This window comes from Pholcus phalangioides, unplaced genomic scaffold (assembly GCF_987345545.1).
Source record: "Pholcus phalangioides strain wild (caught in Gottingen) unplaced genomic scaffold, Ppha-v1.0 ptg000042l_1, whole genome shotgun sequence".
Taxonomy (NCBI): Eukaryota; Metazoa; Arthropoda; class Arachnida; order Araneae; family Pholcidae; genus Pholcus; species Pholcus phalangioides.
The window spans coordinates 36458129-36602307 of record NW_028301628.1 but is presented as its reverse complement, the minus strand read 5'-3'; the positions used below and the strand labels follow the sequence as shown (position 1 = coordinate 36602307).

At 37.6% G+C, this 144179-nt stretch overlaps 7 protein-coding genes across 12 annotated transcripts; 5 read left to right on the top strand and 2 right to left on the bottom strand.

The window, feature by feature from the left end:
• Window positions 1-28958: 28958 nt before the first annotated feature.
• mtTFB1 (mitochondrial transcription factor B1) lies at window positions 28959-36718 on the top strand. The gene is made up of 5 exons (XM_089255151.1): window positions 28959-29413; window positions 31004-31086; window positions 32371-32642; window positions 34377-34530; window positions 36499-36718. The coding sequence occupies exons 1-5, from the start codon at window positions 29072-29074 to the stop codon at window positions 36704-36706; spliced, it is 1059 nt and encodes a 352-aa protein (XP_089111277.1). The 5' UTR covers window positions 28959-29071; the 3' UTR covers window positions 36707-36718.
• Window positions 36719-38421: 1703 nt separating this feature from the next.
• On the bottom strand, window positions 38422-55322 carry LOC149064960 (uncharacterized). Of its 3 annotated transcripts, none has more exons than XR_016195751.1 (8): window positions 54601-55316; window positions 51590-51832; window positions 49304-49388; window positions 48087-48456; window positions 45757-45829; window positions 45198-45330; window positions 41858-41932; window positions 38422-38623 (listed from the first exon to the last, which is right to left on the bottom strand). XR_016195751.1 is itself a non-coding variant. In XM_089255441.1 (8 exons), the coding sequence occupies exons 1-8, from the start codon at window positions 54703-54705 to the stop codon at window positions 38570-38572; spliced, it is 1065 nt and encodes a 354-aa protein (XP_089111567.1). In that variant the 5' UTR covers window positions 54706-55322; the 3' UTR covers window positions 38422-38569. The 3 variants fall into 3 exon arrangements, 2 of the variants coding, with proteins under 2 accessions (XP_089111567.1, XP_089111568.1); XM_089255441.1 differs by having other exon boundaries at window positions 45198-45257; window positions 54601-55322; XM_089255442.1 differs by lacking the exon at window positions 54601-55316 and adding an exon at window positions 53831-53878 and having other exon boundaries at window positions 45198-45257.
• A 748-nt stretch (window positions 55323-56070) lies between these two features.
• Window positions 56071-57149, top strand: LOC149064959 (meiotic nuclear division protein 1 homolog). Its single transcript, XM_089255436.1, has 2 exons — window positions 56071-56260; window positions 56372-57149. The coding sequence occupies exon 2, from the start codon at window positions 56402-56404 to the stop codon at window positions 57017-57019; it is 618 nt and encodes a 205-aa protein (XP_089111562.1). The 5' UTR covers window positions 56071-56260; window positions 56372-56401; the 3' UTR covers window positions 57020-57149.
• A 2310-nt stretch (window positions 57150-59459) lies between these two features.
• On the top strand, window positions 59460-64664 carry LOC149064958 (uncharacterized). Its single transcript, XM_089254641.1, has one exon. The coding sequence runs from the start codon at window positions 59460-59462 to the stop codon at window positions 64662-64664; it is 5205 nt and encodes a 1734-aa protein (XP_089110767.1).
• Window positions 64665-68792: 4128 nt separating this feature from the next.
• On the top strand, window positions 68793-76006 carry LOC149064957 (uncharacterized). 3 transcript variants are annotated; one of them, XM_089255437.1, is made up of 5 exons: window positions 68793-68893; window positions 72102-72183; window positions 73416-73493; window positions 75483-75602; window positions 75793-76006. In XM_089255437.1, the coding sequence occupies exons 1-5, from the start codon at window positions 68845-68847 to the stop codon at window positions 75872-75874; spliced, it is 411 nt and encodes a 136-aa protein (XP_089111563.1). In that variant the 5' UTR covers window positions 68793-68844; the 3' UTR covers window positions 75875-76006. The 3 variants fall into 3 exon arrangements, with proteins under 3 accessions (XP_089111563.1, XP_089111565.1, XP_089111564.1); XM_089255439.1 differs by having other exon boundaries at window positions 75483-75654; XM_089255438.1 differs by lacking the exon at window positions 68793-68893 and adding an exon at window positions 71865-71972.
• A 3452-nt stretch (window positions 76007-79458) lies between these two features.
• On the bottom strand, window positions 79459-108204 carry Eb1 (microtubule-associated protein RP/EB family member 1). 2 transcript variants are annotated; one of them, XM_089254647.1, is made up of 9 exons: window positions 108144-108201; window positions 98587-98746; window positions 98442-98480; window positions 94926-95032; window positions 89969-90218; window positions 89152-89261; window positions 85101-85259; window positions 84742-84777; window positions 79459-81475 (listed from the first exon to the last, which is right to left on the bottom strand). In XM_089254647.1, exons 2-8 carry the CDS (start codon window positions 98720-98722, stop codon window positions 84748-84750), a joined length of 831 nt encoding a protein of 276 aa, XP_089110773.1. In that variant the 5' UTR covers window positions 98723-98746; window positions 108144-108201; the 3' UTR covers window positions 79459-81475; window positions 84742-84747. The 2 variants fall into 2 exon arrangements, with proteins under 2 accessions (XP_089110773.1, XP_089110772.1); XM_089254646.1 differs by lacking the exon at window positions 84742-84777 and having other exon boundaries at window positions 108144-108204.
• Window positions 108205-110262: 2058 nt separating this feature from the next.
• Window positions 110263-122661, top strand: Prosbeta4 (Proteasome beta4 subunit). The gene is made up of 5 exons (XM_089254979.1): window positions 110263-110467; window positions 112925-113047; window positions 114270-114340; window positions 119107-119269; window positions 122458-122661. The coding sequence occupies exons 1-5, from the start codon at window positions 110377-110379 to the stop codon at window positions 122607-122609; spliced, it is 600 nt and encodes a 199-aa protein (XP_089111105.1). The 5' UTR covers window positions 110263-110376; the 3' UTR covers window positions 122610-122661.
• Window positions 122662-144179: the final 21518 nt, after the last annotated feature.

Below are 144179 nucleotides of genomic sequence, written 5' to 3'. Positions count from 1 at the left end.
GTGTGTATATTATGTGAAAGAAAAAGATTAATAAATTATTAAAAATTTGGCGGTGAACAGTGGGGGTGGCTGCCCCTCAAAATTTAGGAGAGGTGTGAAATTACTCTTCACCCACAATTATCTTTTTAGATAACGCTGCACAGATCTGGGCCAAGACAGCACCCGGAATTGAATTTATCTTATCAATATATAAAGGAATCTACGAGAAAAAATACGGTATTTTCAGCCATAAAATTAATTCCACCTCTATTCGGTTGAATATGGGAAGCAAAAATAAATTTATAATTAATTTTTCTTCCCTCTCTCGCGTATCTATTGGGGCCCCCCTCGTAATAATCAGTACGGATACGACGCGGTCTGGTTTTCTTTTCTTTTTTTTTCTTTCTCCGTGATTTGGCGACTTCTTTGGCGTGGTTTTGGTTTCCGTACGACGCTTGTTAAGCGAGTCGGATAGCGCCAGGCGGCGGTAGCCAAAACGGTCATAAAACTGCTGTGTTGGTAGTACGAGAGCGTATGGTATCCGGACTGGCGACGGTGTGTCTGGAGCGCACCTGTGTGTGTCGGAGCCCATTCTGTAGTAGTAGTAGTAGTAGTATTGCAAGATCAAGAAATGGAAGAGGGAATCTTGCGCCACCCCGGTCAGGTGCTAAAGCTGAACAACAAGTGCAACAACAAATCGTGCCCAGATGATAATAATAATAATAATAATAATATAATAATAATAATAGAAATAAGAATGAATAATATAATAATAATAAAAGGCGCCCGCTTTTTCTTTAGATATTCAAGAAGTGAAGTGAAGTGAAAAGAAGAAAAATGGCCGCCCTTTATCGCACCTTGTTTGTCACCTTTTACTTCTTTTTTTTTTCACTTTTATGAGGCAACCTATAAAAGAGATATTTATATATTGAGGAAAATATTTTATAAATTATTTTTCGGTCCCTGGATTTTTACAAAATTTACTAAAATTCGGATCCTTGGGAATATTTTTAGAAGTTTATGATTGTGTGTCCGGTGAAACTTCAGTATAACGATAATCTGCGGACCAAGGAAAAATATCGAGATGCCGAAGGATTATCGTTATATAGAGAGGCGGCAATCTAACATTACACGATAGGCATGTCCAAACAAGACTTGAAAAAATATCGTTGTAGAGGGATTTATGGTTATATCGAGTATCGTTGTAGAGGAATTTATATTTATATCGACGAGTATCGTTGTAGAGGGATTTATGGTTATATCGACGAGTATCGTTGTAGAGGGATTTATGGTTATATCGAGTATCGTTGTAGAGGGATTTATGGTTATAACGAGTATCGTTGTAGCGAGGTTTCAATGTATTTGACGGCCCTTTTCCCCCCACTTTCATGAGGCAATCAGTAAAAGAGATACAATCGCCCCCCTCCCCCCCCCGCTTAATCGGTTATCAACGATCCCAGCCATGGGCCCCACAAGGGGGAGGGGCTGACAGGGTTCTAGCCCAGGGGCCCGGGATAGTTCTCATCATTTTTATGTTTTTTCACGCTATAAATTATCTACAGAAGGGAAAAGTCTGACCGGGAGGCCCCCCGCAGAAGATCCCAGCTTAGGAGCCCCGCTCCAGGATGTGGGGGCCATGATCCCAGCACACAATACCCGATTATGCGGGGGAACAATTCAATTACCATTTCACAACGTTAGTATAGGTTGCATATTGTTAACTGGTTGAAGGAACAATGTTAGTAACGCGTCTCTCGACTAAAGCAGACATCAAAAATGAAATGAAAATAATATTTAATTACAATGATCACAATATCCGAGAGTTTTTTTTACTTTTTATAAAGAAAGTTAGCGCCCTCTGTTGGCTCATCAGAGAACAAAAATACAATAATTAAAAATGTAAGCATTGAAGGCAACTTGAATACTTGGAGAGTCCAGTGCTTACATGTAAATTTTTTTAAATCTTAACTAAATAACATATTTTTCATTAATTCCAAATGTTTCATTGAAAAAAAACCACGATGTATAAGTGGTTGATGTGTATTAACAGTTGATATGTGAACTAGAACTTCGTTTTAACGAATCCCGTTATAGCGAAAATCTCGTTTTAGCGAACACGTTTCTAATCCCTCTAGATAAGTTCAAATAGGAACAATGCTAAAACCTGGAATTTCTTTACAACTAAATTTCGTTACAACGAAATGATTTCTCCGGTCTCTTGGAGATCGTTATAACGGGATTCGACTGTATTCGATTAAGCGGGGGAAAGTCGTTGAAATTATCATATTAAGCGGTAACTTTAACATTGTCTCTATGCGAGAAATTTCAGTGCCGGAGGATTTTATCCGTTAAAAGCGGGGTATCCGTTTGTCCGATTAAACGGATACCCGCGACTGTACTTATATACCGATAAAGTTTGCTAAATGAATTTTTTGGTTTCTGAATTCACAAAATTTACTAAAATTTGTGACGTAAAATTTTCACATATTCATAATATTTAAGGGGCGACTGAATATTTAAACGACAGAAATACTGTTTCGGTCACATTTGGATCACCTTTTTGTTTATGAAGCAACCTATAAAAAACATATCTACAGTCAAATCTCTCTTTTGCGGACACCGGCGGGATAAAAAAAAAATTTCGTCCGTAAAAGAGGGTTGACCGTCAATCAGGAAGTTTCAAATGCATACTTTTATTATATACGGGGAATTTATTATTTGGGGCCGTTCAAGTATTACGTAAGCAAATTTTTGGCCATTTTTGACCCCCCCCCCCCCTTGCCAGCAAAATTTCGTCATCAGCTCTGCCCCTCTGAATCCAACTCATATTTTCATAAAGGGTGATTGATGACGTAAGCATTATCCAAACCCCCCTCCCCCCTTGTCATCATCGGAACCCCCCCCCCATCGATGATGACGTAATACTTTAACGGCCCCTTTTGGTCGTAAAAGAGGGGTGACCGCATCTGAAGCGTGTCCGTTAAGAGGGGTTTTACTGTATTTATGTGCTAAAGGAGAATTTTTGAAATCATTTTTTTGGTCTTTGAATTTACGAAATTTATTAAAATTCCGGTTTCTTGAGAAAAGTTTTTACAGCGCGTGGGTCTTCAATGCATGTGGCGCTCGAAGCTTTTTTGCAGTGGCCCACCGACGAAAATACTTACATGGTTACAGAATTCACGAACAAATAATTTCAAAACTGAAATAGGGCGAATAATTTTAGAATTGAAGAGAGGAATAGTTTCGGAATTCCTGAGGAATAATTTCATAATTATTGAGGAATAATTTCATAATTATTGAGGAATAATTTCATAATTATTGAGGAATAATTTCATAATTATTGAGGAATAATTTCATAATTATTGAAATAAATAATTTCATAATTATTGAAATAAATAATTTCATAATTATTGAAATAAATATTTTCCCAATTATTGAAAGAAACATTTTCAGAATTAATGAAAGAAATATTTTCACAATTAATGAGAGAATGACCAGAATAATTTCAGAATTAATGAAAATTCATAATATTTCATGGAAAAATAAGTTCAGAACTAATGAGGAAAAATAAAATTCAGATTTGAGGAGAAATACTGTTTTATTACTAAAAGAAATAACTTCATAATTATCAAAAAAAATTAATTTCAGAATTATTGTAAGGAAATAATTTCAGAATTATTGTAAGGAAATAATTTCAGAATATTAATGGAAATTCATTTTTTTTTTTAAATTTCAGAATTGATAGAAATTCTTATATTCGATAGAAAAATTGATAGAAAAAACGATTATTCAGAATTAATGAAAAATCATATCTCATGAAAAATAATTTGAGAATTCATAAAAATCGAATTTATTGGAAAATTTCAGAATTAATGAAAATTAATATAAGGTAAAATTAATGAAAATGAATATAAGATAAAATTAATGGAAATTAATATAAGATTAAATTAATGGAAATTAATATAAGATTAAATTAATAAAAATTTTACGAAATGGTAGAGAGAGACGCCCATGGTGCTTCCAAAGACGCACGCAAAAATTTATAAGCGTGCATTTTAGGATGAACTGAACGATGAAGACTAAAATAATCTTAGCAAACAGTTTTTTTCACTTTTTTTAACAATTAATTCATGTTTTTAGCAGTAAATATTGATGGATTTAAAAATGGATGCTTAATTATCCCAAATAGGTCATAAGTAGAGCCCAGACTATATGCAAATGTACTATAAAAGTTTCGAAAAAGTTCTTTGATAAAACTTGAAAAAAAAAAAAAAACATAAAAACACCGATAATCCTATTGGTTACATTTGTAACCGATGCGCTATTTGGTTGAATTTTGCAAGTTTTATAATAGAACTTTAATAAAACTTTTCTAGTGTGATCCCGACCTAAATAGAAAAATATGTAGAGCTCATTTTCCATATGCAGATATGCAGTATGTATACGTGGGAATATTTTTTTGTAAATGCATGTGCACTAAAAAATATAGAAAATGTGTATTTTAGAAACATATCTGCCTTTTTGCATAGTGATTTGTTTTATGCATGTTTTCTCATCTAAAAACATACCTGCTTTTTTGTATAGTGATTTATTTTATGCATGTTTTCTCATTTTTGGTACATACTTCGGAATTTTTCAACTTTTCAGGAGTAAGTTTAGTGTATATTTTGGGAGTTTTATGCAGATTTTAAGGTTTTTAATGCATATTTTGCTACTTTTTAATGCATATTTTGCTACTTTTTTAGCATATAATAAGGGGTCTAGTCATAAGGAACAAGTGTGTAAAGTTTGGAGCCAATTGAATGAAATTGGGTTCGCGAGAAGCCCAATTTCAACCCCCAAGTTTGTGACGAAAAACAAAAACACAAAACATTAGAAATGGAGATATTATTTTCCTTAGACAACCATGATTTTTTTAATTATAAAAATCGCAGTAGAAAAATAACTAACAAACAGATTTCAGTGCGGTTTGTTTGGAAATAGTTTACGCAAATTTCGATGTTTTATTGTGCAATAAAAAAAACATTTCGTCATTTTCATGAGATTTGAACGTCCCGTATCTCCCTTAAAAAAAACAAAAAAAAAAGCAAACGCGCGCGCAGATAAAAACTTCAACTGGCGATGTTTCGGCTTCAGATGCGAATTCCGATTTGAACCCGGAGATAAAAAAAATAACTGAATGGAAGCTCAGTCAATGATGATGATGAATCGCAGCTTCTTTCACAATAGATAAAAGCTAGGAACCCCGAGCTTTCATGTAAATGGCCTCCCCAGCCGAATGAATGCCATTACTACCGAGTCATTATAATATAGCTATTATTATAAGCGCCACCACCACCACCATCATCTCGCTGCGGAAATTGACATGGGCAAGGACAGACAAACACACACCGACAAAAAGTATTCTCTCCTCTTCCGAAACCACGAACATGACATTTAACCCTTTATTATTTATTTTTTGTTCCTTTCCCATTGCATGTGATATTTTGTTAATTGCTCCAATGACTGGAGGTCTCGTCGCGCGTATATCCTGCTGCATGTCTTTATTATGAGAAAGGAAAGCGCGCTGCGTATTTCCAGACGGCTCTGATGCATCATGCATGTTATACGTATAGTGGTGTACATCTGTCTCATCAACTGGATTTCACTCTACTGGTGGGTGTGTGTGGATGAAATTCACTGTCAATTGAATCACTCATCATCATCTTCTTCTTCTATGCCTGCTTTTTTTTTCAATGACAATATTTCTTTCAACGAACATTACAATTTTTCGACAGAATTCCAATATTCTCTACGCAATTTCTGTAATAATATCAGAGGAAAAAATTAAACTTTTTGGAAAATGTCGAGACCAGGAGTACATATCCTCCGGCCAGTGCCGTCTTAACGCGTGGGCACACCCGGGCACGGCTTTGGGGACTCAACAGAAGAGTCATGAAAATGACTCTTCTGTTGTCGCAAAAATTAAGATCTGGTTGAAATTTTCTAGAATTTACCAGGTAGGGCCTCAAAAAACCACTTGGCCAGAGGGGTATAATGATCTTAAGACGGCCTCGCTTCCGGCCTGCCAAGGTGTTGCATTCGACCCGTGAAATGTGTACCGGTAGAAAAGTATCAATACGCACAACACGATAGTTCCTTCATAAGAATTCCGGGAATTCTTATGAGGGATCCACATTGGATGTCACCAAAAAATTTTCAAATGCAAATAAAGTTGTCAATTGCAGTGGAAAAAATTGTCAACGACGGAGTAAATTTCTTAGATCCACAGCCGAAAAATTGTTGAAGGCAAGAAAAGTTGCCACTTGTAGCCAAAAAAATTGTCGAAGGCAAGTAAAGTTGTCCCTATAGACAAAAAACATTTTTTCAAATGTGCATGTAAAGTTTCCATTTACAGAAGGAAAAAATTTTCAAAGGCAATTAAAGTTGTCAATTACAGCCCAAAAATTTTTCACAAGCAACTAAAGCTGCCACGTATCGCTAAAATTTCCAATCACGGAAAATGATGGGTACTGCCAGCATAAGTCCCACAAGGGCGGGACTGACAGGGCTCCAGCCCGGGGGCCTAGGACAATTCTTAATTTCTGATACCGCCGAATCCTTGTTGGAAACCTATGGAGTGATCGGTGTCTTAACCGGTGCATCAGTGACGTTTAAACAGAGTTCGGTCCCTGAATTAAAATGGATGCCTCGAAATTATTGAAGACTCATTAATTTTGATTCCTGAGTTTTCATCAGTTCTGACATAGTTTCTTTCATTAATTCTGAAACTATTTCTTTTATTAATTCTGAAACTATTTCTGTTATTAGTTCTGAAACTATTTTTTTTATTAGTTAAGTTCCGATTTCTGAGATTTCTTTGATTCTGATTTCTGGGACTTCATCAAATCTAGTTTCTGAGATATCAATTCTGATTTCTGAGATATCAATTCTGATTTCTGAGATATCAATTCTGATTTCTGAGATATCAATTCTGATTTCTGAGATATCAATTCTGATTTCTGAGATATCAATTCTGATTTCTGAGATTTTTCATTGATTTGGATTTCTGAGATTTTTCATTGATTTGGATTTCTGAGATTTTTCATTGATTTGGATTTCTGAGATTTTTCATTGATTTGGATTTCTGAGATTTTTCATTGATTTGGATTTCTAAGATTACATCTATTCTGATTTCTGAGATTACATCTATTCTGATTTCTGAAATTTCTTCGATTCTGATTTCTGAGATTTCTTCGATTCTGATTTCTGAGATTTCTTCGATTCTGATTTCTGAGATTTCTTCGATTCTGATTTCTGAGATTTCTTCGATTCTGATTTCTGAGATTTCTTCGATTCTGATTTCTGAGATTTCTTCGATTCTGATTTCTGAGATGTATCATTCTAACGAAATTGGCCTAAATTACTGTCCTCAGCAGCTTACATTAAACATATTTGGTATAGAACTTTTTTTTGGTCACTTCCTATATACAGTCGAATACCGTTATAGCGAAAATCCCGTTTTAACGAACCCTTTTTCTAATCCCCCAGATAAGTTTACATAGAAACAATGCAAAAACCTGGATTTCCTTCATAACGAAATTTCGTTATAACGAAGTGATCTCTTCGGTCTCTTGGAGTTTGTTATAACGGGATTCGACTGTATATACCTGTCTCTGAAACGTCACAACACAACACAATTTTTGATTTTTTTCAATACATTTTATAGGTTCGCTTGAACAAATTCCCATTTTTCTTAAGAAAATATCCTTCATAAAAATAACAAAAAATCCTCATTTTCAATAATATATATTTTTAGGACCAGTATATATACTTTCATATTTAATATTTTATACATTTTTTATTATTTTTATCAATAGTATAACCAAATGAAAATTTGGCCCACCTTTTTTTTGCATTTGTGACCTTTGGAAAACATAGATGTCAACTGGTGTTGCAGGATTTGAACCAATCAAATTTTGTGTTGATTAGGTTAAGAAGAATATAGCCATCACTTGAATTTTCCTTTAAATCAATTAAAACTAGAAATTACTGCACAAATTAGATTTCTTCAGAGAAAAAAAAGAGTCGAGTGATTTTATTGAATGTCCTTTTCCTGAATATTTTTTTTTGGTGAAATACATGTGTATAATTGAAAATTATTCTTACTTTACCACATGTTTCAGGTTAGGGACTTCTACAGACCGACAGACATGACCGCTGACCGCCCAGAGAGACTTCTACAGTATTATTTCTGAAAAGTAAATGTTTTCGACATGCTCAATTTTTGATCAGTGCTGCAAAACATATAGAAATGTCTTTCTCTTGACATTAGGTAACCAGAAGGAAGATTTGATCATAATTAAAGGGGATGAAAATTAAAGTTAAAAGAACTCAGATTTCTTGGTTGCAATATCAAGTTGCCGTAATCTTTCATGTGAAGACTTTGCTTTGAGAAGTGCGCTCTTCAAAACAAAAATAAATTAGATATCAGTTGTTCCCATAAAATTCACAAAAAAAAAGGAGCGAGAAATACAAATAAAAAATATAAAAATGCAATTGACAAAGAAAAATTGTTTAGAATATCAATTTTGGAATTATTCCTTTCATAGGTGCTGAATTTTCATTTTCTGGAATTACTTCTTCCGTTAGTTCTGAATTTTCATTTTCTGGAATCATTTCTTCCGTTAGTTCTGAATTTTCATCGATTTTAGAATTCTTCTTCCGTTGATTTTGAGTTTACATCAATTCTGAAATTATTTCTTCCGTTAGTTCTGAGTTTACATCAATTCTGAAATTATTTCTTCCGTTAGTTCTGAGTTTACATCAATTCTGAAATTATTTCTTCCGTTAGTTCTGAGTTTACATCAATTCTGAAATTATTTCTTCTGTTAGTTCTGAGTTTACATCAATTCTGAAATTATTTCTTCCGTTAGTTCTGAGTTTACATCAATTCTGAAATTATTTCTTAGTTTACATCAATTCTGAAATTATTTCTTCCGTTAGTTCTGAGTTTACATCAATTCTGAAATTATTTCTTCCGTTAGTTCTGAGTTTACATCAATTCTGAAATTATTTCTTCCGTTAGTTCTGAGTTTACATCAATTCTGAAATTATTTCTTCCGTTAGTTCTGAGTTTACATCAATTCTGAAATTATTTCTTCCGTTAGTTCTGAGTTTACATCAATTCTGAAATTATTTCTTCCGTTAGTTCTGAGTTTACATCAATTCTGAAATTATTTCTTCTGTTAGTTCTGAGTTTACATCAATTCTGAAATTATTTCTTCCGTTAGTTCTGAGTTTACATCAATTCTGAAATTATTTCTTAGTTTACATCAATTCTGAAATTATTTCTTCCGTTAGTTCTGAGTTTACACCAATTCTGAAATTATTTCTTCCGTTATTTCTTAGTTTACATCAATTCTGAAATTATTTCTTCCGTTAGTTCTGAGTTTACATCAATTCTGGAATTGTTTCTACCGATTCTGAATTTACATCGACTTAAGCATTGAAAAATTATTTTTACTGAAGAATTATTTCTTCAGTTAAAAAATTCTGAATTTTCATCAACTCTATATAGAATTTTTTCTTCCTGTCAATTCTAAACTTACACCAACTCTGGGACTATTTTTTTCCGTTAATTTTGAATTCACATCAACTCTATGGAGTTATTTATTTCATCAATTCCGGAATTATATTTTTCTTTCAATTATTTTTAATTTATAAATTCTAAAATTTCCATTAGTTTTGAGGAATAGTTTATTTTATCAGTTTAAAATCACCTTCAGTGCTAAATTTTCATCAATTTTTTCATAAATTTGCATTTAATTGTGTATTTAAAATTTTTCGTATGGTTATCTCTCAGCATTTTTGTATATTCCGAAAAAAAACGGATGCTGATTCCCCTCCCCCCCACAAAAATATATGTACAGTGGATCCCGCTTATAACGTTTTTCAAAAAAACTGTCGTGGAAAAACGTTCTACGCGGGGAAAACTCTTTAAACGGCAAATCTTAATGAGATTTACTTTTAGTTGAGGCCACGAAAATAAGTCGTACTAAGTGGGAAAAAGTTATAAGCGGGATCGACTGTATATACAGTCGAATCCCGTTTTAACGAATACCGTTATAGCGAAAATCTCGTTTTAACGAACACTTTTTCTAATCCCCGAAATAAGTTTGCATAGGAACAATACTAGGTAACCTGGAATTCCTTTATAACGAAATTTCGTTTTAACGAAGTGATTCCTCCGGTCTCTCGTCGTTCGTCATAACGGGATTCGACTGCACATGTACGGTATATAAAATTCGGGAAAAGGGGAGGGAAGTTTAAAAATTTTTGGTGCCCCGGTCCCTACGTAAGGGCGGTCCTACCCAAAAAAAACATTTCCGGCCTCGGGCCCCCCCCCCCCCCCCCCCAGAACTCATCGAGACGGCCGTGAACCAATACATGCGAACAGTATTCATTTTTACCCCTTTGCAAAACGCCTTCGCTTCGACCGACGCGCACGGCGCGATCGCAATGAGCACCCGACCCCTCGAGACGGGACGAAACGGACGTAAATTCGCGATTGAGTTGGAGTGTCGGCGACGCGTAGTCTCGCTCGCACCTGTGAGCCCGCCGGTGTCACGTGTGCGGCGCAACCGAGGCGGGGAGTGGTGCCCTATTAGGAGCAAAACTCAAACAAGCCCATACAACAAGTAATAATAAAAGAAAAAAAAAACCGAAAAGAAGAAATTGCTAACAGTCAAGTCAGTCATCAACATACATACAGTGAGTGTTGTTGAGGAATGTGGCTCGACCCCAGAACACGTGCACCTCTCGCACTGATTAGCGCTAAATTTTGTATGCACGTTTTTTTCTTTTTTTTTGCTCTCTCGCGCGGGTGTGTAGGAGGAAAAAGAGACCTTTTCTCTCATTTTTGTTCTTTTTTTTTCCCCCACAGAGAATCAATACCAGCAAGAAAGAAACATGGTTGTTGTTATTATACGCGTATATAATCCGAGTTCGTATCTCTCCTGTAGTAATAATGTCCTAAATCGAGACCAGGTGCTCTTCCGATTGAAAGAATGCAAATCAGATACGAAGCATTGTTTGAGGGCGCTCCTAACGTAGATCGATAGATTATATATATCTCTTGAGAACGGGCGGCTTGGGAATTAGAATTTAAAAGGAAAAAAAAACGCACGTGGGTGTGTGATTTTGTTTGTTTAAACGTAAGATCCTGTTCGGATTTCGAATCCCTAGCTCGGATTAATGCCCCTATATGGTTAGAAATATCCGAAAGTCGGTCGATAACGCGTCCATTTTTTATTTTTCTTTCCTGAAGGTTTTGAAATGAAGTCCCGTAAATGTTTCGGGCGATTTATTATGTGTTTTTTTTTGGAGGATACGAGCACGTGCCACCAATTTATGCCAGGGATTAGCCTACCAGACTTTTCATGCATGGGGCGCCCATAGGAATGTGGTTAGAATGGTGATATGAGGTGCTGTTTCATGTAATTTCCCGTTTCATGCTTGAAATAGTGTCGTTTTATGCTCGGGATAAATACCAGCTCTGTTCAATCCGTTGTGTGTCTCTCTCCTCCCCACATATGTATTAGTATATTTTTAACCATAGGGTACATAGTGGTCTTCAAATGTTTTTTGAGTCGAGAGCACTGTTCCTTGTTAACCATTAGAAGAGGAGCACCTATGTGGTCCTTACCCTGCGTGTCCTTAAATTAACAACAATTAATTCTCCAATACAGTGAAAGTCCGTTGTAACGACAGCTCACAATAACGGGAAAAGTTGTCCTTATAAGCTAATTTAAGTTGTTGTTTTTTTTTTTGCTATCAGGTAGAGCATTTTAATTCTGTAACATTTTACTAGCAAACCGTACACGGCCCTGGCTCCACCGTTTGTTGATTCTGTGCAAAAATGTTCTACAAAAATCAACTGCTGTGAGCCAAAAATGTTTAATGATTAGAATTCCGTTCGCTCACTAATATCAGAATGAAATGATTAAAACGGCAATTATTTATTCTGTAACTGCTAATAATAAACGTCTTTTTTCATTCATTCATTCGGATATTAGTAAATGAACAGAATACTCAGTGCCGTAACTAGGTAAGTCAACAGGTGCACCCGCACGGAGTCCACTTGGAAGGGGGTTCAGAATGGGCCATTCCGGGCCCAAGAATGAGTCAAAAGGGGCCTAAATGCAAATTCTAGCACAGGGCACAGCAATGGGTAGTTACGGCACTGGGAATACTGATCGTTGAATTGATTCTTTTGGCTCTCTCTTACAGCAGTTGATTTTCTAAAACGTTTCTGCATAGAATTTCGTATTTTCAAGACGATTCAGTCAATCGATTGTACAATTAGAATTAACAATTATTATCTCACTTTGTTTTGCTAATCCGAAAAGTACGATTTGTCCAGCCGCTCAGAAACGGCTTCAAACTATAAGATGCTGCTACCAAAGAAACTCTGGCAGCGAGAGATGACCGAGATACATTGGCGTACGCAAAGAGGGAGGTCCCCTCCCTTTTGCGTGAGGCAAGCAGGGCCGTCTTAAGAGCATAATGGGCCCCGGGCCTAGTGGTTTTTCTGAGGCCCTACCTGGTAAATTCTAGAAAATTTCAACCGTATCTCATTTTTGTGAGGCCCCTCTTCTCTTGAGGCCCCCCGGGCCGTGCCCGGGTGGGCCCATGCGTTAAGACGGCACTGCCCCCAAGCCAAGATTGTAGGGTTATTCTGGGGGAAAAACGTAGCCCCCCCCCCCCCGAGAAAATTCTGCGTACGCCTATGCCGTGATATGTCGTTAGCTATTGAAAGAAATCAAAGTCAAAACTCATGAATGCATTTTGGTAAAGTTAAAGGATTAAGAAAGGAAGGGTGTTGAAAATGTGACTTTCTTATCCTATACTTTGCCTAGAAGTACTCCAGAATAATGTCTTCAATCGTGTGAGATAATATATAACTGGTAATAATCTACTCTCTCAATTTAGTTTAATTCTTGAAGAGAGATTGTAAAAAACTGTGTTTTCGAGAATTTTGCTGGAGCTATAACGAAACCTTCCTAATTTTCAACCCACTCGCTATAAAAGTAAGCTTTTAATATCCTTAACTTTTTTTTTTAGTTCTTTGACAAACAATTGCAGAACGCTCGTTGTAAGCCGTAATCGTTTTATCGGACTTTTTACTGTATTCAAACTGGGGCTGGTCCAATTGTGATCAATTGTTAATCGCAGTTGAAATTTAGTTCAGTTAATTGACTCGATCATGCAGCGGTTGATGTGTTGGGAGGATCGAGTTATCATGCAGGTTCGTTGGATTGCCCCGTATTTTACTCAGACCATTTTTTACCATATAATTTGAATCCTGGAACTCACTCTTGGATGAGGGTAGAGGGGGGGGGGGCCCTGGATAGGACGGGGGGGGGCATGAGCTGAAAAAGGTTAAGAAACACTGCACTAGAGGACGTACGTTCTGAAATGACAAAAAATAATTGAGAAAAGAAATTTGGTTTTTTTTTTCGGCCATATATTAAACCCCCCCCTCCCCCGGCGCCACAGAAGTTTTACCCTCGAATGCATAGCTTTGCATACGCGCAGCTTTAAACGTCCATTACTCCAACTTAGTTTAAACATAAAAATTCAGAATCACTTTTGCACTTAAAGTGAGGTCATATTCTTTCCATTGTATGTTTCGTATTTGCTGGTAGATGTTCCAATTAACAACTGTTTGTTTGTCGTAGAGCAGTTGTTCTCAACCTTTTTTGACCTACGGATCCCTTTCTGGTGTGTAATTTCTATGGCGGAGCCCTATTTTTTATTCGATATCATTTTTTTTATATTTTCATTCATCAAAGTTACTGACTTATTCTTATTATATTCAAAAATATTTATAATTGGTTTTTTTTCAAATTCACTAGTTTTTTTCTTTATTTTCCCCGAGCGGCCACGGAGCACCGGTTGAGAACCGCTGTCGTAGAGCATGTGTGTGTGACTGTGATTTCTCTAATTTTTTTAAAAAAGGTTAAATTTGCATTTCTTTTTCCTTGAAGTTCGTAATCCGAATTATTCTTCCTTACTATACAGTGATACCTCGACTAACGAAGGGAATTCGTTCCGGAATCACGTTCGTTAGCCGAGACGTGATTTCATATAGGTTTCTGTTTAAAATCGTTCAATTCGTTCCAGTTACTGCCCAAAATTTAAAGATAGGTTGTTTTTGTTTTTTATAAAAAACACCAATGAGTGATATAAAAAAGACAAAAACTGATCGAAGATAAAAAACTAACAGCTTTAAAATTGGTTAAATGAGAATTGATTGACATGAAGAAGAGATACCGAAGACCGTTTCATTTTTCATCACGTGCACCATCAACACCCGCTGAAGTACAATAAAGCTGGTATTGACACTACCCAATCGAGTTCGTGGTGAGTGTCTCCGTCCATTTGTGATTTTGTCAGCTCATTTCTGAGCCTGATACATGCAGAAGAATGCCCAGACTGTTCTGAGTTTGATGCTGAGTCTTGCACTGAAAGAACGCGTGCTCTAAAAACACATGGGCTTCTATTTTTCTTTCCAATTCATTTTCTATCTGTTAAATCTTTTACTTTACATGAAATTGTTCAAAAACTGTTAGGAAGAAAAGTAGGAGTACATATGGGAAACAAATTCCGAGGTGGACATGAGTTAATCGGGCTCGAGTGACAGCGATGATAATCGGTGCGAGCCGAGGCAGAAAAATCACGAAAAAAATCTTCGTTAGCCGAGGCATTCGTTGGCCAAGGTATCACTGTATTACTGTATTTTGAATCTCACACATACACACACTCACACGCACGCACGCATATTATACAACGCACACAAACTAGGTAGTTATATGTATAAGCAGTACAATTCGAAATAAGTTTTTTTAAATACCGTATATACTTGTGTATAAGCCGAGTTTTTTTTGTTGTTGTTGAAAAATTTGCTTCTTAATTCGGGGGGGGGGGAGGGTCGGCTTTATACACGAGTCAGTTTTTTGAGGGGAAAATCGACCCCCACTTCACCAAACCATATAGCTAGATGGCCTCCGCACGGCTAGCTTAAAGATCGCGACGTTATTGGACTACTTTAGATGGCGTTCCTAATGACTAATTAGTAGAGTTAATTTTGTAGCTATGTTCATACTCACAGAGCCGATGATAATCAAGCCAAAGCAGTAAAAAAAAATTTGAAAAACATCGTTGGCTTTGATAACTCGGTGGACTTGCATCGATTTTACAGCCATTAGATGTGAGTATGAGCAAGCCTCTTTTAAAGGTTATTAAAGATGCCTTAAAGCAGGCATCTTCAACCTGTTGCTCGCGAGCACCATGGTGCTCCCTGAAGCATTCAGAGTGCTCGATGCTCGTATCTGATTTGTTGCTCGCTGGCACTCTTGATCAACTTTCCAACTAAACACCTCCTACAAATTTCATTCAAGGATTGAAAATCATCCTGATTCCATGCATTCGTATGTCAAACTTGTCGTAAAGGTGCTCTTCTTTTGGTGATGGGTAAAGACAATGCTCGCGACTAGATAAAAGTTGAAGACTCTGCCTTAATGAAACCCGACAATGATGTGCAAATGGGTTCAAGAGCAGGGCCGTCTCAAGAGTATCATGGGCCCCCGGGCCAAGTGGTTTTTCGAAGACCCTACCTGGTAAATCCTAGAAAATTTCAACCGGATTTCATTTTTGTGAGGCCCCTCTTCTATTGAGGCCACCGGGCCGTGCCCGGGTGGGCCCATGCATTAAGACGGCACTGTTCAAGAGGCGTGGAATTATGTTTCCACCGAAATCATCATCAAATCCTTCAAAAAGTGTTGTTATCAGTAACGCGATGGATGGGACTGAAGACATTCTCTTGCGGACGGCAATGAAGACGAAAACGAAGATGCCACGTATTGTACGATGTAGAGCTCGGAGAGTAATTAGAAGAAATGGGTTAGAAAGGGCTTGAATCACATTTTTCATTGTAACTTTCATTGCATAAAAATATGGGAATTTTTTTTCCCTCTTAAATTCGCTGATTTTTGGGGGTCGGCTTATACACGGGTTTTCAATTTATTGCGGGTTTGGTGGTTCTGAAGTGGGAGGGTGTTCGACTTATAATACGAGTATATAAGGTAATTTTCCTCAGCTTAATAAAGCATGGGTTTCCAACAGGTGTTCCACTTCCGTAACAGCTTTTTTTGGGTTCCGCATGATCAAACACCACGGAACCCTTAAACTCAGAGAACTTTCAAAGAAGAAGACTTTATAGAACAACCCGATGTGCTGCTCAATTCAACTATAAGAGAATTTCTTATAAGTTATAAGTGAGTTTTGAATATTCATGTAATTATGCTTTTTCGTATGTATTTCCAAATATTTTTCCACTCTTTTTTTTTTTTGCACTTTGTTGTATTCACGTTTTGTATTTGTGTTTTTGTATTTCTCTTCTCTTGTCCGTCTCTGTAATTGGGCAATCCTTGCCAGTTGAGATGCGAATAAATAAATAAAGACTTTCTTGTTACTAATACGATTTAGCGCCGGGTTTTAAACAATCCAGACCACTCTTTCGGACGACTGAACGACTTAGAAACAGTAACATTACATTTCTCCACATCGAATTTTCGAACCAGAAGTTCATGAATGAACCAATTTTTTGGTTTCATGAGGAAATTACAAAGTGTAAAAACCATGGTTTTTTTGGAAATTTTTCATCTACTAGAAGTGAAGATTCTTAAATTGCAGACTACGGGACTCCCAGGGTCATCTGAAAACATGAGTCCCCCATCCGATCACGGCACGGGTTCCTCATTTGCATACAGGCTTCCACGATAAGATCTGGCACAATCAGGGGCGTAGCCAGAAATTTCGTTCGGGGGGGGGGGACCAAAGTGTCAGAACAATATATTTGGCCATCTTTTTCCCTTTTTTCGGTCATTTTCTCACATTTCGGGGGGGGGGGGCCCCCAAGTCCGTCCGTCCGTCCCCCCGGCTACGCCCTGGGGCACAATGTTTTGTTATAATAAATATGTAAATTGAAAGATGTTGCCTAAGCCCGCTTTTCATTATGCCCTGAAGCTATGATGCTGTTGAGAAGCCAGTAGGGACACACTTTTTTCTGAATAAATATTAAACACTTTCCGTTCCGTAGAACCACCTCGTTATCATCAAGGGTTCCGCGGAGAAGACTAATAACTAGAGACCAGATTATATGCACTAAAAAAACGCGAAATATGCTCTAAAAATATGCAAATATGCACTTAAAAATGCCAAAATATGCACTTGAGATGCTAAAATATGTAGTAAAAATTCTGAAAAGTGAAAAATTACGAAATATGTACCAAAAAATGAGAAAATATGCTTTCACCATGCAAAAAAAATAAATAATATATATATATATATATATATATTTTGCATGGTATATATATATATATGCTTTTAAAATACCCATTTTCTATTTCTTAGTGCATATTCATTTACAAAAAAGTATCCCTACCTATGCATATACAGTCGAATCCCGTTATAACGAACGCCAAAAGACCAGAGGAATCACTTCGTTAAAACGAAATTTCGTTATAAAGGAATTCCAGGTTACCTAGCATTGTTCCTACGTAAACTTATTTGAGGGATTAGAAAAGTGTTCGTTAAAACGAGATTTTCGCTATAACGGGATCCGACTGTACTGCATATGCAAATAACTTCTGCATATGTTGTATTTAGGTATTTCCAATATCTATAAATACTCTCGTAACAAAATTATTTCGACTCTTATTTTAAAAAACAAAAAAGTGGAACACTTTTGACGCTATCTCTAGAAATAGCGTTACAACGAAACAGTTGATATTTGGAAAAAAATTACAAACGTCACTATTAATTCCCGAAATCCCAATTGCGGGGAAAAAAAACAGATGTTATGACCGAAATTCATTTGAAAAATTAGGGAAAAAAGTGATAAATTTTGAAAAATATGCACTTATTCTGAAAAATCTTTGCTTTTACGCATTTATACGCGTTAATGCTAAATAAGGTCAAAATATGCAAATGCGCATATGCACTCGCACAAGGGCGTAGCGGGGGGGGGGGGGGGACCAGACCCCCAAGTCCCCCCCCCCCCCCGAAATGTGAGAAAATGACCGAAAAAAGGGAAAAAGATGGCCAAATCCATTGTTCTGTCACTTATGAAAGTGGTCCCTCCCCCGAACGAAATTTCTGGCTACGCCCCTGCACTCGCATATAAACCAGACAGTAACTACGTAAAAAATTATCACACAGCTTGAGAAAAAAAAAAAATCATGCATTTGAAGATTTAAAAGAAAAAAAAAATCAAAATTCAATTAAATATTGTCATTAATTTTTGAATGCGTGTTTAGCCAGCTAGCCGTGCGAGGAAATTCTGAAAAAGCTCTGTAGTAGTGCAATATCTCTCGCTGCGATAATAATTTTAGTTCTCGTTTGCACGTTGGCGACTAATTGATGCGACTTGGCGTTGAGGCGGTAAGCAGCCGACGCCAATGGAAGCGTGGGAAAAATAGCTTTGTTTACAGAGTTCGGCGCCGCCGTCCGGGCTCCAGTCAGTCTGGATTGCACCTGCGAATGGCTGGCTGTGTGCGCTCTTTGGAGAATCCGCTCTAGAAGGAGGAGCGAAAATTCGACAAGAAAGTAGGCCGTCGGAGGCCACTTTAACCTGTTCTCTCCTCTCTCTTTCCTTCCCCTAATTTCAACTGGACAACAAGCAAGAAAAAGTATCAATTTTGACAACTTTTCTACTCAATCAGCACCTACCGGATTGTGATGACAACATTCATTCACGGAATACCGCTGCACCGGCTGGACCTTCCCCCCCCCCATCAACAACAACACAAACAAATCCTCCCTAGGCCGCCAATAATAAAAACGGGGAGTGATCTCTTCTTTGTAACCTTTGACACGTGCAAGGACCTACCGCCGCCCGCGAACGGGTGTACGTTTCAATGAATGCCCGCCATTCACCATGTCCAGACTCGTGGCGCCGCAGACTGTGGCCCGATCTCTTTCAAGAAGTATCGGGGGGGAAAGGATTATTTAAATAGCCGACATTTTTCGGGCCCAGTTTGTCGCCTTGTTGCACTTTGACACTTTGTATTCGTCTTTTTTCCGCCATGATCCGACACCTCTTTTTTTATATATTTTTACTATTGCTGTGATAAATCTGGGGATTTTGCGGCCCCCCTAAAATATTTGCATGTGACCTCATTGGGGAAAATGTAGCAAAATTTTGTCGGAGACTCCCGATTTCAGTAGTCCAGAAATCAGCAAAATGCATTTTTTAGTATTTTATGCACGAAAACGGTGATTCCAAACGTGGGGAGCAATTTGAGTTTTTCTATGAAGGCTTGGAACTCCCTTCCGAACCAGTGCCGTCTTAACGTATGGGCCCACCAGGGCACGGCCCGGGGTCCTCACAAAAATGAAATCCGGTTGAAATTTTCTAGGATTTACCAAGTAGGGCCTCCGAAAAACCACCTGGCCCGATGGGCCCCATGATACTCATAAGATGGCCCTGTTCCGAACTCGCATTTTTTCCTTTCAGTTAAAATTTTTAACGAATCAATCAGTTAAAAATTTTTAAACAATTTCTTCCTTTTATTTTTCCTCTTTCAGCGGAAGGGGAGTTTGCCTAAGGGTTCTTAATGTTTGTGTTTTTTCCATGGAAAATTTGTGTCAGTAAGATAAAGTCCAAGGACCCCCCCATCCCTTCCCTGTGCTAATAAAATGAAGAAAAATGACTTTCTGTGTATAACAATGTAAAACCGATGAGTTTATTTTCTCATCCATTCTCACGGACCCCCCCTAAAGTCTATGGTTTTGGCCAAGTAAAAGTAGACAGAAATCGGGGGGAGGGGGCAAATAAACTTGGTTTTGAAATTTAAGGATGCAGTGGAAAAAATTATGGTTCTCCTTACATTAGAAAAAAACCTTGTTATGGAAACCTCAAGTTTCACTAGGGGAAGGGGGTGAGGGGACATCAGGATTTCAGAGATGCTTTTGTGGGGCATTGCTTAAAAAAGGTTGGGAACCACTGCACTAAAACAAGATTAATGAGAGAAGTCCAAAAATCGTCGAGGTGCCCCCTCATCTTTATTGAGGGGCTGGCATAAGTGGATACAGGAGTAGGTCCATAGCCCTCACAAGGGTAGGGATGACAGTGATGAAGCTCTGGGAAGCTGGACGATTGTCATCATTTTTTGTTTTTTCACGCTATAAATTAACTATACAAGGGCCAGTGAAAAGACTGGCATGAGGGCTCGCGCCAAAGGTCCCAGTCTACAACACAACAACGGACAAAATTTTAGGGGGCCGCAAATATTGTACAAAAATATGTTTCAATGTGCTGTCACAATCTTTTATTCGATTTCTCAATACGTCATATCATTTTGACTGTAAAATGCTTTATAAAACGATGACAAAAAAAAAGTTTGCATGTTTGATCAACATGCAATCCTCATATCTTCATGTATATTTGCATGTATATATCAGCTTCTGTATATTTGTGAAATGCAAAAACTTCATGTATCTGATCTTGCAAATATTTTTTCAGATGAACTGCAACGGTTTTCATCGTTGGTTCAGGTTGTCGACACAATGCCTCAAATGTTAAATAAACATTAAGAAGAGACGCTTCCAAATGTTGAGACAGCATTGAATCATCATCGACAGCGTCACCAATATCAAACTGTGTTTTCTAGAGAAAGATCATTCTTCTTATTAAAAAAGGATAAAATCCAATTTATACTCAAGTCTTTTACTACTTATAAGAAAAACTGTCATCTCGCAACTTTATTGTGTACTTGCTTTAACCCGCGGCGGCTTCCCTCGCGTGGATTTGGTAATCAGAAAATTTTTCAACAATGATTTCCCCCATATAACATTAGGATCCCCTTGGGGGGGGGGGGGGGCTAAATTTTCAGAAATTCCCGTTGTAGTGATTCTTTGTATTATAAAATATAATACTCACCAAATTTCATATTTATAGCTTCTGCTGTTTGAACTCAGCGATGATTGCGCCTTTGAAAGCCCCTACCCCTCCCCTCCACATATCACCCCTTAGAGAGGTTGAATTTTGAAATATCCCTTTTTAGTGAGTGTCTCTACAGTACAAACTACTAATACTATATAAATCAGTCAATCAGACAGGACATGTCATTATATATATATATATATATATATATAGATTCAGAAGCTAAGATAACTCAAAAATTGGATTTTGATGACATTATCAATGACTTTGCTCGTATGAGAGTAAGAAAAAAGCATTCACTGTAAGATATTTCATGAAGAATTCCACATTACATTTCTCGTTCAAAATAGTCAATGTAATTTTTTGATGTGTTTACAAACAACCTGCACTATATTTGCTGACGTACCAAACCTCTTCTACCACAGTTTAGGACCCCCAATACCTCTTTTGCCCAGGACTCCCCATCAAGTCAACGTCTGGCTCTGGGAGACGGTAAAAGCTATAGGCACAATCTTCGTCCTATTAAAGGGCTGGTTTTTTTTTTAGAAAAGATGATCGTAGGATAAATAAATGTGGGAGACTGACGTAAAGTATAATTGATAAATAGATTTTGATAAATAAACCGGATAATATTGAAGAAAATCTGTCTGTCTCGTAAAACACAAAACACGGGGCATGATTCCCACGAACCTACGCAATTCCAATCGCCCTTCCCACCACATTGGCCCACGCAGGGCTGCCCTTACCAGACACGGGAGCTGGGTGAGAAAATAATAGCGAGACCCGTTAAGAATGAAGGAAATCGGAAATTCAGAAAATTACAATCATGAAAATTCAGCATAAATGAAAGAAATAAGTACAGAATTGATGCAAATTCAGAATAAATGAAAGAAATTGTTCCAGAATTGATGCAAATTCAGCATATATTGAAAAAACCCAATTCCATATGTGGATTAGATTCAGAATTTATTCCTCGATGAAAATGCAGATTTTCCCAAATTGATAAAAATTTAGAATTTATGAAAGAAATCATTGTTATGTACCGTATATGGGAGGCCCGGTGCGACCGCTCCTGTCGCACACCCCTAAGGGCGGCTCTGGACCAACGCCTGGAAGGGGAGAAGGGAAGCAAAAGAAATTCATTTGAAACATAAAATGAATGCCAGTCAAGAATTTTGTGAAATTTTTTTTTTTTTCACTGGCCAACTAACTCACTTCCTAGTACCTACTGAAATTAGTGGGAAATAGCTGGTGATTTCTAAGATGGCTGCGGTTAACGAAACATAATAGGAAAAAAAAAAACCCATCATATTTTTAAAGTTACTGCTTATGACATGGATGGCATCATCGACCTTTTTCTATAGAAATGTTTTTTTTCTTCTCTTTCTTGGCATTTTATTAGCGTCGAAAGTGTCTAGGAAATGCCGATTGTGAGGAGATGGGTCGCTCGCTATAGTGGAATTCATTCCGAGGACTCGGAGGCGCCATCAACAATTACGTTTTATGAGGTGCAACAAGTGGCTTGTCAACTTTCTGGCGCCGATTCCTCTCTTCTTTTTACTCTCTCTTTTCTGTCTGTTCCTTTTTAGCCGCTTCAACTGCCTAGGCGCCCGTCCGATCCTATAAAATACGGTTTTGTATTCGCCCTGGTAATAGGAGGCCTTTCCTCCCCGTCTCCATGGGGTAGAAAGTACAGAGAAACTTTTCCCGGGACCTATGAGTGATATATTTAGACATTTAAGCCAACCTTTTCACTTTTCTTTTTTCGATGAACGGTCATTTTCATTCAAAACGAGCCTAGACAACGTGGCATCCACATCCTTGAGCGCGACGGCCCCTAGCGCATCCCCCCCCCCCAACCAACATCTACGCAGTCCAGTTCGATTATAGCAGCCTATGGTCAGCCGTGGACCACCTCTGGTCTGCGACGGTGGCATAGGTGGTTTGCGGGCAGACTTGATAATATCATATGAGTTCGAATAAAAATTGTACCTTCATATTTAGGTTCACCATACATCATCAAGGAGAAAATCCCGGAAATTGCGATCCTAAATACGGGATATCAGTAATTGTAGTCAAAAAATGAAATTTACGACAAGTTGGCTAATTACGGCAAAAATGGGTGAAGGGGGGTGGGGAAATAAAGCAGGGACGTAACTAGGATTTTTACCGCTAGGGGCAAACAAGATTTTGTCACCCCCCCCACAACTTTAAAATTCGATAATTTTATAACGGTTTTCTCTTTGCTCCTACCTAACACTGCCGCCCCCAAAATTTTCCCAACCGGGCAATTGCCCCCATCCCCCTCCCTAGTTCCAGCCCTGAATAAACTGCTACAAAAACAAAAATTTATTGGACGAAAAAAACCCTATTCAAATGAGTATACAATAAGCATATTTCATTAACAAAAAAAAGGGGAACTGGGATCTTTTTCAAATATGGTAAAATACGGGACGCCATGAATTGCCATCAAAAACGTTGCCGTAAAAAAAGCTATAAGCAAGGTATCGAAATTAGCTTATATAGATAGCAGTTATAGTATTTGTGTGCATTAAGTGTATTATTGAGATTGTCCCTGACAAAATAAGCTTATGCAGCAGCAGGTAACTGAATTTAATATAGAAATGAATATGATTTTTTTGGTTGACGTCTCGCAAGAATTTCGAAAATTGATTTGGGTTACAGTAGAATACAGAATACAAAGAAGATACATACAGTGTTAAAATAGTTTTTTGATGAGTAGAGATCTTGATGCTGTTAAAATAGTGCGGATTTCTCTGCTTTACCCAATAACAACAATCGTTTATCACTGCCACCATAGGCGGAGATGGACTTGAATGTCTGGTGGGGAACACGATCGTTAATGCTGGGGGGCACGATGATGACGTTAATTCATATATATACACATATACATTATTAGATTAGTCGACTCCACCTTTGACGCTGGGGGGAGGGGGGGTATCTCCGCCCATGACTGCCACCTACCGAATGATCCAAAAGTAACAAAAAAAATGCAAACATCCAATAATTTGAAAAGCATATTCCACTCAGTGTTCATAGAAGTGCATAGAAAGACATAGAATTACATTTTATGAATATTATGTATTTTTTAAATAAATTTGTTTTTACACTTGCAAAATGTAATCAATCAACCGGGCCGCGGGCTTCCAAACGTTGGGAGTCGCAGTACAGTCGGCTCCGCTTAATCGCATAACGGATAAACGAGCATCCCCGCTTAAACGGATATATAATTCTCCTTCACCATACTTTCTCACACAGAGACAATGTTAAAGTTCCCGCTTGATATGATCATTTCAATGACTTTTCCCCGCTTAATCGAATATTACGCTTCACACGTCAACTGTTGATACATATATCAACCACTATACAATTTATGTTATTATTGAATGAAACATTTGGAATAAATGGAAAACTATGTTACAAGGTAAGATAAATACATTTGAGAATACGTACTGGCAGGGCCCCCTCCCCACATCCTGGAGCGGGGCCACCCGGTCAGACTTTTTACGGGTCCCTTCTGTAGTTAATTTAAAGCGTGCAAAAAGAAAAAAATGATGAGAACTGTCCCGGGCCCCAGGGCTAGAGCCCTGTCAGCCCCTCCTCTTGTGGGGGCCATACGTACTGGTCTCCAAGTATTCAAATTGGCTACAATACGTACATTTAATTATTATATTTTTGTTCTCTGTTGAGCCAATAGAGGGCACTGACTTTCCTAATAAAAAGTAAAAATCTTAAGTATTGGAATCATGGCCCCCACATCCTGAAACAGGGCCCCTATGCTGGGATCTTTTACGGGGCCCCTTTCTGATGAATTTATAGCGTGAAAAACAAAAAAATGATTAAAATCACACCGGGCCCCAGGGCTGGAGCCTTGTCAGCCCACCCCTTGTGGGGGCCATGATTGGAATCATTGTAATCAAATATAATTTTCATTTCATTTTTGATGTTTCCTTTATTAATATTGATCCTTCATCAGGTTTCAATATACAAACTGTACTAACGTTGTAAAATGACAATTGAATTGTTCCCCGCCTAATCGGATGTTGTGTGTTGGAATCGTTGATATCCGATCAAGCGGGACCGGTTTATATTTCAAGTTACATCCCGACCGGGCATGCCAAATTTTTATTGTTTATGAAGTTGAGCAGGGCAAAGATACGTAAAATATTTGACCGCACAAAGGATACCGAGTTGAAGGACCCCTGCGCGAACCCCGTGACCGTGAAGACAGTCCGCAGATGTACAAAATCGAATCGAACTAATAACCATCAGTGCAATAACTACCACTTAGTGGAATTACAAAGGCATTTTTAGATTCTTCAAAAAGAAACCAGAACCAACTTCCCTACCATTTCGATTATACCTCACGATAGAACGGTCCAAATCACCGAATTTGGATTCGAAGGGTTTTCTACAATCATTGTTATGCGATGGTGTAACGATCAATAACCCCGAAGCAAACCAATCAAAATAAAGGGGGTTATTGTTTCGAATGCAATCGCGCGAGAGTCAATTCGGACCAAGTCGAAAAAGAAAAACTCGATGATATAAATGCTGACTTTTGTTTTTCCTCCTATAAATATATTGCCAAGTGCAAGCCCATAGAAATGCTATTTTTCTACTACGATGTCTCTTCTATTTGTGTTACATTCCCATTATAAGTGTGTATTAAAACAGTAGGCGCCAGAAAGTCTGTTAAACGGCTGCGTGCCCTTTTTCGTAAAAGATGACCTCGAGTAAAAAAGATGGCCGGCCAACAAGTAGGAGGGGAGTGATTGACTTTTCTTTCACACACGCACGTTGAAAGATCTCTCTCTTCCCCCCCCCTTTTTTTTTGTGTGTGTTTGTATATGGATCATGATCCCGCGGCCATCCCATCCCATAAACGGCCTTCTCAAGGGCAACCCATACGTATGTTTGAAAAGAAGAGGCCCCGAGATCCCGTTCGAGATTACATTTTGTGTTGGTTTGACACGCGAGCGAGCCCATTCGTTTTTACGAATCATTAAAAAGGGGAAAAAGTTGATTGACCATCACAGGATTCTGGAATTTTTGCCTCTCATTGCTGCTGCTTCTACTCATTATTATTATTATTTTTTTTTTTTTGCATTTCGTTTTTATTGCCGTAGACATCTGTTGGAATCTCGAAGGTTCGATCAAAAACCATTCTCTACGTCAGTCAGTGCCGTCTTAACGAATGGGCCCACCCGGGGGCCTCAAGAGACGAACGGGGCCTCACAAAAATGAAATGTGGTTGAAATTTTTGAGAATTCGCCAGATAGGGCCTCATAAAAATCACTTGGCCCGGGGGCCAGTGATGCTCTTAAGACGACCCTGACGTCAGTGGTTGTTCGCCGGGGGAAGAGCACTTTTTAGGCATGGACGGAGGTACGGGAGGGCCACCCGACTGATCTAATGTACTTGCGTATATATGAATTGACATCATCATATGCCCCCCAACAATCATCGTGCCCTTCCTAGACTTTCAAGTCTGTCTCCACCTGTTTTTAGGGTGCGAGATAGAAAAAACGAAGACATATTGAGACTGATTATTCATAGAAATTGAAATAATGATAAAAAATGTTCGATTCTTAAAAAAAACCCACGAGTTTTAAGTTTAGAATTCTTAAAATGCGTCAAAAAATCACCCTGTATCAGTTTTGAGAGTGAAAATACTGTTTGTCACAAAGTTAAAAATATGAATTTTTTATAACGAATTGAATTAGATAGTTGTTGCCCTGTCTCTTCTGAGGCAAAAAAAATTGCACATTTCCAAGTGCAGTAATTCGCTGATACATTTGAATTCAAAAATTGCGGAAAAGATGGGAAAGAACAGCATAAATGAAGGAAAGGTTTTTTTCCAATCTTTTCTCCGAGTTTTTAATTGAAATATATCACTTGGAAACGTAATTTTTTTTGTCTCAGAACAGAAGAGGCGGGGCAACAACTTTTCTGATTCGGTTTTTTCGGAAAGGGGTGTCCAAATAAAAATTTAGATTTTTTTTATTATTCTGTGACACACTATATTTTCACTCTGAAAACTTGGACAAGGTAATTTTTGAACACAGCATTTTTTAAGCTGGAAGCATTGGCGTACGCAAAGGGGGAGGCCCCAAGCCGAGATTATAGTGTTATTTTGTAGGAAAAAACGTAAACCCCCCTTTTGAGAAGAAAAAAAATTGAAACCCCCACCCTAGAGAAAATTTCGCGTACGCCTATGGTTGGAAGCATTTCTCTACGGTAGGCATCTTCAATCCGTTGCTCGCGAGCACCACGGTGCTCCCCCTGAAGTAATTAGAGTGCTCGATGCTCGTATCCGATCTTTTGCTCGCGAGCACTTGATCAATGTTCCAAGTAAACACCTTGTAAAAATTGCATTGAAGGATTGAAATAATCCTGATTTCATGCATTCGCATGTCAAAGTTGCCATAAATGTGCTGCTCTTCTTTTGATGATGGGTACAGGCAGTGCTCGTTACTTGAAAAAGGTTGAAGACCTCTGCTGTACGGCCAACGCTTGAGGTGATAAAAGACGACTCAAAGGACATACAGGACACTCTGTATATTGTTGTTATCGGCTGGAATCAACAAGTGAAAAACAATTCATTGAAACTTTTTCTAAAATTTCGAAAAATGTTTTAAAAAAAATAACTCTTTTGAACTTATCAAAAAAAAAGCCGAAAAAAGTAATTGAATAATAAGTAAGAGTTTATGAAAATTAATCAGTACAGAAAGATAATTAATGTAATTGACCACAGAAAAAAAAATATAGAACAGAAAACTATTATCCAAGGCACCAGTCGGGGAGCCCTTCCCAGGTCCTCCGAGAATGGTAAAATAAAAATCAGTAAATTTGATAAATAAACAAAAAAAAGAGGTCTAAACATATAGATAGAGATAGACTTGGAAGCCTGAAGGGGGGAGGGAGGGGGGGGCACGTTGATGATGATGTCAATACATATATACATTAGATCAGTCGACTCCACCTTTGACGCCATGGCCGGAACTAGGATTTTTGCTGCCCGGGGCAAACATTATTTTGCCGCCACCACAAATTTAAAATTCGATAATTTTTTTTTTTTTTTTTTTGTTCTCTTTCCCACCTAAAACTGCCGCCATCTACATTTTGCCGAAAGGGGGCAGTTAGCACCTCCCACGGCTCCCTCTAGTTACGGCCTTTGTCTCAACATGGTGGTCCCCGTGCGAAGTGATGTTCTGGGGGCAGCATTCTTAGCTGGAAGTAACAGTCTACACATTTACACATTCACATTTGAAAATAAAAGTGTACAGTTCCCCCTCACCCCCTATAAACATGAGGTCCCGGCTTCTACGCACATCAGCTCTGCTAGATTGCGAAAGTAGCCCCCTTTCCTCCCCCCCCCCCAATATTTCCCTCTGAAACCTTTTTTCTCCTCACGGTTCTCTGTGGTACCTTCTTTCTTCACTTGTCATAGGTGCTGGGACCTAGGGCCGAGGCCGTTTGAGCTCCCCCCCCCCCCTTCAATGAATTTTGTAAAGGGGATGAGGCCCCCCTCCCCTTAATGAATTGAAAAATAAATTTTTAATTCAAAGAGAAAAAAGACAATAATTTAAAAGAGAAAAAAATTAAACACTTTGATTAATTAATTAAACGTTGAAAAATAATAAAATTTGAAATTAGCGCTCTTCAAAACTTTCAAATCGAATCAGGGCTCGTGTTGCCATCTATTATCGGATCTCATAAGCTTTAGTGTTCTGATTTCTCACTAGATGACAGCATAAGTACCATGAAAAAGGAGTTATGCATTTTCAGCTATTCATTAGGTTGCATTATATTCATATTTTATGTAAATAATGTTTTTTAAATATAGATTGCATAAATATTAATAAAAGCATGTTAATTTTGGAAGTTCAGTCATAGCCGATCAGATATCTTTCAAAGTTGTTTATGAATAAGATCTGCTGGTCAAAGCCGATCTGATATTGTTTGAAGTTGTTTACGAAAAAAGGATATTGGTCAAAACCGACTCGATACATTCGAAAGTTGTCCACAAATGTGATGTGATGGTCAGAGCCGTCCTGGGAACTCTTGAACAAACGCGCGATGTTTCGCAAGAAACTGTTTCGAATCAAAGGAGGGACGACGAAGTTCTGTTGTAGGAATAATGCGTCGAAATCGAGAAAAGAGTTGCGTTTCCCTCCGCTGCCCACACCGAGGGAGTTGCTGAAACTCTACAAAATAACAGCCCAGCGGAATCTCTCTCAGAATTTCCTCCTCGACCACAAGCTCACCAGCAAAATTATATCGGAGACGGGCAATATAAAGAACTATCATGTTTGTGAGGTTGGTCCAGGCCCCGGTAACATCACTCGCTCTATAATACTGGCCGGTGCGAAACAAATCACCGTCATCGAGAAAGATAACCGGTTCATGCCTGCGCTCGAGGTAATGTTTGTCACCATGCATCCTGATCATCAAAAGAAATGTTCGAATACAATGAAAATGAGAAATGTTCCATTATTATTAATATCCCGTTAACACGTGTCAAGCGATATAGTTGTTAACTAAATTCTAAGTTGGGAAGTTCTCAAGTGGATTTAGTAAACGACAATTGCCACAGACGCATGTACATACGTCTACTTAACTGAAAAAATTAGGATAGGCTGTGTGAAGGTTTTGATGTGAATACGTTTTTTTGTGCATTGAATCGCGTAGTAGGTACTGACATAATGAAGTTATAGTCATCGGCTTTGCCCTTGGAATAGGTAACAAATTATACCAATGTCTCGTCTGATTTCGTTGTGAACTGCTCCAGACATAGCGTGAAACAATTTGTTATAAATCGGCATTGGGCCTGAAAAAAAGTGACTTTAAAAACAAACAACACATTCCTACATTAAATAAGGGATCGAAATTAACAATAAATCATTCTAGCTTTTTTCAGCTACCTAGGTTATTTTCATCCATTGACTTTTTTTTTCTGTTGGCTATTATTATTTCCTTGGGCTTGTAGGTTTGTCTTTTTTTTTTACTGTGGGGTCTGTATTGGTTATTGTTATCTGAAAGTGAAGTCACCCCTAGAGGTCGCCAGTAATAATATGCTTTTGTGCTGAAGGGTGTAGGGCAGTGTTTTCCAAAGCGGGCAATATACCCCCTAGGTTATATGCCCTATAACCTAATAGCTATGGAATGGTGCAGGGGAGATAAAAGCTACAAGTATAACATAGGATCTTATGGGTTCGCTTGAGTTGGGAGCGATGAGAGAAAAGAATTCCTGGAACAAAAAAATTTTGAAAATTATGGTGTAGGGCTTGAATCAATTGAGTCTCTCTTTTTTTTTTCATCTCATTGTGTTATACTGTATATATACCAATGTCCCAGTATGTTACCTTGCCTTCTTGCATCGTGAGAATCTGGGTTCGAACCCCACAGTTTCCACAGTAGTGGTCAGCTGAAGTTGGTTTTCCATGATTCCCAACTTCGAGGCTCAAGCGTGAGCCGATCTCTCCATTAAAAATTCTCACCACAAAGAGCAAGTCCTACAACAATACAGTTATTCAGTCACATATTACACTTCACTCATAGTAAGAAAAATAAGAAAAATTGATGACAACAAGGAGGGATCGCCCCTCATGCCCCCCCCCCCCCCCATATCTGCCAATGGTTCTTAAGAAGGCTCTGAACACCTTTCATTAGTTTATGCCCATTCTGCATATAGGAAACATTTCACAGTAGGTTCTACCACAGCCAGCACAAATCAAGGTCGATAAAGCTAGAGATCACGTGACTGAACCCGTCCAATCCTCGGGTATGGCCAACTCAACGTGTTTGGTAACGTGACACCTTCTGTCTGGCATGCGGCAGATGAAAGTAGAAAATATATTAATATTTAGGAGGAATATATTCCAGATAATAACCCAGATAGAGGACGGATAAAGTCACATGATCTCTAGCTTCATTGGCCCAATGTTGAGTCGGCCGTGATCCTACTGTGTAATTTTCAGTGCCGTAACTAATTTTGATATGAATTTATAGCTACTTGCAGATGCCTGCAATGGCAGAATGAAAATTATTCAAGGAGACATCATGGATCTTAGCTTGGAATCTTTATTTCCGAAGTAAGTAACTATAATCCTTGTAGAATGAATCAAAATGAAGTGAACAACTCATTCAACTGAGAAAAGGGCAAAGGGGGCAGAAATTTAAAAAAGGGCTGGGAATTGATGATGAAAGAGGCATAAATATGGAAAAGGAGGAGGTGCAGAAATGCACGAATCAGTATTTATTGGAATTACCTTCCAGTTTTCTTATGATTTCGGTAATTTGGCATGCACCAATTCGTTAGAAATTCTGTAGAGCAGCGTTTCTCAACCTATAGTCCACGGATGATGGCATAGGTGGTCCGCATGCAGACTTGATAAAATTATACATCCATTGTAATTGATATTTGTGATATCCATACGAGTTCAGATAAAATTATACCTTCAAATTTTGGCTCGCCATGCATCATCGAGGAGAACGCAGGAAATTGTGATCTTAAATACGGGATATCACTAAATTTTGCCAAAAGTTGCAATTTATTGCTGTAAATGCGATTTGCAAATTACTGCTAAAATTGTTGAAGGGTGAGGAAATAAAGAACTGCTGCAAATCGCAGTAAACAAAAATGTATAGTATTTCATGAAAAAATATTCAAATGATCTGATGAGACCATATTTCATTGAGGAAAAATGCTGTGAACTGGGATCTTAAATAATAATCTGTAAAATACGGGATTTTGCCCCAATCGTCATCGAAAAAAATTGTCTAAAGTAGGCACGATCACCAATTGGGATTAAAATTGCTGAAAAATTACAGAAAAAACTTTAAACCTGACAAATATGCGAGATGAATGTTTATAATTTTTGCCATCATTACCTACAATTTATATTATGAAAACTATGTGTGTGCATGCGCGTTTCAACTTTGGTAATTCTCATTGAAAAAAATGGGACATGTATAAAAAAATTAGATATATTCTGCAATCAGTGCCGTCTTAAGGTATGAGCCCACCCAGGCATGGCCTGATGGGCCTCACAAAAATGCGATCTGGTTGAGATTTTGGGAATTTGCCTGGTAGGGCCTCAGAAAAATCATTTGGCCCTGGGGGCCATGTTGCTCTTAAGACGGCCCTGCCTGCAATACGGGACACAAGGATTACCGTCAAACTATTTCAGACATTTTACTGCTCCTTGTTTTCAGAAAGGTTGAGAAACACTACTGTAGAGGATTGAGGTGCATGTGTGGTTAAGTAGTAGTAGCATATGCTTATTCAGATAAATTTATTTCTTCTCACTATATATGCTGCATGACCCGCATTATTAAATTTTTAATAATTATATATCCCCCCCCCCCTATTATAGAGAGCTTGGCGAAGACTGGAATATGCCTTTCCCACCTTTTTACATAATTGGAAATTTACCTTTCAACGTATCGACTCCATTGATAATAAAATGGTTGCATTATTGTTCCAATCACACCGGGCCTTTCACGCATGGTCGAACTAGGCTAACTCTCACGTTTCAGAAAGAAGTGGCGGAAAGGATGATTGCGCTGCCTCACTCAGAGCAAAGATGCAGATTGTCAATCATGTGCCAATATCTGTGCAATGTTAAATTGCTATTCACGATACCAGGTAAATTTAATATTCTGATCGAATTAGGAGTACAAGAATTTTTTTAAACATGTACATATGTATTTATACGCAGAAGGGGGATTCAACAAATCAGATAAAATGGACGTTTTTTATTCATTAAATCTAAAAAAATTGTTTTATCAGGATGGAATTTACACACAAATATATGTACAGAAATTTTGTTCATATACAGGAATTTATTATATACAGTTGCATTAAAAAAAAATCAGACGATCAGTTTTTTGCCTCTAAATGAAATGCGAATCGTGTGTGTTATGCAAATCAGAATTACATTGTATGACGTCTATCTACGTAGCTCTTACGACTTAGTTAATTTTATAGGAAAAAAATGATATATACATGGCCCCCACAAGGGTGGGGCTGACAAGGCTTCAGCCTGGGATGACTCTCATCATTTTTGTTTTTTCACGCTATAAATTCATGATAAAGGGGCCCGTGAAAGTCTGGTCTGAGGGGGCCCACAAAAGCCCCCAGCCTAGGATCTCTGTTCCAGGATGTGGGGCCATGGGTATATAATATACTGCTCCCCGAAAGGAACCCATTCAAAGTTAAAAAAAAGTCGGATGCTGTGAATTTTTCTTGTTTCTGGAGCATTTTTTCATTTTTTTTAAATTTAAAATAATTTTTCTTGCAACTTTGGAGGTGAGGTAAACGCCTCGTAAAAGACAAATTTCTCTGGAAACAAAACAACAGATCGTGAAACTTATCCAAGATGGACAAAGCTATATTTCTAAACTTCTAAGTGTTCTAAAATTGACAATATGTGATGTTTTTAACCAATTTCAAGTGTGTGGTGAGTAGTTCATCTCATTTCAAAGTATGGTTCTGGTCGCCCAAGAAAAACTTGTTCCAAAATCGATCGCTTGATAAAACAGCAGTCGGTTTTGACTAATTTCAACAATAATCATGAAACAACAAAGGAATCAGAACAAAATCCTCCAGCTTTTGAAAGAAATCCCTGGTTGCAGACCCTCTAGACTGTAACAACCACCAAATTTTCATGGATGCAGAATTCGTCTCCCAAGTTTCAACTGGCAATGACTCATCATCAAGCCGTAGGCTAAATCAGTAGTTCTCAGTGTATGTGTCGTTTCTCGTAGAGACGTTGCAGACCTTCGTCGAGGGCATTGTAGTGAACATTGATGATTAGCTATTCAGTGCTTTGGAGTGGTTTTTTCGTAAGACTATTCTGCGGTTTCACAGATAAACATTGTCATAGCAAGGGAGCAATGGATAGCAAAAGTGGGAGAACCACTGGATTAGATTATGATGCTCCTCCACCAAAGACTCATTCAGAAGCTGTGATAGCTTTTTAAACTGCGCTTTCATACGCGGAGCATCATGATAATGCAACCCCTCCAATCATCCCTGCATCATGTTTCTTTGATGATGACTACAAACTGCATTGTTCGCTAGGTATATGTTGCTTCTTCAAATGGAAAATTTTTTCATGACAACTATGTGATTCATCATTATAAGTTATAATCATGTATTCATTATCTCGTGCAAAAAATGTTATGTGCTACATTGTGCAAAACTTATGAGCGTTTGTTTTTTCTGTTGTTGATTCTTCAACTTTCTCACACTTGTCTTTTTTTTTTCCTTTAAGAGCTGTTCGGATTAAGCAGCTTTTCGTGCACTTTGTAGCATTATCAATGTGAGTTATAGTTGATATTTATCACTTTATAATTAACCACCTTTGAATATTTCCAGGTCGAGCATTTGTCCCGAAACCAGATGTCGATGTGTCTGTCGTCAATTTTTCTCCACTAATAAAGCCTCTCATAAAACAGCCCTTTAAATTGGTTGAGAAAGTGATGAGAACAGTGTTCCATCACCGTCAAAAGTACTGCAGCTATGGAATTAAGTAAGGTTACAGAGTATATTATCATGTTCTCATTATATCAGTGATAGATGCAGGTGGAACTTTGGTGTGAATGGATGATAGCAATTGTTAAAGGGGTCTCAAAAGTCCTTTTTTTTAAACAGAAATAAGTTTAAACAACGATATGAATTATTCAGAGGGAACCTCCCCTCATCATATTTTTGGTCGAAAATGAGCTGAGGGTGCAATCTGTTGGATTCACAATATGCTGTCATTATCGTTGAAAAAAAACCCATAATTACACTTAAAAGTATGATTGGATGTTTGCTGTTTTGCCTTCTTTCTATTCATTTATAAACTTTAAATTGCATTTTTCTCAAAATAGATTTTTATGCCATAAATGGTTTTTTTTTTCTTGTATCCTTCATATTTCTGTGAAATATTTATAGACTCCAGGGGTGGAAAATCTGCTACAATTTCCAGCTGTTTGTTAAGAAAAATGCCAAAATTCTTCAATTCTGCTCCAAAAACAAAATTTTCCCTTGAGAAACTCTAAAGTTGCATCACAATAAAAGCTGACTTTTCTACTTTGACTTCTTGGGGGCTACAAATGAAATTAGTTTTAGCCCCCCCCCCCCCCAGGATTCCACCCAGACTTCTGACAATATATAAAATAGGGCCAAACTATGTGAATTGCCTCTTATCCACAGAACAATGGGGAAAAACTCAAATTGCTGTTTCCAGCTATTTTTTATGGAAAAAAGTTGACTCCTTTGATTCACGCATTTCTTACGTTGAGTTTTAAATTGCATCTACTTTCCCTGACGAAGCATTTCTTATTCCTTTAACAAAACAAGAAAGTTTGCAAGAGAACATATTACAGCATTGACGATCCGTCTTCACCATCAGGAGTTGCAATGCAAAAGCTGTTGGTAAATTCAGGCCGTCTACAATCATAGAAAAGAGACGAAATCCCGGAAATGAAATGAGAAAAAGGTCACAAAATAAGGGAAAAATAAAAAGTGAAAAACATTTGTGGCCTTTTTTCTTATTTATTATGCTATATTTTTTGGAATATTAATAATGATTTACTTGAAATCGTCTTTGAATAAAATTTAATAGTTAAAATTAAGAGTTGATCTGAATAGTCAACATAATGTGTACAGAAATGTCTGTATAATGTAGTGAGTTATATTTTGCAAAATTAATTTCAGATGATTGCAAGATGCAATTTAACATTCAATTTGTATTGGATATTATATGGTGGGGGGAATTATAAAGAGACGAATTATTGATGTTATGATAAGCAATATGATATGTGGAAATGATCTTGATGCGAATCATGAAAAAAAAAGGTGAAATCATGATTTTATACACAGGGTATCAGCTCTGACCTATGATAACTTAGAAATAAATATAAAAACTTGAATGTGTGTGTACTGGAAGATTGATAGATTCTGCATAATGCTTTTCTGGGGTTTTAAAATTATAATATTCAGTATAGCGATCGCGCCATCAGTGGTTCCAATGATGGAGATTAAAAATATAATAGTAGTGTTGATTTGGCGCTCTATATAACTTACTCATGCACATTGTTTCTAGCATGAGGTGGGATGATATCAAGTGTCACGTAACGGCACCAATACAATGAAGGATAATTTTGTTCATTGGCATCAAGATGACTTATATTCCTTGGACAGAATATCTTAAAAACTTTCATCATTTATCTGGCATGGTGCTAACTGATAAGCAAGCCTATTCACATATTTAAATTTGCATATCACAGACAATTTTGTGATAATACAGTGGAATTTCCCATACTGGGCGGCACCTGTCAATTTTTTGAATCGTATCCAGGGGAAACGTGTTTTATTATTCATTGATGGACACTCGTTAGCAGAGAAAATTTTCAGTCCCATGGGTGTTAATTATCAAGAGGTTCTACTGTAGGCCATGTGCAGTGCGATGTAACAATGTTCATAATTAATCTTTAAATTGAATTTCTTGTAGGCTGTTGTTTCCAGAGGACATGCAGGAACTTGTGGACAGAGTATTTAGACACACAAGAATAAACCCTCAAAGTCGTTCCTTTGAACTTGAAATAGACGAATTCAGTATGTTGTGTGATGTTTATAGCGAACTTTGCCAACAATATGAAGGACTTGAATTATATGATTACAGAGCTCCAAAAAAGGTTAAAGTGAATGTTAGCCAATAAAAATATGCTGTTGAGAAATTTGCTTCGTCTCAATAACTTTGTAACTTAACATGTCCCAAACATTCGTGTTTATCTGTTTTTACACTATGCAATGCCAAAAATTATAACATGGCTGCCAACTTTGGAAAATGGGAGAGAGGTTTCGTACGAATCCAAATCCCATTCAAAAATTAATATAAAAAGGATTTATTATTAATAAAAGTAAAATTAAAGATTTTTCCCCTTTGCAAAAACGTGATCCCATGCAAGTCATCGCAGATTAGTGCCAAGTCGTCAATCAGTAAGTTAAATACTACTTCAAATTCCCCATCGGGACATGATCAAAGCAGATACAAGTCATTTGCCTATTTCAGATATCGAAAGACCCAGTTGTCACTGGCTGTTTAGCAAATTGTCTCTACCCCACCTCTGAAAATGAAATATTTTTTCTATATAAATTACCACTATTACGTCTAATCATAATACTTGTGTCATTTTTAAAATTTAAAAAAAAGCAAGTCTTTTCCCCCTTAACAGTAATGATTTTTTTTACAATCACAGTAGAAATTCGGGAGATATAAGAATTTTTTGGGCACATCCAGGAACAATCCTGGTTCAATCAGCTGGATTCTGAAAAAGTACACAAATTTTTTTCCACCATATTTTACTTGAAAGTTCTAGTTCTTCAAAACTCTTTATGTGCGTATGCAGTGGAATACAATTGTTTTCAAAACAAGAGCAGAAGAGCTTGTTAAAAATCGAATGTGATAGCGACCAAAACACATGACGGTGTCATTAAGGACTCCAAAGTCTTGTGGTGCATTTGCATTACCTCACCTAACAGTAGCAAGGTGGATGAGAGCCTTTAGAGAAGGATGCAAAAATGTGTCATCATCAAGACCAACCATCAAGCCCCTGCTCTGCCTCCAAAGGATGATCAAAAATGTGTCAGACATCCCTCAATCAACTGCAATCGCAGGTTAAAGGATTAGAGATTGAAACGGATTGGTTAAATTCAGGATTTTAACTAATCAGTGCCAATCTTCAATCCTTTAACCTGCAATTGCAGTTAAACTCTGTTGGTGAATATGGGCGCAAGTGATGAAGACATCAGATGGAGACAGATCAGAACCCAATGATAGAGGACTAGCGCCTTCAATTATGCTTCACATCCTGGAGGACTGCCCAAGAAACACTGCAGCAGGAGCTGTGTTTAATTTATTCAATCACTAGGGCTAAGAAAAGTACTTTACCACCCCAGATTTAAATCCCTGTAACTTTAAAATAGTGTAAAATTAAAGAATAATGTGGGATTCTCTTTGAAACAGTTGAAGATGTTCTTAAGGCAATAGATCTCTATCTTCGTACCATCCAGAGATTAAGCTGTGCCAACATTATCCAAAGGCTTCTGCATAACTAGAACATGTTGTACGCAACACTGGTGACTTTATCAAAAACCTGTAAAACTTATAATCTTCTATGTATGCTATTTATCTAGATAATAAATAGTTGCGTCACTACTAAATAAATAATCAGCCTATGTATTAATCTGATCTATCATCTAGATTAGAAGTGGAAAAACCAGTAAAATGAATGTATTTTGTCTGAAACTAGCTCAAAATTTCACCTCAAAACTGGTAAAACCATTTATAATCAACTTCACTAAACCCCAACTGTGTAGTCACTGGAATTGAAGTTTTATAATGAATGAGTCACATTATAACATACGATAAATATTGAATATAAATGCACAAAATATACTTTATTTATAAGATTTGGCATATAAAACCAAATAACTTTTCTTTTGGTTATGATGAAAATTAAAATCTGATAGGAACAATATTTATCAAATATTTAAAATATAATCATCATTTGAACAATCATTTAAAGCTTCAGTAATTGTAGCCCCTTTGATATCAGATGGTCTGCATTATTTCCCTGCAATCAGAAAAAAGAAAATCGCATTAATATACAACTCTGCACATCTCAGAGTTACAATAACAAGTGTCCTACTTGAAAACTCTAAAAAATGACATAAGATACACCTCACACACAGCAGTAGTGATTCCCTACTTTTTTCTGGCATGACACCCCCATCCCCAGATAAGAATTTCACTCTCCTCCTCCCGCTGTAAAATTTTTACAGTAAGAGGTAACCAAAGAGAATTTCAATGTATAATACCACACATATACTACTACGTTCAAAAAGTTCCGAGATATTTAATTTGGAAGAATGAATACGGATAGAACCTGTTTATTTGGCATTTCCTTTGATTAACTACCCTGTGCAATTATGTATTTTTGCCATTTTTCATACAAAGATGCAAATGCGGATTACAAACATTTATTTTTGCCACATCCTCCAGTGCCTTCGTCGCGGCACTTTTGAACCTAAGAATCATTGCCCCTTAAGCAAATTCTTCATCCAAGATACAAGGAAAACGTCACGGGGACAAGATCAATGGATGAGCTGGTTGCTTAAGTGTCACAATGTGTATCCTTAAATGTTATGATGTGGTGAGACGCAAGCAACCAGATCTTTGGAAGGCCAAGTCGTGGGTGTTCCATCATAATAATGCGCTGGCTCACAAGTCCCTCCTGGTGTCAGATTACCTGTCAAAGCATCACATTTTTACACTTCAACAACCAGCTTATTCTCCTGATCTTGCCCCATGTGACTTTTTCCATTTTCTTCAGATAAAGAATTTGCTTAAGGGGCAATGCTTCTCAGGTTCCAAAGAAGTACAGCGGCGAAGACACAGGAGATCGTAACAAAAAAAAAGCTTGCAATCCGCATTTACATCTTTGCATAAACGATAGCAAAAATGCTTAATTGCAGAAAGTAGTTGCTTCAAATAAAACACCAATTAAACAGGTTTGATCTGTACTCGTTCAATTTTCCACAATCAAACAAGGAGTTTATTTTCAAAAGAGGAACATTTCCACTCTTGCTAAATTTACATTAGAAGTAAAGAATCGCCACCTGGCAGTACAGTGGTTAGGGAGCTAGCCTCTAACTGTATGTCTGGGTTTGAATCCCAGTTCGAGCATGGATGTCTACTAACACTAACAAATTCCCTGAACATACAGTTGTTTTTAAAAAAACAAGAGTTTTTTCTCCAGAATGAGTTGCTTTACAAAAGTTGAAAACAGGGTGACAGGTAGCATACAAGAGTGGTATAAGAATATTTAAATACAGAGGAACTCTGGTTAACGAGCTTAATTCATTCCGCCAATTATCCAAATAGCTTGTTATGCGAATCAAACTTCCCCATAGGAAATAATGGAAACTCTGATAATTTGTTCTATATTTAGTCGTTCCCATGAAAATGAATAACAAAAATGACATTCAATCAATAATTAAACACATTAATAATTATACATAATACAAACAACACCATAAATAAACGTACAATAGGATAAAGTAAGTATTAATCTAATGTATCTGTATATAGGATGAGTAAGTTTACAAATTAACTTACTCTAAATGATGAGAGAGAGATGAGGGCTATCGTTTAGGATGATTTACAGACTGTGTTTGCAAACTTATTCTTTTTGAGTGCTTTTCAAAAAAGAACCATATCTAATGGCACTTGTTTTTTCCTCCTTTTTAAGATTTCTGGGAAATGATAAATTGCAGTGTTCGTTGGAGATTGCACATTGCTACAGCTTTATTTAAGTGGTTCTTTTCTATAGAGTTTTGCACAGATTCCCACATTCTAAACATCTATATAATCTTATTTTATGTGAGGGACTCCTCCTTACTTCTCTCTTCCTCAGACGAGATACCGTCCATGAACTCTTGCTGGTGTGTGAAAAATTGATAACTTCATCTACTGCGTCAACCTTTCACCAATAGTTATTGAATGCTATCCTCATGCACCTCCAGTCCATGGTCTTCCCCCAAGCACAGAATCTCTTCCACAAGTAGTGGCTCTTGTTCATGAGCTAACCCCCTCAAAATCATGTTCAATATAATGCAATCAGCCCACGATTTTTTTTCCAAGCAGAATTTAGAAAAAAAAAACCTTCAGGAGCACATACGCATCGCTGCTATGTTACATCTAGTTTCATATCGTAAATATTCACACTCGCACGAGTGCTAATTTTCCAACTGAGGCACGCTTACCAGAGACTGTAGGGGAGAATATTACCTTAAATTACATAACACATGTATGGGCGAAAGCAAAAACCATTAGCTCCGTTGTGATAATGGGAAAATAAAATTGAAAAAGCGCAAAATTTTTGCTCGTAATGCGAATAATTGCTCGTTAACCGAGTCAAAATTTGTTCATAATTTTTGCTCGTTAACCAAAGTTCCACTGTATTATGTTTCCTGATCAACATTCAAGGAAGTTATCTACATTTAATTTTTGGAAATGTTCCATTTTGAAAGAAAATCAGTGGAAAAGTTATTCTTTAATTAAAATTTGAGCTAGTTAATGGATTTTGGTCTTATTGGCCTGAGGACCAGGCCCCCTCCCCCCCCCCCCCCCGGCTTTTGAAAATACACTAAAAATGGTATATATATATATACACACATACAATGAGTACACATGCTTTGCCCCCCCCCCCCCCGGAAAAAGTTGAAATGACGGCCCTGCCAATTAAGTCAAAATGCACCAAAACAAATGACATGAGCTAGTTAAGTCTAATTTGGAAATTTGTATGCCACCTGTCAATCCCAGAAAGTTCCACCTAGCCAAGGAAGGTTCCTCACTGTCCTCTCGTCATTAGCATAAGAAACTTGATCATTCTAAAATTTGACTTTGAAAGCACTACTGAAAATGTGCAGGTTTGGAAAAAAATGATTTAATGTAAGTAGGACAACAGCTTTGTTATGTTCCCTTTTGAATGAAGAAATACAGAAGTGAATATGTTTAAGTAGAAACGACTAATTGTACACATTGTGATTTTTACCAAAAAACCTTCCAGTTTAAATAAACCCTCATTGCATAATTCAACAGAGCTCATCCAAAAGATTCAGTAACTATTAAAAAAGTGAATTTTCGAAAAAAAAAAAAAAAAAATGGAAATTCTCGTTTGATAATAAGCTTGTCAAATTGTTCTGTTTTGAGAATTCTTTTCTGACCCACCAGTAGGAATATGATCCACTGTCTGGGAACCATAATTTTTTTGAGTATTCCACATAAACATATTGAATAAACTTACACATGCACCTATAGAATGATTTTTTAAATCATCTTTTGTTGTTGCAGAATTTCCATACATTTCTGATTTTAGCAACTGCAGAGAGAAAGAGAAAAAAAATTTTCAACTTATTTCATCTGTGTGAATAAAATATTACATACATGTCTCAATACTTATACGATGGAACCTCTTTATACTGTCGCCCTTTGAGGTCCACAAAAGTGATGGCAAAAATCAGATGAAGAATTTAAAGAAAGATGAGAACCTGAAAATCTTTTCATTTCACACTATGAACACAACCCAGTTGGAACCACGTGTCCCCCCTGTGTGATGTGTCAGCTCATTTCTCTGTCTTAATACACAAAGATGGGAATGATAACCTCCCAGACTGTTTGGTATGATGTCAAGTCTTACCATGTGCATTACATGGCGCAGAAACATGCACCTTGTAGACATACATGGGAAATAATACTGTAATTATTATTTGAAAAGGGGATCTCTTCTATCCATGTGAAAGCTCAAAAGACTATTAAACTGATCTGAAAAGCAGGGGTTTTCAACCTTTGAAACAGTTTGTCGGCCAAAAATAAAATTTCCATGAAGCCCAATGGCCAACAAGTCAACAGGACTTTGAGTCAAATCTGGAAATCGCTGAAAGTTGCTGGTCGTCTCGTATACATAGAACTCAGTGCATATGCAGGAATAGGAAGGTGCATTACATTGTTTTTTCAGAAATTATTGGTTGGGGGGGGGAGGGAAGACTCAAATGGCCTCAGTCCCTAGTTTCCGGCATCTATGTAGCCAGATGACTGGTTAAACTGTGAAAATTAATATCTTAACACCATGAATTCAAAACCACTGGATACGATTAATTACAATTTCTGGTATTTATTAACCTAACAAACTTTTGTGACATGATGTTTGTCCTTTCTTAACTGGGCCTTTAATTCTGTTGACATGAATGTCACAGCGATTCATACCAGTTGACTGAGTAAAATCGGAGTGCAGTGTTTACAAATAAGGTATTTAAATTACAGTTGATTGGGTTAACACATTGTTGACAGTATACTGTGAAAAAAAAAATTGATCAGTTCCAGCACATTTTCAGTTTATGGTAGAATCTCAATATAGTACAAAACCAGATGTATTTCATACACTATCACATGGCCCCTTGAATTGTTAAAATGCATTTTTATATCCTTGCCCTATTGTTAGGTGAAGGTCAACCATGCCCCCCCCCCCCATAGTGTGTTTACCCTTTTTTGGGCTTGGAGAAATGAAAAAGCCTTTCCAGATCTCCCATCAATGATGCGTCTATAACACAACACAGTATTTTATAATTAAATATTTAACAAAAGAAAAAAAAAGACTTATAATACATAAATCCGAGGAAAAACTGAAGTTACAAAGATCATGGGTGGGGGGGGGGGTCAAATCAGACGGTGATTAAACACCTTGATGATAAAATATACGTGCCAGCTAACTGCCTCGAACCTGGAGGCTGAAATTTTTCATTATTTCTCTAGAAGGTCATTAACCCCAGCATCCAAGGTGAACGTCTGTGTCTCCATTTAATTTACCTTCATCTTCAAGGACAACTGCTGATTGATTTCCTTGAGCAATGTGACGGTAGCAAAAATCTGATGTCTGTGTTGTGCCACAAATATCCTGGACTGATAAGAGTACATGGGTTGCTATTGTTGTAATATCTGCCCACGTGTGTATTCCAGTGAACAACCAATCTCGTCACCAAATTTTACTAGAAAGAACTGGTGCAACATCTCAACCTTTTGGCCCTGCAACTTTCACTTGCTTGGGCCTGCTATAAATAAAGCATCTGAAAGGACAGAATTTGGCCTAAGACAAAGAGGTGAAGGACATACTGTAAGATTGATCATTCTCACATAGCCCAAGGCCTTCTCTGAAATTGAACACATACTGACTGGAAAAACAGTAAAATTTCTGCCTCCAGGACTTGTACATGTTATTTTATCATCTGGGACTCTCATCCCCTTCTGACCAGCCTTCATAATTTGAAATTTTTCATTTTTTAGAGGCTAAATCAATCAAGGCAAACTACCTACTAATAACTGTCTGGACACCAAGTTTTGGTCTCAGGTGTTTTCTAATGATTCATCTTGGATGCAGTTGTTGCGGCTCTTCCTACCATGATGGAATAAGTACATTGGCATCAAGGACAGCCTTGGCTAATGAAATTTGTTTGTTGATATGAATGCACATGCTAACTTAATACAGCAGCATTGCAAGATGAAATTTCATTAAAAAAAACCATCACCCAAATAATTTATGTCCACCTTGTAATCAATTTCTAGATGTATCTCCACTTCTGTTTCATACCATTTTTCATCCATTTCATGTAAAATACAAGATTAAATCGACAGAAAACACATTAAAAAAGGGCTTTTAGACTTGAATGTTTTCACTAAGATTCTTCGCATCAAAGTGAATGGTCTGGACATAAGAGCTTATCTCTTCCATCTGCAGGTATGAGGCAAAATCAAGCCAACTGCATTACGTAGGTGGACACCAAGAAACCCCAACTGGGTTGGTTCTGCACATAGTGTAGGGCTACCAGACCTCCTCCTTTTTGATGTCATTTCAAGTGTCCTACATTTTAGAAAATTTTCCTTTTTGTCCTCCTTTTCAGGTGTACGGAATTATTTTTCTGGGGGTTTTTTTTTTATTGCTATTTGCATGATTAATATATTATATAATAGATTACATATAATTTTTAACTCAAGATTGATATGACTGAAAAGTTGAATGCTGGTAAAACAAATAGATAAATATGGTTATTAGGATGTGGTAGGTTAAGTAGTTATAGGCAATGCATATGTACTGTGTATAGTGGTTCTGTTGTGTGTTTTAATTGAGAACAATTGTGATGCATTTTATTTTTTTGGTAAAATAGTGGTGCCATCTGTTGTGAAAAAGGGGAAAAATGATGTCACAAAAATTCGCACCGAATTGCCCTCCTCAGTTTTGGAATCTGGTCACCCTAACATAGTTTAAAATGGAAAGATCAATTTCTCATTTTTTAACTTCTCATACATCTACTTGTGCCGTTTTTTATAGTGCTTTTTGAGTGCTTCACAAAATTTGAAAATTTTGGGCAGCACTTGGAAAAAATCAAACAATTTTCCATAGAAACCTATGAAAAAATTGAGTTTCGACTAACAAACATGATTCCAGAACGAGTCATCTTCGTTAGCCAAAGGATCACTGTATTTATTATTCAGAGATCTTAAAATTAAAAGAAAATAATTCAATAATTAACAATAGAGTGAATGTTATGAAGGCTTAATCATAATAGTCTAAAATAAATTGCAGAATGGCATACCTTTGAAGCTTCATCTATGAACATTGAATCAATTTTCATCCGAGTAAGGCAGGCGCTCACCTAGTAAGCATCAATACAAAATTTGCGTTTCACTGAAAGCTGTACATCTCATTTATCAATCACAATTTTTATACTGTTAACAGGGAAGAAGAAAAAAAGACTAGATGTAAAATTTAACAACAAAACATCTTCGTAGATATTTGAAAAAAAAAAACAAAAAAAAAACGGAGAAAAGTTGAATAAAATACAGAAGGAGGGGGGGGGGGGGAGAACAACAATCAAACTCTAATTTAATGAATCGAATGATTTAGTAACATTTACATTTGCTAAATAGAGGAAAATCTTTAAATCAGTGTCGAGATGAACAAAAAATACACAAACAGGGACTTGAAAAAGTTTCAATCAAGAAAAATTCATAATCAGGGTTCGACTGTATCAGTTACTGAACATTAAATTTTTTTTAACAACTTTAAGTAACTTAAACTGTGAAAGGCGATTCCGCGAACATGTCACACAATATCTTTTTTTTTACTGAATGAAAATGTTTTTCGATATTTACCTTCCTCTTCGTGAAGTAAAGCCTTCTGCGGTTGATGGCACTTTTATTGTTGGAGCTGGCAACCACGAGAATCCTGCAACATAGTGAAATATGAAATAAGTCATTAGCAATAGTTTATATGTATGACATATACGAGGGGTGGATACTATCGACTGCCCGATAATTACACATGCATTTTCTTGTTAAAAAATAATATAAAAAATATTTTCCATTTGAGGATTGCACGAATATTAAGGGAGTTATAACATTTTGAAATCTTATGTGTCAGTTTTTTAATGGTCAGTTAGGCACCAAACACCAATGAAAAAAATTATTCCCTATGCAGCGGGTTGCCACTATTTGAAAGTGAACTAAAACATTCGTCCCTGTTAGAAGCCAAGATCAGATATTTTCTTTCATGACTGGCACTTTTTCTTCTTTGTGCAGAGTGGTGTTAACCTTGTTATTATGTGTTACCTTCGCCTCCACTATACTGGTAAATTCATCACCAGATATGTAAAGCATTAGTCAAATGAGATCTATTGGAAAAATTGTTTTCCCAAAATCAACACTTTTTTTGCCAAAATACAATTTTTTTTCTTCACTGTCAAGTAGTCAAATTTTTTGAGAAAAAGGGCAAAAAAAAAACTGGTTTAGCTATCTTGATTACTCTCAGGGTTATAGCATTGCTATCAGCCCAAAAACACCAAGTTGTTTGATGCACGTTTGGTGAATTTGACACACCAGCGTGGCTTGGTTAACCGTTTATATCCCTCTTACAGCCGCATTCGCCAACACAGTTTAAACTACAATCGTAGGTTAAAGGATTAGCAATTGACAAGGATTTGTCAAAATCCTCAATTTAACCAATCCGTGGCAATTGCTAATTCTTTAAATTGCAATTATAGTTCAAACTCTGCCGGTGAATACAGCCATTTGGGACAGAGTGGGAGTCATGTTCTGGTTTGGTGGTGGTGAATTTGGCAGGATTCTCAAAAGTGATGTTATCAATTTTTAATGCCTTACAACTCCATAATTATTGGACAAATAAAAAAAAAATAGAAAACACTTTTCCATATTCATTTTTCACAAGGAATCACGTGTAATTATTGGATGGTTGATAGTATCCACCTTGTACATGCATGTTTTTATATGTATGAAGTCTAATTAATGAATGGAACATCTTGAATATACTATGTCTATAGATAAACACGTGAAATCATGTGCAGTGATCTTTCTGGAGCAAGCTTATACAAAAAAAGCTGCCATATCAACAGTTGGGAATAAATAGACCTCTAATTACTCCTCGTGCACAGGAAATGACCATGGTGCAACAAAAATAATCAAAAAGTTTTGAAACATTATCTATGCAAAATACATCCACACTCAGACAATGAAAAAACCATTCATACAACCAGGGCCAGACTAAAGATCCAATTACACGAGTTGAGTGATTAAGTAATAACCTAAATTTTAAGTTGTCAACTGCTCAAAAAACGAAATGTGAGTAATCAAGTATTGAATGCTCATTGGATAATATGAAGCCATGTGCCCACTGGAACATGAGAATAGTGACCACTTTACTGAAAAAACACACCAGTTTGTATCCTACTTAACCACTAAATCACTTACTGACTAATAGTGATCAAGATTACCATGCACATAATTTTTTCCAGTAGTTTTGTATTGACATAAAAGTTTTGTTGTTACTAACTTACGGTTTATTCCTCAAATCCTGTTAGCCATCATGCTATGTCAACATACCCCAGAGGTTGTGACAAGTTGCCCCACATTTGGGATAAGTCAGTATAGTTTTAAAAAAGTTTTAAATAGATTCGAAGAAATGAGCATAAAATTTTATTTGATATGTTCATCATTAGTTTGTACCCAAGAAATACCATTATCTATAACATTAGTCACATTTGCTATAAGTACTACAGGAAAAAACAGAAAAGCAAAAACTATGCCAACTAATCCTGATCCCTCACTACTTTATTACACTATTAATTTTTGCAGTCAGGGGGGGGGGGGGGGGAGAGAGAACAATCATGTCCCACCTTCCAATCCGATAAAAATCATAAAAATCTTTATTACAGTCCTGATAAGTATGCACGTGTGTGTATCTCTCTCTTCCTTGAGTAAGGCCACATGCATATTCATAGTCATCCCAGAGAGACAGCATTTCCCACCCATACATACATATAGACATGGTTGAGGGCTGCAAAATACTAAAGCTCAGCCCTACACATAAAACAAAAATATAATTTTTAAAGATATCAACACATATGGAATTTTTCTTTTTTCCAAAAACACATGTAACTGAAAATTCTCTTCCTCCAGAAAAGAAATACCTTGTTCTTAACAAGCATGCTGTAATAATTTGCGTTGCTAAGGTACAAATTTCACATTTTTCAACAGGCTGATCTACATTATGGTTGAGGACATCATTTTCCGTACTTTCGTTGATACTATGGACGGCATCTTCTGTCTTTGAGTTTGACAGACTTAGATTTTTCCGTTTCGTGTCGATTAATATAGTATTGTCGATTGGAATGAATGTTCGTTTCTTGAAATTGCAACAAAATTTTGAAGATTGGAGCTTGCAGCGAGAACCAGGTAAGCAAATGCCAAATAACCCTGCATAGCAGTAAGATAGTCGTAACCAGAAGTCTGAATCATTTTTGTACATTTCAATACAGCAATGCAACGCTTCTAGTTCTTCTATAGGAAGGAAAAAAAATTGTTTCAGATAATATATTTGACCACATAAGCATTTATATTATCATTATAACAAAGGTTAGGCTGCATATACCTTAACTACCATATATACTCGTGAAAAAGCCAACCTCTGCAAATTACATATTTTAGAGAAAAACAAAAGACGTTTCTAAGATATAAAAGTTACAATGAAAACCTTTAAAATTGTTTCCTCCTCCTCTCATCTAATTGATTCACACTTTATGAGACAACAGTAATAGGTTTTTCTATCTTATCAATGGCTCCCGCTTGGGTAAGAACTCTGTTGGTCAGATATGTGAGATAGCTACCTTTCACAGACCACACACACTGGTGTACTTATAGTGCAGAATTCACAATACTTTTTTTTTAGAAACATCTTTTGCTCAGTTGTGTCTTAATGCATGTGCTCATCAGGGCACTATTTGGTGGGGGGACGCTCACTGTACATGAGGAGCCTTAGATGGCCTCACAGGGAAATTACCATCAATTGCGCCAAACTTGTGGGTGGGAGCTGGGAAAAACATGATGCTGCAAAGATGGCTCTGTGTGATCCAAACACAAGAGCACACATTTCGAACAGTTTACTCCCATGCCATTATGCTATGAGTTTGAAGCAGCTAGAGTGGATAAATCATTAAATGAGCTAGGAAATTATATATACATTAAAAAAAAAAAATCCTAGTAAGCAATATAGTAACTGTATTTATGAATAACAACACTATTCTTGTGCATAAGTATGCCCAATTCTGCAAAATTGTACAACAGTGAAGCCCAGCTCAAAGATAACAAAGAAACAATTACTTCACTTCGGGACAAATAAGAAACAAACCTTCATATTTTTCAAGTACATGGCACACTGTAGCCAGCAGATTCCACGATGAAAACAGCTGATCATCGCTCTCAGCGGATGCATGCTGCAAAGATCATAAATCAGTTAATACATACTTGCAAATTTCATATTTTTTACATACATACAATGAATTAGTTAAGGAAAACATTTAACATAAAAGAAATAAAACTAGCAAGACGACTGTTGCCATTGGTATGAGATTATCAGAAGTCTTTTTAATGTTTACGTTAATTCTATAATCGCTATCTGAATAGCTTGGTTTAAAATTGTGAACTAACTAATTTTGTTAAATTCTAAAACTATGAAATTTATTTGTCTCTTTCTTATTGCACCAATTCGCTGGATCAGAACTTAGGCAGTATGTAGGGTTGTTGCACTACTATTGTTGAGCTATTCCTTATATAGACATTTGAGGTTTGATCTGCCGCAGAAGAACTATATTGACTGGTTTAACTGAAAGTGTTCGCTTCCGATTGGCTGTGTGTGTGTGTGTGGGGGGGATTCCTTATTTTGTTGATTTATACGCCTGTAGGCAGGCTTCTTGTTACTTTGTTATGCAACTTTATATAGATATATATATATGCATATACTTATTTTTTATAAAATTCCACATACATCCATCTTTCGGAAATGCTTCAATCTCTCTTTAAGATGGGAAGTAGGGGTTTCTGGTCCTTCAATATGCAATATGTGCAGAGTGTACTGGCAATTGGCTGACAAGGTAATTTCCTTTCTAGTTCTCACCGGGGGTACAGCTTTGCTCTCCACAGTTGGCTACACTTTGTCTCATTTCGATTTATATAGTTGGGCACTTCACATGATATTACTACTACGATAAGAGAAGTTGCAATACACACTTATTTTATTACGGAAGAATGAATAGATACAACACATTTGGTGTTTCCTTTGAAGTAACTACCTTGTGCACCTATGATTTTTTGCCATTGTTCATACAAAGATGTGAATGTGGATTGTAAGTCTTTTTTGTCATGCCCTCACCTTAGTGCCTTCATTGCTGTTCACTGCACTTCTTCGGAACTCGAGAATCGTTTCCCCTAAAGCAAAATCTTTAGGGGAAGGTATTTACTTATCAGACGAAAAAGGAAAATGTCACATCACATGGGGCCAGATCAGGGGAATAAGCTGGTTGTGTAAGTGTCGGAATGTGATGTTTTGGCAGGTAATCTGACACTAGCAGGGACCTGGCACATTGTTGTGACGGGGGACACCCAGGATTTGCATCTCACTGAATCATGCAGACGTTTAAGGACTCGCAGGTCTCTCCTGGTGTCAGATTACCTGTCAAAACATCACATTCGGATACTTTCACAACCAGCTTATTCCTGTATCACCCCATATGACCCTTTCCTAAGAAAATAATTTGCTTGAGGGGAAATGATTCCCAAGTTCCGAAGAAGTGGAGCGAGCAGCAACAAAGGCCTGTAAAATGTGACAAAAAAGGTTTGTAATCCGGGTTTACATCTTTGTATGAACAATGGCAAAAATGCATACGTAATTGCACAGAGTAGCTACTTCGAAAGAAACACCAAATAAACAAATTCTATCTGTATTCATTCTTCTGCATAAGTCTCAGAACTTTTCAAACGTTGTAGCACTTTTGTATTCTCAAATTTAATTTCATGTAAGATTGTCAATATATGTTCCGTAATGGCTGAACTTACCCGTCTCCCCAGATTTCAGCTTCTCCAGTATTCCTTGATTCTTGTTTTATTTACTTCTTTTGGTTGTTCTGACAACATAAATCGAAAGGAGGATATGATGAAAGTGCATCCCACTTGGGTTCTGTTGCTCCAGAAATACAAAGAGCTGTGAGGTGTGCCACTGACAAGAACCAGAGAGGAAATGACCTTGAAAGAAAATCGCCACCAGATTCCACACACAGTCAGTCAGAGCCAAACACTTCCAGTGATACCAGTCAATACAACTCTTCTGCAGCAGATCAAACCTCAGACGTCTAAATAAGAATTAACTCAATGGGAGTAGATGTACGCCGCCTTTTTGATTGCCGCAGGGACTTACACGTGTTTAAATCTCTAAAGATGCCTGCCACAGATGTGAGCAAACTGGAATTAAATTTCTTAGACCATGGTCTAAGAACTCTGAAATCACATGTAGTTCATTGAACACTGGCCATGAAAGCCTCAGACAAAGCTTCAAGAAAAAATGGACTGTTTGGAACTACCAAGTCTTTTAAAAAAACATTGACATGATCTAATAATACACTAAATCTGTGAAGATTCTTACCAATTTAAATGCCCATTCTAATGCCTTTTTGGGATCTCCACTCCTTAAAAAAGAACGTGAAAGGCCCTCCATGACTTCTCTGCAAGCGGGAATGTTTGAAGACGGAATAAGCTCTAAACACTGCTGAAAAGCTTCTCTGGCTTCTGTGTATCTTTTAGCGAAGAAGAGATAATCAGCTTTATACCTGAGCGAGTTTGTAGTTTCCTCTTTATCTGTACTTGATACAGAGCCTTCCAGAAACCACTAAGAGGGAAAAAATATATTAATTCCCTAAACTAATTCCATATGCATTCTATAGAACCACAATAACTTAAATTAAAGCTCTTAAAAGCTACTTAATACATTAGCGAGCTGAACCACTTGTGAACCTAATTTGTACATTGTAGACCTAATGAACACAGAACAAATCTATCAACATGAAGTTGAACCATTCATGCCCACTCACCTAGTCATTTTTACAACTAACATAAATAGAATCTCAATTTTAGTGACAGGTTCCCACATTTATTAATGCTTGTAAACCTCTCTGCAACATTACTCATTAATTCAACTCTTGTGATATACATACATGCTTACTCAGTTTAATTTACAGGTAACAAATAAACAAATACAATGCCAGAGCTGTGGTGTATATATAAAACAAGAACTAAACCAATTTATATAGCAGGAGCAGAAGGTCTAGACATCCTACCCACTTGATGTAAACGGGGGAAACTCCCTGAGTTCTCCCTTCCATGACACTACGTAACATTGTATGTCCTATGCAATAGTCCTTATCAGTCTGAGTGGATAACATATGGGTATTGATATTTTCTTGGATAAACATTTAATATTATGTTAGACCTTAGATTGATTATATACATGTATAGATAGACAAGAATTTATATAGCAGGAGCAGAAGGTCTAGACATCCTACCCACTTGATGTAAACGGGAGACCTAGTCCTTACCAGGACTATTGCATAGGACATACAACACTACCTAATGTCATGGAAGGGAGAACTCAGGGAGTTCCCCCCCCCCCCCCCCGTTTACATCAAGTGGGTAGGATGTCCAGACCTACTGCTCCTGCTATATAAATTCTTATCTATCTATACATGTATATAATCAATCTAAGGTCTAACATAATATTAAATGCTTATCCAAGAAAATATCAATACCCATGTGTTATCCACTCAGCACTCCAAAGTGTTAAAGAAATACAACACCAGCCTTTCTTTTCTGTCCATGTACACAAACTGATTGCAATCACATTACTACAGCTTTCCTCCATACAAAATCCTTGAGGCAAAGGACATATATCTCTTTGATATATAAAACAAAAATGGATTCCAAAGAGTTTCACGAGAACATGAGTATGAGTTCTACTGCTTGTCTTCACAAATCATCACAATCGGCCCTAGCTCACCAAATAGCTCGAAGACAACACATAGTGCAAGTGTGTAGATATACCTTTAAATAGGCACTTGTACATGATTTCAAACATACCTTCAGCACTGCTGGTTCATTAATGGTTGAAAAGAGATCAAAGCCATGAAGACCTCATGAAAAATGATTCCCACGAATGCATTGCGGATGATAACATAACAAGTGCAGCTCGCTTATGTGGTCAGCTTTACAAGAAGCATGTCATTTACAAAAAACTTTTTCAGGCCAAAATTACCTAGTAGAGTAAGTTACTTTACCTGCCCATTCACACGGTTTAAGTAACTTAGTAATTAACTAAATTTTAAGTCATCATACACTTTAAAATCTGTCCCAACATAAGTAATCAAGCTGCGAATGCTCATTGGATAATACAAGAGCACACCCACTGGTTCGTGCACACAGTAGGCCTACCTACTTAATCGAAAAAAACAGACTGGACCTTATTCTACTTGACCACTCACTCATTTACCATTGTAACCTTTTTTTTTAATAATATGATCACCACTTATTCCCAAGAGATCTTTACAATCAGTCCAGGGAATTTGTTAGTATGTTAGTAGACATCCATGCCCAAACCAGGATTCAAACCCAGACATGCACAGTCAGAAGCTAGTTCCCTAACCTAGGGAATGAAACAGGCCTTTACGTTGGGCATATATTTTGAAATACACGACTTAAAATTTAGTTAGCTATTAAATCACTTAACTCGTATAAACAGGCCTTAAACTGGTTCAAATGATTAAAAAAAATAGCCAAACATCAATAATTCATGCTTTGGGAATTTACTGCTTCACGATAAATACACACAAATCACCTCTTTGTCCAGTGGTTGCAGCTTTTCGTTCATGTTATTTTACAACACTATTCAACTGATCAGTCGAAGCTTAAATTCAATGAACAATAAACACAATTATTTTTTGTTAGGGAAAGACACTGGGTGAAGATTTCACTACGAATGCATTATTGAATCGCACAACTAATGAAATTGAAAACCTCATGGCTTCGGTATACAGCATCTGATTCTCATTTCAAAGGCAATCGCATCTTTAACACACTGAGACATAGAAAGCACATTTAAAATGCATGATTAAGCTAATTTAATAATGCTCTGGGAATGACACCAAAATCTTAAAAAGCACACTTAAATACACAATTAGATGGAGCTGATAGCACACACAAAAGCTCTAGGACACAGGAATTTTAGAAAGCACACTATCAAGTGGAGTTAATAGCAAAATCTTTAGGACACAGGAATTTTAGAAAGCACCCGATTAAGAGGAGTTAATAGTACAAAAGCTCTAGGACACAGGAATTTTAGAAAGCACACGATCAAGTGGAGTTAACAGTCAAAGCCTTGAGACACAGAAATCTTAGAAATCGCACCACTTGTTAAGTGAAGAGGATAGTAAAAATGCTGCATCATTAAAAGCCTACATGCACCAAATGAAATATCACTACAGGAAATATAACAAGGTTTTTTTTTTTTCGACAAGGATGGCCTCAAGTCAACGAACTATTGCATCAGTTGATAAACAAGGTCCCTTAGTTGTGAAACCCCTACACACGCTTCTTGTTTTATTTTACCTTGGGATGGCATATCTTTGTGGCCTTGTCCAAAGATGTCTCTTCTTCGTTATTTTCCTCGGATTCCGCGAAGAAATCGTCGTCGATATCACAACCAAAGTTCATCGTAATAATAACAATAATAATGAAAATGATAATTTTGCGCAGCGCCAGGCATGTCGCTGAATATTATAGAGCTTAACAATGCAAAAGAGCCATAATCAAACAAAAATCTGCAGCATAAACTAAAATGCATACGCCTTCCTTACTTCCTCAGCCCAGCTTGGGACTTCTGCCTGTGGTGAAAGGGGAAAAAAAACCTTGGGTTGTTGTTTTTGTACCTCAACACACACACACAAGTGTCTAGTCCCTACAGACAGCTACTTGTGTCCTTTCCTGAAGCGCATGCGCATAATAAAGATTATTTCTGTTTTTTTAGATACCTTCTTTATGGAGGGATATTCCAGTGCAGTACGCATGTGCATAACACGTTTCACAAGCACTCAATCGCTTTTATTCATCGAGCTCTTATTACTATAATATAATTATTGGTAATTTTAGCTCGATGCTTTCAAAACGCATCATCTAAACATGTACCCTGAATAAAGGCGACTAGATACCCTTATACTAGTGACTATACCCTGAATGAAGTAGCTAACTAGATACAGAAATAATCTTTGCAATGCGCGCGCACTTTGAAAGAGGATACAAGTAGCTATCTGTGGAACTAGACACTTGTTTACAACAGGCATCTCTCCACTGAAATTATTTTAAAGGGATGTGACTATTCTCGCAATTACAGGACATTTGTCGTAGTACTTACGAGGATATTTTCCCTAGGTACAATCATATATGATAGTTATGATCTATGATTGTTAAAATTAACACATCTATTAGTTAAAATTGAAAGCCTTCGAGTGACATCGATCGCAATTAATGATTATACAATGGCCAACCGTGTTTTCCCGGAAAAATACAGAAGAAAATCAGGATCCAAATAAGGGAATTGTTGAATAAAGTTCTCAAGAATCACCAATGGCGGGGCGATGAAGTACTATTTCAATACATTTAAATGAACTCTATGAAAAATAAAACGATTTAACTTGGTGTGGCCACATTCCCTGGAGGAAAATATGGTAAATTGCTAACTCTCGCCAAAAAAATATGCCGAAGGAGAGCAAAATTGCCAATTGTTGGAATTGCTGAAAATCCCCTATTGGCGAAAAATGAAGCTTCATATCCAGTGGTGCCGTAGTATAGCACCCCAGACTACGACAGATGTCATCTGTGAGCCATAATATGTGTGGTGGAGACATCACTCACAGATGGCCGAAATTACGGAAATGTAATGGTCATTTATGGTCACTTCACTTTTTTAATGAGATGATGTTGTGCATGACTCAATCCAGTCACAACGCTTGTGTTGACAATGGCCATATTTTGGCAGCTAAAATAATTACTGGCATTTATTTTGACGACAATTTTTTTATGAGAAATGGCCAGAGATCACACCATACCAACTGCAAAATGGCAACGCCTAATTTCCTTTTCTCTCCAACATTCCGGAATTAAAAATTGGCAACATAATATTTTTTTCCCGCCAATTGTTTGTTTACTACTGAGAGCAGTAACTCACCAAGCTCGTCGGTTTGAGAGACATTATTTCGAGATTCATTCATAAGTGAGTTGAAAGAAAAAAAAATAGATGCCTAAAGTCTTATTTTCTGCCTAAATAGATGCCTAAGTGTCTTTAATTTTTAATTGACATTAATCTTTAATGGTTTATACTCAGATCTAAAATAATATTTGAAAGGATAAAACAATGTCGAGGCGGAAAGGGGTCAGTGCCGAAGAGAAACGTAAACGCATGCTGGAGATCTTCTATGAGAAAAAAGAGGTTTTCCAGTTAAAAGAATTGGAGAAAATTGCGCCAAAGGAGAAAGGCATAATCGCCCAATCCGTCAAAGATGTGGTCCAGAGCCTAGTCGATGACAATTTGGTGGACAGCGACAAGATTGGCACCTCCATCTACTATTGGTCCTTCCCCAGCAAAGCTGGTCAAGTGCGCAAGGCCAAGATCAAGGAGCTTGAAGAAGGCCTCGACAAGGCCCGTAAACGTCTCAAGACAGTCGAGGACAATCTGAAGCAGATCCAGAAACAAAGGAACGAGACCGATGAGAGGCGTGACATCCTCAAGGATCTCGAAAACAAGAAATCCATTCTAGCCGAAGTTAAAGCCGAGCTGGAGATTTATCGAGAAAATGACCCAGAGGTGCTGAAAGAACTCAAAGGCAAAGCCGAGGACGCCAAAGAGGCTGCTAACAGGTGGACGGATAACGTCTTCTCCATCAAGTCATGGTGCAAAAAGAAGTTTTTTGTCGAAGAAAGTCAAATCAACAAGCAGTTCGGGATTCCCGATGACTTTGATTATGTAGAATGAAAGAGACTTTGAGCGGTATGTGTAGTTTAATTTAACTGACAGGGTATAGTCAGATTGATGCAGCGGTGAAAAAAAATATTTCAGATGTTTTGTATAATTTTCTTGTAAATATATTATGTTTGGGTGACAAGAGTCATGTTCACTCATTTTAACATTCTGGTATAAATAATTCTCAGATAAATACAAAGGAAAAAAATCTGAAGTGCCTATAAATTTTAACTGTAGTGAAACCTTGCTACAACAATACCTGATACAACGATAAATCCCTCTACATCAGTGGTTCGCAAACGTTTGTTACCCATTCACAATTCATCTGCGGCTTCCCAGAATAGTTTAGATATTTTCCGTTTTAAAATAGGCACAAAAATCAATATTTCCAGCTCGCCGTGATGGCCCTAGGAGCTGTGACGCACATTTTAAGAAATACTGCTCTACATGATATTTTTAAAAATCTTGTTTGGGAATGTTAAACTGCTGCTTCTCGATGTAATGTTAATCCCTGTGCAACTTCATGGTACGCTGAGTACGAAACAAGACTCATGCTTAGAAAAAATACAGAGTTTTGATAAGGAATTTTTAAAAAATTCCAGCCTTATATTACCTTCTTATTATCCAGAACCTTGAAGTTTTGAGACTTGACTGTATATCCTTATTGTTTTATTTTCATTTTCCGAGAAAACTGCAAATGCACATTCACCGACATCTATTTTTATAGTCAAACGAAAATAATTATTATAATTTATTTATGTACTTTTTTTGTTAAAACTGAGATTGATAAAAAAAAAAAAAATTAGTGCATATGGTGCTAGAATACATTTTAACAGCCCCATCATGATCTTGAACAATAGGTCAAAAGAAGATTGCAGTAGAATTTTGATTAATCGGGGATAGAGACCAGTTTCCGAGGTTAATAGAGTGGATCACTGAATATTTGAAAAAAACCTAGCCTGCTGCTCACTGGTGAATTAATTTAGTCTAGTAATAATTTTTTCTTGCCCTTTGATCCCACTTCTTTTAGTCAGCCTTGCTGTGAATGACTTGCTACTACCCAGTCTTTTATTGAAGATAATTGACTTCAAAATTGCAGAAGTGATAGGAACTCCTTGGACCAGTTGCTGCCTGTACCAAATAAAACTTACATCATCATGTTCATCAAATCTGACATTTTTAATGTGCACTTTCTTGTCAAAGCCTTCTTTGTGTCTATCTTAGCCCGAAACTCAATTTTTTGCTTGGTGTCGTTTCCGACCGTTGTTTTTCCTAAGACCATATTCTACAGTGATTCTGCTGAATGATTCACCATTTTCGAGTCTTAATTACTGTTATTTTTCTTACCCTTTGCACCAAAACTCTCTCATTTGTCACAGGAACTTGCTTGCTGCGCTACAGCAATTATAAGACAATACAAGGAAAATGCAGAACTTATAGCGCATTTTGACGGGTTATGGGTGTCGACCTAGAATCCCACTTGGATTCATTACCAAATTTTAACTCTCTGTTGCTCAGTGGAAAGAAAAAATATACATCTGTCTCAGTCAAACCTCCTGACCAGAATGAAGCTGAGCACCTGCGTGCAAGTCTTATATAATGCCCTAATTTGCTGCTTGCGAAATGGAGCTATCTGATTGGTCTATTCAAATTTAATCTCATCCACAGTGCAATCTGGACCTCTTTAGATTAAATGGGTGGAGATAAAAAGGTTGCATGTTCCCCTTCTTCTAGTGTCAATGATGGAACTGAATAATTGAGAAAATAAGAATATCTATGTACCTACCGACGTCATCGTTGAGCCCAAGCCCTTTGAGTCTGTTTCTTCTTATACTTGGCCCCCCCCCCCCAAGTATAAGAAGAAGCAGACTCATTCAAGTATTACGTCAGCATCGGAAGGGGGGAGGGTTTCGGATTTGCTGACTTTGGATGACAAGGGGGGGGGTGTCAAAAATGGCTAAAAATCTGCTTACGTAATACTTGAATGGCCCCTTGGCTAATGAAGATTCTATTTTGAACGTTGGTTGTTAGTTTATGATTCGGATATGATGTGGTGAACTTTTTGAAATAGACAGACACATCATTTTCTTTCTCAGTTAGAAATTTTGAATTCAATATGCAGAACCTCCAACACTGCCTCTTGTACATCGGTCATGCATGGAATGATGGGTTTTTAAAAACCGAAATAAAGTTCCACATGAATAATCATAGTTGTTAAGACCGCCAAGCTGCGCCATGCGCCAAAACCCTCCCACTGCGTGGGAGTAGAGGAGAGTTGCTGCCTTAGCACGAGAGAAGGAGCACGGGCCTTCCGTCGCTCTCTTGAGTAATGTTCTAATAGCATAAGAATAAAGTTGTTTAAGTTTTCAAAGCCTTCTTCAGATACAGTCCACTTGCTTGAGCAGAGTCTAAACATTTTGGTCAACATCTTCGCCGGAGAATTAAAATTAAGATGGACCAGACAACACTCAACCGCACTCGCGGTGCGATCAAAAGGAGGATTACACGAGTCCAGTCGGTATTACAAAACATCGATGAATCGAGTGAAGAAACTGATGTAGTGCTGTTACAACAATTAGTGAAAATTGAGGACATTCGAACGAGCATCGATGAACTCTTAGAGGGATACGCCGCCTTGCCAGCGGACGCACAACTAGATGATGCCTTCGACCAAATCGAGGAGATGGAGGCGAACGTAGACGCATTAGAGGTACGTTCAAAATGCTTAGTTTCAAAACTAAAAATCAAATCGGAAGATAATCAGGTCGCTCAACCTGCAACCGTAAAATTGCCGGAGATTCCTTTGCCGAGTTTTTCGGGAAATCCGGAAGAGTGGAGCTCATTCAAATCGGAGTTCAAATCTTTAATTATAGACAATGAATCATTGAATGAAGCTCATAAACTTCATTATCTTCGAGCCTCGTTAAGAGGGGAAGCGAAACTTGTCGAAACGATCGACGATACCTTCGACTCGCTTTTCGGAGAATTAGAGAAGCGATTTGAGAACAAAAGGTTCATCGCTGACACACATATCAACGCTATTCTTAACCTTGAGAAAATACATCATGAATCTGCTAAAGAGCTTCGAAAAATGGTGAATACTATCCTGAGACATCTCAGAGGGCTCAAACTTGTAAACCTTGAGATGAATAAGCTAACTGAGATACTGCTTGTTAATGCTATTTTGCCTAAGCTAGACCGTGAGTCACGCAAGCAGTACGAAATGTCGCTGAAAAACACGGAATTTCCCGAATGGGAAGAGTTTGTTGACTTTTTGCAAAGAAGGAGCCAAGTGCTTGAAAATACTCAACGAGTTTCCTACGCAAAATCTAAATTCGATGCATTTTCAAAACCTAAAAGTCTGATAGCCAAAGCGAATGCAAAGCAAAATTCCTGCCCCATTTGTGGAGAGAATCATCCAATTTATAAGTGTAGAACTTTTCATAGCCTTTCTATTGAAGAGAGAATATACGAAGTAAAAAATAAAAAACTGTGTTTTAACTGTCTGGAATCCCATAGAGTAGTCGAGTGCGGCAGCGATAAGAGATGCCGTATGTGTGGGAAGAAGCATCATTCGTTAATCCATAGAGAGGATGCACAACCACAAAAACCAAAACAAAATGAGTCCCCTACTGAAAGAAAAGAAATCGGGGCTTGTGAGACCAAGAAAGAGAAAACGACAGACTCATGTGCCGCATCTTCCAGTGTTGACAATTGCTTACATTCGAGCGAGAAAAGGGGATGCGTTCTGTTGTCAACAGCAATAGTTTACATCCAGAGGCCAGCTGGTGGGATGTTTCCAATACGCGCTTTACTCGACGCCTGCTCTCAAGTCAGTTTTGTCAGCAATGAGGTGGCAGACTCTTTACGACTTCGGAGAGACACTGTAAACGTTCCTATTGCAGGACTGAATGACTCTATTCTGAACATAAAGAAAAAAGTAACAACGCTAATCGCTAACCGCGAAGGGGACTATAGTAAAAAACTCGATCTTTTAGTTGTTCCCAAGATAACAGATTTAACGCCGTCAAAGCGTTTGGATTTGACCTGCGTTGAACTTCCTAGAAACTTGAGTTACGCGGATCCTAACTTCAATATTCCGCAAAAAATAGACGCATTGTTGGGTGCAGAAATATTTTACGAGTTATTGGAGAACAACCAAATAAAATTGAAAAATGAGCCTATCATACTTCAAGCATCTGTGTTTGGTTGGATAGTAACAGGGACATTCCAGAATGCGGTAACCTACAACAATCTTCATTGCCATTTAACGAGTTATCGGGATGAGGTTGAAAAGGGTTTGGCGAAGTTCTGGGAACTGGAGTCAATCGGGATAATGGACGATCCTAAATTCAAGGAAACCGACGAGGCCAAACAGTTGTTTGACAAAACAGTCTGTTTCAAAGACGGACGATATGAGGTTAGCCTACCATGGAAGAGAGATTGGATAGAGCTAAATGATAACTTTAGTGTCGCAGAGAAACGATTACAGAGCCTTCTCAAGAGAATGCGGTACGATCCGACTTTGTTTGCTCAGTATCGTGAAGTACTAGACAATTACTTAGATCAAGGGATTATAGAGAAAGTACCAGACGCGGAAAACACTGATGGAAAACCAGTATATTACTTGCCACATCAAGCAGTATTTCGAGCAGAAAGCGTCACGACAAAAATGAGAATTGTATTCGATGCAAGCTCTCACAAACCAGGTGAACTGTCCTTGAATGACTGCCTTTGGACAGGTGTAAACTTAAACCCGAACATTTTTCATTTGTTGACGTACTTTCGTCTCAACAAAATCGCGTTTCTTGCAGATGTCGAAAAAGCATTTCTACAGATTTCTCTTGCGGAAAAAGAAAGAGATGCAGTGAGGTTTCTATTCACCAATGCAAGGTGCATCAGCGATCATGCCAACGTGCAAGAGTTTCGATTCAAAAGAGTATTATTCGGCGTCAATGCCAGCCCATTCTTACTTGCTGCTACGATCAAAACACACATAGAAAAACAACGTGACAATTATCCAGTTGCAACTCAAGTACTCGACACCTGTGTTTACGTCGATGATCTAGTGGCTGGAGAAGACAGCGTGGCAGAAGTATTGCGAGTCTCTCGTGAAACTAGAGAGATCATGAGAGGTGCCAACATGAATCTTCGTAAATGGATATCTAACGATCCTAGGCTGATTCATCTATGGAAGAAAGAGGGATTTGACGTCCATCCTCAGCATACAGACGGCATCAACATGCACAAGGTTTTGGGATTGTCATGGGATGCTTCTCATGATTATCTAGCCATGGATATCATGGACCTTGTGGAATTCCTGAAACAAAACAAAAATACGAAACGCTTCTTATTGCGAACAGCAGGTAGAATCTTCGACCCCATTGGACTTCTTACCCCCTACACGATTAGGCTGAAGTGTTTATTCCAAGAACTGTGGCTTCGAAAATTGCTATGGGACGATGAGCTTCCAGCGGATGTCAAGGAGAAATGGATTCAGTGGTGTTCGGAACTTCCCCGCCTATCCGAACTACAAGTGCCGAGGGTCATTCTCGATCTTTCTGAAGATGACTCGAATGAAATAGAGATTCATTGTTTTTCAGATGCCAGTCAAAGAGCCTACGGAGCAGCGGCGTACCTCAGAGTCCGGTTCAGGGACCATATTTCCGTGAACCTGATTGCTTCCAAAAGCAGAGTTGCGCCACTGAAGAACCTTTCTCTACCGAGGTTGGAGTTACTAGGAGCACTACTCGCGGCAAGATTGACCTGCGAGATTGAGAAAGTCGTGAGAAGGAAAAGACCATGTAAGACCTACTTCTATTCCGATTCACAGATCGTATTGTTGTGGATAAAGGGTTCAGTAAAAAGATGGAAACCATTCGTCGCAAACCGTGTGAACGAAATCCAAACTTTGACAGAAAAAAACTGTTGGTTCCACTGCCCTGGGAAAGACAACCCAGCTGATTTGGTTACCAGAGGCATCAGTGCTGACGCTCTTTTGCACAGTGACAGATGGTGGACCGGACCGAGATTCTTGATGAGAGAAGAGCTTGCTTATGAGGACTCACCACCTGTGGTTACCGAACTGTTTGAAAGTGAGTACTCCAAAGAACTCAAAAAAAATTCGAACAGTAATTTTGAGGACACTAACTTGTCTTTGACTCTAACTACCAAGAGTTCTCTCATTGAATATATCTTAAAAATTAACAGTAGTTACGTCACAATATTACGTATATTGAGTTTTGTATTAAGATTTGCCTATAATTTGAGATCTTGTGAAAAACGTGCAGGTAACTTAATGAGACAGGAAATACAATTTTCTGAAAATCTCCTGATAAAAATCATTCAAAGGTTGGAGTTTAAGGAAGAAATCGAAAGGCTTAAGAGGGGAGAGGCTCTAAAGGGTAACTCCAAGTTAGCTTCCTTGAACTGTTTCTTGGATGATGATGGTATTTTGAGAGTTGGTGGAAGACTTCAGAATTCCGATCTAAATACCAACAGTAAATTTCCCATGTTATTGCCATCTAACCATCCTCTCACCATGATCATATTGAGATACTACCATTTAAAGTATTTGCATATTGGTGCACAGTCGTTATTATATCATGTGAGACAAAAGTTTTGGCCAATCAATGGTAGAAATCTTTGTAGAAAGTTAGTACATGAGTGTCTTATTTGTTTCAAAAACAAACCTGTCCTGCAAAGTCAACTTATGGGTAGTTTGCCAAGAGAACGTGTGGTTCAAAACTATCCCTTCAATACCACGGGCATTGATTTTTGTGGGCCGTTCTATGTGAAATTCAAAAACCAAAGAAAGGGGGTGCTGAACAAAGTGTACGTTTCAGTATTCGTGTGTTTTTGCACCAAAGCCATCCATTTAGATTTTGTAACTGATTTAACATCCCAATCATTCATAGCCAGCTTGAAACGTTTTTTCAGTAGGAGAGGAAAATGCTCCACAATTTTCACTGATAACGCCAAAAACTTTGTGGGCGCAAATGCTGAACTGAAACATCTCATGAAAAATCCCGATGAGGCATTATCCACTTACCTAACAAACGAGAAAATTGACTGGAGGTTCATTCCCCCCAGATCACCCAATTTCGGGGGCCTTTGGGAGGCAGGTGTGAAGTCATTCAAATTTCACCTGAAGAGAATTGTTGGCAATGCAAACCTTACCCTCGAAGAATTTCTTACTATCATCTCAGAAATTGAAGGGGTTCTCAACTCAAGGCCACTAACACCTTTGTCCTCAGAATTTGACAACTTTGAGACCTTAACTCCAGGTCATTTTCTGATTGGTCGACCCATAACTTCAATTCCTGAGCCTCAACTTATCAATATCAATGAGAATAGACTCAGCAGATGGCAGAGGGTAACAAAATTTTCCCAACAAATTTGGAAACTTTGGAAACGAGATTACCTTAATAGCCTACAAGAACGGAACAAGTGGAGGTTCGCAAAGGACAATGTAAAGATCGGTTCACTTGTACTGTTAAAAGATGACAATTTACCAAGCACTCAATGGAGTACTGCCAGGATCACCGACGTGTTCCATGGCAACGAAGGAAAGATAAGAGTTGTAAATATACGTTTGCCCAGTGGCAAAATTTTGAAAAGAAGTGTGCGAAATATTTGTGTTTTACCTATTGAGTAAGAATTATTTTTGCATTTGTGTATAACATGTTCTAATGTATTTATATTGTATATTCATTTCATTCACTTATTCAGGACATTAATTTTTATTGCGTTATTCATTCTATTTTGAAAATTTTTGTATTGTATGTATTGTATAATTGAAATTATGTAATTTCAATCGGCGGGAGTGTTAAGACCGCCAAGCTGCGCCATGCGCCAAAACCCTCCCACTGCGTGGGAGTAGAGGAGAGTTGCTGCCTTAGCACGAGAGAAGGAGCACGGGCCTTCCGTCGCTCTCTTGAGTAATGTTCTAATAGCATAAGAATAAAGTTGTTTAAGTTTTCAAAGCCTTCTTCAGATACAGTCCACTTGCTTGAGCAGAGTCTAAACAATAGTAATTCCCAAAACTTACTCCTCCTTAGTTAGATAACTGTTAGATGATAGTGATGAACTATATGAAATGCTCTAAAAAAAGTTCTGCCACTGCTGTTGAATTTTTTCCCACAACATTTCGAATTCATTCACAGGTTTTCCAGTTCCTAACTTCTGGTTTCAAAACTGAATGGTGAGACACTTAGCTTCTTTTAAACCGAGCACAACAAGTGCTAATAAGGCAGCCTTTATCTCATCAATCATCCATTGTAGGGGTACAATTTCAATTTAAAAGATGCTCAAAAGACGTTAAAAATTACCTGGTATGAATTTTGAAAGTGAAAATATACAGTGAGTAACAAAATAAATTTCTATACGACCCCCCCCCCCTTGTCCTCTAACTTCCGATTAGAAAGTTGTTGGCCCTGTCTCTCCTGAGGTTAACAGAAATACAAGTTTCTAAGTGCAATATTCGCTGAGATATTCAAATTCAAAAATTTGAGAAAAGGTGCGGAAAAAGGACAGCATAAATGAAGGAAAGGAGCGTTGTCCACTACTGTTCATTGTTCTCTAATAACTTTTCTCCAATTTTGGAATTCAAATATCTTAGAGAATAATACACTTAGAGACGTGTACTTTTTCTGTTAGCATCAAGCGATACAGGGCAACAACTTTCTAATTGGAAGTTAGGGGGGGGGCGTGTAAAAATTTACATTTTTTATTTTGTTAGTCGCTGTATTTTCACTTTCGAAACTGATACAGGATAATTTTTGAACGCCTCTTGCGCGTTTTTAACATTGGAATCAGAGGTGCGACATGAAGAAAACATTGGAGGGGCTGAAAGTTGCTGGTCGTCCTGTATATACGGGACTCACGCGTGCGCAGGAGGGGGAAGGTGCATTATATTGTTTTTCAGAAATTATGGGGGGGGGGGAAGCCTCAGCCCCTAGGTTCCGGCGCCTATATGATTGGAATCATACCTCTACAACGGAAGGTTGATGAGATGAAGACCGCATTAGTACTCACAGGACAGACACCATGTATATTACTGTATATTGCTATATTGTAAATGAATTAGCAAAAGTTAAAAATAGAAACGTACAAGGGATAAAGGTATGAAAGCAGGGGTGTAGCCAGAAATTTCGTTCGGGGGAACCAAAGTGATAGAGCAATAGATTTGGCTGCAGAATTTTCTCAAGGGGGGTGTTTCAATTTTTTTCCCTTCTCAATGAGGGGGTTTTTTCCTGTAAAATAACACTATAATCTTGGCTTGGGGGGGGTGTCCTCCCCCCCCCCCTGCGTACGCCAATGTCCCAAGTTCCCCCCCCCCCCCCCCTCCTCGCTACGCCCTTGTATGAAAGGATAGGATTGAAATTTTGTATTTCAAAGCCATACCAGCCAAGTGTTAGTTAGAGTTCTAAAGAATAGATTTTGAAAAAAAAACCTATAAATTTATCGCGTAGAACGTAAGGAATACAGAACCAAAGAAGTCATAAAAATTATAAAAAGTAGCGATATGCAGATCTATAAACATGGGGACCGCACTATAAATGGTGCAGGACATTATGAAAGAAATCGGTATAAGGTGAATATGGTAATAAAATTCAGCGGCCGCGCTCATATTTCAATAATATTTGCAGCTGGTCAGAATTTTGTATACACGTCAAAGCTCGAGAAAGTCCGGGGGTCAGAACAGATGGTATAGGATAGGTAAAAGAGCACTTGCGAATTTTCCGGGAATAGTTCCAAAGCCTCCTAGAAGTAGTATCTAGAAGAGCTTTGATAGTTCCCACAGGAACGTCAACCGAACCAAAAGGTAGCCAATGAAACGCACGTCCATAAGGAAAATGTTATCCAATAATGAAAAGTGAAGAGGAGTTTGGTAAAGAAAATTTAGGAAAAGAAGAAAATCGGAATTAGCGAATGAGATGAAGTTTATTGAATACTAGCTGATACCCGGCGACGTTGCCCGCCCCGTAAAAAATTTATATATGAATAGCTTATTAATTACTTCTTAATCAAAAAAATTTCTGCATCAAGTAAGAGAAAATTACTTTTATATTTAAATATTTTAATTAAAATCTTCAGGCAATCGCTTGTGGATACACAATATTTTTTCTTTTTCCATCTGGTGTGTAGATGACAAATTTTTGCTATTGCCAACACGCGAACAGGTGACGAAATGGTGTGAAAAACAGGGCTCAAGTTGATACCTGCCACTGCTAACAACTGGCCTTGCACTTTGTTGATTGTCATGGCAAAAGCTAAACGAATCGGGAACTGTAATCGCTTTAAAGTGAATGGCATTTCTTCGGTGATGATTGGGATACGTGGAATGAAGACTTCTTTTTCTTTGTAACATCCGGTTAAAATCGTTGCTTCAATGATGCAATTGTGCAATTTCTTCACGCAGAGTCTGTTGCCATTGCAGCGTATCGATATCTCCAAATTTCTTAAAATCATTTTAGGTGCTCCGACTTTGAGGGTCAAGTTGTGTGGTGGCACACACGGAATATCCAAAGAGTTCAGAAATTCTGCAGGATACAGAACTGTCTGCGCTGTGTCAACCGATTTGTAAGATGTGGAGTCTCCCGGAATAATTTTTAGGATTTTTCCGTTGATCTTGTTCACACTGTCATTTTTCGGTGCCAGAATCGCACTCTCACAAAGCCACTCATGGTTTCGGTGATTTTGTTGAATGTTTGGTAAGACGTGGTCTGCAAGTTCTTGAACTGAGTTTATATATATAATAACTGGCAAAATCCATTTGGGAACGTTATCAGTCCAGTGCTTGGGTCTACGGGAATTCTTCCATTGCCAAGTTGATCAACTGATGTGAAAATGATAGCAGTGCTGAGTCATTTTGCAGTTGAACTCGCATGTTGGTGGATAATGATAATTTTTTAGCTTCGTGCCAGAGTGTTGATGTCCTAACAAACTCGAGGCGACCACCGATAGACAGAACCTTCACTTCCAACCCATCTCACTAATGGCAGTAAATTGCAATGTAGCGATATGGCCAGAGTTGGTGTTTGGTGAAGTAGAGTGCTGATGATTTGAGGCAAGCATTGAGTTCATCAGCTGGCGTAGAACATTTTTATTCCCAGTTTTATCGCCGTAGTTGTTGTTCTCTGTTGTTAGTGACGTCAGATATCCAGCTTCTGCAGCGAATATTATTCAAACTCCTTTTAAGCACTTTTTAAATTGAAACTATACCTCAACGATGGGTGGTTGATGAGATAAAGGCCACATTAGCACTTACAGGACACCCTGTATACATGCAAGCAAAAATATCTGGCGCTTCCAGGGTTTTCTTCAATTACTGGGAGTATTGGAAAAGAGCCAAACCATTATAAAGGAATAAACTGTAATGATGGCAGCGTTAAAGATGTGACAAACCATTGTAAAGATATATACACGTCTGAAATGCATTGTTGGGAACCACGGTAACCAAAGTAAACGTTCCGAAAGTGATTGTTGAGACCCCAAAACCATTGTTGCCCGACAGTTTTTCGCCCATTTCGGGCATTTGCCCATCTCTGACGAACTTTTAAAGTAGCCTACGGCTCATTCCCGGTCCTGTTTGGTATATATGCAAAATCTGGCGACGATCGGTCTAAAACTGTAGATTTGTATAAAGAGCATACATACATACATACATACATACATACTTTCACATTTATATATAAGATAAGCAGAAGTAGGCGGTATATATAGCCGAAGGGAAAGATATAAGCAGTTGAGAAGAGAGACGAAAATTAAGGTGAAAGAAAGAAAGAGAGTTCAGAAGTTGGTAACTTCGAGAAGGGTTCACTAAAAAGTCCGATATGGGAGTAGACAATAATTGGAGAAAACACGTACTTGACCGGAATTGGGGTAAGTGAAACTTCCGCCTTTACAAACCAATGTTAAATAATCACTCCTGAATTATGCAATGCACAATCCTAAACTTTTAATGTACATCATATATATATATATATATGTCATTATTTACAATGCCTAATAATTAAAGATAAATAATAACTTTGTCTCTTTACACTTGTCATTCACACGGGCCTGTGGTTATTGACTTCTATATCAACGCATGTACTGTTGGAGCGTAAATTATAATAATATAACAAATTAAGCAAACCAAGTCTAGTTAGTGAACAACAGGCTAACAATATGTATTACGACCCAGGGAAGTTGGTAAAAGCCCGAAAACTGGGAAATTAAATAATAGCAGGTTTTTTGCTCCGCGTGCAGCGTGAAAACGCTGATTGGTTGAAAAAACCTGCAATTCTGGTTTTCAATATATTTTCAGATATGTCTCTATATAGTTGATCGAACCCGAATTCATCACGGTGGCCGTAACCAATTCTTAATGAATGGGCCTACCCGGGCACTGTCCGGAGGCCTCAAGCTAAGAGGGGGCCCTCACAAAAATGAGGTACAGTTAAAATTTTCGAAAAGCATAGGCCTACACGTAAATTTGCCTGGTAGGGCCTCAGAAAAATCCCTTCGCCCGGTGCTAAGACGGTCCTCTCTCCAACGTAGTTCATTTCAAATCTCATCTAGAAGCAAGACACTTTATACGGATTGAAATGATTTTATTTTCAGTGAATTTGTACTGAACGAAAATTTTGCAAATTGGAATTGCAATATACAGGGTGAACATGTTCTGCCAAATGAAAGGGGAGATAGGCGAGCTCAAGAAGAACTTCAACCACCCCTCCAACCCTGTCCTATCTCGTACCGTTTTCGAGTTATGATGAATAATTACGACCTACTCGCAAACTAAGCACATATTTGGAAAGGGCAGAAAAAATCCTATATTAAAAGTGACACCAATTTCATCGAAATATCTGGATTCAATGGCGATCTGCAAGCACTGAAAGATTGGCAAAGTTGAAATCGAATTGTCGCCAAAATTTTTCATCGCCATTTGCTCATGCACACTTACTAGCACATCCGTCAAATTTACTAAAAACTTGTCTATTTCACCAGCTTTCGCAAAAGCCTACAATAATATCTAGTTCAGGAGAAATTTAGTCTTGTTTGCAATACATACATCGTCGAAGTAATTTTAGTAATGTTTGGCAGCAATTCGATTTTGAACTTCGCCAATCTTTCAGCGCTTGTAGCTCGCCATTGAATCCAGATGTTCCAATGAAATTCATGTCATTTTCATAGGATTTTTTCTGCTCTTTCCAAATACGTGCTTAGTTTGTGTGTAGAGCTTTCAGAAACTTCACAAATTTGGGTTTTTCAGACTTGACGCATTTTTTTGCAATAATCGATTATGCACCATAACTCGAAAACGGTTCGATATAGGATAGGGTTGGTAGGGTGTTTCACGTTCCACTTGTTTTCGTCTGTCATCCCCATTTCGTTTGGCAGAACATAGAATGTTCACCCTGTGTGTGTATATCGCCCCCCCCCCCCCACACCAAAGACATGAATGTGCAAATTTTCACTTTTTGAGTCCATCAGCTGATTTGATAATTTTTTTTGCTTTGAAACACGTTATAAAACATTTTAGGAAAATGACATTCATGGAGTAACATTCAAACGTCATTTCCCAAGTTTTTGAAATTTCAGCATTCATGTTTCTGACATAAGGGGACGATATGTATTTTACCTATCCATTGTCGCCCCAACACTCCCCCCCCCCCCCCGAGCCAATACAGTGTTATTTTGTAGGAAAAAACAACTCCCCTCCACACAGAAGAAGAAAAAAAACTGAAGCCGCCCCCCCCCCCCCCGAGAAAATCCTATCCGTGGTGTATTCTGGGATTTTGAGTGCCGCTTGGAGGGAACTGCGCGCATAGAACGAACAAAAATACCTTTACTGGTTCCTTACGCGTAGAAAGAGATAGAACCACCAAAGACCTTGTCATTCTGATTTAACAATATTTTGCATTGTGACGTCAGGTTACGTTAACGTAAACTGTAAAGTACGAGACGCATGCAATTTTGCTTTCTTTCAAAAATTTTGTTTTAACCCTTTAATGATCAGGGACAAGATATCTCGGCCCAACGCAAATGGAAGAAATTCGTTTCAGCTCACCCTCCCCTTTTTTTTTATCTCTTTTCACATCATCTCGAAGCTTTATTGTAAATCCTATGAACCGAAGTTATTTCCGCCTTCCCATTCTTTCTATACTCGATTCGGTTTAGCGATTTCCCCCCCCCCCCACACATACAACGTATTTTTCTACTTTTTTGCGTATTTCCATCAGAGAGCACACAGACGAAGAGGATGGGGTTAATCACCAAAGAGATGTAGTGCACTCATCGTCCCTCCTCTATTTCTAGCATGCGAACACAGGCCCGTCATTTAGGGGGTCAAAAGCCAGGGGCTTTTGAAAATACACTACACAAATGGTATATATATATGTCTATACGTACCTTTAGTACATGCTCTTTGGCCCCGCCCCGGAAAAAGTTGAAATGACGGCCTTGTGTGCGAACAAGGAAACCAGTTTTTCAGATTTATCGTCGATATTTTAAACACAAATCGTACAAAATTGTTGTTGACAGCCTGTACGTGAAGAAGTTAAGGATTAAGTCTTTGGATCAAGCCCTAATATATTTGAAACAGGTATTTTTCTTGAAAACGAATCATTGCATAAAATATTCTAAAAGTCCTCCTTGGATCCTTTTCCCTATCATGGAAGAACAAAATTTCTAATTTCAGATACAAACGTTTGCTTCCATCTTATCTGCTGTAGATAATGGAGGTTATAAACGACAAATAGCAATATCTAAATGGATTTTTGTTTGTCTCCTGCAAGCCCATCCAGATGGGGCATTTATATGCACTGATAAATTTTATAGTTATCATCTGAAAATTAGTTTCTTTCACCATCGCGCAGCACAGGACACATTAATCAGTCTCGATGACCTTTTATTTTGTAATCTCATGACCGTTTACGGATGGGAAAAAAAAAGATGTCTTTGAACGAAGCAACTCGTGAGTTGTCGCCATTGAATCACGCGAGTATCGATCAGATTATCTAATATAAGAGATATTTCTACGCATGTTTGCTGCATTATACTAGCATATCTTATAAACGAAAGCTCATCTTTTGTGTTGTTATAGCTAATCTTTTCGAAGGTGGTTTCATTTTGTTGCCGTTCGTTGAATACCAATTTTTACGTCTTTGGATACCGTGTTTCGAAGGGTGAGCGAATTTCATTTAGTTTATTATGGTGATCGCTTACATAATCGAAAGTAACGTTTGCATTTAGTGGATAAAATGCTTAGATAGATATTTATTTTCAGACTAGACTGAAAAATTCACGCACGCACGCACAATGTAAATAACACTCTACAGGCTGTCCGGATATCTCTGCAACTGTTAACTTTGGAAACGTATTTCCAATTACAGAAATTTTTTAAATGACGCGTAGTTACTCAAAATGTCGTACATTTCTCAAGGAGTCGTATAGGAAGTTCGGGTAATATGAAAAATGCCACTTTTATTTTTTCAATTATTCCAATTTAAAACATGATAGAAACCTGAAACTTGCATTTCTATAAAATTTGGATTCTTGTCTTTGCATTAACAAGTGCATCGTATTTAAAATAAATACATGTAGGCCTATTATGTTTGAGAAAAAAAAGGCATTTAAAAAATCATTTTCTTCGGGTTATATAAAATAGCCGGGTAATGTGGAATAGGGTTCAAAACGAAAAAAACAAATTCGAATTGATCAAAAGCAATATTTAATGAGTCTATGACAATGGACTTTCGATTCCATCCAAATAGTTCAGAGTGGAGGAAGTGTTCTCTTGGTCCGTTAAAAAGTTCCTATGTGTTTTATAATGTATTGAGGGACGCATTGAAAAGAAACAACAGACACGGGTTTTGGCCTTTTTTTTTGCCGCATCAACATTGCCGAAGAGAAACTGTTTTGAACTCTAGTGAACTCTCTTTGAACTGTTTTTTCTCCTAAAGAAAAAATAATAATTCCGGAAAAACCCGAAAATGAAGAAATTTCAAAAACATACGAGAACGGTGAACGTGCCATAAAAAAATGAGGACGTCTGGTAATTCTACATATTTCATGATTCAAGAAAGTGATTTCTGAATAATTTTTTACCTCAGAAACAGATATTGACTATAATAATGAATGGACTATAAACAGATACTAACGCTGATGTCATCTTAATAACACTCAGTCACACTTATAACACCCAATTAATGTTATCATATATTTATTGCTGATTATAATCAGTGTTGGACTCGCCATATTCTCTTTTGATTGAACCGAAGATAGCGTCGTAGATGTTATCGAAAGCTAATTAAACATCTTAAAATGGTGCTAAAAATTATCACATTTTCTGATACATATTATGAATCGAGTGGCTTTTGATATCTCTATGGCTGAAATAATTTCTTTCCCACTATAGAAAAATAATCGCTGCGATGGAGGAAGAGAAAGTTTTCGCCAAGAGCGAAAAATGGTCACTTCAAGCTGCACCAACTAGGTGAATTATTATTCGTCTTATTTTTTTCCGCAGGTATAAGATGCGTTCCTCAGATCAACACTTGTAACGCCAAACAGTTTTCGTCGCTTGATATTAGTAGTTTTTAATAAAAATAATTAATTTGGACATTGACGCCTGCCACCCCGCTAAGAATTGAGTAAGTTCCCCATGGAGTATAAATGTTGGGAACCATTGACCTGTAGCAGTATGTAGTGCTCCCTGTAACACAGTTTTTCTCAACCGCCGGGCCGCAGCCCAGTACCGGATCCTAACACCAGTCACACCGGACCGTGAGTGATTCGAAGTTTCATTTTTCCCATTAATTTCTCGTTAGTTGTGTGTATGACCGATCAAGTTAAGGGGGGGGGGCATACATTAGCATGCGGATAATGCAATGAAAGCATTCGCAATTCGTTGTTCAGTAATTTGTACGAACGATGTGTTGTGAACGATTCTTCAGCTGCATGTACTGGGCCCAGCTGGAATCGGTTTTTACAGCGAACACAAAGGAAAGAAAGGAACACAAAGTAAGTTTGTGTACCCACGAGCGGATTAGAACCACTGCAGGGAGTCGTACGCTACAAGATCGGCGCGCTAATGTATATGCGCCTTTAAATGTTTCACATTGTTCCTCCCCCCCCCCCCACCTTTCCTATAACAAAATTTGTTATAGTATAATATGCATGAAGTACACTCAACTTCCAGGCATTTATAGTTGTATGCAAACCTCCTACGTACGTATATCTTGAGATATTATTAAGCATTTCTAAGGATACGCAAGGTTCTAACGCCTATCCAGAGGTACATAGTGGGCCTACTTCTACTACGTATTTCAGTGGCAGTGGTTTGTAAACTTTTGTCATAGTAACTTTGCCTTATTCATGGTTCATCTGCGGTTCTCAAATTAGTTTAATACAGATTGTGCATTCATAAAAGAACCACTTAAAAGCATAAATAGGCACACAGGTCAGTATTTCACACATGGGTGGAGATCCCCCCCCCCCCAGCATTAAATGTGAAGTCGACTGATCTAATGCATATATGTATAGATGAACTGACATCATCATCGTGCTCCCCCCCAGTCTTCCAAGTCTATCTCCGCCTATGATTTCACGCTCGTAGCGACGCCTCTGACAAAGGTTGCCCCTATCAGAGGCAACAAATAGTTTGAGAAACACTATTCTGATGGGTACACAGGACTCCTATAAAAACTACGAATTTCACGAGGTTTCTTGTTGAAACAGAAACCAAGTCTCATTCGTTGAGTTGAAAAACCAGAAAAAAAACTCATATTCAGCCGACCACCACTGCACGACTGTGAGTATCTTTTGGGGCTTTCGCGATGAGAAGCCTGGTAAGGGGACTTGATTTTCGACGGTGATATCGAGAACAGAAATTACCTGGGAAAATTAGAAAATCGATTCGTAAAAAAATCGGTGACTTTCTTATTTCGTAACTTGAGGACCGTTTACAGGCTTCAAGTAATTTAGTAGTCAAGTTATTAAGTTGTACGGAATTTTTGGTTATAGTCACTACATACAGCTTATTCCAGTCGCCTTACCTTTGGTCAAGAACTAAAATCTGTTCCAACGCGAGTAATGAAGTAGTGAATGCTCATCGGATATGAGAGCACTGGAACATGCACATAGGGCTACTTAACCGGAAAAATAAACCAGATTATATCCTACTTATCTACTTGACAACTGAACCAGTGTAAACGGCCCTTAACAAGTCTGCCTACATTTCAAAATACGTACTTGACGACTTGAAAATAAGAAATTATTTGAGCTTGTAAACGGACCTTTGTGTGTTCTTGACTAACGTAACTTTTTTCCCCCTTTTGAAACCTCGTGACTTTTCTATGATGGTAGACACCATGTGAGAATCGTATGAAAATTATGTTAAAAAGTATTAAACTGTTGGCTACCATCATGCAAACAAAAAAATATTATATTACACCAATTGAATGTTTCCGAAACAACATTTCAGGCGCCGCTGGAGCGATACACCAAACGTTCCATCGACACCTGGTAAAGTTAATCCTATGGATGATAAAAAGAAAAAAGAAAGAACGGAAAGTTTCAAAGAAGGGACCAAAACGGACAAAAGGTGACAATTTCGGACATGACAATCCCAAGGAAACACAAGCCGATTTGAATATGTATATTCAACTTTTGCATGAATAGAAAGTTCTTATTAAAGTGTGGTATAAAGACTCTGTTTACGCACGAAAATGTTTTTAAACGTTTATTGTTTAAATGTTTTTGCAGAGAAATTATTGAATCAATGTTCATTGCAGGAAAGTTGAAGACGAAAAACAAGATCTTGACAACAAACCGAAACATGAAAAAAATTCGGACGATTTAAAGCCTCGTTTATAGCTGAAAAAAAAGAAGTTATTTGCGTCGTTAAAAAAGTACTAATAAGTGCTTTTTCTCAATCTTGATAATCTCAAAATATTTCAAATCGTTCAACGAATAATGTTGAAAATAAATTCAAGTATTGTATTTCAATGTATGTATATGTTTCTAAATTCTAAAAAGCGATTCGTAACTAATGGAGTGACAGAAAACTTTCTTTTCGTACCGTTACACATTTAGGACGCGACCATATTTTTTCTGGAAGGTTTTTTAAAAAAATGCGAGAAATTGGGATCGAAAACATGAGATGTCGCCAAAGAAGTTGGCAAAATTGCCGGTTATTGGTGAATTGCCAAACGTGGAAATAAAGAGCAGATCGGCAACGAGAGTTATAAATATTCATCGCACATATATTATGTTATCACGTTATGTTGCGAGTTGGCCTTGCCAGGAGCTGATAAAAAAAATCATTCTGATCTCTATACAGTTATCATGATAAAGGGTGTCCAATAAATTCACAGTTTAAAAATTCATAAAAATTGAAGGAATTGGTGTATTTTAATGTGTTTTTCTTGAGATACAGGGGAAAAAGTTTACGATTACCACTGCACCACATACCAACTCCGGCCATAATGCTATGCGCAATTTACTGTCATTAGCGAGTTGGGTTGGAAATAAAGATGCAATCTCTATCGGTGGTCGCCTCAAGCTCGTTAGGGAAAATTAATCTTCCCCGGGATTGAATCCGGGACCTGACAGCAATCTTCACGGTGACAGACGAGCATCTTACCACCACGCCCCTCGGGCAGGGCTTACGATTAACATTTTTGAATTGCTTTAAGAACACAAGAGATTGAAAAAAGATTCACAGCCACAATCGCCAATGCCGGTCTGCCACTCCAGACCAGCGTTCTGAACGCTTGACGAAAACCATTCAAACATACCAATTCATTCAATTTTTAAATTATCTACTAGTTTAAGGGACACCCTGTATAACCTGGTATAACATTTTTTCCCCTCGGAATCTACAGACTGGCGAAATTTCTCTCTTATCTAAACAAAAATCGTAAGGAAAATTGAAGCCAGAATTTTTCCCAAAATAAAAGGTAAGGTTCAGTTATTAAATTGTTGAAATTTTTCACACAGCACGTACTATCACATGAATTAACGCAAATCTGGGGATTTCTGTAAAATACAATTACGAATTCAATACGTTACGGCTAATGTCTAGTGTCTTCGCGTAGTGGTCGGTGTCAGTGGGGGCGATGGAAAAAAAAGTTGAGGAAATGGTCTAATGGATCAAAAAAGTAGGATAGGGGAACAGCTATTAGCTTAAGACGCCTGCTTAACGGGTTGTTTAATCATCGAGGTTGGAAACAAAAGTTTACTATTCAATGTGACTTCTAATCGTTAAAAAAACGACATAGGGGCCAGCTTTGTTTAACTCCAGAATACTAGCTGAAAAAACTTGGCAATTTACCACCTAGTGAGTTGTGCCGGAAGTGTAAGTATTAAGTATGTGCACCTAAGAGTTTGAGTGCGTATCTAGTGTTGTCTGATTTTTCAGTGATGCCATCTATGTTTTAGAAGTGATTAAGTAATTACTGAATACTTGTACTGTTGCTCTCTGGGGAGTGACTTTTCAATGGGGAGATCAGCTCGCATTCGTGCCTCGAAGGCGGAAACCACAGAAAACCAACTTCAGCCGAACACCACTGTGGCGACGGTGGGGCTCGAACCCAGGACCTCGCGATGCAAGTCCGTCTTTCTGACCACCACCGCCGCGGGTGTAAAGTAAACCTATTAGCTGTGTTCACTAGAAAGATGGCCGACTTATAACAGGGCACTGTGACGTCGATATTATCGCTGCAGCCAATAGCTGTCCGATGTCTTTTTTTAACGATCAGACAAATTGAATAGGATGATGATGAGCCCGTTACGATTTCGGAGTAATCGATAAAGTAGAATATTCCTGGATGAATATTTATCCCTAAATTAGAATATAGACCTGCCACTTTGTCTCTCTCCCGAGTCTTAACCGCACAAAAGGGAGGACCTCGTACACATTCCTCTATGGAATTTTTAACGAATTGGTGCATGACTGAATGTGCGTGTACGTGTTGTGAACCTAACATGAAGTTTGTATAGTGCTGCCATCAATTTCTCCGAGTGAAGTGCAATGATTGACTAATTGCACCCTTGTAGGCCTGTTGCGAGACTAACAGGGAGATCGGCTCGCATTTGCGCCTACGAAGTTTGGAACCACAAACCGATTTCAGTCGATCACTGTGGCGACTGTGATCCAGAGTGTTTCATACCAACTGATATCTGGTTCTGAATTCATAGCTGCTCTATATTTTGTTCAACAGAGAGAAATGTAAAGCACCAGCAAAGTTTCAACACTTTCCTGAAAATCATTCAACGCACATTAACCAAAATAGCTTCATATGACTGTTCCTGCACTGTCATAGTTGCCAACTTTGCAGAATTAGAATTCGAGAGGTTTTCATGCAGATCCAAATTCTGTATAAAAATCAATACAAAAAGGATTTTCCCCTTTTGCAAAAACGTGACATCGCACCAAGTCACCAACCAGTAAGTTAAATTACCTGTCATTACTACTTTCCAATCAAATCACGCAAACAAAACAATTGCCATCGGGCTCTAAACGTGACATTTAGATGCAACTGGATATATGGTCAAAGGAAATACAAGTGTCATCTCGCCAATTTCGGATGTTACAAGGCCGAATTGACGTTGGCTGGTGAATTTTCTTTCCCCCCCTGAAAATGAAATACTAATGGTAACAATTTACGCTTGTGACGTCATTTCGGAGGATTAAAACCGAAAGCATGTCTTTCTTGAAAGTAAATTCTTTGTGAATTTTTCCCAAAAAGTAGGGTTTTACAATCACGGTCGAAATTCGGGAGATTTGGCAGCTATGCACGTCCTTCCGAGAATCAACAGATAAAAGCAGCTTTGGGCGCACGCTGCTGAAATGCTTTCTCCCTATTTTGAAATCCTGGCAAATTTGAATCTTGTGGGGAGTCACAAAAAGTTACTCCGGTTTACAGTATAAAAACTATCTTAGGAGAGATTCCTTGCACCACTAATCTTGACTCAATAGAACAAGAGTGCAGCAAAACCACGCAATGTGCTCTATTTTTTAATATTTTGGGAGGCTTAAGTTGAAGGCGCTACTGACAAACTACTGCCCCCCTCCATATTTCATGTGGTGGTGGGGTATCAGTCAGAATTTACTCTGGCACGACCATACCCTCAGGGTGGGAAGAAGGAATAAGGTTCTATCACCAAGTTTGGTCGTGCTCGGTCCGTTCTGAACTCTCAAATCTACCACTATCCTCCCATAAGGAAAACTGGAAAAACATTGAATCTACCAATCATAAAATCGTACTGCAGTACACTTACTCCTTTTTAAGAACTATTCCTCTGGTCACAAACAATGCATCGTTTCTTAGAATATCTTCCAATTTACGAATTTTAAGAACCAATTTTTCAAGTTTTTGAGCTTTAATGTTAAGTGTTTAATGCGTTTTTCAATTTGGTTTACAGAATGACACAAAACAGAAAACAAATAGAAACAATGTAAGAAAATTGAACTTAATTTATTTTTTAAACACAGCACTGAAATTGTATGCAATTAAAAAGTTATCCACTAAACCAAGACAGCAAACTAAATATATATAAAAAAGAAAGCCGCTACATAATACATGGTGTATAATAACCCCAGCTGTTATAATTTCAAGTGAGAAACAAAAGAATAATCCATTAGTTTATTACGATGCAGAGTGCTTTACTGTACACTTATTTAAAAAAAAAGTCCATCTCAAGGAACGGGGGGGGGGGGGGGGGGGAAACTAGATTCAAAGTCACAAATACATATAAAAAATACTAATAACCAAAAGACAATAAATTAGGATTGACATTCTTTTATGCAAAGGCTAATGTAACGTTCATATAAGATCGTATATTGTGCAGTCAGCGGGAAAACAATTTAGATAAAAGAAAAAAAAAGACATTGGTTTAACTCTAATGAAAGAAAAAAAATCAAACACATCTGTATTCGGGATAAATTTCATTAGGAAAAAAAGGAATGACCATGTTACGATCCAACATAAAATTTTTTTCAAACAAGCTAAAAGCAGTTTTAAATTCTCCGCATGTATTATTGTTTTTTAATACAGCCTTGACAAAATATATCACAGCATATATACACACAGCAGTCGAGTCTTCATTACATGCACCGACTGCCTGTTCCATCACAAAAAAAAAAAAACAATTAAAATAAAAAAAAACCTTCAAATCATACAAGATTATAATAGGGTCGATTATAACGATCCTCACACAGAATTGCAAGCACTTCATTAATCAAAAATAAAAAAAATTGCACAGAAGACACTAAAACCTTTCAAAATTCAATTAAAGAAAAAATCTTCATAAAAGCTTAAAAAATGGACATTTCTTTGCATGAAGCATAATAACAAGGAAATTCTGTAACCCAGAGAATTCTACAGAATGAAACACCTTGTGCTACTCGAAATTGGCACAAATACGCTTTAAAATAATTAAATTTAAAGTCATTATTCGTACTCGATAAACACCAAGTTCAAATTTCGTTTTTAAATTCAACTGCAAGAAAAAAAAAAAATTCATCTCGCTATCAATGCTATGTAATGGAAACAGATGATTCATAACCGAACTACATGAAAACTGATATATCGCTAAAACTAGGAACATGTCTAATTATATTTTTTGAGCAATTATATGAAAGGCATAATCTTTCTCTTAACACAGCTTCCTCACACAAAAGTGGCAAAATACATTTCACTGGAATATTCAAAGGAAGATATGAATATCATGTTTGCAATTTCAGTTATAAGGTAACTATAAATATCAAGCTTGTAAACAGTATTAATAACAAAAATAAGCAGTGAAAAGATCTTGCGGGAAAAACGGAGCCGAAGGGATGGTAATACTCCAGAATGATAGTAACAGTCACTCTATAATTTGCAATTATTTGTTAAAAGCATTTGAATAGAAAGAGGGAAACTGCTTAAATGGTTCAGTGTTAACAATAGTTAGATCAGGAATGATTACAAAAACTAAAGGACCTTTCGAAAACCTCGAATGAACAGATATATAAAATATGGCATACTAAAAAACTTTAAAGCACAGGAAAAAGAAAATGATCAAAAATGGTAATTTTTTTATAATAAACCCTTCAACAATAAATATTACACAACAGCAATACATTTTCTCTCTCCCGATGTTATGCAAGTATCCAACCAAGCCGATAAACATAGATAAGCATTTTGAGAACATGAGTTAACGGCACATGGGGGAAAAAAACCAACAGTTCTCTAATATACAAATATAAAAATATCAGCAACTAAAAAAAAAGCATCTCAGCCTTTTTTTCTTTCAAAACCTTCTCATTCGTTAAATTCAAGTTTTTTTTTTTTGTAACAAGAATCACTTCTATATATTCTTTTTTTACAATATTTTCGGAACAAGCACTTGCTGAAATCAATATTCATCGTCGTCATTCTGAGATATTGCTGCGCCATCATCTGGAATGTCATCCGGAACAGCAAAACCTTCCTGTAATTACGGGAAAAAAATTTCTACAGGTACTTACATATGAAAGCATGTAACATGTGCAGTAGATGCTCCTTATTGTACACTGGAGTGCCAAAAGTCATGAGATACTTCTTAATATCGATGCACTTCGCTGGGTAAAAAGAGGTCCCATATGATATTAAGAGGTATCCCATGACTTTTGGCAATTCAGTGTGTATGTAATAAGATAATCTTATTCAGATACTTCTGCAAAATATAGATCACACCAATATCAAAAGTTTTTGAAGCTAAGGTTGAACCAGACTTATTTTTTCCCATCGTTATCAACCTGCATGATTATATATATGTAGGTGGTCAAAAGGTGTACCCTCTATTGTTAAAATTTTTTGTACTCTGTTCACGATGTCTCAATCGGTCCTCAGAAACCACTATGATCCATGCACATGTGGAGCTTTTTCTCAATGACCTGTTTACATCCTCATATCATGTTACATCCTTCTGCCAGTTTTTGAAAAAGGAGTGCTTGAGAAGGCATGACAGACTATTTGAGGCCATAGAAGCTAGAGATCATGTGACTTTATTCCCTAGGTCAGACACAGATACCAGCTTTCTCATAGAAAATGGAACATTTTCCTCAATTTTTTTGAATGAAGCTTACTCTAATTCTTAGGCCATTCGTCCACTGCAAGCTACTATGAACAAAAACAAGTACAGCTATAGCAGTCTTGCATATACACACACATGCAACTTGTTTTTTCTCATAGCAGCTTCCAGTGGATGACTGGCTTATTTTCTCAAAAACAGATGATTTTGAAAAATTAAGTTTATGGCATAAATAATGAAATGAAAGTTTTGTAAATTTAGTTTGGAATATCCCGATTTCAGGATGAAAAAAATCACTTCAGTACTTTCACGTGAATGAAAAATATTTCTTTCCAATTAATAAAACCTCATGTTCCCAATTGGGAATATTGGCCATTAAAAGGTTTCAAGCTACTTCCTAGATTGGCAATTCCCAAACTTGGGAATGAAGTTATATTGAAAGCAATATAGAGGACGATTCCAGGAAAAAAAGTTCCTTTACTTTAAGACTGCCATTGGAAGGTCTAAGAATGGGAATGGGCCACAAGGTATTTAAAATTTTCCAAGTGTACCATTAATGCAAAATGTTTTTTCAATCCCTAGGTGAACAGTGGATGTTTCATGAAGAGTGTCTTAAGATCAATGATAACTGTCGATTCTAAAACTAAAGCAAGAATATGGGGGGGGGGGGGGAATATCAGCAAAAAAGTGAAATTCATTTGTTAAAGTGACGCCACCATAAAAATATTGATGAGGATTTAATTTTTTTTTCCAACCAAAATCATAAAAGTTTCAATTGGTAAAATTTGTTCCTCTTGGTTCTAATTAGAGCACTTAGCCAATTTCAATTTTTTAATATTAAAGTACAGTGGAACTTTGGTTAACGAGCGTAATTTGTTTGGCCAATATGCTCCTAATCACTCATATACGATTCAAAGTTCTCTACGAAATAATGGCAATCGATAATTTATTCTACAATTATTCATTCCCATGGAAATGACTAATAAAAACTGCATTCAATTAATAATACAACACAATATAAATACTACCGTAAAATATATACAATATAATACCATAAATAAATACAATAATGTTTACAATTTACTCTAATTGAGGAGAGAGAGAGAAAGACTATCGTTTAAGATGATTTAAGGGACTGTTTGCAAACTAATTTTTTTGTGCAACTTTGAAAAAGAACCTATCCAATGACACTTGCTTTTGCTTACTTTTTAGGATTTCTCAGAAATGAGAAATTACATTGTTAGGCAGATTCATTCTTCACACTGCTACAGCTTCATTTGATTGGTTCTTTTCTATAAGATTTTACACAGATTTCTACATTCTATAAGTCTTTTCAATCTCATTTGAAATAAGGGACTTCTCAGTTCTCTTCCTTAGACGATATAACCTCCACCAAGGACACAATCTCTTCACCAAATAGTGGCTTCTGTTTGAAGCTAATCATTCAAAAGTCTCATTCAATAATGCAATCATCCCACAGTTTTACCTGAGTTTAAGCGCACATACGTGTGGTTACAATGCTATATCTAGATTCATATCATTAATAATCACACTGACCGCAGACTATGAAGAATGTTAACCACAATTCCACAGTAAGTATGCAAATGAAAGCGAAAACCATTGGCTCAGTTGTGATAATGTGAAAATAAACGAAGCGCAAAATTTTTGCTCTTGATGTGAATTGCTTACTAACCAAAGTTCCACTGTATTATAGTCTCAAAACTCAAATACTAACATAATTTTGTTTAAAACACTGTTCCCCTCTGATATCAGAAAATTCAATGAAAGAAAAAGGTAGGTCGAGATGGTAGGCGAAAAGAAAAACGCTAGATTTGAACTGTTAAATTCAGGGAAATGAGAAACAAATTTTTAACAGCTTTTTTCCCCCAATACCTTACAGTAGAAAACCCTCCCAGACAAATGCAAAAAAAAAAAAAATTCTTATTGCCAATTTATTCAAACCACTACCAATTACTGCTCAACAGAAGGTTAAATTATTTCACAAAATAAAAAATAGTCAACAGAACCAAAACAATACATATGGTCACTGCTTACTAAACTCATTTTGCCAATTCCTTTGCTAAGAGACAGAATTGAATCAGGTGCATTTGATTTTTTTATTGTCAAAGGAAACATTTAGCCATGATTTGTAGCCATGACAATCAACAGTGCGAATGCAGGCAACCCCACAGAAATTTCCTTGCCAAAAATAGGGAAAGCAGAAGATCTGAGGAATTTTTGAAAGGGTCTGGGAGATCCAGAAAATCCAGGGAGCCCGTGAGAATTTCAGTGAGAGTTAGCTATGGAATTGCTTTGTCATCCCTCTCAAGCCCAGATCCAACACCACTATCACATCTTTAGCCTCTGGAAGGTTCTTATATATTTGAATATTCAACATAGAAGACAAAGCCTAGTAGGAAGTGCAAATGAAGCTTCAAGAGCAACTAAAGGAAAAGGGATAAAGCTGCTCAAATATCAGTTCTTCGAAATACAAAAAGACTGTCCCAAAAAAAAAAAAAACAAAAAAACCCATGAGCATTCATTACTGCAAACCATTAAGAAAGTGACTCATTTATCCTCATACACACAGATATACAGTTCTACGAAAGAGGAATTCAAAATGAAAAATCAACATAAGAGGAAAACCAGATTTTGGTATTTAAATAAAAATTTACTTGACTTACTATATATTAAACTTTCAATTTTTCTATACTAATCATCTAAATAGTAGAAAAGAAAGTTTGTTAGCCCAAGAGGCAAATTTGATGATGCAAAATTTACAATGCAGCATAAAAACATGTGATTAATTAGAAAACTGCAGCTCAACATAAATCAAATTTTTGCCAAAGCAATAACGCAAAAGGAAAACTGGGTTTCTTGTATCAACCCCAGCACTTGCTCATCTCTATTTCGAGTATCTTTTTTAAAATTTGAATTAAAAAACTTCATTCAGAGATTAAAAATTTCATAATTATATCAAACTTCATGCTAATGAAAAAAACTTTTTAAAACTTTTTCAAACACTAAAAACATCCATACTTACCTCTGTGGCATACAGAATTTCCAGTATTTGCTCAACAAAAGCCCTCTTTTCTTCAGACATGTCTTGGTCTTGACATAAAACTTCAATATCCCTTAGTTTTCCATAATAGAAATCCCTTTCACGTTCTAGTCCATCTACTGTCATCTTGAACTCTGAAATCTAAAAATACAATAAACATGAGATTAAAAAAAAGAAAAAATTCACAAAATCTAATACAGAAGTACATCAGGAGGTCAAAAGTGTAGCAAGTATAACAACCTTTAATAACATTCAAAATATTCACAAACTCGATCTTTAAGGGATGTCACAACCTCTGAGGCTTCAAAATGTTGATTTTTTAAAAAATGTTTCATTTAATTGCAAATGTATAAAAAAAATTTAGTGTCAATCGGTTCTTTTGAAATATAAAATAAGGAAAAAGGTGGGCCACAAAGTGAACCACTTTTTAAGTCTTTTTTTTTTTTGCTGAAATTCATGATCTGAAAAAAAAAAACCCCATAAATATCTCAATTACTTATACAGTCGATGCTTGTTATATAATGAAGTTACAGCAACAATTCCATTACAATAACCAGTAGGATAAGTCCCAAATGTTTTTCATAGAACGACTATCATATAAATTTTACTTTTGATATAATGACCATCCCAATATGTCTGTTTTTGATGGGGCAAAGGAAGGTCGTTATATTGAGCGCCAATTGCATTTCCGTATGAATTTTCTCTAACCATGAATCTCAAAAGTATTTGAGAAAAAAAATAAATTTCCACTTAACCCAATAAAATCCCTTTGTCCACTCTTAAAGCCGATTTCTTTTTAAAATCGCTGCGCATCCCACTGCGCCTAAACAATAAAAATAGATTAATTTCAATGTGAACAAAAGTTTTAAGTGTAATATACACTAGAGAGAACTCTACTAATCCTCTTGGCTCTTTCTAAAATGCTGCATTGAGTGCACGTTACCATTTTATATATGGGGGGGGGGGGGTTTCAATGAATACATGATTACACCTCAATAATGAATTACATATTTGTCTTCAAAAATCTCTTGCATTTTAATTTGGAGAAGCGATCTAATGTGATCTGGACCCACATTTTTTCCTCGCACAACCACAGATTTTTTTTTAACAGGAGATTTGGAGATTTAGTCCGATTTGTTATTCTTCTAGATTATGGTCAAAAGCAAGTCTTGGCCATAAATTCTCGTTTTCTTTAGCTAGGTTTCTTCACGTGAGCTTCTTCAAACCAATAAACATTTCTTACTAATAATTTCCCCCCTTTTCGGAGAATGGAAAGGGACTCGTACTTATCTTTAATGAGATATTAAAACAATATTTTCTATACACCTGTTTGACAGATTATAACGCCCCTTGATCTGCTGGCTGAAGCAAAGATTAAAAAAACCATGCTAATTTGTTTTGGTCATTGTTAAACGAATGATCAATCTAACTTTTTTCAGATAAGACCTGATATTAAACAATAGAGAATATTCACTGCTATCTATTTTTTTAAGCCATGTTTAAAAGAGAAACCCACGTAATCCATCTGAACAGGTCTGTCTCAATTAGTTTGGATTAATAGGGTTCTAGTGTACTAGAAATGAGTTGGGGCTATTCAAGTATTACGTCAGTAAATTTTTTTGTCATTTTTGACTCCTAGTCAGCAAAACTTAGCCATCTGTGTGTATGCCCACGGTTGTCGAATTTGCTCCACGGGCTGGGTCTTTTACCTTAAAAAGCCTGGGTTTTCTGGGGAAAATGGGGGGTTTTTTTGGGGGGGGGGGGAAATGTGTTGCTTAAGGTTAAAATTTTATTTTGAGGTTAGTTTATGCATTCCAAAAATTGCTGCATACCCTTTTTTATGTAAGCATTTAGGTACGAGATTCACATATTAAAATATGTCACAAGAAACCGCAAACAGAAAATGTAACCATGGACCTTAATTTAACAAATATACCTGATATGTAATATGCGATAAGCATATCCACAGAAATTATTCCTTATTTATAATACACATGCACAAATCCTTGTATAAATAAACTGAAGCCTCTGTGAAGTAAATCAATGTATGTAAACTGAATTTTTATTCAAAAAATATTTACATGCTTGCATTACTTTTTCATAAGTTTGCGACAGCTCACCAAAGACTGGCCAAACGTCGCCAAGTGTGGAGACTGAGCGAGTCGGTGTTTGTGACTACAGGCGGGAGCAGGATGTTGATTCAATGTTAAGTTGTCTATGATACATAAAAAACTGATTGTCACAGTGACCAAAGTATTTGTTATCCTGACCAAACAAAATAGAGCGATTACAAAAATGGCCTTAAAGGCATCGGCGGTGCTTCATGCAGCACATACACAAACTACACTGAATAATTATTTGAAAGTCGGGGGGGGGGGGGGGGGAGGACCAAATTGCTTGGACTGACATAGCAAATAAGAAATTTCCAAATTCCAAAACACTATTGTCCAATGCAACACTTTTATCACATCCGTAACCCGATGCCAAACTCGTACTTCAAATAGATGCACCCACTTTTGCCACTTCAAATAGATGCATACACTTTTGCCATTGGTGGTGCACCGTTTCAGGTGGTTGACAATGAGCGTCAGCCTCGTGCTTTTTTTTTTTTAGGAAATTATCTCCCACAGAATGCAACTACACTGTGTACGACCGTGAGTTGTTGGCTGCATATGCTTCTATAAAACAGTTTTGGCATATTTTAGAAGCTAGGGACTTCACTAGACCATTGACATGCCTTCAGACAAAAATTAGACAAGGCTTCTCATCAATGCAGGCAATTAGATTTTATTGCCCAATTCACTACTGACATACATTATATCAGGGGTAGCGAAAACATACTCACGGATGCACTTTCCCACATTGCATCAATTTCAATGCCCAACCCTATTGAGTATAACAAAATATCAAAAGCACAAGAATATGACCAAACTTTAACTGATCTTTTACAAAATCCATGAGAATTACAGCTCAAAAAAAAAAAAAAGAAAAAAAAGTGACACTGCCAGCCTCCAATACTTCACTATTTTGTGATCTCTCTACTGGCGCAGCTAGACCATATATACCAGAACAATTTCTGAAGCAGATTTTCGAGACAATTCATACTATTTCCCATCCAGGAATTAAAGTTACAACTAAATTGATGGACTGTTTCAAGTGATCCAATGACATGAAAAGACATTCAATATCGATGTCCGTGGAAAAAAACGAAGTTTATCTGAACAGACTGAAACCCGCCTTCCTGGCTTTAGACGTGAACGATTCCAGTCTGTCATCAACAAGAATTACTTTGCCTACGCCTCCTGTTCCTCAGACAAGAAAAACACGTTCCAGATGAACTGTCCATTTTCCGGACTGAGTTCGCTACTGGGGGTGGGGAATGTGCAACAACTCACCAGACTGTGGCCAACAGTCACCTAGTGTGGAGACAGCGCGAGTCGATGTTTGTGACTCTACAGACTGGAGCAGAATGCTGATTCAATACGTTGTGTTGTCTGATACTTAAAAAGGTGATCGTCTCAAGTTTTACACAGGTACACCACTTTCATAACTGAAATATCAAGAGACAAAAATAACATCTCTTAAGGAAAAGAAAACTGTGGGATTCTTGTTGCACAGTAGAAACATCTACTATAAGTGAACATTCATTGGCCTTGAAAATTTAATCATTGAGAAATTAATTTATTTTGGATTTCAGAAAAAAAAAACTTGGCTGATACAAAATTTTATATTTGGTTTGCACCAAAAGGAGATATTTTTAGGTCATTTAAAAAATAATTTTAAGAGTGATTACACCATCAATTCAATACATTGAGGACTGGACACACCCTGCTTCTTACTACTTCAAGGAGGTATTGAAGCATTCCCGCTTAATTCAATAAATCCCTTTTGTTCACTCTTCGAGCAGTTTTTTTTAAAAATCACCATGCTTCCCCTCCATCCAAACTACACATTTGTGTATCGATCATTTCACTGACAAGCATCTTATGACCCACAAATTTACACAGGTGTCGTAAAAATTATAAACTTATACCTGATTGGTGAGCTCATCTATTCTTGTTGCATCACCGCCAGCACCAGCAAATCTATTTGTCACCCTCTGGGTAGTTGTAGTTCTGACTGGAGCAACACGTGGTGAGGGTGCTGAAATATTAGAACATAGTAACTATACAATACATAACATTAAAAATTTCAGCCTTTCTGCTCAAATAAAAAACAGACTTTTTAAACATCTCATATTGCATAAGTTAAAAAAATACTTAAACTGTTCATAATGAGTTAAACAAATCTGAAACTTCAAGAATATTCTGAATATTTCAAGAAGTTGATAACCCGGAGAGGGGGTGTTTAAAATTTCATTGATCAGCAATATAACCACCATAGTGGAAATCAATAAACCGTCAGCAAAATACATCACTTTTTCAAGATTTTTTTTTTTTCAATTTTGTGCATTTGATGTAATGCTGCCTCCCCACAACTCAAAGGGAGAAAAACACAGGAAGAGAAATACTCTGGTCTTTTCTATTATTCATTCATACTGTAGGAATACTCTTATACTATCCTAAGGGCAAGGAAACCCCCTCCTATTATCAAACTTTGAACAAAAGCTGACTCTCCCACTGGCATTTGATTGAGGGGGAGGGGGGGGGGGAGGAGGAAAGATAGAAAACATGCTATCAGGAGAAAACTTAAAAGCAGCATTAGACAGTGACATGTTTTCTCTCCTCTATGTTCGAAGAAAAAATGCCAGATTGCTAGACAGACTGGACTAGTGTGCGGTCTGATTAGTCTTCTGTAATATTTGGAAAAAAAAAAATTTCCACAAAATTAAATGTTATGCTAAACGTTACCTGCACGGCCAATAACCTTGGTAACTGAATTGTTGGCAAGTCGATGAGTAGACCCTCCTTTATTCTGGGCACCTACGCTAATATTACTTCCTCCTCTATCTGAAGCACCACCGATAGAAACACCACCTCGGGCATCTAATGCACTATAATCTTGCCCACCATAGTTAGCATCGAAGAACTTCTTGAACCACTGCAGAAACTCAAAATTATCTTGAAACCTTCCTTTGATGAGCTTGTCAACAGGAATATGCTTTAAAAAAAAAAAATACATTGTAAAATAATATGCTTTGCAAATGTAAACAAATTTAGAACATCATTTGTTGATTTAATTTTTATAACATCTAAGGGGAATAATCTTTAAAACTACAAGTAGTTAATACAATTTGATTTTCAGACACTCCATCAGTTCTTAAATTATTTTTGCTTTATTCTAAATTAAACCTGAATTTCATTCTTAATTGAATTTGGAAATATATCTAATAAAATAAAATTCTTGATACAACACATGGATCTCAATATTTCCAAAAGTTAACATGAATTAACAATATACAGCCAAACTAGTAACAATGACCATGTTTCTTGCAATGCTTCATTATTAAAGAACTAGGTAATGTCTACCCCTCATCCACATTTTTTCTGTACATAAAGAAACAAATTTTTGACTAAAATAAAAAGTATCCTGTTTGTTCTCGTATTTTCAGCATACTCAAGTTTTTAATCTTTACTGAAATCAAGTTGATTATTTCGACTACAAATATGTTTACCATATTTGTCATATTGAATGTTTTTTTCCTGTGGAATTCATTTTATACCATTGTACTTTGCAGTAGCACTTCATTCCATGGCATAGGCAATTTTTTGGAGATTGAGCATTATAATTAGATACTTTGTTAAGTTTTGGTATCGTATTTGACGACAACTGGCACTCTTCATTTTGTTTGAGAAAACATGGTCAATTTGAGATTGCAAAGACCAAGGAATTTTCTTGAAAACTTTTAATTACAGTGAAGGAAGCAGAAGAAAAAGAAATTCTGAAAAGGAAATAATAAAGGATATGTTTTCCAATTAACATAATACAGGGTGTTTCAAAAGAATCATCCGATTTGAAATGTGTATTACAAAAAACATGGAACATTTATATTACATGGCTAATCATAAAGTTCTTTTACAAACCAAATTAAAGGTGCTCAATATGTCCACCGAGATGCATGCTCAATATGTCTATACGGTAGTCAAATTTGTCCCAAACTTTTGCAAGCATGTCTGCATCCACTGCTGCTGCTGTTACGCTTATCTTCAGTCTGGCTAATGCAGTTGGAAGGGGAGGCACATAAAGGTAGTCTTTTATGAACCCCCCTCAAGAAAAAAAACACTGAGGTCTGGTGATCTTGGAGGCCAGTGATGCTAAACTGAATCGCCATGTCCCGTACGGCTGATTCATTGTTGCTCCAATGTGGTGTGCCCCGTACTGCTGGAAAATAAAATCATCCAAATCGGTTTCTAACTGGGGGAAAAGCCAATCTTGACAAACACTGAAGTGGCAGCTGAAGGAAGAGCGTTAGCACTACCTCTCAGCAATTGCGTGAAACTTGAGATTTCCCTCTTTCCACCTATACATTATTTGATCAAAATGGATTAAAAGCTTAATAGTTACAGTTACAAGTTACAGTTTTTAAATCAAATGATTCTTTTTGAGACACCCTGTATAATAAATTACTTTTCAGATAATGTGAGAATACACAGGGTGAAATATTAAGTCTTTTGCCTCAAACTCTTGAACTGTTGGTTATAAAAACATTCTTTCAGTTACAAAACTATTCACATAACGGGCCTGTTTCAGATATGGGTACTTTTCCTGTTATAACCATACCACTTCACGTGTTTTTGTCTAAGCAAAATTTTGACTTGACGAATCTATTCAAGTTATCTACGAAGTCATGTCGCTAATTTAGGATATCGAAAGGTCAAATTGATGCAGGTAAATTTTGGCTTCCCTCCAAAATTATTTTTTTGTGCGATTTGATGTAATGATGACAATCTACATTAAATTTACGATATCATTTCAGAGAGAAAAATAAAAACAGTATTTTTAAGGAATACCCCCCCAAAGTAGGGATTTCTTACAACCAAGGTCTAAATTCTGGAGCCTCAAGAACATTTGGGTGACTCGGAGGCTATGTTATATGCAGGCCTAGTATTGCACCAAAGGTGCGTTGAAAGAAACAAGTCAAAATGTGCCTATTCAGTGTCAATATGTCATATGGTTATAACGGAAGTACCACAAGGTATTTGAATACCCTTTCTAATTGAAAGTATGTTTCTATAACCAAAGCTTTAGGAGCTATTCAAGCTGAAATGGACTCTCTCTGTATAAACAGACAGACTTTTCATGCTGAAATCAGCAGTTTGTTTACATTAATTCAACCTGGCTGTCTGCACTAAGTGCAACATGATCATTGTGACACATATCAACCCAACACATTATCTCATTGTGATTTCTTTTCAAATCGAGCACAACTCAGGTCTATCGCCATCTATGGGCAATTTACTACCTACTGATGAGTTGTGCTGGAAGTGTAAGTGTGTGTACCTGAAGGCCCCTTTACACGTACAATCTTCCCCACATGCCCGGAACGGGACGTTCTTGCTCAAAGGATTGGAGGGCGGTTAGGAACACTGCGTTCAAGAGCATGTTGTTAAAAAGAGACATTCTTGCGCATGCTCTGTCCTGTACGAAAGGCCCCGTTCAGAACTGTGTAAAGGAAAGCTTGTGGCGAAATTCATACACTTTTGTGTGGTGTGTAGCCTTTAGGGAAAGCACAACATTCCACGTTCCTGGCCAAAGTTTTTTCCCTGTTGGCAGATTGAAATCAGCTGATGTTTGCATGGAAAAAATATGGATTTCAAAAGCTTATTATATATATTACTACCTGCATTATTACTGTGTAGTTAATTTCAAATTTTTATTGTTTCGATTCAACTTTCATTTGTTCGTTAAACTTTAATTGTTGTAATTCGCTCTTAACTACATTTTTTGAATTTAATTGTTTACTTAAATAATATATACTTATCATAATTTTACCAAAAAAAAAAAATATTTAAGTTTTTTTTCTTCCACTAATTATTGACTGCGTGTAGCCGATGTTTTTTTAATACTACCAGCCAGAAAAAAAGCATTACAAAATTATTACATTGAAACCTCGCAACAACAATTCTCAATGTAACGATAAATCTTTCTACAACGATATATCTTCAAATCATTTTTGGAAATGTCTATATGCTAATGTTAAACTGCTGCATCCCGATATAATGTAAACTCCTCTACAACAATATTTTTTTCTTGGTCCACTGAGTATCATTATATCAAGGTTTTACTGCACTTTTCTGAAATTATGGTGTTATTTTATAGGGCTTTATTTCAGATATTTTTAAGATTCTTGATAAATTTCTCTTGGTTTTTTATATTCATATTCTCAAAAAAATCATTCGTTTAATGTTGAGCATAAGCACTTCATAACAATACAAAAAATAAATTGAAGCAATTTTTTTTTAAATTTTTGCAACTCTATATACATATTTTTACCTATGTAAAACATTCCGTTGTGTAGAAATGACAGCAATAAAATTAGAAGTGTCAATAGCAATACATTTTTAGTTGGATATCATTCATGATATTCAGTGGTTTTTGGTTTTAAATGAAATCTGCGATAATCTTATAACTCGAAACATCCCTTTTGCTATTTGAATATCATCCCCTATTTTGAACATCACTTGACCTTGGACATCTTTTGCGATCTTATCATGAAAAAATACAGCACATTGTCCACTGAACACCTGCTATGAATGCAGAGTTGGCTGAATCTAATGAATAGGGGTTTTTTTTTTTTCTAAACAGTATCATTGTTAACCTTCAGATATTCAGATAATGGAAGTTTTTCCACAACCCTAAATCCCTTTTAAAGTTTTTTTTTTTCTAGTGTGTTGAAGTCAAATTTATACTATCAAATTTAAATCAGATGTTTTTAACCTTTTTAGCAGTGACTTAAAAACATCAATTTTGTGTTCCCCAGACCTATTTCCATATTTTAAAAATATGCTTATTGAATAAATTTCTAAATAAAATGGTTTTTTCAAAATTTCTGTAGCCAGTGGTAGGCGTCTCAACTGGTGAGTGAATGGAAATGGAACAAGCGCCAAATCCAAAAAGGGCCCCAAATTATTGAAAGGCTTTCATCTAATCTGAAATTATTTTTTTCTCACTTCTGGATTTTATTAATTAGCAATAACCTAATAAATGTCATTATAGCACTTGAAACTAATTCATCAATTGTTTAAAAAACAATTCGTTGGAAAAAGAAAAATCTGCAAATAGACTCTGCAGAAAAAATAATTTCAATTAATATTATCGCTGAAAAAATTATTTATATTGCATACATCTCTTTTTTAAAACGACAACGCAGGATTCGCCCCGTCTTTGCCTGTAGGGTGGGTTTGTGTTTAGACGTACGATTTTGAGTTGGCGATTGAATGCGGGAATGACCAGTTCCAGCATGCACTCCTAACCGCACACCTTTTTTCGCCTTTGCACGCACACTCTTGAAGGCAGTTCTGAAGTTGTTTACAGCTATCGAGCACAAAAGGGTACATGTAAAGGGGCCTTAACAGCCTGAATGCACATCGAGTGTTGTCTTTTTCAGTGTTGCCATCTATATTTCAGAAGTGGAGTGAAATGCAATGATTTATGCTCTGGGTTCTTAAACATTGAGCTAATTTTTCCCCTTTTATCATTGTGACAGTTGACTAACACATTTTTTTTATTAGGTAGAAGAATAGACATAACGAGCTCAAGAAAATTCCAAACTTTCGACACTGTGTCTCGTAAAATGATGATTATTAAAACAAATGCAGACTATCTATTTGTTCTACTTAATATGAGCAACCAAAAGATAAAACATACTTTGTCAGCACCAACTCTCTTGAATGCTGCTTGAAGAAGTTTGAAATTCTGGATATATTCATGTTCCAGGACAGTCTTGAATTTTACTTTCTTCAAAGATATACTACCTGTAATGAAAAGAATTTCCATTTCAAATAAAAAATTTCTAAGACAAATGCAGGTTTTTACAAAACAATCTCCCCACAAGTGCATCATTACTTTACATGCATTTCTTGATTATGTCTAGATGTTTGAGAATGTAAAGAGGAAAAACTCATACCCAAAATTTTTATGACTTCTGAAATAACACACAGTTTAGGATCACTGCCGCTGTGCAGCCATGTGGGCATCGTGTTGGACTCGTTGTGAGGATCCAGGTTAGAACCCCTGTTGGCAGCAGCATAGGCAGATGAAAGGCTGGGCAGCATGATGCCAATTCATATACATGCATATATTGGGATCAGTCTGCTCCCAAATTAATGCTGGAGGGGGAAGGGGCATTGCCCATATACCTCTGCCCATGGGCAGGGTATGCCAATTTAAATCAACTTGATTTACCTAAAATGGTATGCATGTAATTGAAATATGGCATAAAAAGATTGAAAGAAATACAGCTCCCCCTAGATAGAGTGCAGAAAGATAGCTGCTCTACTTCTAGATTTCTTGCATGTAAAAAAATTTCAAAAATATAGGAAGCTAAATGTAGATACAACTGCACTAAGTACACTTGTCAGGGTTAAAGCTACGGTTGCATTTTTCACAAAATACTCCATTGTATCACAAAATGCAAAAGAAAATCTTAGAATGCGAAAGTAGTAGCCACTTTCACAAAAATATGTTTAGGAGGTATGAAATGAGAAGACATTCATTAATCATTAGCGTTGTAGCACATTGTTAAAACTTTCTCCCCATTTTCTATTTTTTGCTAAAGGAATTTTTTTATCTAGCTTAAACCCGGACACTCGTATTTAAAATTAAGAGAATTAACACATGTAACATTTCTGAAAAGGTAATGGACAGATTTTAATGTAATTTGGTACGAATACACAGTTATAACAGAGAAAGATGTACCATACAAAAGTCATAATATGCACCCATGATTGTCAGTAAAGCTCATTATTGCAGGAATGTCCAAAATCCATGTTGCAAGATAGAACCAAAAATGAGTAATATTGGGGTATGGTTCCCTATCAGTCAGACAGGTCACACAGTGCAATGGTATACTGGACACAAGGCAGTTGAGGAGTCCCCGAGACAATCTGTCCAACTCCTGCAACAGTGCAGTTTTCAGCTCTGGGATGGCAAGATGCAATTGCCCTTCAAGAGTATCCCAGACATGTTCTATAGGGTTCAGGTCAGGAAATCTGGCTCTGGCCAACCCATACGCCAAATATTTCTAATTTTCAGATAATCGTTGATCAGGTGAGCCCAACTTCAATGATCGTTGTCGTCCATGAACAGAAATGAAGGGCCAACTGCGCCCCTGAAAAGTCCAACACAGGACACAGATCTATACCCCCCTAGCAGGCAGGGACTCCGTCAAACACATGGAGGAGTGTGCGGCTGTCTAACACAATGCCTCAAATAGACTATGCAAATTCTCTTAATTTTTCACACTACTGTATTCGCAATGCAACGCTAGGGTTTGCCCGATAAAAAAAAACGACCAGAAATTACTATTTGTATAAAGGTCTGAATTCTATGCCCAAATTGCCAATTTAAAATAGATACACCAATACCATTGGACTTGAAATTTTAATACAAATAGTCTGGAATTGGCTTTTTTTTTAACAAAACAAACTTAAATCTGAAATGGAAATGTGTAAATTGATATGCAACAAATCATTGCAAGATGGAAACACATCACAATACATCCATCAATTGTGCAAGAAACAATCTTGTCGAAACAATGTTTTTTTGTTTAGTTCATGAGAGGACCCTCTGGTTATATATCAAGTGAATTGAAAAAGGCTCGATATATAATAATGGGTAGTCTCACCAAATTTTTACTTTAAAGGAGAAGGGACTCGTGAATAGAAACATTCAACAAGAAAAATGTTAATCTACGAAGTTAATTCAGGCTCAACCTTTCACGTTACATAATTTTTTTGGAATTCAAATTTCTTGTTTGTAGTTTCATGTTAACTGCCAATATCTCTGTCTGAGACGTAGAGTTAATAGTTAATTTTAATAAAAAAAATCATGATTTTCCATACCCTGTGCCCACAAGTGATCGTCTGAAAATAGTCTTCTACAGTTTTTCAACTTAAAGATGCAAATGTGAGTCTCTCCCAATTGAAAGTATTTTCTCTATTGTAATAGTTATTGTGTTGGTGGGTTTTATGGCTTCCCCATAGATGCATGGAAAATGTTTGGCATTTACCATTACCTGGGGAGAGATTTTACTGAATTTAATTCTACGGTTATTGGTGAGAACATGCTGGACCACTGCTCATTTTTCGATTCTTCTCAATCTGAAACATCTTTCCTTCAACTCTTGTAGTCACCAATCTTTCCATGGCAGCAATATAAACTTTGAAGTGCACAAATCCTGCAGATTATGCTGATAGTGATTCACCATATTTCAGTAAAAGAACGGTGTCCATTTTCTAATAATGCATACGAGCATAGTATAATTCTTGTTTTGACGTACATTTTTTTTTTTCACCCATTGCTTTGCATCTCTGCTGCACTATTTTCAGTCTCATTTAGATTAGATTAATTTTAGACTCCATAGAAAACGAAGTTATCTCAAAGCATTAGTTTGTTCTGCGATATACCTGGAAATGAAAAAGAATCCCATGCATCGAAAGTGCAAAGTAAACTGATTCCTTAGGTACATTTTCTAATTTTAGAAAAATATTGATTTTCTAAGCCTAGGAGACTTATTTAGCACAAGGTAATGTGAAGGCTTAATCATGTTATTCTGAATTTTTATTATGGCATACAGCCAAGCAGAACCAGCTGCCAAATCCATTTATTACTAGCATTGTTCGTTTTTGTATTAATATTTTCAGATAATTTTCTTTTATCTCACAGTTAGAAATACAAAAAAAAAAAACCCCAATTCAATGAGATCAATATTCCTGACTCTTTTACAGGATAGAATACATTTGAGCTGCTGAAGAAGCTTTTACAAAAAGCTGTATCTTTACAATACTCATTTCAGCAATCTTATTCCTTACATTTTGATCATGTGACAATACGAGAATAAATAAAGCCTACTATATATATATTAATTATGTTCAATCACCAGGGGTCTGTCCAGACTTTTTTTTTAAAGGTTTGGTTTTTGTGAAAATAATCATTAATTTTGTGGAAAGCTAAACAATCTACTTGATCCACTGAAAAAAAAGGCCAAGGATATGGTTTTGTTAATTTGTGAGATATTTCCCAGATACGAAATTTTGCAAAGGGTCCAGAAAATAGACCAAAATTTCAGCTGGAAAGACGCCAGGTCACTCACACAGATCCAATTCTTTTGATACCGTCATAGGCCTAACAGAAATTGCAATGAAATATTTAAATGCCACCCACCTGGAAATAACATATCCATAAATTGGCAATAAGCAGCACCTGCAGGAAAAAACAAAAAACAAATATAGAATATCAAATTAAAATATCTAACTTTATGCAAGTACATTTACACACAACTGTCAGAATTAACGCAGCATCAATTTACCTGTGCATAATTCTTCTATTTTAGAATAGCCACTCTGAAGACAATCATTCACCCAATTAAGCATTTCATGACGACTAAGATTTTCTGAAGTCGCGCTTGTGGAATACACATTAACGCAAATCGGTGTCTCTGACATTTTGAATCAAAGGGTCACCTAAAGCTTTTGAAAGAAATAAAGATTCCATCAAAATCAATTGAGCGACTGTAAGAAAAATTGAAAAATTCATTATAATAAATCAGAACCATAATTTTGGCTGTTTTCATAACTTCCATAAAATTTCAAAAAAAAAAAAAAAAAAAAAAAAAAAAAAAATATATATATATCAATTAAAAAATATACGGGCAATCCAAAAGTTTTAACATTTTTTTTTTTTACAAGTTCAATATAATTCATAGAACAATGCAAGGTAAAGGGAGCAAATATCACCCACCATGGCTGCTTCTTGATCAGGGTTTAAACTATGGTCACATTTTTCGCAAAATGCGAAAGAAAACCATAGAATGCGAAAAAAGTAGCAACAACTTTCGCAAAAATACATACAGGAGGTACGGAACGAGTAGACATCCAACCATCAGTCATTACATTAGCATCCAGGGGCGTAGCCAGAAATTTCGTTCGGGGGGGGGGGGGGCAAAGTGATAGAATAGATGAATAGATTTAGCCATCCTTTTCCCTTTTTTCGGCCATTTTCACATTTCGGGGTGGGGGAACAGACTTCCCCCCCCCCCGCCTTTGTTAGCATTGCAGCATTTTGCTAAAGCTTTTCCACCCATTTTCGCTTTTTTACGAAAGGAATTTTTTATCCAGCTTAAACCCTGTTCTTGATTAATGCTGGTAGCCATTACCGAAAGCTACCACCACAAAGTTTTCCCCTTCAGTGATTTGTAGAAATTAGATGCTACCGGGTTTTTCTTTTCACTGAGAAATTTGATTTTCGTGTACAATGAGTTAATAAACACGCTTCATTACTTTTAGACTTGGAAATGGGAGACAAGCAAGCATTCATGCCCCAAGGTTAGAAAATAAACTTCAGCCAACCACTGTGTGTCAACAGGGTTTGAACCAAGAACTCTGTTTTGAAGCACTACTTATTTTATATAGAGGGCTCAGAACTGACACATGCTTGAAATGACAGGTTTTACTGAAAACTTAATTAGAATGGCCATCAGATGACATCGGACAGATTTTTAATGTTAGACTCTCGCTAATTCGGCTTATATAAGACCAGGATGCACAATATTACTGAAACCGAAAGATTACTGGAAGTCAATTGAAAAGGCTCGTTTAATTTAAATATAAACTGAATACAGAGATTCAACATGTTTTACTCTTCTATGCTAAAGAAAAATTAACCCAAAAATAATACCATCTGTTGGCCACTTGAACGATTATTTTTTAAAGGTTTCAATAAAACCTTGTGGTTTTTAACATGTTACTTTCACCCCTCAAAGTACATTAAATAATGTAAAAGTCAGCCAACAAGTTCAATAATTCATGGAATATGAAATGAATTATTGAACTTAGTGCTGGTTGATCCAAAAGTCAGTCAACAAGACATTTCAAGATAAAGATATAAAAATTTAGACTATATTTTATACATTGTAATTGCATTTCACATGCTGTGACTCAGAAAGACAAATGAGAAACAAAAGCTACACTGATATATAAATTTGGATTTAATACCAACTTAAAATTCTGTTTTCCATTAAAAATTTATAGACAATTACAAGATACATTATGGCCCTGAATCCTATCAATAGACATGCATCTTGACAGAACGCAGAGCTGAATTTATTCCCCCCCCCATTAATAACTATGCTGTCTGTTCACATATTAGGCTTGTGGAATTGAAGCATAAATCAAAACCATGACTTCCCACTTTCTCTTCTATTTTCAGAATATTTTTCTATCTTCCACCCATAATGGGATAATCTTGAAATAAAAGAGGGAGAAAAACTACACACACAACCTACAATTAGAAAACTACACAGGTGCATATTTATCACTCCATACCAAATACAGCAAAGGGCGGGGTTAAGTCAGAATTAGGGTCAACTTGCCGCCTACTTACAGAAGAGAAAAAACCCTGAGGCAATGTCACTTGTTTATTTAACTCTTTTTCTCACTATTAAAGTAGCCTACTGAACCTAAAAACAAGACCAAAATCAGTGGTAAACTTTCACTTTTCCACAATTAACTCCAGATAAAAACCCAACACTTTTCTTCTTGAAACTAGAATAAAAACATTAAAACAAAGCACATTTCAACAGAAAAAATATGTACCGAAAAAAACTTATAGGACAAACTACCTACATCATCAAAATATCTGAGTAAAAACGTTAGATTGATATCTATAGCTTAGCAAATGGGGGAAAAAAAATAAGAGCCAAACATTTTTAATTTTCATCTTCCCAAAAAAATTTCTTTAAAATTTTTCCTCAATTCATAGTACCTTTACATGTTGGTAGACATGCCAACATAAATTCTGAAAATTTTTATGTGGTGCTCTTACGTCAATTCAATCACAAAATTTTTAGGTACAAATACCAGTTTTACAGTTGAAATGACAACCTGGACTTAAGCTCACATAATACCCCAGGTATGAAAAATAACCAGTATATGAAAACCCAAACAAGACTTCAAAAATGAAAGCTACCACCAACACCTTATAATGTAATTTAAAATCAATCTTAAGCTGCTTTGCTAGCTATGATGAAATATCAAAGCAGAGAAACAGACCAAAAAAGATGAAATTTCTTATACACTGAAGAGCCAAAAAAACTGGTTCACCTGCCTAATATCGCGTAGGGCCCCAGCAAGCATGCAGAAGTGCCGCAACACGACGTGGCATGCATGGACTCAACTAATGCCTAAAGTAGTGCTGGAGGTAATTGACACCACGAATCCTGCAGGGCTGTCCATAAATCCGTAGGAGTAAGAGGGGGTGGAGATCTCTTCTGAACAGCAAGTAACAAGGCATCCCAGATATGTTCAATAATGTTCTTGTCTGGGGATTTAGGTGACCAGCGGAAGTGTCTAAAGTCAGAAGAGTGTTCCTGGAGCCACTTTGTAGCAATTCTGGACGTGTGGGGTGTGCATTGTCCTGCTGAAATTGTCCAAGTCCGTCAGAATGCACAATGGACATGAATGGGTGCAGGTGATCAGACAGGATGCTTACTCACCTGTCAGAGTCATATCTAGACGTATCAGGGATCCCATATCACGCCAACTACACACACATCATACCATCACAAAGCCTCCACCAGCTTGAACAGTCCCCTGTTGACATGTAGGGTCCATGGATTCATGAGGTTGTCTCCATACGCGTACACATCCATCAGCTCGAAGCAATTGGAACCGAGACTCGTCAGACCAGGCAACGTGTAACCAGTCCTCAACAGTCCAATATCGGGCTCAGGCGAGGCGTAAAGCTTTGTGTCGTGCAGCCATCAAGGGTACACGAGTGGGCCTTCGGCTCCGAAAGCCCATATCAATGTTTCATTGAATGGTTCGCACGCTGACACTTGTTGATGGCCCAGCATTGAAATCGGCAGCAATTTGCGGAAGGGTTGCACGTATGTCACGTTTAATAATTCTTGTCAGTCGTTGTTGGTCCCGTTCTTGCACGATCTTTTTCCGGCCGCAACGATGTCATAGATTTAATTTTTTACCGGATTCCCGATATTCACGGTACACTCGTGAAATGGTCGTACGTGAAAATCCAAATTTCATCGCTACCTCAGAGATGCTATGTCCCATCTCTCATGCGCCGACTATAACACCACATTCAAACTCACTTAAATCTCGATAACCTGCCATTGTAGCAGCAGTAACCAATCTAACAACTATACCAGACACTTGTGTTATATAGACGTTGCCGACCACAGCGCCGTACCGATTGGTTCCATATATCTTTATTTGCATACGCATGCCTGTACCAGTTTTTTTGGCTCTTCAGTTTAATATAGGTTATGTTTTCCCCATGATATTACTGATGAAAGAACTTCATATAAAGTAGATCCCACTTATGCTTCCCTATTATTATGGCTAATTTTTGTGGGTTTTACTTTTCCTCCATCAAGTTTTTTCCCTTCTGCCCTTGAAATCCTCTTTCCCCCCTCCCCCATATAAAAAAAATTAGTAGGTCTCAATAATGTGAAAACTAGGTGAAGCTTTTTCTTAGATGGCTATTTCAAAGCCCTCATTTCTCAGCATAATGAATCCATGAAAAGTAAATAACCATTGATTAAAAACGTGAAAAACAAAGAAATTTTTTCTTCTCAGTTCTGTCACTTTGTCCAATAATATAATGTGCAGAACCAAAAACATTTAAAAGTGGCTTTTCAGATAAGGGTCATTCAAGTATTATACAAGCATTGGGGGGGGGGGGGGAATGATGAAGTCATCAATTAACCCTTTATGAAAGTATTAAATATTCTTAATGCAAGGCTCCCACTCAAAAAATGAGAAAAAGTAAGAAAACGCAAGACTAAAAAATAGAATGGGGGAGGGTAACCCTCTTAGACAACATAATCATAGCATAATAGGAAAAAATTCCTAAAAAATTTGTTTTGAAAAAAAAAGATTTTGAATTTTGAATTAACTCAAGCCAAAACAAAATGACAAACGACGGTTACAAAACCAATTTTTGGCCAAAACAGTGCACTAGCAACCACAGATAATTCTTTGCTGTCTCTCCTCATATATATTATTCTTTTTTGGAGTCTTCCAAAGTACAGAGCTTGTCAACTCCTTTCGACAATGCACAGCAAATTTTGAAGACATACGTTTTTTAAGAATGATGCTCTTTCGAGACCACTTTCAAAAGCGCAGTGCAAAATATGTAAATTACAAGATCCGACGCAAATGAGGCAAGGTGAACCAGATAGTTTTACTGCGTTGCTCATTATTTTTTAAATTTTACTGTTTTGTTCACATTTTACTGTCAATGCCATTGTAATCATTTTTGACAAATGAAGCACTTCCATTTCTAGCTCTTTGCTGAGCACATTGTAAATATTGTTTATGCCTCTTCATGCCTTAAAAATAAAGACGACAACTGAATGCTATTGGGTAACATCAGAATCACCAAACCTAAAATAAGCCTATGTATCCAACTGCTTTGAAATACAAACTGTTATTTCACCATATTTGCATATTAATTTTGAATGATGAAAGTTACTGTCCAAGACCATAAAGTAATGAATACAAAATTATTTATCCATCCAGACATAAGTTTTTAACCACTACTCTACTTGTTGAACCCTCAAACTAAGCAAATGAAAAATTAAATCAACCAAATGGTCCCCATACACCCCCCCCCCACAAATTACCTTAAAAACGATACAATTTCTGCTTTGGCAGAATCATTAATTACATTCTCCAACATTTGTAATATCTGGCACTATATCAATGATTTCCTACTCAATTAAAATCAATTACACAAATTTTGTTGATGGGATTTGGTAAAAAAATAAGAAAAGTAAGACAAAACCGAGAAAGTACGACATTTTACCAAAAAGTAAAAAAGTAAAACGAGTGGGAGCCCTGTTAATGACATCTTCACTATATATTTTTGTGTGTTTATTTCTGCGAGTCCACTGAAAAACTTGACCACGTGTATTGTGGGCCCACCTAGAGCTGTAATGAAGACCAGACACATCTGCAATAGTTCCATGAAATTACATTGATAGCTAAATAGAATTACCCTCAAATTATTCAAATGGCTTTTTTTAAATAACCATCTTGACATGACTAATTAACAAATGAATTTAAAGAAACCATGAGAAATATTCACAGTAATCTATTAATCAATGCTCACAATTAAAAAAAACCAAGCTAAGTGTTTATTGTTCACTTTCTTATTAAATGAAAAATGTTCCCTGCACATTCATAGAGTTTACTAAAGTGCCAGACAGTGGTCAGTCTCGCTATATATATATTCTTGAAGAGCAATCCCAATCAGGAACATAAGCAGGGTCTACCTTTGGAGGGGGTGAGCACAACAAATGTTTTGGTTTAGTGCCGCTTGAGGCGTTCCCATTTCAGGCAGAGATTCTCGCATTTGGCACAGTTATTACACTGCCCCAAAAGAAACAACTTATATAAGTTCAGTTATCTAGGTTTAAATTGATTATAACTCATGTACCCACTGGCACACTATGGACCAATATAAAGATTCTTTAAGGCACTGCTTTTAGGTGTTTATCTTTGAAACTCATCCGCTGTCTATTAATTCCTTGAATAATCTTTAAAAGACTTGTCCATTTCATAACCTGTAGAAGTGAATATCGACAAGTTTACAGGGTATCGAAACCAACGACACTTTAGTCTCCCCGACTTTAACATCATGGGTTCCGTGGAGTTAGAACCCAATTACAAAAATCTGATTAGTAATGAATCTATACCTACAAAAATTATTCTATTGATTAGTGACTATCTAAAGTGGTCCAATGATGTTACGAATCTACATACAGCTATATGATTTGGTGAAGTGGGAGGGTGAGAGCTTCTATTTCTCCTCAAAAACTGACCTTCGTATAAGCCTCCCTCCCCCAATCAAGGAACAAATTTTTCAACAAAAAAATTCTGCTTATATACAAGTATATACAGTAATAGAATCAGTGGTAATTTTTTCAAGACAACTTTTTAAAGACGTCACCTCGGGACCCTTTCTTTATTAAGAACAGACCAGGGTTTAAGCTGGATAAAAAATTCCTTTCGCAAAAATGAGGGGAAAAGCTTTAGCAAAATGCTATAATGCGAAGGGGCCATTCAAGTATTACATCAGCAGATTTTTAGGCATTTTTGACCCCTTCACCCCTTGTCAGCAAAATTTCGTCAGCAGCTTAGAATATTTCATACCTTCAAAAAAGGGTGGTTGATGATATCAGCAACCTTCAAACCCCTCCCCCCTTGTCATCAAAAGTCCGCAAATCCGAAATCCCCCCGATGCTGACGTAATACTTGAATGACCCCTAATGTAATGAGTGATGGTTGGATGTCTACTCGTTGTGTACCTCATGTACGCATTTTTGGGAAAGTGGCTACTACTTTTTTCGCATTCTGCGAAAAATGCGACCGTAGCTTAAACCCTGGAACAGACAGAATTCCTATAAGAAATTAAATTTTACAAGGTTTCCATCAACAGGTGAAAATAAACTCGAATGGCATAGAGGGGAGGGGATAAGACTGGCAATTCCTATGTCACCCCGATCATATACAACTTTCCAGATAAACTCCTAGCGGCAGTAAAAAATGGACTAAATGAAATTCGGAGTACAGATGTTTCAAAATATGCACTTGAGAATGAGATAAGAAACAAACCTATCATGGTTATAACATGAACGACAGAACTTTACAACTGGACTTATCTCGTTACTGAGATCTCTTCCAGCCCACCTTTGTGGTAGATCACAGTTATAGCAATAAAATTTTGAAAAATTCCAATGCTAACACTCACTTTTATGCATGGTAAAATTTTCTAAGTAGAAAATCATGAATGGCATTGAAATGATACCTGCAGCACCATAAATGCCAATGATGCAAACAAAGAAAGAATATCTCACCTCAAGGGGTTTGTGCTCTAACCGCTTAGACAGGACATCTCGGTCAGAGGTGTAGGAATTCCCAGACAGAGTATACCACCTCTTGGTGAGATCTTTCTTCAAGTCCTGCACCAGTCATTTAGTGATGTATAAACGTGTTGCCATTCAAAATTTCCGAAATTTTACAAATAACTTTAACTGCAATAGGTTTGTTTCCCTATTTCATTCTTGAGCCCATACTTTAAAACACTTACATCTCTAATTCCATCATTGTGAAAATGCCATGACTGAAATTATTAGGAAAGAAACTTCCCAATTATCTTCGCTTGATATGCAGTCATTGTACATCATATAATTAAAGGTTGTTTCAATGTACACCACCACCTAAAGGCTCATTTCATTACATAGGTGGCAATTCCCAGACTTGAAAAATCTGTAGTTTATCATGCGACAAAACATTCCACACCAAAAAAAACATAGCATACAAATAAAAAAACAAAACAGGATTTTTGGGATTTCTTTTCGATGACCCCTTTTTCTGGCTCGTTCCCTTATCTTTTGCTGTTCTAAATTTTTTTATGATTAGTAACTGCTTGATTTTATCATAACACGACAATTAACAATTTTTCATACTTGAAATCAAATTGATCATAATTTTTTGTAAGAAAACGTAGTCAGCCTGGAACTGTAAGAACAGAAAAAAATACTTTTTGGGCTATTTTTCATTCAAGTGAAGCACAATTTAAAGATTTTTAGGAATTTTTCTATAAAAATTTGAAAAATCCAATTTCCGACTGGAAGATGTTAATAAGGTTGAAAAAAACCAGAAAGCTTCCGGGTGAATCTGAATATTGGTCAAGTTATTTAATGACTACCCTGACCCTGTACATACATCTACATTAGATCACCCATTAAGGGTCACACACTGACAGACTAATAGTAGGTTAAAGGATTAGAGATACACCAATTGGTTAATATCCCGAATTAAACGAACCCGTTTAAATGCGATTGTAGTTCAAACTGTGTCAGTGAATATGGTCGTAACACAGGGAAAGGGATACCACCTTATCTCCTCACTCATCGCTTCTATCCGCGAACCCTGGATGGATGAATTATGGGGGGGGAAAGCTACAACCACAGTTTAAGCTACTGTCGCATTTTGCAAAAAATGCAAAAGTAATAGCCACTTTTGCAAGAAATGCATACAGGAGATACAAAACGCGTAAACATCCCACAATCAATCATTAACTTAGCATTTTGCTAAAGCTTTTCCCATTTTTCCGAAAGGAATTTTTTTATCCACCTTAAACCCTGGCCGCAACTAAACTCAAAGATCACTGAATATGTTAAAATTTTTAGGAGAGGGAGGCCCAGCAAATACTCAACTGACATAACAGAAATCACGCACTAATTTAGGGCCGTTGATGAGATTTTTCGTTTCAAAAAAACTTCGAACCCAAAGGAAACCATTCAGTTTCAAGTCAAACGCCCACCCTCAACATTCCACCGCAAATATAAATTACCTCCAATAAAAACCATCAACTCACTCAAACTAAACTAAACAATTTATACAATCCAAGTAAATATCTTATTTCACATGAAATGAACTTCAATCGAATTGTCACGGCCATGCAATTGCCACCGATTTCAGTGTCAAATTTCTCACTGCGCACATGGTCATTTCACAGATTCATCAAAATGACTTTCATTGCAAATAATATTCATTCAAACATTTATTTACTCTTTTAGTATTAAATACAATAAAAGAAATGTTCAATGGAATTTAAACTATTCACGGTATTTCACTTGGCAAAGGTGTGTAACGTAACCTACGTCGGTAGGTTTAGAATCTTCTTTAGAAGCACGGCTTATATCGCGAAATTACGAAACTGAAAAAACAAATTACCACGTGGTTACACGAATTTAAAATGGTTTAAATTTTTCAAAAATTGAATCGAAACATATTGAAATATCAATTTTAACATTGCTTTTTTTAATCACTAACTCACCTTAACGGCCTTACAAACCAGTGACTCGAACACTGTGGGAAGAGGAAAGAGGGGGAGCGGAGAATAAAAAAAGGAAATTTAACCGCATTAAATAAACCGGCTACGTAGAGGTCGAGAGTTCAATAACATGAACGAAAATTTTTTTACAAATTTCGCAAATGATGCATCGTTTTATTAGTTTCGGTAGAATTAATCAAATATTTTATTTTAAATTTAGCTTTAAATTCATTTTCAATCATAATTAATAATGATAATCGAACTGACCAGGTTTGTTAGAGAAGGGAAATACGGGACATGACGGATTGTCGCCAAAAAAAAACGCCAATGAGAGAAAAGTTGCCAAGTTACTTTGGCTTGGCAGAGTCGTTTAAGCCGGGTTTTCCTAGGAATAGGTGTGTTGCGCAGAGTGAACCGAATTCGACTATTTCGCGCCGACAGAAACGTGTTACATAATCACACTACGCGTTTGTGTTATCCTAGCGAGGCGCATCAGATCAGGGTGGCAATATAAAGTATATGGCTTTGGCATCAGCTACTCTGTCGTCTGCATGTTCCGGTTTGAAGGGAAGGAAAAGAAAACACACAAGAGTGAAGAGAATATCGGCAAAAAGCCGGGTTTTCCTAGGAGCAGGTTTCCTGTGTCGCACGCAACGTGATTCGCCCAGCGTGACACGCCGTCCACTCACCAGTAAGAAAAGCAGCATGACTGTTTTCCTACAGAGCGCAATACGGCTAACGACAGCGCTTTACGTTGGGCGTTATTTGGCTGACTCCTTCTGGAGGAGTCAAATGCGTCGTGCGCCGCGGTTTTGCCGATATTCTCTCAAGCCGGGTTTTCCTAGGAGCAGGTTTCCAGTGCGCGCGCAACGTGATTCGCCCAGCGCAACACGTCGTCCACTCACCAATAAGAAAAGCTGTATGACTGTTTTCCTACAGAGCGCAATACGGCTCACGCCAGCGCTTTACGTTGGGCGTGATTGGCCGACTGCTTGTGGAGGAGTCAAATGCGTCGTGCGCCACGCGTTTTGCTGACTCTTGTGTGTTTTCTTTTCCTTACCTTCAAACCGGAGCATGCAGACGACAGAGTAGCTGATGCCAAAGCCATATACTTTATATAGCCGCCCTGATCTGATGCGCCTCGCTAGGAAAACACAAACACGTAGCGTAATCATGTAACTCGTTTCTGTCGGCGCGAAATAGTCTAATTCGGTTCACGCTGTGCAACAAACATATTCCTGGGAAAACCCGGCCTAGGTTCAGGTTTCTCGTGCTGCGCGCAACGTGATTAGCCCAGCGCAACACGCCGTCCACTCACCAATAAGAAAAGCAGCACGACTGTTTTCCTAAAGAGCGCAACACGCCTCACGAAAGCGCTGTGATTGGCCGACTGCTTCTGGAGAAGTCAAATGCATGATGCGCCGCGCGTTTTGCCAATGTTCTCTTCAGTCTTGTGTGTTGTCTTTCCTTCTCTTCAAACCGGAGCATGCAGACGACAAAGTAGCTGATGTTCTGATCTGATGCCCCACGCTAGGAAAACACAAATGCGTTGCGTAATCATGTAACACGTTTCTGCCGGCTCGAAATGGTTGAATTCGGTTAACGCTGCGCAAAAAAATATTCCTATAGGAAAACCCCGCTTTACTTTCTTTTCCTTCAACTGGCTCTTTTATTAGGGGAGAGTTTGTTATCTCGTAACCTGTATCAGCAATAATATCGTCAGCAATATTTCATTTGGGCTTGCCTGCTAATTCAAAAGCAGGTTGCCATGTTTATCGATGAAAACATTCGGACGCTTTGACTAGTAGTGAAAAAACATCCTATATTCAGAGTTTGCTGCTATCTATGCTTTAGCAATAGTACTAGTTGAAGGGTTTTCACTTGTTTTTTGAACAACACAGCAGCACGAGTCCAATTTTTTTTCTTTTTGTGATCCATTAATGAAGTTCTGAAATTATCGGATAGATGGCAGCAGAAACCCTTATGTACTTATAATTGCATTGTATACCGTACATAGCTGACCATATAAAGTTCAAATATTTTGGCTTCTTTTGAGGATTCTTTTGACTGGAACTTTTTCAAGGGTTCTGGCAACTCTGTTACCGGCATAACGTTATGTTTTACGAGTTGGCAACGTCAGTCGAAATTGCACAGTAATTCCTCCTGTTTATGTTTGTAGTTGGTTGTGATTTGGGAATTATTTTATTAGAAGCAGTTTCCATACAAAAGAGACGCAATGGAATGTTTGATCGGAATCAGCTTCAAAGACTTTGTATTAGTGGCCGCTGATACTAATGTTGCTCATTCAATCATTGTCGTTAAAGATGGTAATTTATTAAAATTCTACTTTTCTTTATGATACCATTTATGCGTGTATGTAAAATGCTATAACTTAAAATCGGTTCCAACAAATTATAAGTAACCTTATAAAGATTCTTTGTTTACTTTGTTAATCAAAGTAAATATTATCAACACAGTAAAAGTTCTTTCTCAGCAAGGCTCGTTTTTAACATGAAGGAGGGGGTCCCCTGTGAATAGGGGTCCAAAGATCTTTGGGTGGTCAATGAATTTTCGGGCCCATAAACTTATGGCGGGGGGCATGGCAAGGCAAATGCCCTACTTACCCATGCTGAAATCGGGCTCTGTTTCTCAGTCATCAGAGTGGGCAGACCTACAACATGAGATAGGCCTACTTATGTAATATAAAAATTTAAGGCTGCGGATACCTACACAGAGTTTATTTCGGTGTACGGTGTAACAAGAACTTTCATTTCTCTGTGCATATAATGAGAAAGCGCATTAGTGGCAAGTGGATGTTCAAAAATTGATAAATTAGGATTCCACAAGGACGGGCTGTCAGAGCTCCAGCCTGAGGGGCCTGGAGAGATTCACGTCATTTTTTTTTTCTCACTCTATAAATCACTATAGAGTAGCCTGCTAATGACAAAATGGTGTCCTCAAAAAATGAGATACAGTTGAAATTTTTGAGGAGTATGCTTGTAAATTAGTCTAATAGGCCCTCAGAAGAATTCTGCCCAGGAGACCCACGGTGCTCTTAAGAAGGCTCTGGCCAAAAGTATCAGCCTAGGGGTCCTGTTACAGGTTGTGGGAAGGGGCATGGCAATCGATTGATTTTCAATGGCTTGTATTTCGGGGTAAAGGGTCATGATGCTCTTGCTGCGTGGGGTGGCAGATGAATGAGCGAAGCTTACAGTCCGACTCTAGTGCAAACTGTCATGACAAAATTTAGGCGAAATTGCATCATGCTAATATTAGTATGGATGTAATTAATTTCCTTATTTTTTTCAAAAGATACGGCAAGCCAGTGTGCATAAACTAAGCCAGGGACTTAATGAAATCTGCGGTACATTGAACAAATGTCCAGTGTCATGTGACTTCAAAAGATAAAGCAAGGAGCATGCCATCACTGCTCCGCGGCTTTCCTGACAAAGGTTGGAGGCGCAGTTCGAGAACCCTTACCTTAGTCTATTGGTTGCTATACTCTCGAAGTGTTTGTGTAAAATCTTTTGTTAAGAGGGTGCAGTTTTCCTTTCTGTTTTCATGTTAGACAGGTTCGGTTTAATCTAGGTTTTTAAATGTTCATTTTGGCATCTCTCAGGACCAAGATTTTTTTCCGTTGAAGACAAGTTCCGTCTGATACAGGTTCTGTTGAAGACAAGTTTTACTGTAAAAAACTACAACTACACTGGAAAATTTTTGAAAAGACAAGAAAAATAACTACGAACTAGTTGGTTATTTTTATCCAACTTAAATGGTTAAAACAAAAACATCTAATTCAGGGTTAGACAAATTCCAGGTGCAGGTCACCATGGCGATTAGGAAATCGGTATTGGCACCTGAAGTTTTATATGCATCATTGATAAACTGAGTAAAGTAAACTTGTACAGACCCAAAATTTTGTGATCGTATGATAATGTGTCTTCCAACATGAAAGGGGAGAGGCAGGGTTTAAGCTATGGTCGAATTTTTTGCAAAATGCGAAAGAAGTGGTAACCACTTTCTCAAAAATGCGTACAGGAGGTACAAAACAAGTAAGCATCCAACCATCAATCATTAGTATTGTAGCATGTTGCTAAAGCTTTCCCCCCCCCCCCCCATTTTTGTTTTTTTGCAAAAGGAATTCTTTTATCTAGCTTAAACCCAGTTGGGGGTGTTATAGTCCTCCCAGAACAGTAAAAAAAAGCACGCTATTTAGAACCATTTTTCTTCAGGAAAAACATGCTTGACTCCTAAGACACTTGGCTAGTGTCTAAATTTTTTTCCTTTGATTTGGCAAGCGCTGATCTAGTTGGAAAATAACTAAGTTGACAACATTGTCTGCAATCTATATATGCTTGGAAAATCATAAAAATAATACACAAATGGTGGGAAAGTGTCATTGAGAAATTGTGATGGTTAGTTAATTGCTGCCATTGTTCATGTACGGAGCCTTCCTACATACACTTGTATCCCCAAGGGATATTCCCCCTCCAAGAAAGAAATATTCTATCTTTTTGTAACTTTAGATGGTGGAGCACTCATCCAGCAAATGAGAGACAGGTTCGAGTCCCTGGGGGAGGCAGAGATGAATTTTCTTCCTTGTAAAGCATCTCCAAAATATTACCAGTCTTTCGAGGAATCTTGTATCATTGAGAAATATTGTATATATATGGAGGTGGAAAACTAAGTTTTAAAAAAAATGGTAATGCAGGAGAAAAATAATTATTTATAGTCTTCAGCATTTGAGTCATGTATAACGATTGTTTTGTTGTTTTTTCTCATAGATTTGAATAAGATCTACAAGTTGAGTGATCATCTGGTAATGCTGGTGTGTGGAGAACCTGGTGATACTGTCCAGTTTGCTGAATTCATTGCTAAGAACATCCAGTTGTATAGGATGCGAAATGGTAAGTTTCGATCTGCAATGTGGTGTTTTCAATTCCCTTTTGAACAGCTTTTTAATTTTATTTTTGAGAGATTAAATCAGGAAATTAGTAGCATGACTTCATTCGTCATGGCACCAAAAGTCCCTGGCACTTAATTCCACGTGTAACATCAGGGTGTTTGCCAACACGGAAAAGTCAGCAACATCAAGGAACAAGAGGAAATGTCTTAGAGATTCCTGACAAGGCCTTACGAATCGGGTGAAAATTTGCCATCCCCATCAATGAAAAATATTTTAATGTGTTTCAGCCGTAAAACAGCATTTGAGAATTTTCACGTTGTTTAGAAGAGTGTCTCGACATTTAAAACTCCTCTGCCCAGGTTAAGTGATGTACAAATCAGAATATTGTTGAATTTTATAACGAATACTTCCGGATCTATTTTTTTTAAAAAAGAAAACTGTTTTGTATGCTAACAAATACAGTTCACATTTGTTATTACAGTCATACATTGAACGATTGTTCTGTTACAAGGTCTGTACTACTAAACCAGACAAATGCCTCTTGTCCATATTCCTCTGCAGAACTCTTAATGAATTGGTACATGTTGAAATTTGTGCATGCGTATAGTGAACCTTCCGTGAAGTTTGTTTCTGTGTAATATTTGTTATGTGTAGGGCTGCCATCTGCAATAAATTTTTTTTAACTTTTTCCCGCAACTCATAGTGAGTGAAGTGTAATGAATGAATAATTGTAACGTAGGCTTGTTGCTCTCTGTGGTGACACTTTTTAACGTGGACATCGGTTTGAATTTGTGCTTTAAAGTTAGGAACCTCAGAAAACAAACTTCAACCGACCACCACTGCAGACACTACTGTGGGGTTTGAACCTGGATCCTGGCGATGCGAGTCCGTCACTATGACCACTCAACTACCACGGCGACACAAGGTCTGTACTAAAATTCCCAAATGTTTTCACATAACACCTGGTCATGTGAACATAACATGGTCAACCACTTTGTTGGGCATTTTGCCTGCTGTGGCGTTGTATTTGTAATTTCAACTATTGTATATGTTTTTCTTTCAATATAACATTCATTTCCTATGGAATGATGGGATGGTATAAATTGGCTTTGTCTTTTTTACATTTTTCATTGAATAATTAACAAATTATTTAATTGAATAATTGGGTCTTTTACAAAAGGGCTTAATAAACTTGAGTTTCCACATTTGTTTTTTCTTTGCAGGATATGAGTTATCTCCTTCATCTGCTGCTCACTACACTCGTCAAAACTTGGCAGAATACTTGCGTAGCAGGGTATGTTGTGTTGATTATATGACACAATTTTTTCTATTTTCGTGTAAAAGTTAGAAGAAAAAAAACCGCTATTGGTCAACTTTTATGATTTGGCACATTGGTATGACTTTATAGTTTGAAAATTGTGCTCCCCCTCCCCCATTGTCAATCACAGTGAAACTATAGTACTTTAGAGCAACGGTTCTCAACTTTTTTGACTTGCGTAGCCCTGTTTGACTCAAGGAGCCCTCTTTGCATATAATTTTTATGGCGGAACCCTGTAGGCCTCTTTTTTCATTTATCTATCAAATTTACATATTTATTTTATTTTCCTTGAGTAGCTGTGGAGCCCCTGGGAAGTGCACATAGAGCCCCGGTTGAGAACCGCTGCCTTAGAGAGATTCCTAAACCTGAAGAACCAGATGCACCCAGGTTCCCATCACTTATGCGATTTTGAACCTTTCTGAAAGATGGATGCAACTGGAAATCGCAGTCTCACAGTACCTCACAGGAAACATCAGTTCCATCCTGCAGCGGAAGAGAACATCATCAAATATATAACGAAACATTGATTAATTGGTTTTGATAACGTGTGCAGAAAATCTTAAAATACTGTGGTCTGTTATACACTATCTACCAATAAGTATTTGGACACCTATGCAAATGATGATATCTGCGGTCCTGAGATACGTCACGCCCTCCGCCGGTATATATCGTGTAGGAAACAACATTGGCATTAGTCGCATGCAAGATGCCGCGCAGTTCGGAGCTCTCTGATTTTGAGAAAGGTATAATTATGGGGTATCACAAAAATGACCGATCCTTAAAGGACATATCTAGCGAGCTGAAGTACCCAAAATCGACAGTGGCCTATGTGATTAAGAAGTGGAAGGTGAGCTGTGATTGTCGGAATTTGCCCCGAGTCGGCAGACCAACGAAACTGGTAGATAGAGACCGACGGGCGCTGTCCTGAGAAATTCGGAAGAACTCAACAAGCATCCAAGAGTATTGTTTCAATGAATACCATCCGTAAGGAAGCACATCTGATTGGTTTTCATGGTCGTGCTGCTGCCCATTAGCCTTTGATCACAAAGTCCAACCGCGTTGCTCGGTTAATGTGGTGCAAAGCACATCGAAATTGGACCGTAGATCAGTGGAAACGGGTTCTTTGGAGCGACGAATCAAGGTTCACCCTCTACCGTTCGGATGGCAGGGTCTGGGTCTGGCGTCTGCCTGGAGAACGTCTCCTGCCAGAATGCATTGTGCCAACAGTCAAGTTCGGCGGAGGTGGAATTATGGTCTGGGGGTGTTTCTCCTGGTATGGGACCCTTGGTCCCCATTCATGGTAAGCTCAACGCCGATGCCTACTGCACTATTTTGGATGAAAATGTGCTTCCTACGTTGTGGCAGTTTTACAGGGTGGACCCCTGTTACTTCCAGGACGACAATGCCAGCTGTCATACTGCGAGGTTAACCAAGGCTTGGTATGGTGCCAATGGGGTTCATCGAATGGACTGGCCTGCCCAGAGCCCAGACCTGAACCCTATCGAGAACCTCTGGGACGAGTTGAATCGCCGAATTAAGGGGTGCCCTACCCATCCAAAATCGGTGAAGGAACTGACATGTCTTCTCCAAGCCGAGTGGAAGAAAATACCACTAGCCGTCACACAAGGACTTGTGGAAAATATGCCCCGGAGGGTTCACGCTGTAATTGCCTCTCGTGGAGGCTCTACCAACTATTGATTTTGAATAAAATTAGTTTTTCTTTTCTATCACAGGTGTCCAAATACTTATTGGTAGATAGTGTATGTTGCTTCTTTGATATACTGCTGCCTGTCTTGGAGTCACTGCCATAGATGAACATGATCGTGTTACGAGGGGAGGAGTGATTAACTGTATATACCATGCCATGTCTGTTCTCCCCATCTGCCATTTTTTTCTTGATTGCATTGTAGGGGGGCAAGCAGTCTGGATCACCATGTTATGTTGCCGTTAAAGAACCAGAGGTGTCAGACATGCAATCGAAGAAATTGTGTCAACTGATATTAATTTCAAGTTAGAGAACTTTCTTATAGAAAGTATATTATACTGTACAGTCAATTTTTTGCGATAAGTCGAATATCTGTTCAAGTCAAAGAAAGAAAACCTTTTTTTGGGCTTTTTTCTCAGCCCAAGATATGAAGGAAACATATTTTCCTCATGTTATGCCAAGGTGAACTCAGAAAGTAAAGTCATTTGGTCTCTGCAGAAATAAGGAAGGTAAGGTCGTGTCTCCAGTGGTGTAGATGGTAGCATGCCTGCCTGGGTTAGAGTCCCGGCAGAGACCAGATGACGTTTCTTTCCAAGTTCACCTTGGCATAATATCCAGAAAATATGCTTCCTTGATATCTTAGGCTGAGAAAAAAACTGTCTGTTTCTCTCCACTGTCCCACCTGGAAGCCGATTGCTGAAGTTGAGAATGACTACCAATATCTCTACTTTAGTGCCTCATGCCACACAGTACTTGAAATATGGAAGGCAGGGTCATGTCTCCAGTGGTGTAGATGGTAGCATATGCCTGCCCAGTATGCAAAATGGCTGGAGTTCAGGTCCCGGTGAAGACCATATGACTTTACTTTTTGAGTTTACCTCGGCATGACATCCAGCGAAAATCTGTTTCCTTCTTTAAGTTTTCACACAGCCGTAGAACCTTTCATGTTAAAAGATTTCCTTAACTCAAAGTTTTCTTCCTTTAAGTTGAAGTTTTTGTGTATGAGATGGATTAAAAAATTGTATCTAGCATTCCAGTATGGAATCAAAGGTGCGACATACATAATTCACAGAATTTATTCCCCCCCCCCCCCACCTCTAGTGTTCCAGATAAATACTTGAACAATTACAATTCACACTTGATGCTTGTAAATCTTTTGTTGTTAATTTCACTTTTGCTCAATTGCAAGAAAATGCAGTGTTGAAATGTCTGCGCAAATCGTGATTGTGCAAAGATCTTTTGAAAAGTTGTGAAATTTTTTTTTTCAGCTATCTAAACAATCTGGTTCATTATAAAAATTGAGCGAGAAGATTGAAAGCGGTCAAAATGACCAGCATGGTCCTCCTGGTGTTAGGGCCTCCTCACACAAGGATACAAAAGTTTAGCAACTGATAGTAGAAACCGTATCCTGAAGACGGACATATATTTCTATGGAACCACACGCACAAGGATATTGCCGTATTGGTGACAAAATATCCTATGCAACAGAGTCACTTGGCGACTTGCATGCTAGTCGAACAACATTTGTTCTCCGCAACCTGGAATTCCTAGAATAGGATTAGGATTTAGAATTCCTTCATATTTTCACGGGTTAGCTTGTTCAATGGGGTTACCATACGTTGGATTTAAGGTATTTTTAAAAGCAAATCGCTCCAGATGCAGGCCTCCATTATCTCACCTCGAGTGGAATTTGTGTAAATGTGTCGTGTACACACTTGCATGTGGGAGGATGAACGAAAACTCTATTCCCCTGTCAAGATAAACATATTTTTTCCCTTGGTGCAGTGCAACAACGTGGTTTGTGGTTTGCTGTTATCGAAATAAAGCTCCTTTTATTGAACTACCACTTGCGCATGGGTTCGAATGAATTCGACTTAACTTATGGATTGTTGCCAGTCACTCATCAGGACTTACAGGTAATCAGTTATTAATTCTTGGTCTATTTTCTAATTCCAAAGAAGGCAAAGTCCCATTGGAATGTAACGAAACGAATAATTATTGTACATCAGTAAATGGATGTACCCATGGTCCCCATAAGGTTGGGGCTGACAGAGTTCCAATCCTGGGGCCCGGGACAATTACTATAATTTTTGTTTTTTCATGCTATAAATTCATTATAGAAGGGCCTGTGAAAAGTCTGGTTTGGAGGCCTGCTAAAAATTTTAGCCCAGGGGCTGTGCTCTAAAATGTGGGGGCTAAATAATGGATGTACCCTTATTTTTCTTCTTTATTTATCTTTTTTTTGTGCAAATAATAGTGTAGGATGATAATTATAATAAAATATCAACTTCATCGCTGTTGGAATCGCTAATTTGTTTTCCCTGCCCTGGTTCATAATGTATAGGGAGATAAGGTGAACTAAACACTGCGTCGTTTTTACTCATTTTCCTGGACTTTGAGATTTTTTCAGTAGCGCCGTGTGAGGGGAGAATGAGCGATTCTCTCTCTCTTGACTTGTTCAAGTCAACTCAACTTTCAAGTTGAGGCAACTCGAGTTCAATTTTAGTTTCCCCGTATGTGGAGGCCCTTATATTCATGTGGAGGCCTTCGTATGTAGTGATCTAATATGATTGTATTAGAATAATTCATTTTTGAAATTTTCTTTATCTTCAGTAGTTTAACATTTCATTTTTACTGATACGATATTCACAAATAGCACTGTTATTTTAACATCTTTTGTCCCCTCTCTGAAATTGAAATCTCTGTTGAATTGAATGATGACTGAGTTTTTTTTGTTGGCCATTGCATATTTGACTGATTGAGATTTGACTGTGTTTTAAAATTGCATCAAGGTTTCAAAAATTTGAGTGATGGAAGTTTGATTATGTAATTCCATATTATTGGCTTAGTTGCACTTGAGTTTACATTCTTATCGATACCTTCATTTATCGTGTAAAAGATTGAAAGATTGTAACAGCTGCAAAAATTCATGAAATGTCAAGAATCATGATATATATGGTGTTATTGTTATGCATTATCTAATTACGTACAAGGCATATAACTGATAATTTTATTTTCATATTTTATATTTTTTCAGACTCCATATTCTGTTAATCTTCTGATGGCAGGATTTGACAAACATGATGGGGCAGAGCTATTCTTCATTGATTACTTAGCGACTATGGCAAAGGTTCCATTTGCTGCCCATGGTTATGGTTCCGTGTTTATTTTGGGAATCCTGGATAAATATTACCGTCCAGGTATGTGTCTTCTGCTGTCCATAATTTCATTCTGTCAAACTACTGCTATTCTCTGGAACTATTTCAAGCAACTTGTCGTGTTGCCCTTGAGAAAAGTTGACAGCACCCCCTAGTTGCTGAGATATACTCCTTGAGAAGCACTGTTCTGGGGGTGGGGATTCTGAATTTTATTTTGGAAAAGCCCTGATCAGTTTGCAGAACAGTAGGATCCCTGATTAATCAAGTTTCAGGTTATCTGAGGTACTTTCAATAGATTCGTTTTAAGAATGAGGTACGGTAAAGCAACATGCTAAATGGCCAGCACGGACACAAACTTTGTTCGACAGATGTTGACAGATCTCTTATATATTGTTTGGAGGTTTGTCCAGTGTTTTCCAAAATGGGTGATAGCCTTTGAAACGAGGTCCCTGTAAGGAATCAGGGGAATGACAGATATACAGATACAACACAAGATCTTATGGGTGAGCCTGCGCCATTAGAAAATTATTATTTTTTTGAAGAAGGGGGATTGATTAGAGAGAGCAAAATGAGTTTGGAACATCTTGACTGGGCAAAAATCATTAGCCTGTTGCTCTTAGTGCACTATAGTGCTCTGTGAAGCATTTAAGAATGCATACGGTACTGACAGAAGACATTGAACAACTATTTTTGACAATACCATGTGTAGGAATGTAAGCTATGAGTATGTTTTGGTATTTCATGTTAATTTATATTATATTCATTTAATAATTTTATTGTACTATACAGCAATTAAAAATAACTTTTGTGTAAATTAATTTCTGCCATTTATTGCTCTATTTCATTCATTTCTGAGATTCCATAAGTTCAGATTGTCTGAAGTAGATTCTTTTTACAACTTGGATAATCTGGGTCCTACTGTACCCCAACATGATGTAATTTTGTGAATAAAAGTTTATTTTTTCAGCAGAGTGTTTCCTAACTTTTGTTAGATTCATGCTTACCATGTGTTAGAGTTCATTAAGCTTTTTTCCTTGGGCAGATTCTATACTGGGCTATCTCAACATCATAGATCCTCAGGTAATATTCTGGCACCAGTTACTTGGATGGAAGTAACAACTTACACACAGGCCAGAATGGTTATTTTCTCTGTGCTATTTGTTTTGCTACCAGGTCCTGGGAGAAGGTGGTTCTTGCCTTTGAATCCCTACCTGATGACACCTAGATAGGTAGAAAGTCCCAGAACATGACCTTGCTTAACTTAACACACAACATTATGAATTCGGGCCATTTCAACATCATAGGTCCTGAGGCAAAGTGATCTTGGACCCGATACTTAGATGTATGAGCCCCCCCCATCATGCCCGGATGATAGACCCAGGGCTCCCACTTGTCCTACTTTTTGGTAAAATGTCCAATTTTGTCCTACTTTCTCAGTTTTGTCTTACTTTCTAGTTTTTGTCCTACTTTTCCTATTTTTTTACCAAATCCAATCGACAAAATTTGCGTTATTGATTTTAATTGAGCAGGAAATTATTGATATATTGCCAAATATTACAAATGTTGGAGAATGCAATTAATGATTCTGCCAAAGCAGAAATTATATCATTTTTAAGGTAATTTGGAGGGGGGGGGGGTGGGGTATGTGGACCATTTGATTGATTAATTTTTCATTTGCTTAGTTTGAGGGTTCAACAAGTATAGTAGTCATTAAAAACTTCTGTCGATGGAAAAATAATTTTGTATTTATTACTTCATGGTCTTGGACAGTAACTTTCATCATTCAAAATTATGGTGCAAATAGGTGAAACAACAGTTTGCATTTCAAAGCAGTTGGATACATAGGCCTATTCTAGGTTTGGTGATTCTGATGCTACCCAATAGCATTCAGTTGTCTTCTGTATTTTTAAGGCATGAACAATATTTACAATGCTCAGCACAGAGCTAGAAATTGAAGTGCTTCATTTGTCAAAAGTGATTACACTGGCATTGAACATTAAAATGTGAACAAAACAGAAAAATTTAAAAAATGATGAACAACGCAGTAAAACTATCTGGTTCACCTTGCCTTATTTACGTCGGATCTTGTAATTGACACATTTTGCATTGTGCTTTCGAAAGTGGTCTTGAAGGTGTGTCATTGTTAAAAAATGTATGTCTTCGAAATTTGCCGTGCCTTGTTGAAGAGAGTTGACAAGCTCGTCACTTTGGAAGACTCCAAAAAAGAATGTAATATATATGAGGAGAGACAGCAAAGAATTACCTGTGGTTGCTAGTGGCATGGGCGGAGGTGCAGGGGGGGGGGGGCGTGGGAGGGCAATGCCCCCCCAGCATCAAAGGTGAAGTTGACTGATCTAATGCATATATGTATAGATGAATTGACATCATCATCATCATCTTGTTGCCCCCCCCCCGACTTCCAAGTCTATCTCCGTCTATGGCTAGTGCACTGTTTTGGCCAAAAATTCGTTTTGTAACCAAGTCATTTGTCATTTTGTTTTGGCTTGACTGAAATAGTGCTGGGGGAAAAAAAAGTTAATTCAAAATTAAAAAAATTTTTTTTTTGCAAAAAAAAAAAATTTTTAGAGATTTTTTTTCTATTATGCTATGATTATGTTGTCTGAGGGGGTTACCCTCCCCCATCCTACTTTTTAGTCCTGTGTTTTCCTATTTTTTCTCATTTTATGAGTGGGAGTCCTGTAGACCTCATTTGTTGAGATATAGTCTGGGTTCTATGGGTTCTGAAAATAGTCACATTTTTCTTTATATTTCTCTTGAGAGCTTTGTTTCTTCATAGCCAATTTTTTTTTATTTTTACAGCTCTGTGGCCCATTCAACCCCCTATCACTTGATTTTCACTCGTGGTCCCCTTAAAAATACTACAGGACCACAAGGGGGGGGGGGTCCCATATGGCCCCCCATGTTGGAAACTACTGCTTTAATGCACTTTCTGGTGACTCCTCAGCTACTTGGCAGTCACGTGGTTAGCATACCAACATTCAACCATTTAGGTCTTGCATTGTATCTCAGCTGGGAAATATCTCTTTGTTCAGCTGTTTGGAATCAGCAAGCTCTTAGGTGAGGTACCAGTCGGATTAGTTCATTTGAGTGCATGACTGTGGTGTGACAAAAACAAATAATTTTTTCATTTTATTTTTGATTTATTTGGCTCTGTATTGTTATTAATTATTGATAATAGTTTTGATTTGTTTCTTTGTCTGATCCAATAGACATGACTGTCGAACAAGGAGTTGATCTGCTGAACAAGTGTCTTAAAGAAATTAAAACTCGTTTCATCGTTGCCCTTCCCAAGTTTAAGGTCAGTTATGTTGATGAACAAGGTACTCATCATTTGCCAGATATTGACGTTCATACATTGTAACTTATGGTTTTTGTAATATTTTACTTGGCTGTGAATTAAATGTTTCATTTCATGTTTTGATAATTTGTTTTCTTTGTCTTATGGTGCTGGATGTATGCCTCTCTTCTTTCAAATAAATTGATTCATTGCAATCAGAAATTCAAAAAATTTGTGTGACAATAATCTAATCTTATTGCCATTCTAGTCTTGCCAATCAAAGTCTTTTACCAGCATGGTTATCCTATGTAGAAAATAATGTTTAGTAACTTAATCTTTTATAAAATTATAAAATAATTTTTCTGATGGGAAAACATTTTAATTTTTTCAGTATGAATTAATTATTAAAGGTTGATAATATGAGTTTTCTCTCTTGGTCATCAAAGAGCTACTGAAATGCTCTGTGCATAGCCAATATGAGAGAAAAACACGCACTAAAATAAAAATGTACATATCCTGTACCATTGTGTAAAAAAGTGCTTGATTCTATTGATTCATTAAAAGGAATCAAATATTTCTAGAATAAAAAAGCTCTTGTGCAGTGATGTTGCCAAAATGCATGTTTGCTTGGCTGACTGAACATTCCTCCCAAACCTGTCACGGAGGTTAATTTCACAAAGGATGAAAATTGAATGGTGTGTTCAGATTGAAAATTTTCTTGTTTCAGAATTAAAAAATTATATTCTCACAGAGCATAAAATAATTTTTTGTTAAGTTAATGTTTCAGAGAACTCATTTATATGATGGTTAGGTTCTGTCTCGAATCTACTCTATAAATTTTATTGTTAAATATTTCATTTCACAGCTTCAATTACATGACATTTTCATTTTGACTTCAATCCTAAATTTTTGAGAAAGTATCATTTCCATCAGTTGAGTAATTAGCTATTTTTCTTAATCAAGCCTAAACCCACTGAACAATGCTACTGAATTAAACTTTCACGAATACAGTGAACCTTAACCACTGGACTGCAGACAGTTTAGTGGTTAAAGAGCTAGGCTCTGACTGCAGGTCCAGGTTCGTTCCATGTTACCGAATTTTGTTAGTATTAGTATACTAATACTAACAAATTCTCTGGACAGATTTTACCAATCTCTTGGGAATACTTGAGGATCACGTTATAAAAAAACCTCACTACAACAACACTCACTCTATATAACGATAAACTCCTCTACAACAATATTTTTCAAGTCTTGTTCGGAAATCTCTATTGTCTGTTGTTAAACTGTTGCCTCTTGGTATAGCGATAATACCTCTAGAACAATATTTTTTCTTAGTTCAAGATTTCAATATCCAGATTTCACTATTTTCGACACAAAAACCATTAATTTTACATTGGTTGTCTACAGATGAAATGCATAAGCTTTTTGCAGACTGATGACTGCTTTAAAGTAGACGCCAGAAATGATTTGTTCCCTGGAAATGCATTGAGCTCTTAACAAAATGAATTTCAATTTTTTGATAAGCAATCATTTAGTCTCTTCAGTTATGTGTAGTAATGGCGCAGGCACTACATATAACAAGCATTACACAGGAATAAACTTTGTTAGGCTCACAACATGGACACTCACATTCCAACATGTACCAATTCGTTAGAAGTTCTACATAGGAATATGGACGAGGTGCATGTGTGGTATAGTAGTAGTATCTTCTGTTATTCCCTTATGTCTTTTTTTCGTTTTTAGCATTATTCCTGAAACATTAGAAAACTCATTCTGAGTTTTACTCTACCTTTTGGAGAGTGCGGGCCATTTCATTGGTTTGTAGCCGGGTGTTGTGTGTCACTTAACCCTCAGCATGCTCCCATCATCTAGGGATGATTACACTTTTTTCTTTTAAGATGAAATTTTTTCTTTCAAAATGATGCATAGACATATATTCTAGTTTTTTTTTAAAAATTATTTCTCTATTTTCTGATAAGTTCGCTTGTACTGTATTGGACGGGTGTGCATTGTTGAGTAGTGGTAGAATACTTGTGTACTTCAAATTCAGATTCACTGTTTGAACCACACCCTTTCCCCCCGATTATATTCAATTTGCAAGTCTGAGTAAGATTGCCACCTGGCTTTCACAAAAGTCAAATTAATTTTTACTCGACTATTCCAGTAGACTGAAGGTTAAGTGCATGCTCCCCTCCCCCACATTCTGCAGTTGGGCCCCTAGGCTGGTATCTTTGACAGACTTCTCTATTATAAATTTATAGCGTGAAAAGACGACGAAATTATAATAATCTTTCTGGGTCACTGGCCCTGTCAGCCCCGTCCTTCTGGGGCCATGGTTAAATGATCTGTAAATGTGTCCAGGGTTACTTGAGTGATCTGTAAATGTGCCACTGGCTGTGTGTGTGTGTGTACTCAAGTGATCTGGAACTATGCCGTGGGCTACTTAAGTGACCTGGAATTGCACAACAGGTCGCTGAGGCGATCTAACTGGCAATTATAGCAGAAGGCTGCTACGTATGTAGATAAGCATTGTGTGTTTAATCAAACAATGGTTTGATTCATTTTTAAAAATCAGATTTCAGCTAACGAGCCACATTAGACAACTTTGAGGGCCACGTTTGTTCATTCACATTCATGTTTTAAAGAAAACTTACCAAAACATGTACAATGCTTTATTCACCAATGTCAATACCACAATGAAAACCTCATGTAAGCGCCAGTGAGAAGAAAATTCAGAAATAACAAGCATACACCCTGCGTTTTATAGGAAAAAAAATTTGAACTACATTTTTTTTTCTATATAAAGAAACTTTGTAAACCGCATTCAAATATAAAAATTCTTCAATTTTTTTGAATTTTTAAACTATTTACGAACTCATGGGACACCTTGTACATAACTAAATTTTCTCGCGAATGATCTTCAGAAAGAAAAATTGAAATTACGCTCTTTTCTTTTATCTTAAAACCCATCAACCTCAAGATTATTCAAGTAAAAAAGGCAATACAAACACAATTATAATTTTTTGTAAAATTTAATTCAATTCTATTCTTTTTCCAAGTATTTCCATATTCAGGTAATTTTAGAGCAGAATCTGAAAAAAAAAAAAAGTAATAGAATTTCTGAGAATTTGGGAAAAAAGGGTTGTTAAATTTTAAACCAGTTCCAGTTTCGCGACCTTTGCATTCATACGACGTTTTGATGTTGACTCGAACGTCGTTATTTATAAATGGGGTTCCACTGTATTAAAAATACTTTCTCCGCAGATAGAACGGAAATTCGAACGTTGTTAGACGCAGAAAAATTTGCAACAATTGAATAATGTGTGGTTTTGTGATAAATATTCACGCACTAACCACCCATTTAAAACGACGAGCACGTAGTGGCGTATTTACAAGAGGGCTATAGCCTAGGCAGCCCAGGACGCAAGTTTGGAGGAATGGTAAATTTGAGGAATGAGAGGTGGAAAAATTTTCTGCATTGGCGAAGGGTGGCAAAACCATAAATCCACCTCTGCCTAGAGATTGAGAGGACACCAAGTCAGTGAGTGACCAAACGAGTGACCCAGACAGTTTGCAAATATATGAGTGAACAAAACAGTGTGCAATCACGTCAGTAAGTAAAAGAGTGACATAAGCGGACTTATATATAAAGAGCGAGGGACCAAGCCAGTGAGTGACTTAAAAGAGCGACCTAGCGCGTGCGTGGTGTGAACTCTTTTGCCCATTCACACGCTTGAACACGCTGTAGGTCACTCCCATGTTTACACTCCCTCTAGACCTCTAGAGAGTGTGCATATGAATGAACAAAAGCGTGACTTAGAGCGGGTTCAAGCATGTGAGTGACCAAAAGAGTGACCTTCAGCGTGTCCAAGCATGTGAGTGACCAAAAGAGTGACCTTCAGCGTGTCCAAGCATGTGAGTGACCAAAAGAGTGACCTTCAGCGTGTCCAAGCATGTGAGTGACCGAAAGAGCAACTTAGAGACACAGGCATATTTACAAGGTGGGGGGGGGGAAACTAAGCGGGCTATGGTCTAGGGCGGCGAATTCAAGGAATGATTGGTCAAGAATACGGTATTAGACTATAATGGGAGAGTCGCGGAAAAATTCCCGAAGCGTACAGGGAGGAAGAATCGTTCGAATCTGCCTCTGCTTGCACCATAATATATGCGGGCCACTAAGTCATGCCATGGCGTTCGCGCGCGTTAATAACCGCGGTTATTAAACAGGGTTCCCCAAATTTTACTGAACACTTTCATCAAATCTGAATTTTATTTCATTAAATTTTAATTTTTATTTAATTTAAAATAACTCCCTTTAATTAATTAATTCTTTTTAGTCAATCGTTTCTTTTATTAAATGTGAAAATTTTCCCGATAATTCTGAAATTATTTTTCACTAATCCTAAATTATTAAAAATTATGAAATTATTTCTTTCAAAAATTCTTAATTTTTTTCATAAAGTATTTTTAACTATTTTGAAATTACTTTTGACCAGGGCTTTTGACAAATCACAAAGGAAAAAAAATCTAGGTGCCAGAACAATCTTTTTTGGCTTCAAAAATTTTTTTACCCGAAGAAAAGGCTCCAAAATAATGCTGCTTTCGACTTTTTCAGTGCATAATGACCCTCTTTCATGTATGCAGATTTGCTACTATAAATTCCAAACATTTTGTGCTGTTCTCAGCCTACTATTTAGTAACTATGCAATGAAAATTTTAGGCGCCAATACCAATTTTTAAGTCGCCATGGTGACCTGGCGCCTGGGATTTGTCCACACACAGACCTGCTCTTGACAACTCTAAATTAACTAGACAATTCTGAAATAACTCTTGACAATTCTGAAATAAATCTTGACAATTCTGGAATAACTCTTGACAATTCTGAAATAACTCTTGACAATTCTGAAATAGCTCTTGGCAATTCTGAAATAACCCTTGATAATTTCGAAATTATTATCAATAATTCTGATCCCTATTATTTCTTTCAGTGGTTCTGCAATTATTTCAGTAATTCTGCAACTATTTTTTGATTAGTTATAAATTTTCATCAACTTTCATTAAGGTAGTTTTTTAGCACTTCTGTGAATTCTGTAATTATGTACAACTTTAGGATGCTGAATTTGGCCTCTCGAAATATGTAGCCTATACATAGGTGCCGGAACCTAGGGGCTTTTATGTCTTTCTTTTAAACCGAGCACAACTCAGGTCTATCACCATCTATGGAACCTAGGGCCTGAGGGCCCCCTATAAATTCTGGAAAAGTGCTCCCAATAATTTACAAAAAAACAATGTAATGCACCTTCCCTGTTCTGCGTACGCGGTTGAGTCCCGTTTATACGGAACGACCAGCAACTTTCATTCCCCACTCCCCAATGCTTTCTTCATATCTGCGCCTCTGAGCCTTTATGAAATCATAGGCCTCAAAAACTGCTTTGACTCAGGGTCCCCCGAATTCGCTACGACGGCCCTTTTCATTCATCAAATACCCAGCGTTACAATGAAATCTGGAAAGTATCTCACAGTTCTAAATATAGCAGTACAGATTTCCAGTGGCCGGAGTTCTTTAACGATTTCCTTTTTGTTATTCAATGGTTTTTCTATGTAAAATAATTTGCTATTTTCTGAATATGGTTGGCGGGCCACAGTAAAAAGCTCGGAAGGCCACATTTGGCTCGCGGGCCATGAGTTGAAGGACCACCCTCCCTTCCCCATCCTGCTATAAAACTCTTTATTTTACCCCAACTGATTTTTTTTTCTGTGTGAATGGAAGAAAACCTTTTAATTTCCTTCAGAGGAATAACCGAAAGCGAAGGAAGGAAGCAGCTGCATCTTTTCTTCAAACGAAAAGGAGGAGAAGCGCACTTTTCCAATGAAAACTCGTAAACAATCTTCGGAGTTTAAGAAAAGAAAAACCAAGAAGAAGATGTGACAAGTTTTTTTTGCTCCCAATAAGCTCCCGAATGACTTTTCGAGGACTTGTGGCGGGGGAGAGAGAAAAGGCATCATCACTTGGGTGGCTGTGGAGTAAAAAAAAACACACGCACTAAGATTTGATCTCTTACTGCTGCTGCCCAAACAGCTTTCAGTCATAACATGATATTCTAGTTCTAAGCTTGATAGTTTGTTTGTGATCGAATTCCTAACTCCTTCGACACAGTTCTTTTGGAAGACAGCACCTTTCGAGCCGGATCCACACCAGCGGAATTGTGTAGAATTCTACAGCGCAAAACCTGTTTTCCAGGCGAGGTTGATAGCACACCGCGGGCGGTTTTGATGGTCGATTTCGCGTAGTAACGTCCGAAAACCGGTTTTTGCGATGCAGAATTCTGCGCAGTTCCGCTGGCTTGGAAACCGGCTTTATGCTATCTACAGCACACATGCTCAGCCCATTTCCAGTGGAGCAAAAAATAAATTTTTCGGGCCATAGTGGCGCCGTGCTAAGATGCTCGTCTTCCACTATGAATGTTACCATCAAGGTCTATGGGTTCGAATCCGGGCATAGAACGTTAGAAGCAAGTTCTTTACCTACCGATCCTGGGGAGACCACCGAGGGATGGGGCCTTCATTTCCCACCCAACTCCTCTGGTTGGAAATTGCGTATGGCTATATGTATATGAACGGATTTGGTGTGCGGTAAAGTAGTGGAGCAAATGTGGCCATCGAAGTCACTTGATGTGGCCCGTGACCCCCACAAACCTAATTTTGTTACGAATTAAGCGCTACATTTTCAGATCACTTGAGTAACCAGCGACACAGTTTCAGAGCACTTAAGCGGCCTACGGTGCAAGGTGCACATTATTTACGTTACCCGCGGCATAGATCCAGATCACTTTAGTGGCCTGCGACATGTTTTCAAACCAATGAAAGGACCCCGTACTCTCGTAAAAATGTTGAGCACCCGTGATTTACACATATGTACGTATATGGAAGATAGGAAGGTACTGTATTACATTTGTGAAATCTATCTAAGAGAGCCACCTTCCAGGCAGTTAACCCTTTAATAGAGTCGCATTGAAGAAAAGTCATGGTTCAGGCTACTAATAAACCGTACTCATGTACATTTTTCTGGAGAATTTCCAACGAATTGGTACATTCCAGGTCGCGTGTTGTTGAATGAAGTAAATGTGAGCCAGTTTTCTCGTTGAAATAATATCAGAATGGGCAGATTCACAATGTTCCGAAAATAAAAAATAATTAAGGAAACCATTTACTCGTTTCCAACTTGAAAGACAGATGGCATTACTGATAGAAATTTTTCATTAAAACAATCCTTAATCACAGGATATGCTATACAGAAGCGTATTATTGAGGTCGGTTAGTCGGTAAATTTGAGGAATGTCACTGTCACCTGTTGTGTCAGATCTCCTTCATCTTACAGATCAGATCAAATCTATCTGATAGATCTTAAGCAGGCGCTGACCTCCTCCTCCTAAACCAGATCATGGCCCACCGCTCTGTCTCAATGACATAGCTGCTAAGTCTCCCGGATTTTCTGGGAGGCTCCCAAATTTCTACTCTATCTCGCAGACTCCCGAAAAATTCATATATCTCCCGAATTTCGCCCGTGATTGTAAAAATCCCTACATTGAGGGGGGGGGGGAATTTTTACCCGAAAAAATTAAACTGCTGCTTCGTAAGCGTTGTGTGTCGCCATTTCGTCAAATCACCAAAAAATATTTCCTTTTTGGGGAGAAAACCCAAAATTAGCCAATCAGCAAGCGTCAATCCGACTTTTCGAAATCCAAAATTGGCACGATCGCGTGTATCTGCTTTATACGCGAGTCATGTTTCGGGCCCGACGGAGATTTTTTTGGTTTGCGAGATTTGATTTTTGAGAGGTAATTTAATCCAAGGACTTCAACCTACTGGTTGGCCATGCTTGGCGATGGCTTGCACGGTGTCACGGTTTTTGCAACGGGAAAATATCCCTAAAATTTCCCTTTTACTAATGAAATATCCCTAAAATGTTTTAATAGATTCCTTTTACATTTATTTTTGTACTGAATTTGGATCCGCGCGAAAACCTCCCGAATTCTCATTCTCCAAAGCTAGCAGCTATGCCATGAAGATATTTTAGTAGAGTGGCCAAAGAAGACCTGGGTCATGCTGGAAGCTGTGCATTTATGTGTTGTGAACCTAACGTGAAGTCTGTCTCCGTTGAATAAAGCTTATTATGTGTAGTGCTGCCACCTGCCGTCAATTTCTTTAACTACTAGACACAGGTCTAATGAGTGAATATTTGCATCGTTGTATTCCAGTTGCTCTCTGAGTCCAACGGGGAGATCTTCTAGCATTCACAACTTGAAGTTGGGAGCCACGGAAAACCAACTCCAGCCGACCACCACTGTGGCAACGGTGGGGTTTGAACCAGAACCTCCTAGAGATAGAAGGTCTCCGCACTCAGCTTGTGACGTCAGTAAGCAGTCCATTTTCCCTCAGAATATTCAGGGAAAAAAAATTCCCTGCTCGAGTATCATCGTTGTGAGGAAAAGAAATGATCGGGTTCAGAATTGGCGATTTCTATGCCCCACATCCAATCACTATGCGGTATTCGTGAGCCAATCAGGAAGATTCTACGACAAAAGAAGAAGAAACGAAATACGATGCCGTGTTTCAAAATGTGGCAAACTTTCTAGGTAGTCTGAATGACGTTTATGGCAAACAGTGCAGGTGCCTTCTATCTCTAGGAGGTGATGTTCGAACCCGGGTCCTCGCGATGCGAGTCCGTCCCTAAGACCATTCGACCACCACAGCGGCGGCACAATCGCTGACCCATATTCTTTATCATTTTTTAAAAGAGTATATGAGAGGAATAAGTGCCTCGAACGGGAGAAACGCGACAAAATTTGTGTAGCCAACAAGCGGCGAAACCATAAATCCGCCTCTGCTGAATCATTGAGATCGGGGATAAGCCGTGAACATGAGACAAATCACGTGGACAAAAATGAGTTTTCTTTTCGGTGGTATTGAGCACAAAAAAGACACAATATACATGAAAGAACTTGGCGAAGAATGAAGCGGGGAAAGAATAATTCCAATGTTTGGATAATGTTTTACAAGGAAACCATCACATTAAAATATCTGACAATGTTCCAGAGAAAAGTCGGGACACGAGCCAACTTTTACCTCGTAAACTTCATTGCCTTAACTCGTCGAGAGATGGGCGTGCTGCGAGTCATTTTGCGAGTCTTAATGGCTGTCTTCAATATCTATTTTCAAGGATCGTTAAATATTGTTTAATATAATTGCTGTCAGAATATTCATGAATTGTTGAAAGGCCTTTAGCGCGAGAAAAATGATGAATGTTATCTCAGGGATTGAAGCTGGCGGCCTCTCTAGTGCATTTTTATTACTCACCCAGAAATTTGGAGAAAGTTAAAGCGATTTTTTTTTCCGGCAACAGCTGCGATATTAACCGACGATTTTAATGGCCCAGGCTTCAATATAAAAAATACTAAAATTCACTATCTGTTCTACGAAGAGGCTCGTTAACGAGGTTAAGATATCGTTTAGAAACTTTTTTTAGTTTTTGACGATCCGTTTTTACACGCGGATTTACGAGGTGTAAGCGACCATCGCGGTCGTGCCGTCATCTATGTGACTGATAGGCCGTGTAATAATCAGGGGCGTCGGAAGAGTTTGAAACTTGTGGGGGGTGCTCGGTCTTGATCTTTACGTAGGAAATTCTGATTTTTGAATCAATTCAGAGAGCTCGGAACCATGCCACGCCGCTGTTTTGGTCGAGTGGTCATAGTGATGTACTCGTATCAGCGAGGACCTGCGTTCCACCCCCACCGGCGCCACAGTGGTGGTCGACTGAAGTTGTTTTTCTGCGGTTCCCAACTTCTCGAGGCGCGAATGCCAACCGATCTCCTCGTTAAAAAGTCTTTGCTCAGAGAGCAACAGGTTTACAACGGTTCAAATATTCAATCATTACACTTCACTCACTATTTGAAATACAGATCGCAGCAGTGAAAAATCAGATATTACACTAGCTACACACTCAGACTGGTAGGTACACACACACTTCCGGCAAAACTCTGCAGTAAATTACCCATGGCGAATGAAAGTTAAATGTTTTCTTAGAACTTGTTGGCATAGTCAAGCGAACACAGTATACAGTATATATTTAAAGACACGAAGCCCCACACGATAACCGATAATTTGCGAAAACAGTGAAAATCCAGTTCCGAAGGGGCGCACTCTTTAATCCCTCCGTGTTTGCATTTCAGTACCGTTTCTAGTCTGAAGAGCCTGAATGGTCGCTTTCGTTCTCTTGCCTAGGCAATCATTTTCCTTCTCGTACTGTATATTCTTTCGAGTTCGAATAGCCTGGACGACTGGTTTCCTTCTCGTTTGCGTACCTGAACAGTTACTTTCGTACCTGGTTGAAGAGCCCGCTGGACTGTCATTTGAAAAGCCTTGACAACTTCCGTTCCGATTCTTAGAAGTGTTGGCTCGCATTTCAATACGCACGTGGTTAGCTGAAATCTAACAGTGGCTACTGATTTACCTCCGTAGCATCAACTAAAAATCGCTTGGCGCAATCTCATGCGCTCTTCACACTCCTCTTTCACTTCACTCCTCTTTCTTGACATTCTGCTCCCATAACACTTCGAAGTTCGTATCTAATGTTCTTGCAACTTACCGGACAACATGGAGATGTGTATTAAACATGGAAAGAAACGAAGCCCCACGGCAACCAATGATTTGCCACAACAGTGGAACTCCATTCCCTAGTCCACAGCCAACGATTCTGCGTTTGTTACCGGAAAAAGAACGACTAATTTTTCTCAAACCCTTCTGGTTTGAATAGCCTTTACAGCCGCTTCCGTTCACTTGCCTAGGCAAAATCTTCATTCTCGTACCTGGACAGCGCATTCTAACCTGTAGAATCTAGACTGCAACTTTCCTTTTCGTATGGTAACTTACGTACCACGTTAAAGAGCCTAGGCTACATTCGTTCTAGTTGGAAGAGCCTGGACGGCCACTTCTGTTCTAGTTTGAAATTACTCAACTTCCGTTACGATTCTTAGAAGTGTTAGGCTCACATTTCAATACGCACGTTGTTAGCTCGTCTAACAGCGGCTACTGGTTTAACTCCGTAGCATCAACTTCAAATCGCTTAAAGCAATTTAATATGCGCTCTTTTCACTCCTCTATTCCGCACCCGTAACTAGCTTTGAAGTTCGTATCATCATCCATTCTAATGTTCTCTTGGGAAAATTGTTGGCATAGTCAAGCAGACAATATTGAGATTTGTATTATCAGTTGCTCAAAACATTTTCGATTCTCGTGGGGCTCGAAGAAAAAATTTAAATGAATAGGCTATAACGAATTAGTACAAGAAATGAAGCCCCACGGCAACCAATAATTTGCTACAACAGCGACACTTCCCGTTCCAATTTACATACACAGCTACCTACTGGCTTGTTTCCTAACAGAAAAAAATTCGGCTAGCCGTGCTACGTTTCTAGAACGCTTCTAGTTTGAAGAGCCCGAGCGGTCGTTTTTCCGTTCCTAGGACATCGCCGTCCCTGGACGGAACGCTTTCTAATTTCAAGATCCTGGACTGCCTTTCGTGCGGTCACTTTCCTTCTCGTTCGCATACCAGTGTTGTCACTTGCGCACCAGGGTGAAGAACCTGGACAACCACTTTCTTCTTAGAAGTGTTGGGCTTGCACTTCAGCACGCGCATTGCTAACACGAGGTCAACAGCCACTAGTTCACTGCCGGGGCATAGACAACTTCAAATCGTTCAACGCAATTCCATGCATTAAACGTGCTCCCACATAACTAGCTTCGAAGTTCGTATGATCATCCATTCTAATCACCTCTCCTCCACCACCTCCACCCTCCTTAGCTGCCGAAAAGCAAACTTCAGATCGGCCTTCATTTTAATACGGATTTCGGTCCTTCGCTTATGTGACGTTTCGTTCCCACGTCCTGTTTCTGTGTTATGGGCATCTTTCGCTTTTTACATGATATCGCCTGACGCGATTGTTTTTCAGAACCAAATTAATCGCGTAAAGCGTATATGCTAAACCCGTGACCTTCGAAGTAATATGATGTGGCCCTTGACGTCAAATCCAATTTCGTAAAAATGAACTAAGTGGCATATTTACGAACCACTTAAGTGACATGTGGTGCAGTTTCCAGAGCACTTAAACGCTCCGCAGCACGGTTCCAGATCACTCAAACGGCCTGCGACACATTTCCATATGACTTAAGAGGCCTGCGGCACATTCCCAGATCACGTAAGTGACCCGCGGCACATTTACAGACCACTTAATAGACACGTGACACAGTTTCGGAACAGTTAAGCTGTGAAGTAGTTCCATGTCACTCAAGTTACCCACGTCACGGTTCCAGATCACCCAAGCGGTCCATGGCTTATTTCTACATGACCTAAGTGGCCTGCGTCAAATTCCCAGACCACTCAAGTGACCCGCTGACTCTAGTTCCAGAGAACTTGAGCGGGCCGGAGTACATTTCCGGATCACTCCAGTCAGGGTTTTTCAACCCGAGGTCCGTGAGTACTTTGCAGGGAGGAGGGGGGGGGGGGAGGTTCGCGGAATCCTTTCCATTTACCACCCTTGCATGAATGACATGTTTTGCTGTGAAATTGTAATTTATTCAATTTTTTATGACATACACATTATGAAGATCATACACTTTGAATTTTATAGGGAGGGAAGATTGCTCGAAATTGACCTTCATTATAGGAGCCCGTAGAGCATTTACCTTTACTATAGGGGTTCCGAGGAGCATTAAACTTTTTTTATAATAGTGGTTCCGCGGAGCATTGAACTTTTTTTATAGAGTACATGCCATAAATTCATTATAGAAGGGCCCTTGAAAAGTCTGGCTTGGGGCCTTGTACTTGAGTGGCACAATGGTAAGATTCTCGTCTACCACCATGAAAGCTACCGTCAGGTCCGCAAGCTCGATCATGGGGGAAGAACGTAGATAACAAGTTTTTTCCTACCGAACCTGAGGCGACAGCCGAAAGATGGCGTTTTCGTTTTTGACTCAGCTTAATTGATAGTAAATTGCTGTATGGCAATATGACCGCACTTGGTATGTGGTAAAGTAGTAGTAGTAGCTGGGGACCCTGCTCAAGTATGTGCAAGGTCATGCTGAAATTTTAGTGTCACCGTCAAAAAATTCCAAATAAACGAAAAACGGGACAAATTTATAAAAAAAAAAATTGGAGCAACCCACAAAATTACAGGAATGTTCCGTAATACGGGCCGCAACTAGTCCGTCAATTTGTTTCAGACAGAACGCGGCCCATGCTCTATCGCCATCAGGCAATTTTAGCATTTTCCGATTGGAGCTGGACTGTTTTACTGTTCCTTGTTTTCTGAAAGATTGAGGAACACTGGATTAGAGTATTTAGAAGTGTCTCCGATACGTATGACTGAACTGGACCAACCCACCCGGTAGATCTTGAATTAGGATTAACGAAATGTTTAGAATAGTTAGGCGACACTTCGGACCTTTCCACCTGTAGATACACGGATGTGCCACCTTCTTGGTTGTTCCAGTCGGCCATGACTCATCATGCTGAACCAAGTGGTCATGAGAAAAAAAAAAACTAAGTTAGGCAACTAATGGCACGCAGGTTAAAAGCTCAACTTCACAATTCCAGGATTGGGTAATAAAACAAATAATGTACAAGTAAGGATTCCCAGCAGTGGTTATTGCTTGACGGGAAAAGATGTTTATCAATGCTTTTTTTGCCTCAGGAGTTCAAGGGGGATCACAATCTTATTCTTAAGACAAATAGTGAAATTCTATCCACGACCACCCCCTTGAGGATAAGCCCTCTCTTAAAAAAAAGTGCAGACAAAAAAAAGTTTATTCTAGACCTGTGATGTAGTCCTTGTCAAAACAATGTCGCGTACATTTGGGACTTTGCGGGTCATTTCAAGCAACGCTAAGCCATTCTATCACGACAAAGATTTTTCATCTTCCATTTTGGGGAAATATTTTAGTTTTTTTTCCCTTTTTTTGGACACCCCCTTCTTTTTTTTTGATGCAATGACATAATTGCACGGATTAGGTAGCAGTGTCTTGGTATTTTAACCCCCATGTGACTTTATATTCCCAAGATTTTAACTTTTTTCCCATCGGGTTAGGAATATTATTATTATTATTTAAACCGTAGTTTCCCAAACTTTTTGGCCCATCGCCCCCCCCTTCAAAAAATGTTTTCGTCCCATCGCTCTCAACTCAAGCCAACCCATAGGATCCAATATTAAACCCAAAACTTCTACCGCCCTCCCTCCCTGGAACTTTTCATCCCACATGGACCTTGCCCACTGTGGGAAACACTGATTTAGACGGTGGGAAATATGGATGAACACACATCTAGGATTTCTATGGACTTACCGGCTCTGCGTAAATTATTTCAAGCTGTATAGGCAGACTACGGGACGCGTTTGATGCGTCTTTTTCGACTTTTAGTTGGGATTGGTTGCCTTACCGATTTAATTGAAGCCGCCTGTGGATTTTCGGTTCTCCAATGCGGATTGCAATCCCTTATAACAGGTTTAACCTTTTGTGTTCCACGGACATATTTTTTCCCAATAAGACAAAGACCAGGCCCCCCCCTCTTTCCTTCCCCGCGCCAATACGATGAAGGCCAGGAACCTCGAAATGGGTTTTAGCTTTTGTCTACATTCTACATTTTGAGAAAACATTTTATTGTTTATCAGTTCACACATTCACCCATTACAAGGTGTTTTCCCCGCAATATATACTAATACAGTCGAATCCCGTTATAACGAACTCCAAGAGACCGGAGACCGTTATAAAAAGAATTCCAGGTTACCTAGCATTGCTCCTATGTAAACTTATCTGGGGGATTAGAAAGGGCGTCCGTTAAAACGAGATTTCCGCTATAACGGTATTCGTTAAAACGGGATTCGACTGTAATAACAACTACTAACGCTCACACTAATTTTTTTGAAAACACGAACCACGTGTATATCAAACTTCATGGCAGGCATCTAAACATCTCCAACAGTTTCAGTTTAAATTAATGCACGTGCCAAAAACATTTTCTTATTAGCGTCATCTGTTGTTGAATAAAGACAATAATTTCTTTAATGGTGCATATCTTGTGTATCGTGATAAGTTTATCTCTTCTTTTTTTGGGGAATTTATGTCCTAGTAATCAGGGACAATTCGTGCTTGAAAACCTGTTGAATATTCGTTATAGGCGTACTTTGCTGAAATCGGTGTCCATTATAAGCAATCAAATTAACAGCGATATGCAATTCGAAATTCACGGGACATGGGTAAAACTCCGTTGTATGCGAAAATTTGTAATATCCGTGTTCGTCATAAGCGAATCCGACCGTATTTTTGAAATGGTTAAGGCAAATGTGTGGAGGATTGAGGAAAAACAAGTGAAAAAAAAAAATACTCGATTTTCTTCATTTTTTTTTTCGGCAAGAAACCGTACACATATCTTACAACAGCTTTTTTCGTTGTTGATCAATGATCGCGGATGAAAAACACACACAAACATATTCCCATATAATATAACAGTATACGTACTAAAGCCGCAAGCCTGTCGGAAATCGCATTCAACGCTAGTTTTCCTTCTAAAACGATGTTGGAAGGTTTCTTATATTTTGTTGTTGGGCGCCTTTCCGGGGAGACGACCCCCAAGACCTTCCTAAAAACCGTTTTGGAAACGTCTTTTCGAATCAATTCGACCTTCTCACAAACTAAAAATCCCCCTGTCTTAAATGGCACCAACGATTTACTCGTAACCGGAGTCGGATGACAGAGCCCTGTCCATCATAATATGTATAACTAACCGTGTATCCTTAAGAGAGAAAAATTGGAGGGAAAGAAAAGCAAAAACAAATACAGTAAACCCTCTAAATTGATAGGACCTCGATTTTACGGACTTGCCATTTTGACTTGCTAAAAATTTTACGACTGCTATTTTTTTCACCTTCTTAGAATAAAATGCTAAATGGATATCCCCTATCAGCGTTTTATAAATTACGAATTCCCATCAACTCCGGAATTATTTCTTTTTAGGGCTGGGAATCGATTAAAATTTTTAACCGGTTAATCAAAAAAATTTAATCGATCAAAATATTCGATTAAAATCCGATTAATCGATTAAGTTTTTTTGATTAACCAGTTAAAAATTTGCATAGTTACTATGCAATGTTAATTGATGCTATAAAAACACACACACTCTATTCATTTCATGCATCTATCTACTGAATGGATGTAAATAAATATAGAAATAGATTAACACACAAATAAAGGCCTCCCGCTTGAAGCTATTTAATATTATCTCCCCCTTTGCCAGAAACATGAATGTGCAAATTTCTAGAACTTGGGAAACGACTTTTGAATATTTATTCTCCCCATGGAAGTTGTTTTAAAATGTGTTTCAATAGGCAGCGTTTCTCAACCCATTGTTCGCGACGATATCATAGGTGGTCGGCAAGCAAACTTGTTAAAATTATTCACCTTTAGTAATTGATGGGTTCAAATAATATACATTCAGACTTAGGTTCACGATACATCATAGAGTAGAACGCAGAAAATTGCGATTCTAAATATAGGGTGACACTAAATTTCGGCAAAATTACAATTTATTGCTTTTTATGCAATTTGCTAATTACTGCTAAAATTGCTAAAGGGGTGGGTGTGGAAATAAAGGGCTGCTGCAGATCGCAGTTTACAGAAACGAACAGTATTTCACGAAAAAAAATATTCAAATGGTTTGATGACCATATTTCGTTGAGAAAAATAAAATTCGGCAAACTGGGATCTTAAATAATAATCCGTAAAACATACAGGACATCGCCAATTGCCATTAAAAACTTTGTCAGGAAATAGGCACAAACGCCAATCGTAATTAAAATTTCAAAAAAAAAGAAAAAAAATTGGGAATACGTTAAACCCCTGCCAAATGAATCGAAACAAAGATATGGCATCTAATAAATGTGAGATGGATATTTATAATCTTCCTGCCATAATTATCATAATACACGGCTTTATATTATGAAAACTCTGTGTATGTGTGTGTGCGTGTGTATAGCTATATATTAGCGACATTAGTAAATGTTACATATTCAAATAAGTGTCGTCTAAAAAACGGGACAAATATATAAAAAATATCGAAACAACGAAAATTAGAGATGTCCCGTAATACGGGACAGAAGTGGTCCATCAAACTGTTTCAAACATTTTACTGGCCCTTGTTTTCGGAAAGGTTGAGAAACACTGCAATGCACATTTGCACGTATCTATCAAAAAGTGATCCAACCAGCTGATAGACCCAAAAGTGAAAATTTGCACATTGGAGGGTCGTCTCTGGCATAAGGGGAACGATATGCTGAACATGATTTCATATCCTGGAATTTCTTAACTTATGACCGTATTTAAAAAGGGTCACTAATCTGAAATGTCATGTATAGGAACATAATTTAAGACATTTAACCGGTTCAGTCAAATAAATCCGGTAAAATTATAAACTGTTAATAAAAATTTTACTCGAATTTTGATCAGATTAATCACGTCGATTACATCAACTAAAATTTTTAACTGCGATTAACAAATGATTGATTAACCGACCCGATTAATCGATTAATCGGACCCCAGTCCTATTTCATTTATAAATTTAGAACTTCCATCAAATCCTTTTTGAATTCAGAATTTTAACACTCTGTGGTCTTGTATATACTTGAATATACAGGAAGTACCATAAATTCGTAAATAGTTTGAAAATTTATAAAAATTGAATGGATTGGTATGTGTTTTGCTTAAAAGTTATTCTCATAGGGAGGGAGACTTTTTGCACGAAAAAAAACTTCAAATTTTTATCATTAACCGCAGCCAGTTTGTCTCATTCAACGGCCAGAACTCATCATTTCTTCATGTCAAGTCTGGCACACCCCAGGGTTCGGTTCTCTCGCCATTACACTATTTCTAATTTATATAAATGATCTACCCGACTCCATAAACTGCCGTATCAGACTCTTCGCTACTACTACTACTAAACACAGACATGCACCTCGTCCATATTCCTTTGCGGAACCTCTAACGAATTGGTACATGCGGGAATGTGCGTGTACGTGTAGTGAAACCTGATGTGAAGTTTGTTTCTGTGTAATGCTTGTTATGTGTAGTGCTGCCATCTTCCACCAGTTTTTCGAACTATGAGTGAAGTGTAATGATTGAATAATTATTCGTTGTGGGCCTGTTGCTCTCTGTGGCGAGACTTTTTAATGGAGAGATCGGCTCGCATTTGCGACTCGAAGTTGGGAACCACAGGAAACCAACTTCAGCCGACCACCACTGCGGTGACGGTGGGGTTCGAATCCGGATCCTCGCGACGCGAGTCCGTCATTATGACCACTCAACCACCGCAGCGGCTCAGACTCTTCGCTGATGATTGTGTCATTTACAAAACAGTGTTAAATTTTTCCGACCAAGATAATCTCTCCAACACAACCTTAATATTATTTCCGAATGGTGCTCAACCTGGGAATTGCCCCTCAACTCCTCAAAAACAATTTTTATGAAAGTTACCCGTAAAAGAATTTCCCACGATTCCCGTTACTCGATAAAAAATTCTCTGATCTCTGAGGTTTCCCTGGGCATAGTAATCTCTTCCGATCTCTGCTAGAATCTTCACGTTGATTATATTTTTAATAAATGTCTCCAAAAACTCCTTTTCCTTCGTCGTCACCTGAAAAACTTACCCTTCATGTCCGTCACCTGTGCTACCAGACATATATCCTCCCTGCTCTCTCCTATGTCTGTGAAGCCGGAGACCCCCCCATAACCCAAACCAACATAGACAAATTAGAATCTATCTAAAATAAGTCCACTCGCTTCATTTTTAACTGTTGGTCTTCGTCTGTCTCTATATCGGAGCTCAAGCGTCAACTCAATATCCAACCTCTCTACTCTCTTAAACTTATCTCTCGTTTAACTTTTCTCTTGAAAACCCACCATGGGTTTTTAATATCGACACTTCCAACATTCTTATTAAACATTTCTCTGTTAGATTCAACCATTCCCAAAAATTACAGCCCATCTTTGCTTCTTCAGATTGTCACAAATTTAGCTTCTTTCTAAGAACTACTATCGACTGGAACAACCTACAACCAAATATTGTAGATATTGTACTACGTTTTCCGAATTTTCCTGTATCATCAATCGTCATTTTCGTCATACATAACTTCCCCCTTCCTCTTGTATAGGCCTCGGCCAAACAATATTGAATAAATAAATAAATTAAAGAGCACTGAAAAATTTGTTAAAATTTTTATCGACAGCGAGCACACTGCAAAAAAAAAAGAAAATCACTGGGAACATGCAAATCATAGTCCTCTAAAATGCAGGGTGTACGATTAACAGCTCATTTCTGAATTTTCTTGTTACTGGGACTTACATAAAGTTTTCATTGTGATGTTGACATTGGTGAATAAAGAGCTATTGGTGAAGTTATTTTATCTCAGCCACGAATCACCGGAGGAAACATTACGAACATTTCGGACTCAGAAGTAATGGAAGAAAAGTTCGGGTCCGATCAATCCTGACGATTTTGTTTCTCCGTCCCCTCTATCGCCAAAAATTTGAACTAAAAATTTATTTTTCCTCACCGAAAATATCCCCCTTTCCGAGAATAACTTTTGCGCAAAAAAGCTGCACCCCCAAATATACCAATTTTTTCAATATTTATGAATTCTTAAACTATTTACTAATTTACAGGTCATCGTGCATATGACAAATACATGGTTAAAAAAAAACTCATTATATACCGATCTCAAGTTTTGATAGCATTTAAAACAATCTTTTAGCGTTATTTTAATACAAAATACGGCTACACTTGTTTCAAGTAGAAAGAGTTAGTTACTTGTCGGTGTATAGGCGGGGATAGATTTGAATGGCTGGGGAGGGGGGCAAGATCATGACCCCCCACATCCTGAAGCAGGGCACCTAGGCTGGGATCTTTTACGGGCCCCCCGACCAGACTTTCACGGGGGCCCCCTTTATGATGAATTTATAGCGTGAAAAAACAACAAAAAATGATTAAAATCTTCCCGGGCCCTAGGGCTAGAGCCTTGTCAGCCCACCCCTTGAGGGGGGGCCATGGGCAAGATGATGATGATGTCAGTTCATCTTATATGAAAAACATTAGACCAGTCTTCTCTGTCATTGACGTTAGGGTAGGGGGAGGGAAGAGGAAGAAGACCATTGCACTCACATGCCCCCCCCCCCCGTATCTCGACCCACGTGTCGGTATCGTCTTTTGAGAGCTACTGAAATTTTAAGGTTCATCATAAGGTTTTATACATCCAGTTTCTTCTCTCAACGATGCTTATTTAAATTTATAATGTCTACTGAAATCGTGAATAAACGGTGATTTCATAACTATTATAAGTATGGCAATAAAAACCAATATTTCTTTCATCTTAGTTATTAGTCAGATTCAACGTTTCTCCTTCAATTTTTTAACGATTTTAACTACAATTAGGGATTTTGCCAACAAATGGCAACGTTTTTGATGGCAATTAGCGACGTCCCGTATTTAAAAGATCCCAGTTCTTTTTTTTCAATGAAATATGGTCATCTATTCATTAGAATATTTTTCCCGTCAAATAAATTTTTGTACGCTGCGATTTGTAGCAACCCTTTATTTCCCCCACCCTTCACCCACTTTTGCAGTAATTAGCAAATTTGTCATAAATCACATGTTTTGGATACAATCGGTAATATCCCGCATTTTTCATGATGAGATATGTTGATCCTAAGTATGACGGTACAATTTTTATTTGAACACATATGGATATTACCACACAATATTTGTAATACCAATTACATCAATTGATTAATTTTTCATTCAGTTGGAATCGAATTATCAAGTCTGCTGGTGGACCGCCTATGCCAGAGGTCTTCAACCTTTTTCCAGTCGCGAGCACTGCCTGTACCCGTCATCAAAAGAAGAGCACCCTTACGGGAAGTTTAACATGCATTTTTATGCATGAAATCAGGATGATTTCAAGCCTTGATTGCAATTTTCACAAGGTTTGGAACGTTTTTCCACTTTCGATTCAAGTGCTCACGAGCAAGAAATCGGACACAAGCGTCGACCACTCTCGGTACTTTATGGAGCACCGTGGTGCTCGCGAGCAACCGGTTGAAGATGCCTGACCTACGCGATCGTCACGCACCATAGGTTGAGAAATGCTGCTTTGAAGAATGCCACGGTTTCATTGCAAATGAGAGACAATGTGTGAAAAAATAAATAAGTATATTTCGATAACTTTATGCACATGTATTGTGCATATGTGCTTCTTTTTTTTGGCGTATGCAAAAGTTTTTAAATCAATTTCCATTTAAATTCTTTCAACTATATTTTCCATATGCAAAAAAGAAAATACCTCAAAATTAAAAATTTTATTGAATTTTTTTAAAACACCGAAATTGGAAACTTCTTCACAATAATTTTATAGGCTGCGGTGGGCTAGATAGAACCTCAAAGCGGGCCGTAGTTTGCCACATCATCATTTCCCCCCCATTACCAATTGCTAACATCATTATAATGGCTCTTGATCTCGCCAAAAAAACTCTTCTTCGATAGACGACGGACATGAA

Coding starts and splice junctions, on each gene's coding strand:
- LOC149064960 (XM_089255441.1), bottom strand. CDS start 54,705: ATGAACTTTGGTTGTGATATCGACGACGATTTCTTCGCGGAATCCGAG. Junction 45,830..48,086: donor GCATGCTTGTTAAGAACAAG/GTATTTCTTTTC, acceptor ACTATGTTGCAG/GATTCTCGTGGTTGCCAGCT. Junction 45,258..45,756: donor TTTACTTCACGAAGAGGAAG/GTAAATATCGAA, acceptor GATGCTTACTAG/GTGAGCGCCTGCCTTACTCG.
- LOC149064958 (XM_089254641.1), top strand. CDS start 59,460: ATGGACCAGACAACACTCAACCGCACTCGCGGTGCGATCAAAAGGAGG.
- LOC149064957 (XM_089255437.1), top strand. CDS start 68,845: ATGGGAGTAGACAATAATTGGAGAAAACACGTACTTGACCGGAATTGG. Junction 68,894..72,101: donor CGTACTTGACCGGAATTGGG/GTAAGTGAAACT, acceptor GTGTTGTTATAG/CTAATCTTTTCGAAGGTGGT. Junction 72,184..73,415: donor TGGATACCGTGTTTCGAAGG/GTGAGCGAATTT, acceptor TTCCCACTATAG/AAAAATAATCGCTGCGATGG.
- Prosbeta4 (XM_089254979.1), top strand. CDS start 110,377: ATGGAATGTTTGATCGGAATCAGCTTCAAAGACTTTGTATTAGTGGCC. Junction 110,468..112,924: donor AATCATTGTCGTTAAAGATG/GTAATTTATTAA, acceptor TTTTTCTCATAG/ATTTGAATAAGATCTACAAG. Junction 114,341..119,106: donor CAGAATACTTGCGTAGCAGG/GTATGTTGTGTT, acceptor ATATTTTTTCAG/ACTCCATATTCTGTTAATCT.
- LOC149064959 (XM_089255436.1), top strand. CDS start 56,402: ATGTCGAGGCGGAAAGGGGTCAGTGCCGAAGAGAAACGTAAACGCATG.
- mtTFB1 (XM_089255151.1), top strand. CDS start 29,072: ATGTTTCGCAAGAAACTGTTTCGAATCAAAGGAGGGACGACGAAGTTC. Junction 29,414..31,003: donor GGTTCATGCCTGCGCTCGAG/GTAATGTTTGTC, acceptor ATGAATTTATAG/CTACTTGCAGATGCCTGCAA. Junction 32,643..34,376: donor ATTGCTATTCACGATACCAG/GTAAATTTAATA, acceptor GAATATTTCCAG/GTCGAGCATTTGTCCCGAAA.
- Eb1 (XM_089254646.1), bottom strand. CDS start 98,722: ATGTCAGAGACACCGATTTGCGTTAATGTGTATTCCACAAGCGCGACT. Junction 95,033..98,441: donor TATGGATATGTTATTTCCAG/GTGGGTGGCATT, acceptor TTTTCATTACAG/GTAGTATATCTTTGAAGAAA. Junction 90,219..94,925: donor AGAGAGTTGGTGCTGACAAA/GTATGTTTTATC, acceptor TTTTTTTTAAAG/CATATTCCTGTTGACAAGCT.